At 40.0% G+C, this 118,420-nt stretch overlaps 3 protein-coding genes and 1 long non-coding RNA gene across 5 annotated transcripts; 2 read left to right on the top strand and 2 right to left on the bottom strand.

Annotated features, from left to right (window-relative positions):
- Positions 1 to 794: 794 nt before the first annotated feature.
- On the bottom strand, positions 795 to 57,674 carry DMGDH (dimethylglycine dehydrogenase). Its single transcript, XM_006197600.4, has 16 exons — positions 57,574 to 57,674; positions 56,511 to 56,685; positions 54,427 to 54,525; positions 52,448 to 52,612; positions 49,537 to 49,741; positions 43,252 to 43,500; positions 41,128 to 41,326; positions 35,181 to 35,350; positions 34,221 to 34,374; positions 32,389 to 32,554; positions 31,794 to 31,924; positions 30,311 to 30,528; positions 26,687 to 26,844; positions 24,354 to 24,413; positions 6,631 to 6,765; positions 795 to 1,292 (listed from the first exon to the last, which is right to left on the bottom strand). The coding sequence occupies exons 1-16, from the start codon at positions 57,672 to 57,674 to the stop codon at positions 1,077 to 1,079; spliced, it is 2,601 nt and encodes an 866-aa protein (XP_006197662.2). The 3' UTR covers positions 795 to 1,076.
- Positions 57,675 to 63,528: 5,854 nt separating this feature from the next.
- LOC102542906 (S-methylmethionine--homocysteine S-methyltransferase BHMT2) lies at positions 63,529 to 71,361 on the top strand. The gene is given in 7 exon segments (XM_031674704.2): positions 63,529 to 63,620; positions 64,592 to 64,784; positions 66,949 to 67,098; positions 67,349 to 67,465; positions 67,468 to 67,530; positions 67,788 to 68,016; positions 71,154 to 71,361. Coding segments are annotated over 7 exon segments (912 nt in total). The 5' UTR covers positions 63,529 to 63,542; the 3' UTR covers positions 71,236 to 71,361.
- An 11,529-nt stretch (positions 71,362 to 82,890) lies between these two features.
- Positions 82,891 to 91,866, bottom strand: LOC140695641 (uncharacterized). The gene is made up of 2 exons (XR_012071365.1): positions 91,520 to 91,866; positions 82,891 to 84,551 (listed from the first exon to the last, which is right to left on the bottom strand). It is a non-coding gene; the product is annotated as an uncharacterized lncRNA (long non-coding RNA).
- A 107-nt stretch (positions 91,867 to 91,973) lies between these two features.
- On the top strand, positions 91,974 to 109,321 carry BHMT (betaine--homocysteine S-methyltransferase). 2 transcript variants are annotated; one of them, XM_006197601.4, is made up of 8 exons: positions 91,974 to 92,108; positions 95,955 to 96,087; positions 99,816 to 99,934; positions 100,499 to 100,690; positions 101,272 to 101,419; positions 104,433 to 104,615; positions 106,270 to 106,498; positions 107,994 to 109,321. In XM_006197601.4, the coding sequence occupies exons 1-8, from the start codon at positions 92,076 to 92,078 to the stop codon at positions 108,178 to 108,180; spliced, it is 1,224 nt and encodes a 407-aa protein (XP_006197663.1). In that variant the 5' UTR covers positions 91,974 to 92,075; the 3' UTR covers positions 108,181 to 109,321. The 2 variants fall into 2 exon arrangements, with proteins under 2 accessions (XP_006197663.1, XP_072814557.1); XM_072958456.1 differs by lacking the exon at positions 91,974 to 92,108 and adding an exon at positions 92,592 to 92,686.
- Positions 109,322 to 118,420: the final 9,099 nt, after the last annotated feature.

Raw genomic sequence — 118,420 nt, 5'->3', positions numbered from 1 at the left:
AAGTTAAGAAATTATTTTAATATCTATCTAATTACAGAATTTTATCATGCTTCACGTTTAGTTTTCTTGAATACACATTAATTGAACTTTTCCTAGGTAACAAGCATGTGTATATAACAAATGGTAAATGACAAACTACCCTTTAAGAAAATTTTGATTTATTCAATCAGCTATATCCAAATAATTTCAAGAGGCATATCAAAGAATTATTTCCAAATGGATTTTTTTCTTGCTGTACACAGTGTTAAGGGCAATTCCATCAGCTATTAAGCTCTGGTTTGACCTGCTCTGTCAAATGCTTGTGAAACGATATTCCAAACGGCACAATGTGATGTCAAGTTTCATTAATTCTTTCCCAAAGAGAGGTGTTCAGTATTCAAACTGTGTTTGGACTGGTGCAATCTGTTTATGTTTCAGCTTCATTTCAGAAGGTTCACAAGTACTCTGAAAGGTTTGGAACACTCTGTTCTTTTTCTCAATTTCTCTTCTAAAACAACTTTTGAAAGGACAATAATGATGTCCCATAAAACTGCTTTCAGAGAAGTCACTAAGAAAGTAGATATTTCAGGGAAGTGAATAAAAATGTTACATATATCAAGTTTTACTATGTTCATCATAGATATATTACAAAAAATTAAAATCATCCCTTATTCAAATTTCTCAATGAAGTAAATCATCAAAAAGATTACATTTATTTTTATGTAAAACAATTTATTTTCAGCTAACAAGAACCATATGCATTGTTTCTAAAATTATATAATATCCTCTAATTCAGTTATAATAATGATTATATGTTAGCAAACACTTAAATGTTTTGCTGAATGACTTTCATACACAATAATATGGGGTAATAAAGACATTCATTTCAAATTTCTTCATTTGAAAAAACCATGTAGATCAGTCATCCATTATTCTATCTTGTTAACCAAGAAGAGAAAGGATTTATTAAGATTCTGAATCTAAATTTTGATGCTTTTGAAATGAATTTTTGGTTTCCCCTATTCCCCTGTGAATCAATTATAATTTTGAATACAGTCATATTTCAACCATAATTCAGTTGCCTGCTGAAAATCTTTTCACATTTTGTCCTTTCCACCATTTTTCTGAAGCTGGTTTCTGGTTTGTTCTGTCAACACCAAAGGTTCTTGTATGACAGTTGCCAGGTAGTTTCTGCCTAATAGTTCAACTTCCACTTGCTGTCCCACTTGACTTAGCTCTATAGGGACGTACGCGAAAGCCAGACTCTTCTGGATGCTGTAACTGTAGCTCCCAGACGTTGTGTTGCCAACCACCTGAAACACAAGACCCCACCATCCTCAGCATCTTGGTCGCAGCTCTGCGTGCTTCCTCTTTAGATGAAAATGCTTAAAATATACATTCAACTTACAATCAGAAAGTTGTACAATATGCTGTCTGTGAGGATGACACCAAAAGGAACACTTCACTTTGAGATGAGTAATGAAAGGTGAAAAATTATGAAAAAGACTTCTCAAGAGAAGCATCTATGTTACTCCGAAATTCCTCAGTTCCAAATAACATCTAGTTTCTTAATACCTAGCACTGTTTTGCTCAGTCGCAGAACAAGAGATCAGACAGGAGGAAGAATCAAACATTTTCATTTTGAACTTAAAAAAATTCTCTTCTATCAACAGATTAGCATGATAATAGACACAAAGGAGAAAAATCTAACAACCCAAATGCCAACCTAGTCAACTGTTCTGATTGGGATTTAGAAAATGGCCTGCCAAAAGAGTGCTGAAATAAACTCTACTAATATATCAATAGTCAATGTGAAATGAACAGTCTATATGAATATATACAGCCTTTAACAAGTCCTGGTAGTTGCCAGGCACTTAAATAATTAACTTTACCCTCTCTAGCTCTACCATGTACAAAACATTTTGCTAGATATTCTAGAGAATGAGTAGAGACCTGTTTCCTACCCTCATGAGCTTCCGGCCTAGTTGAGGAATTAACATACAGATACAAGAAACCATAACCAGGAAGTCAAGACAGGCAACATAAGTAAGCCAAGATTTGTTCTGTATTTTGAAGGTGGGCAGAATTAGGTGGGTATAGATAGGAGATGAAACTTCCAGATCAGTGGAGACCTGGAGTTAGGCCTGAATGATCAAAATGAATGAGGATGTTGGGGAGGGGATAGCTCAAGTTGTAGAATGTATGCTTAGCATGCATGAAGTCCTAAATTCAATCCCCAGTACCTCCTCCAAAAATAAAATTAATGAATAAACCTAATTACTGCCCCCCTAAAAGGATGTAGGCGTTAAAAAAAAAAAAGAAATTATTGAGGATGAAACAGGATAACTTGGGATGGCAGACCAGAAGAAAAATAGGGAACATGGAATTGAAATTTAGGAGATGAAAACAAAGATTTTACGCTACTAAAAAAAAAAAACCCTACATAACAAGCTTGATTAGAAGGTAAGAGGAGTTGTGGAAACCAGGTCTAAAGGAAACGATGAAAGAGAAGGAAAAACAGTAAAATGCAAAGAAAAAAAATGACACAGGTTAAAATACCACATTTATAAATGGTAAAAGGAAGACAACAAAAGCAAAATATGATACGTGGCCCTACTCTAAACGGCTCCTCCTGGCTGCGTGACGGTGCATGAGCCCTACAGCCTTAGGTCCAGCGCGGCCGCTGCTCTGCTGGTAGCTGGCACTTGACAACGTCCACGGATGTGCATCAGCCTGGCGATGCTGCAGCTGCCTCAGCACAGGGCCCACTGCGGTCAACGGTCGGACAGTAGCACCTCTTGTCTTTCAGGTGCTAACACATTTATGACATTAAATACAGACTCTTATCTCCGTAGTCCCAGTTTTTAATTATCCCGGTTGAAACCCTGTATCAGAAGCTCTCCATGTAATTTCTAAGCTTATTATGGTGATTTAAAAAGATGTGAATGCATTCATTACTAAAAGCTGCTCTCTGGCAGATTCTCAACTGCCATCATATGGCTGAGATAGTATGTTTCAAAACGGTTTTTTTCCCTCTAGATCAGAGTTCAGTGATAGAAAGCAGGCATTTGCGTCAGGGCAGGTGAGAGTTTTAATCATTGCTTTTGGAAAGACTTTCTTGGTAACTTTGGTTTCACTTCCAAATCTGTAAAACTGAGATCTGTGTTTGGAGCTCTGGAAAAGTTAACCTGATTTTCTTGGGCATCTTAAGAAAACAGGAAGAATCCTGAACAAGTCTCTTAGCCAAATCCCCTAACTCACTGGATCAAAAGCCCACAACCGCTCTTCAGAGACTGTGTGCCCCATTTCCTTGGGCCTTCCCATCTCTCAAAATCCCAGCAGTGATTCGTCCTGCAGTTACTTCTGCATTAGTAGCTTAAAGAAATAGTGCATTTATTTTGTGAACGCTATTCTTAAAATATTTATTGAATGCTTTGCTTTCTGCTAGATTACTTTCATTTCTCCTTTAATTTCTCTCTAATTTAGGGGTTAGTAGCCTACAGTATTTTAGAAATTTGGCCTTTCCTTTTATCTTATTACTAAGTCTCCAGGGTCAGGTTTTCCTTAGCATACATTTTGTATGGTTCTACCTTATAATTATCCAGATCAATTAAATCCACTGCTTCTTTTTGCTCAGTGAATCACAAGAACACTCTCTCCCTCTGCCTTACAGTAGATTCTCAGATTCTTTGTGAAATCAAACACTGGCCTTCTTTTTACCAATATAAACAAGCCTCATTTATGTTTAGCCTTGTCTCATTCTTCTCTTAATGATGAGACTTAAGGCCTGTAACTGACTGAGAGAAGATAACACGGTAAATAGCCTTTGAAAGAGGAAACATAATTTAAACTGGTTGATATATTGTGTTTCTTTGGTGTCTCTGTGTGTTTTAGTTTATTAATGATGAAAAAGGAGATTTTCTAAACCTTCCAAACTTCCTTCCTCAAAAACCTTTTCTTCAGAATTGACTTCCCAGAAAAGCTGCTTTTATGACTAATTAAAGCCCTCCTCAGGCCCAGCCTAATGCCTTGATTTTTAAAAATTAAATTTTACTTAGAATCTTAATCCCTCCCTCCAGCACTGCCCATCTCCCAGTTGGACTCCCCTGTTCCCCAAGGCACTCATCACCCTCCGACAGGCTGTTTTTTAATTCATTATGTTCATTGCTTATGCTTCCCTCCCCTGGAATGTAAGCTCCATGGGGGCAGAGATTCCTGCCTGTTTTGTTCACTGCTGTACCCTTAGCGCCCAGAAAATTGCTGCCACATGGCAGACACTCACATTTGTTGAACAAATAAATGTGTGTCCTATCGCTAGCACTGAAATATTTGCAAGAGTAGAATACCAAATACCAAAGGCAGTACTAGTTCAGACAAAGTCAGGGAGTAAAGATTTTAAAACATTTCATATTGCTCCAGAGTATAAAGAGGATCAAAGAGGGTCATCTGCCTGGTAAAATGATGACCCGACTAAGCATCAAAGAGCAGACAAGCTGTTATCAGGAAATTTAAAAGAAACAGTGTTAGTAACTAAAACTACAATTGAGTTAGCAGCTCTGTGGACAGCTGGCATGTAGTAGGAAAGATGAAAACTGTACTGTGTAAACTCAGGACACAGATACGGCAAAGGAAGTAACATCTAAAAATAGAACGTGGGTTTCCAGGGTTTTTCTGGTTTTTTCCAGCTTTGTTGAGATACAGCTGACATATAACATTGTATAAGTTTAAGGAACAGGTTTCTAGTTTTTAACTTTAACTTGGGTATGGCCACATTTAGGATGACTAAAAATCTGTCGGTTGATCGTGCTTGATGTGGGGTTGCTACAGAACATTACAGCAACATCTCTCTTTCATTCCATGGCCAGGTGAAACAGACTGTCAGTAGAAGGATGGATATGGACCATATTAGGAGAGTAAGAAAGTTGAATGAGGAAAGAGTGAAAAATATAAAACCAAACAAAGATGAGGTGAGGGAAATATAATGACCAGGGAAAAAATTAGAGGTGAAAGAACCTTAGACATTATCTTATCCAGTAGCTTCAGACAGATGAGAAAACTGAGACCCAGAGAAGCTAAGATCAGGTCAAGCAGGCAGTTAACAGCAGAGGGGGTTATCAATGGAATCAAGGGCAAATTTGCAATCAGAGAAAGAACATATTGAGAAACGAGGGCTGAGCCAGAGATCTAGAACAGAAAGAGGAAGTGGAGCCAGAGAGGGAAGAGTAGAAATCATTTAAACAGATGAGCAAACTCAGCATAATTAAAGACAAGGCATTTAAGAAAGAGCTTGAGATCTGAGAAAAGATCTATTGGCTCATCATATCTAATAACATCTGCCTGTTACTCGGATGTGTAGAAACTGTGGGTATACAATGAAGTGCTAAGGAGAATGCAGCAGGCATTAGAGACAGAGAGAAGAGCAAATGGGGTATTCATTATGGCTTAGGAGAAAGAATAAGTAATTCAAAGTCCAACTATACCTGGGTCACAAATCAGCTCCATCAGTCACTAGCTGTGTAACCTCAAGCAAGCTACTTAACCTCTCTGAGCTCCAAAGCCTCATCTTTAAATGGGAATGATCACACATATCTAGGATAATGTTGTACAAGTCAGTAAGAGCACGTGAAAAATATCCAGCACAACAGGAACTTTGTAGACATTAGTTCCACATCAAAGTGACCCATGCCTCAACTCAAATGGCCACTTTCTTAGTAATCCAAAGGCTGAGATTTGGGGCCACAGGTTCATCCTACCTCCAGTGCTCATTTTGTCACTGAAGTGATGGGGAAAATGGAAACAAGTATTAAGCAGGATGGAATGCATAAAGAAAAAAAAAAACCCGGGCATAGAATCTGTGAGTCTTCGGGTACTGACCACAGAGACCCTGTTCAACACAGAACAGCTGTTTAGATGAGTCTTGAAGGTCCTGTGGTTGCCACCTGCTCCAAGTCGAGTGTCCCTGCCTGGTAACAGCAGCCAAAACACAGCAAGATGTTGAGCCAAGTTGGGTTGCATGAGTAGTCATAAGAAGTAGAGGAAGTGAAGCTCTGTTGGTAAGTTACCTAACTCCGGCTTTACTGAATACCAACACAGAAAATGAAATGCAGCATTCCTAAATGAAAAGAAGGTAATCTTACTCCTCCTGAAGAACCAAAAGATTTCCACTTTCCATGTTACTTTCTAAGGTTCTACCCTCCCTTGTCATAGATGCTTTCACTTCGGAAAATTTATTATCTGCTAATGCGCTAAGGTAAGAATTGCCTTCTTCTGAAAGATCCTTGAGAAGCTAAGTCAGAATCCCCAAATCTTTATAAAATCTCTCTTGCATTCACAGATGTGGAGGTGTCGTGAGCAAACAGATCATTTTACCCTCTAAATCACACCTTTCTCATCATCCAATGTATTTCAAGTCCTTGGGTTTGTTTTGTTTGATGAAATAAAATAAACACATTTGCAAAAATGAGCAGCATTTCATTTTCCTTTCAGTTAATTAATGTCTGTTCCTTGAATGTCAGTTCAGAAATCCAAAGAGTATCATCTCACCAAGAGATAAATAACTAGCCAAAAACTGCAAGAGGAAACAGAGACGAGGAGAGTTTCTGCAGTAGAAACACTGCAGGGGCCCGTGGCCATGAGGTCCTCAGCACTCACCTTGCCATTCCACCAGACGCTTTCATTTCCCTCTGGATCGACATCGTCCGTTGCCAAGGTGAGGCAGACCAGTCTCCGTGTCAGCCCCTTGGCTCTAATCTGTTTCAGTGCTTGCTTGCCTATGAAGTCTGCGGGCTGCAGAAATCCAAGATAATGATGATGAATGAACACTCAGACAGTGTGACAAGGTTAGAGATGCAAGCATTTAAATCTGTCTTTGCTATTTTCTCGCCAATTACACATTAAATAAAAATACAGATTGGATCAAACGTCTAGACAAATATTTCTTAGTCCTCAAATGACAGTATCCACCACCTATTCCTTCAGAATAGGTTACACTTAAGGGTAATAACTTGTGATAATTTTACCAGAACTACCTATGCAGAAAAGCAGAAGGCATGATACTGCGATGGTGGATTATGAAAGTGACCCTTGTATGTAACGGTTCTGGACAGTGGGACTGGCGGGCAGCAAGCCGGGTGCAACTCAAATTTCTACCTAAAGTAAGCCTTTCACAAGAAAGAAATTCACTTTTTTGAAATGTGATGCCAAAACACCTCCAAAAAGTCTACATTTTTTTTCCTTCTTCAGAATAATGGTCCCAGGAATGTATTAACCTACTGGGGTGCATCATTAGTTCATTCAGGCAATTTATTGAGCTCCTACTGCATGTGAGGCATCATGCTAGGCCCTGTATGGGTTGCGAAATTAAGTCTGACAGAGACATTTTGATTAAAGAACTTATTCTCTAATGCTGTGCTTTTCAACCTTTTTTCCTCCTCTTTCCCTGCAACACATGCGAGATGACATTCCTGTTCCTAATGCATTCTCCTGGGCACACTCAGGGTTGTTCCCACAGAGATCACCTTGAATCTATTCTTACACATTACAACAGTAGGAATCATGCAAACGTCAGTAACATGCTTTACAACTGAATGGGACAAACAAGTGAGTGATGACTCCTCAGTGGAGACATTTAGCTACTACGGGAGACAATTCTATCCAACCAGAATGTCAGGGACACGTGACAAGTGTGAGAAACTGCAGGTGCTAAGAGCAGTGAGGGTGCAGAGGAGGGAAAGCTGACCCAGGTGGGATGCTGCGGAAAGGCTTCTACCTGTATTTGCCCATCTCTTAACTTATAAGTAAAAGGAAGAACTGGTGATCTCTAAACCACACTCCGGGGAGTTAGATTTAATTCGAGATTATAATGTGGAAGACAAAATTCTCAAAACAGTTCTCATAGACTACTCTCTGAAAGAAAAGACTCAATTTTAATTGCTTCAGTGCTCCAGGAAGAAAGGATTGGGTACAGTAAGTCCCTTCACCTCTCAGTGGAGCAGCAGGAGGGATCCTCACACTCTGTCTGAGACTCTCCCCAGTTCACTCCTTTATGGATTCAGAACTTCTAAGACAAGCCCACAAAGAAGTATGATTTCTATGAATAGCACAATTAAATTGCTGACTGCACAGGGAGCTAAAGAAAGTTTCCACTGGCCAAGGTTAAAACCACTGCAAAATCAAAGTCCAATTCTCTCCTCTTTGTTGTGATCCAGATAGTGAGAACCAACTGCAAGCCTTACTATGAAGCCAGATAAAGATTCAAAGACTTGAACCTGTGTTATTTAAGACAGGACTACTGGGGAAAAGCAAAACTACATACACACAGGAAGAGCTTGATTCATTTGAATTTTTATGTAGGATAAATTTAGTGTCACCACACAAGTCATAGCAAACCAAAGTTCATTATAGTTAAAATATGTATATGTAAATACAGAAAGAACTCTATATTTTTTTTTTTGCTATCTTTTCAAAAGAAGACATGCTATCATGCATACATGATGACCAGGGTGCTTTTTAGAGTTCTTGTCTATATAGGAAGTCAATGACTGCAATGAAAAAAGTCTCACACTTCATTGTGTAGAAAAGCACTTAGAACAATCCTGAGCGGCCACGCACTCCACTGTGTGATTTGTGGAGTGTCAGGAGAGCCTCAACAGTCTCCTCACCGCCTATTATGGAATCTGAGTCTTTTTGAGATTCATTGAAATCTTGAAAGTTTTGAGTCCTCCTGAGTCCCTATTACAGAATTTTCTTTCAATTATATACTCAACTCTTGTTATGCCCCTGCTATGGGATCATATACTAGACACAGGGTAGTCAAAACTAAATAGAACATGGTCATGTAGCTTCTGGGAGGCCCCTGAGGAGGTGCGACCCCTTTCCTCCCCATCACAACATGCCCAGTGCTGAAATTATTTTGTCTCCTTAATGTTTTAATGTATTAGAGATAAAAAAAAACAATAGTTTAAGATGACTGGAAACATGGTAGAACATGACAGTTGACAGCATACAAATCTGCTATACCAGTTTGAGACATGACTTGATGTGGCTTCTGTTTGTTTCATGAGAGTATAAAAAATCACCTCATTTTGTTAATTTAAAACAAAAAATGTCTAATGCACATGTAAGGCAGAAATGCAAACAAACAGATGCTATGTTAAGGATGGGGGCTCAAGAAGGCATATGATCAGTTCCATCTGCGGTGGGAGAGTGGGGCTGGGGCAGCGATCTGTCAGCAACAGTTTTATAGAGGAAGCATGGTGAGCTGGGTTTGCAAGATGAGGCTTCATGATAACTACTGTCTGCATAGCTTCTCCCAAAGTCCTTTGACCTTGCCAACAACCCACAGATGGTGGATTTGGGGTCTAAGAGAAATAAGGTAACTTAGCCCAAGACACCAACAAACTGGTTAAGAACCACGCTCTCAGGAGTCCCGGCCCCAGTCCTTTCACTGTGGGCTGCCTTCACTGAGCCACTTAAGTCAGTATCTGCTACATCTCAGAGGGGCAGTGGGGAAACTGGCCACAACCAAAGCTTTCAGGGGTGGGGACTTTTGGGGGTGCTGGACAAGAACTATTGGGGTGGGCTCTGGGGGGGGATGAGAGGAATAGAGGTGCTGGAAGGGGAACCTAACTGCCAAACTCACAATTTCACCAAAGTCTAGGCAGGAACATAAGGTACCAGTTAATCACAAGAAATAGGAAAACTTCCTTTAGAAGGGAAAAATTAAAGTAATAAATTCAGTGAAAAATTAATACTATTAATAAATCATATTTACAGTATATTAGGCCCTTGCTGTGTGCCAGACGCTATGCTGAGGGCTTTAAACCATGAGCTCATTTCCTCCTTGTAACATTCCTGTAAGACAGAGAATTTTATCTCCAGCTTATGAAGAGGTGGCCCAGCAAAGTCTTTCCTAAAGCTCAGTTACGTAAGTCCGCACCTTTAGATTTTATCCATATGTATTTTTTAAATGACTATGCCTGGAGTCTATCATTGGCAGGCACAGTTGATGTAAATACTCTCAAGAATGTTTCTTTTAAATTATTTCTAGGTAGCTTGAACCTGTTTTGAAGGACATTCACTACACATTATTTTTTGTACTACGTGAAAGGGTTTTAAAAACACCCTAAAGGTCAGTATTAATGAAATTTAACATCTCTATCGGTATGCCCCTGGATTAGTAAGTGATCTTGTCAGCAATATCATCCTCAAACATGAATGAAAACAATACTTTAACAAACAACAAAAACCTAATTAAAAGTAAGGAACACATACTTAAAACACAGACAAGATGTGTCACCTGCCCCGAGACAATTCTCCCTTCTCAAGCTAACCTTCAGCTTGACTTGGGAAGATTTAAAGTGCTGTTATAGCATTTTATTCTCATTTTACTTGGCTTTCTTCCCAAGATTGTAGACTTTATTATATAGTTATTAATTATAAATGAGAAAGGAAAATGTATCTGAAGGGTTAGTGCTGTGATTAAAATTGGTGATTTCAGGATGACCTGAGAACAGAAATAAATTTCTTTAATGAGTCACTACCAAACTAACTATATAAATAGCTGTTAATATCTTTGAGAAACACAGAAGTTTCTGGGACACTGAGATTATATCTCAAAATAGTTTGGGCTTGTATTTTTTATCCATTTTAAAAAGCAGTAAGAGCCACTAAAACAACCACCTGTAATACATCCTAAATTTAACACCCACATAGATGAAAACATTAAGTACATTTTAAGTGAAATGTAATTACTCATCTCTTATTAGCTTTCTTAAAAGCAAACTTATTAACTAAAAGCACACAGAAATGAAAAAAGTTCAACCAGTGTATTTTTGATTGTGCCTCTTACAGCAATGGAGAATTTTCACATATGTAGCTAAAGTCGAATCTGACAGCAGCAGTGGAAGCAAGGTTTTGATATGAAGTCAGGGTAGTGGGCTCTTACATTCCAACAGAGATTATGAAAACCTAGTCTTGGGCCTTTTCTGTTCATTTGTTTGGAGCTAAAACTCATCAGAAAATTCAAGGCAGTCATCAGTTTGATTGACTTTTTTGGCCACATTCCTTTGCAACCTAAATATTAAAAGTTTTCAAAGGCATGAGAGAATCAGCGCAACATCCTGGGTCCCAAGCAAGCTCCCCTTAGAAGCCAGGCTCAGTACTGCTCGTGGAATCCTGCCCCTACATTTACAGATGTGGACAGAGCTGCAGAGAGGCCCACTGGTCACCAGTTACTGTAAGTGGCAGAGCAGAGATGAAAATCCAGGTGGCAGACTTCTGCCACGGTCCCTCAACACATTTCTGAAAAGTTCCTCATTTAAAATGGGACTCAGGGGTCACCATTTAAAAACAGTTCTAATGGGAATCCCTTTGGAAAGCACTCGGACATTACCAACCATGCTGTTCATGTAAACCTTAACTTTCTCTGGTCAGTTGTCAAATACCAGACACCTGTGTTTGTCTCACGGTCCAACTATTAAAGCTGTATAGTGGATTCAGTCATTTTGGGGAATGGATCCGATCGGCCCATCACCCTCATCGAGACAAATTATGCCATCATTCATTTCATAGTCATACCATTAGAATCACAGAAGTTTTGAAGCAGGCAGAAAACTTAATCCAATGTCATTTTTCATATGAGAAAATTAATGTTCAAAGTTAAGGGTCTTGCCCAAAGTGACAAAGTGAGTTAGCACCAAACCTTGAACCTAGGCTTTCCAGTTCTCAGTTCCTTTTCCACTATGCAGAGCTTTGTAAACAGTCCACATAAGTTTATAATAACCACAACTTCAGTATCTCTTTACTAGCAAAATATTCAATTATTAACATAGCGACTCCAGTCTGTTATTATTGGCAGGAAAAGAATACTCCCACATTCACATAGTTTTCATTCTCTGTTCTTGGCAATTTAAAAGAAACAATTCATCTAGCATTTTTTCTAACCAAAATTATAAATCAGTAAAGTATTCCTTCTCAAAATTAGCATTTAGTATAACTAGAAAAGGGACTATTAACCAAAATAAAGGTAGGGATACATCAAAACCTGGAGAAAATCTTCCAAATATGAGTCCTGAGCCACACCAATAATTAGGTCAATTAGCATCCAAACCCAACAAGATGTTTCAAAACAAAAATAACCCCCATTATGTGTGTTTTTATGACTTTGACTAGATTCAATATTAAAGAAAATATGAATTTTTTTGTAGAATAGATAAACAAGATTATACTGTATAGCACAGGGAAATATATACAAGATCTTGTAGTAGCTCACAGCGAAAAAAAATGTGACAACGAATATATGGATGTTCATGTATAACTGAAAAATTGTGCTCTATGCTGGAATTTGACACAACATTGTAAAATGACTATAACGCAATAAAACAAGTTTTTAAAAAAAGAAAATATGCATTTTTTAGTTTTTGAGTCTGAGGATTCACAGGAAAATCGTGAAATGGACCTGTGGCTTTAATGGACCAGATGTAGTTTTATGCATAACTCCATTAGCAACAATTAGAATGTAGTTTTTGTAATAGTTCTCATCTTCCTAGACTACAGCAAAGAACAACTGCTCATCTGGTGCTTTAAGTTAAGCACTTAAGCATAAATGCAAAGTAAAGAATTTTTTAAGGAAATAAGAAAAACACAAATAAATGAGGCCTTAATAGGGACCCAACATCTTTCTTGCTGGGGTCTTCAAAAAACTGAAAGGTCTTTCTCTATAATTGTTTTTCCCTAAAAGATTTTTTTAGATTAAATTCACTAAGATGGAAGGGGAACTAACATTTACTGAGGTATCAAATGTGCTTTATCTCACAAAAACTTCTAAGGGGGCTATTTTCTTCATTTTACAGATGATAAAAACTGAACTGCTTATAGGTTAAGCAACTTATTCAGTTTTAGAACCAGTAAGTGGCAGAGCCATGATTCAAACCCTTTGAACACTTACCAAGCACCTGTGAATTATCAGACACAGCGCTAGCCCGAGGGATTCTTGGCCTCAGTCCCCAAGGAATTCACAGTCTAGCTGAGGAGGCAGCCAGTACGACAAGGTGTGAAAATACCACAGTAAAGTACAGGGTGCTATAGAAGAGGGGTCCCAACACCATTGGCTTTAATTGCCACCTACATATGAATGATCCAAATCCAGACTCTCAGAGCAGAGGTTTCCAAACCCATGTGCTCAGCTGCCACCCAAGACTCCACTTGGCTGTCCCATAGACCCCACCCTCACAAGTCCTTCCAGCCTCCAAATCACACCCCTCCTGTATTTCCTGGTTCATTAACAGTATCCTAGATCCTTCTTTCCACTCCCTTCACAGGTAGTCCTCCACATGGTCTCCATCCTCCCTCTTACTATCACTGACACCTCTTTCTTGTCCATCCTATGGCCATTTCCTTAGTAAAAGGGAAAAATCATGTTATCTCAATGGATGCAGTTGAGGCCTTCAACATCTCACCCCTGGATTTCTTTAGTAATTGGGAAAGTGATCTCCCAGTCACCAGGGTAATTCCCTTTTAACCTGTTTTCCATCACCGGAGTGTCACTCCTTACTCAAAATCCTTCAATGGCTTCTCAGTATCTCCAAGATACACTCCAAATTCCCTAGCCTTGCGGAGGAGACCCTTCATGATGAAGTCCCAGTACTTCTCTAGCATTATCTCTTGACACTGCTTTCAGCAAAAAATTATCTGCTGGGCATCTGCTACGTGCCAACTCTGATAGGTGCTGGGGATAAAATACATTTGGTAAACAAAATGTATTTTGTATTGCCAGAACCTGTACTTGAGATGATTACATAAAAAGATTGAGAAAAATGAACAGAATAATTGCAAACTGTAACACATCCTAAAAGAAGGATGTAGCTGCAAAGTTTCTTTTAAAAATTACCGAATAAAATACAATAATAGAGAAAAAAGCAATACATTATTACTAAGTGGGTTTTATGCCAAAATTAAAATTGGGTTAACAGTTGAGAATAAATGTAATTCACTGTATAACAAAGTAAAAAGGAAAAATCATGTTACCTCAATGGATGCAGAAAAAGCACTTGCCAAAATCTTGTATTTCTAATTTAAAAACAAACAAAACTTTCAGCACTAAGAATAGAAAGGAATGTCCTCAACCTGATAAAGAGCATCTATGAAAAATCTACAGCTTGCTCTATAAAAACCTACAGCTAACATCGTACTTGATGATGAACAACTGATGATGATGAATATTATCCATCTAAAATTAAGAAAGAAGATAAGCATGTCTACTCTTAACATTTCTATTTAACTTTGTTGCAGTTTCAACCAGTGGAGGTTCTAGCCAGTGCAATCAGGGAAGAAAAAGAAATGAAAGGCATCCAGATTAGGAAAGACAAAAAAAAGCTTTTTTTTTTTTTAAATACAACGCAATTATCCATGGAGAAAATCCAGTGGGATCTATAAAAGAAAGAACTACACAAAAAGTACTAGGACTACTAAGTGGGCTTAACAAAGCTGCAGAATGTAAGATCTACATATAAAACGCATTGTTTTCTATAATTGTTTGAAATTAACAAATGAAAATTGAAATTAAAAATGCCATTTACAATAGTGTCAAAATATAAAACACTTAAGAATAGATCTGTAAAAAGATATGCAAGACCTACAAACTACAAAACATTCTTAGAATTAAAGATTACCTAAATAAACAGAGAGATATACCTTATTCATGAGCTGGAAAATTTGAATTGATCTATAGATACAATGCAATTTCAATCAAAATCCCAGGAGGCTTTTTAATTCATGGAAATTCAAAGGACCTAGAACAGCTAAAACAACTTTGTGAAAGAAGAACAAAGTTGCAGGGCTATCACAACCTGATTTAAGCTACAGTAATCAAGTCATTATGGTATTGGTATCAAGAAAGATAAACAGATCAATAGAACACAGTCGAGTCCAGAAACAAACATATATGGACAACTGTTTTTTGATAAAGGTACAAAGGCAGTGCAATTCGAATGTATAGTCTTTTCTCACAAATGGTGCTGCCACAATTGGACATTTATATGCTAAAAAATAACCTTCAATTGATATCTTGTACCAGTTACAAAAATTAACTAAATATGAATCACAGATCTAAATGTAAAAAGATGATAAAACCTCTAAAAGAAAACAGCAGAAAATCTTTGTGAATTTGAGTTAGGAAAAGATTTCTTAGATACAACATGAAAAGCATGATCCATAAAAGTACAAGGACTTTAAAATTTCAAAAATTAAAAACTTCAGCTCTTTGAAAGTCACTTTTAGACAAATGAAGATTTAAGACACAGACTGGGAAAAAAATATTTCCAAAGCATGTACCTGATAAGGACTTGTACCTAGAATATATAAAGAACTTTCAACACTCAAAAATAGGGCGAAAAAAGAAACCAGTTAAAAATGAGTAAAAACTTAACCAGATACCTTACAAAAGAAGAGACAGGAATGGCAGACAGGCACATAAAAAGATGTTCAGCATCAAGTCATTTAGGAGATAAATAAAAACCATGGTAAGATACCACTACACATCTCTTACAGTGACTAAAGTTAAAAAGGCTGACCACAACAACCGCTCGGCGAGGATGTAGAGAAACAGGAAATCTCATATACTGCTGGTGGGAATGTAAAACATAAAAAAGGGTACACCACTTTGTAAAACAGTTTCTTTAAAAGTTGACATATACCTGCCATTTTATCCAGCCATTCTACCCCATATTTACTCAACAGAAAAGAAAGCCATAGTCCATACAAATATACGGATGTTCATTGCCATTTTATTTGTAATAACTCTAAACTGGAAACAACCCAAAAGTTAGTCAATGAGCATATAAACAAATTGTGTTATATACATACAATGAAATCCTACAAAAAAAGAGGCAAAAATTTCCTTGGGGGCATGTTTTTTTTTTTTACATTTTTTATTGATTCATAATCGTTTTACAGTGTTGTGTCAAATTCCAGTGTTCAGCACAATTTTTCATTCATGGACATATACACACTCATTGTCACATTTTTTTCTCTGTGATTTATCATAACATTTTGTGTATATTTCCCTGTGCTATACAGTGTAATCTTGTTTATCTATTCTACAATTTTGAAATCCCAGTCTATCCCTTCCCACCCTCTACCCCCCTGGTAACCACAAGTCTGTATTCTCTGTCCATGAGTCTTTAGATTCCACATATGAGCGATCTCAGATGGTATTTTTCTTTCTCTTTCTGGCTTACTTCACTTAGAATGACATTCTCTAGGAGCATCCATGTTGCTGCAAATGGCATTATGTTGTCGGTTTTTATGGCTGAGTAGTATTCCATTGTATAAATATACCACCTCTTCTTTATCCAGTCACCTGTTGATGGACATTTAGGCTGTTTCCATGTTTTGGCTATTGTAAATAGTGCTGCTATGAACATTGGGGTGCAGGTGTCATCCTGAAGTAGATTTCCTTCTGGATACAAGCCCAGGAGTGGGATTCCTGGGTCACATGGTAAGTCTATTCCTAGTCTTTTGAGGAATCTCCACACTGTTTTCCATAGTGGCTGCACCAAACTGCATTCCCACCAGCAGTGTAGGAGGGTTCCCCTTTCTCCACAGCCTCTCCAGCATTTGTCATTTGTGGATTTTTGAATGATGGCCATTGTGACTGGTGTGAGGTGATACCTCATTGTAGTTTTGATTTGCATTTCTCTGATAATTAGTGATATTGAACATTTTTTCATGTGCTTTTTGATCATTTGTATGTCTTCCTTGGAGAATTGCTTGTTTAGGTCTTCTGCCCATGTTTGGATTGGGTTGTTTATTTTTTTCTTATTGAGTCGTACGAGCTGCTTATGTATTTTGGAGATCAAGCCTTTGTCGGTTTCACTTGCAAAAATTTTCTCCCATTCCGTAGGTTTTCTTCTTGTTTTATTTCTGGTTTCCTTTGCTCTGCAGAAGCTTGTAAGTTTCATTAGGTCCCATTTGTTTATTCTTGCTTTTATTTCTTCTAGGAGAAAATTTTTGAAATGTATGTCAGATAATGTTTTGCCTATGTTTTCCTCTAGGAGGTTTATTGTATCTTGTCTTATGTTTAAGTCTTTAATCCATTTTGAGTTGATTTTTGTATATGGTGTAAGGGTGTGTTCTAGCTTCATTGTTTTACATGCTGCTGTCCAGTTTTCCCAACACCATTTGCTGAAGAGACTGTCTTTATTCCATTGTATATTCTTGCCTCCTTTGTCGAAGATTAGTTGACCAAAAGTTTGTGGGTTCATTTCTGGGCTCTCTATTCTGTTCCATTGGTCTATATGTCTGTTTTGGTACCAATACCATGCTGTCTTGATGACTGTAGCTCTATAGTATTGTCTGAAGTCTGGGAGAGTTATTCCTCCAGCCTCTTTCTTTCTCTTCAGTAATGCTTTAGCAATTCTAGGTCTTTGATGGTTCCATATAAATTTTATTATGATTTGTTCTAGTTCTGTGAAATATGTCCTGGGTAATTGGATAGGGATTGCATTAAATCTGTAGATTGCCTTGGGCAGTGTGACCATTTTAACAATATTGATTCTTCCAATCCAAGAGCATGGAATATCTTTCCATTTTTTAAAGTCTTCTTTAATTTCCTTCATCAATGGTTTATAGTTTTCTGTGTATAATTCTTTCGCCTCCTTGGTTAGATTTATTCCCGGATATTTTATTACTTTGGGTGCTATTTTAAAGGGGATTGTTTCTTTACTTTCTTTTTCTGTTGATTTATCATTAGTGTAAAGAAAGGCAACTGATTTTTGAACATTAATTTTGTAACCTGCTACCTTGCTGAATTCTTCGATCAGCTCTAGTAGCTTTTTTGTGGACCTTTTAGGGTTTTCTATATATAGTAACATGTCGGGGGGCATGTTGAGGTGTAGGGAAGGTTGGGAGGCAGGGATTGCCAAGGGGTGAAGGAAATGTTCACCATCTCTGTAGCTGTGATGGTTTCACAAGTATATACGTGCATTAAAACTTATCAAATGGTACACTTTAAATATATAATTTATTGCTAAGCTATTAAAATAATAAAAATAAAACAAAAGCAATCCAAAGAATTACTTCAATTCATTCCCAGCCCAGGGTTCCACAGACTTCCAGATTAGGAAGCAGTCAGCTAAATAGCACACTTAAGCTTTTAGGTGGAAAACAGAGTATTGTTTCATAACAGAAATTGGATATAAGAGGGATAATGATTCAATGACTGTTAGTTTAATACACTCTGACAGATGTTTCAGGAATGATAAACTAGATCTCAGCTGAGGTTTTACTTCCTTTTTTCTTTCTTTATCATTTAGCGATGGAAATGGATGAGAGAATAAGGGTGGCTTAATCTAAATGACACAATCATGTGGCTCACATAGATAACATGGCACCAGTGTCTTTGATCAGATGCCCCTGCTCTGCAAAGTGGTATTTCATAGAATATTAGATATGGGAGACAGCAGTCTCAGGTGGAAAATGATGTTAAATAGCTTTCCCAAGGCCACACAGCTACAATTTGGTGACATTTTTAAAAATTCAATTCCAAAAAAAAAAGACTTGGGGCAGAATACATTAACTGGTAGCCAATCCTCTGACCAGGCCACCAGTTTTTCTGATTTCCTGTTTATTCACAGGACCACATCAGGCATGAGATTTAAAAGAACTGAGACAGTGATTCTTAATCTTCATTGGATAATAAAAACAAGAACCCCCAGCCCCTACCCCAGTGTTGATCCAATTTCTTTGGGCAGGACAGTGTTCTCAAACTAGAGCATGACACAGAATCACCTGGGGAGCCTGTTAAAACAGATTGTGGGCCCCACCCGCCAGCGTTTGATTTTAGGAGTTGGAACAGTGCTCAATAACTTACATTTCTAACAAATCCTGAGGTCACATTGATGCTGCTGGTCTGTGAACCACACTTTGAGAACCACTGGAAGTAAGAAATTAGGTGATTTTTTTTTACTTTAAGTTCCCCAAGATAGTAACATTCAGCCAGTTGAAAATCATTGTTCTAAAAACAATCATTCTCAATCTTCTTTGGAATCACCTGGGGAATTAGAAAAAAATACTGCTGCCTGAGTCCCTACCCCAGAGCTGCTTTTTCTTTTTTTTTTTTTAATTGATCTGGGACGCAGCCCGAGCCTTGGGATTTTTTAAAGGATTGCATGATTTAAAAGAACCATACTTCAGATGATTCTAATGTGCAGCCAAGCCTGAGAGTTGCTGAAAATTTTCTGCTTCCTCAATTCTTATTAACATTTACCTAAAATTTCCCCAGAGCTGGGTACTTTTGCCATTATAACATATTAGAAATTCCTTTCTAACTTCTTGTCTGTGAACAGTGACTTGTTTCCACTTTGATGTTTTACTAATGCTAATACTTCATGAGTACTTGCATGTTGAAGGCCTGGTGGTGAGGGCTTTATCTATTTACCATTTGTTTGTTTTGCTTTGCTTCCTGAATGGTTATGCTTTAAATAATCTTTCCTCAAAGAGAGAGCTTGTAATTTCTAAAATCAACATTGTCTTCTAATTTGGGGTTAATATATATCACATTTTATTCTGTTTCTTGGGTTAGAAACCCAAGATGTGAGGGGAGGGAGTGGAGAGAGGGAGGGAGACAAGGGGTAGGGTGGATCTTATAGAAAAAAATTCTTCTGATTCTAACATTACACTTAGTATTTGATTCTCTATGGCTCTTTCCTGGGGTCTCTGGAAATTGATAGAGTAATTCCAAGAGGAAAATTCCATGAATACTTATGACTCCAACCAAAGACAGCTGATTTTCCTCTTCCTCTTGATTAATGCATTTCTTTCATTTCCAACTTAAAAAAAAACCCACTAATTTTTTCCCAAAAGTAACTTCCTTTGGAACAAATTATAATACTATTAAGAACAATGATGTGATTGCTTTCAGGTAAAGGGGCTTTAGCTGAAAGGACTTAAAAGGAACTATGCAGTTCTTTTTTTTTTTTTCCTGTATGTACTTATTTATTGAAGTACAGTCAGTTTACAATGTTGTGTCAGTTTCTGGTGTACAGCATAATGCTTCAGTCATACATGAAAATACATGTATTTGTTTTCATATTCTTCATCTTAAGTTACTACAAGATATTGAATATAGTTCCCTGTGCTATACAGTATGAACTTGTTGTTTATCTGTTTTATATATATTAGTCAGTATCTGCAAATCTCAAACTCCCAATTTATCTCCTCCCACCCCCTTTCCCCTTGGTAACCATAAGTTCATCTTCTACGTCTGTGACTCTGTTTCTGTTTGGTAAATAAGTTCATTTGTCTTTTTTTTTAGATTCCACGTATAAGTGATATCATATGGTATTTTTCTTTCTCTTTTCTGGCTTAACTTCACTTAGAAGGACAATCTCCAGGTCCATCCATGTTGCTGCAAATGGCATTATTTTATTCCTTTTCATGGCTGAGTAGTATTCCATTGTATAAATCTACCACAACTTCTTTATCCAGTCATCTGTCGATGGACATTTAGGTTGTTTCCATGTCTTGGCTATTGTAAACAGTGCTGCTATGAACATTGGAGTGCATGTATCTTTTTGAAGTAAGGTTCTTTCTGGATATATGCCTAGGAGTGGGACTGCTGGATCATATGGTAAGTCTATATTTAGTTTTTTGAGGAATCTCCATACTGTTTCCCATAATGGTTGCACCAAACTATATTCCTACCAGCAGCGTAGGAAGAGTCCCTTTTCTCTACAGCCTCTCCAGCATTTATCGTTTGTGGACTTTTGAATGATGGCCATTCTGACTGTTGTGAAGTGATACCTCATTGTAGATTTAATTTGCATTTCTCTGATAATTAGCAAAATTGAGCATTTATTCATGTGCCTGTTGGCCATTTGTATGTCTTCACTGGAGAATTGCTTATTTAGGTCTTCTGCCCACTTTTGGATTGGGTTGTTTGGTTTTTTTATTATTAAGTTGTATGAGCTGTTTACTGCAGTTCTTTCTACCTGTATCACAGGTGTGGTTAACGCCTCCTATCAGGGCCCTGTGCTCACTCTTCACAAGACGGCACTGATTTGTGCTGCTGTACAACACTTCTCGTGCAGAAGAGCATTTTCAGACTTAATGTGAAGAATGCATCCTACAGCTTTAGTTCCTCAAGTACTATTTGTTTCAAGTTTTGTGAGATCATGAAATTATTTGTTTCAAGTTTCAGGAGCCATATTTTTAACTTTTAGATCTGTGGCCTAGCCAAGTGTTTAATAAATGGTACTTAATAAATTTTGACTAAATGAATGTGTGCACATGTGTATTTGCTTCACATAAACCAACACCCACGGGGAGACCAAAGCTCAGACAACTCCAAGAGTTAAGGAAGACAAATGCCGCCTTTATAGTCCAAGATTTCATTTTTCTTTTTTCTGCTTTTCAATAAAAGCACAATTCACTCTAAAGAGGCCGGATGGTCCATCTCCTCACCTACCCATTTTCCTTTTTAAAATGGGCAGAGCACCTATTCTGATCCTACCACAAAACACAGAATTAAACAAACATGACTCTGGGAGGTGTTCATATATAAAATGCAGCCGTGCAAATTCTATGATACATTTTGCCAGAAAATTGCTGGGCAGCTTTTCAAGACCAATAAGCCCATTATGGGAAAGAAACTGGCTGAAAAAAGGGATAGGTGAGAAATCACTGCAGGGAGGTCAGAGTTCAACCTAGGCCAATACACATGACAGCACTTAGGTCCCCTCATCTCTCTGTGCTTCCTCAAATGAGGAGGTGGTACCAAGTGATCTCCTAGCTCTGACACCGCCTACATCTCTATACTTTTCTTCTTATGATGGCTTATGCAATCATTGTGGAAATGCTTAAGAGCCAAGAAAGGAAGTCTACATATTACATATTTGCTTTGAAGTATAAGAAAAGAAAGAACTGATTTTAAACAATTGTAAAATGCCAGGCTTTGGGGATTTTGTTTTGTTTTGATGGGTATTAAATATATTCTTCTGTAGTAGCTGCTGCTCCGGTTTTCATGTAACAATTTTCCAAAGCAATTTGGACTTGCATTATATTATTCTTTAAAATGTTGTCTGAAGCCAGGCTGGATAACATTTTTGTTTTTAGGCATAGGATTCAAATTATCAAGTGATACAGTTTAGTTTATAATATTAATAAGTTTTTCAGGAACCTGTTTCACATTATAGACTGCTTTGAAACCAAGACAAAGTTATTGTGGAACCACCAAATAGGTTCTAAACAAAGCTGATCCAGCTTATTCACCTGTCTTGGAAATTATTCAGCATTGCTATGGTTAGGTTGAGGCCCACCAACCACCTGAGTCAAGTTAATTGAAAAAGACTGGCTCAATCGAGTCCAGGTCCTCGTGCTACATGGATCTTCCCCCAGTGAAAGCGTTAGGTATAAACTTTATGACACCAGAATGAGAACCAACAACTCAGAAACCATAAAAACAGCATAAATCAAAATCACTATCTATTAAACAACTAGCTTAGCTCCGAGCTGAGCTTTGGTTATTGAAATAATTTAAAAGAACTAATAATAGCCAATCCACACCACACCTGTTTGTAATCATGGAGAATTTTAACAAGTCATTTTTCAATACAAAGAGATAGTTTGTTTATGCCTTATTCCTCAACAATAACACCCAAACACTGAAGCAAAACAATCAGTTATCTATTTGCCAACTGATGACCAACAACAGAACTTTAGTGTTTTCAGGAGTCGGGCCATTTTTATCCTTATTTTACACAGCTAAGCCAAGGCTTCTGTCATCAGAAGGCGCAATCTGCTGCTAGGGTCTGCCCGAACTCCAGGCACCTGCTTTCTCTGGTCTGGAGGCAGATGGTACATCGTAAAACTGAAAGTCATGGGGAAAATGTACAGGAAGATATTCCCTTTAAAACCCTTTAGGAGGTAATTTCCCTAAAATCAAATACTATAAATAAACATGTTTATGTTAATATCTTAGCTTAGAACTTGGGAACTGATTCAGGGGCATTAAAAAAGTTTCCTTAGCCTGATTCATATTCATGTGTCCACATATTTCCATAGAATGGGAAGACAGCCTTTCTGTTAGCTCACTGGCACCTAAGGCAGGATCTCCTGAACAGCAGCAGCTGTGGAACTTACCCTTCGGTATTACCTCTAGCTGTGCCTTGACTAAGCTCTCATGGAAACTGACACCACAGAGGTCTGAATTAGCTCAGGCTGCTGTAGCACAGACTGGGTGGCTTAAACAACAGGAATTTACTTCTCACAGTTCTGGAGGCCGGTTGAGTCCAAGATCACAGTGCTGGTCAGTCTGGTTCCCCTGTGAGTCGCCTCTTCTTGGCCTGCAGATGGCTTCCTTCTTACTACATCCTCACGTGGCGGACAGAGAGCAAGCTCTGGACTCTCTTCCTCTCCTGGCAGGAACACTAATCCCAACATGAGGGCCCCACTGCATGATCTCATCTAAACCTAATTACCTCCCAAAGGCCCCGCCTCCAACTAGCCTCGAGTTAGGGCTTCGGCATATGAATTTTGGAGGGACACAAACACTGAGTCCATAACAATGGGATAACCTCACTTATATTGTAGGGTTTGTACAGATGAGCTAGGCTGTAATAAACTGGCCTCATATTATGCTTTTCCACAATGATTATTAAGGGCGGTGCTTCTCAAACTTTAGGCGCATCAGAATCCCTGAAGCTTGTTAAAACACGGATTTTTTGGCCTGACGCCCAGGGATTCTGATTTAATAGGCCTGTGCTGGGACCTGAAAACTTTCATTTCTAACAAGCTCCCAGGTGATGCTGCTGTTCTCTGTCTGAGGACAACTGATACAGGGGTTCCCTTCGGAATGTTAATATCAGTTATGATTCTGTGGGTCTGTATTGGCTTCTCAGTAATACCTATTTTATGCTGAACACAACTGAAATGTGTCAGTTGCTTATACACAGATGTTGCAGTTACATACAAAGATGCTCAGTAAGCAGGTGGACAGATCTGCTGAGGCAAGGCTGCCTCGTGCTGTGAGCACCCAGGGAGTCAATTAACTCAGAGTGTCTCATTGGCTAGTGTGCAACTTCACTAGTCACCAGGATTTACAAGAATGTCTGCTATCTTACTACTAATTTTTACCCTAAAATTTAGATGTAGTCTTTAAAGTTGCTGGATTCTGCTATCTTCTGTCTACAAGCACGTTGCAATTGTTTAAACTAGTATCAAACTTTGACGAAGCTTAATAGGAAGCACTTGAGCAATGCTGACTATGTTCAACTCATTTGTCCTATCATCACACTTGGTTAAATTTTAAAGCATGGCTCTGTCATGAAACAGCATAATTTTAAGATTTACTTCAAGTACTCTTTGAAATGTAAACATACCTTATTTAGCTTTACGAAATATTCCAGTCCAGCTTCCAAGGGATTTGTATCACAGTTCATCTAAAAGGGAAACAGGCATTTTAAATCTTAGATGAGTGCAAATCGTTTCACTAACATCACTTTTATATATCATTTTTTTTTAGGGAAGAAAACACTTTTTTATTTTGAATATAGGTTCTAAAAGAAGAAAATTGTGAACTGGTCTCTACAGTAAATTTTTAAATCTAAAAATCAAATGGAGCCTTTCAGCAAATACTGTTATTTGAATAGAAAATTAGAAACTAAACTTCACAGTTGGTTTCCCGAGGCCTTTTTAGTATAATCGACATCTGAGGGATACCGCAACATGCTTCTTTCCAGAAACAAGATTTTTCTCATGCTCTTATGTAAGAATTTTACACTAATAGGTTGTGAAAAGTTATTAACTAATTTACGTGTCTTACAATTTGCTAGGAATCAGGAAAAGTCGAGGAGAAATCAGATGATAGGCAAATGCCTTCTACAGAGTTCAGAAGAGGGAAAAGGGGGAAAAAAAGAGGTTGAATCTCAATTTTTTCAAATTGGTTGAGTTATTACAATATACTTCAAGGTAAGCTAAAGCCACTATTTGCGATTAGACCTGAAGTTAATGGTTTTTGTTTGTTCGTTTATTTTTGTTGTCATTTGTCTCTTTTGCTCCAAGAGAACTGGCCTAAATCCCATGAAAAGTAGCCAACTTAAAGAAAAGGATACCACCACCCTCATATACCTAGATGAGTAATACGAACTTGCTTTACATGATATGAAATTTGGCCTCCTATTTCCTAATCAATTTGAGCAACTCTGAAATTATTTTTTACCTAAAATTATTTTATTATTTTTCAAAGTAATTTTAAAATTATTGCTCAAAGTTTTAGAATTCCAGGGGGAAAAATTTTAAGTCCAGAAGATGGATTGCTGTAGTAACACTAGAGGGCGTGCTGGCACTGCTGGAAAATCGGAGGGACCGGAGACGGAGAAGGCTATTCAGCAGAGGGCTCTCAGGAAAAAGGCAGAAGATGAAAGGCAGGAGGGTGGAGAAATGCCTGACTCCCAGGGGCGGCTTCTGCTGCTTCCTTCCTTGCAGAGTGTAGAGACAGAGCTATCCTCTAATTCTCTCCCTGCAGCAGCCTCCTCTATGGCCCCCATTGTAGGCTGAAAATCGCCTAACAGAGCATCTCTTCTGCAAAACAAGAACTTGCCCCAGGGCTCTTGTTCTTTCAGTGGCTCTGAAGGCTGCCATCTCCACCTCAAAGCCCACTTGCTTCTGCCCCTGGTCTAAATGTCCAAGGGGCCCTGCCTGTGCTTTCCAAACCACTTTGCCCCCAAATTAAATCATTCTATTATGTCCTAAACACGTTGCAGACTTTAATCTTTACGATAACTCTGTAGGATAAAGATTGCCTTTATCTAGAGAAGTAAACAGCGGCTTTGGAGGGTTAAGGCTATATAGTTACTATGTGGTAGAGGATAAATTCAAACCTAAGAGACCCCACTCTGAAGTACATCCTTTACCATTGTCCCTTATCCCACCTCTCAGCCCTAAAACCTCAATGTCTTCCAAGGAAACAGCCAGCCAATCTGAAACAATTAAGGGGTCTAAAAATAGCTGGCCATATTGCAGATAAAATAGGAGAACAGAGTTTGAACCCCAGTTGGGCCACTGCTGTGTAATCTAGACATAGTTGTTCATTGTTTCTTAGGGTGAGTGTGTGTCCAACAGGGATTGTGTTTGGAACTCTCAATCTCCTGCCTAAGAACCACCAATAATACCTTCTTCAGGGAGAGTTGAGGAGGTAAATTAAGTCATGCCTATGAAAATGGTGTGTAACTGCACAAAGAGAAACCTTTAGATTCCATTATTAATGGTGGGAGGTTCTGCCAACCAACACACCCCAGACTACCAACCCTGCCCCTCAGGAAGACACCTTTTGTAGTTCTTCCCCCAAAAAGTGCATGATAAGGAAATGAGGATGTGCAATGTGACAGAGGAGAAGGAAGGATTTGAAAGGTGGTCCTCAAATCCCATGGGGTAGGCAGGCTCCTTGGGGACAGCCACAACTCTGCACACAAAGACAGATGTCCAGGGCTCTGCCAAGCAGGAGAAATTAAGGCAGAGTAAACATTATGTCATAATTCCATAGAACTTGCAACTGGGAAATTCAGGAGAAAAATCTCTTTCCCTAATTAAATAAAATTATAATACACACTTTTCCTTATAGCCAGAGCCAATGTTAACACAGTTAAAACTTGCATTATATAAAAGTCAGATACAATACACATAAAATTTTAATGAAGACGTTCGCATTTCAAACCTCTGACCCCCAGGCTCGGAAAGCTTTCTCCAGTCTTAAGGCATTCATGGCATATGTTCCAAAATTGTCAATTCCCTCCTCCTGGCCTGCATTCATGACGACATCATAAAGTGCTGCAGAGTCTTCTCGTCTGTGGTACAGCTCCCAACCCAGCTCACCTGAAGTACAGCCACAAGTGCCACACCAGAGTTAGAGTGATGATCGTAGGTCTAACAAGCATTAGCTACAACACATCAATAAATGGAGAGATTCCATTTATGCAATATAGGCATTTGTTGAGTTTTAAAAAGACCAGTCCACAGAAACATTGCAGCAAAACCCCACTGCAAAGAAGCTTGCCATACCACAGATGCGTTTGTGCCCAATCCTGTCCCCCATGCGGAGAGCAGCATCTAGGACACCTCATGACACAGAAAGACTGCAATGCGGGAGTTAATCTTGCCCTCTGACCTCAGCTTCATAATGTTAAGTGAAGAATTTATCAAGATAAGGGTTCAAGGTTTAGACACCTCAACTCCCAACTCCTTTCCCCCAAATCACAAGGCTTAAAAACATAGGCAATTGATGACGATTAATCAAATGGTCTTCATTGTAGGACAGCCATAGTCTCTAATGCCCCCCATTCCCTGCTCCTTCCCCACTTGATCATTTCATTCAGCATTAGAGCTGTGGGCAAAAAAAGAGGAAAATGAAGCCCAGCCCAAACAGTCTGCTTCTTTTTTATTCTGTTTATGTTCTATTCTGGTCACCATTTACCAAGCTTGGGTGGAAGAAGGATGGGGAAAAGGGACAGTGGAAGCCCAGGGAAGAGCTGTGGCCTTTATACTGTGCATTCACCTGGTTCCCCCGTGTTGAGGGCTGATGGTGAGGTGTTTTCCCAGGACACCATCAGAACATGGGCAACATGTAACTGAGTGACTGCCTGGGCACGAAGCACTCCTACTGTGATGGGACAAGGCGTCTAGAGGAAGTTAGAAGTAGCACCAGTGGGGAACTGAAGACCATTCATTCATCCCTGTTTCCATACCTACTGTATGCAAGGCTAGGTGCATATGAAGACTTCCCTAAAGCACTTAGAGTCAGAAAGATGGATAATGGTAATGTTTTTTTTTAACATTTTTTATTGACATAATCATTTTACCATGTTGTGTCAAATTCCAGTGTTCAGCACAATTTTTCAATCATTCATGGACATATACACACTCATTGTCACATTTTTTTCTCTGTGATTTATCATAACATTTTGTGTATATTTCCCTGTGCTATACAGTGTAATCTTGTTTATCTATTCTACAATTTTGAAATCCCAGTCTATCCCTTCCCACCCTCTACCCCCCTGGTAACCACAAGTCTATATTCTCTGTCCATGAGTCTTTAGATTCCACATATGAGCGATCTCATATGGTATTTTTCTTTCTCTTTCTAGCTTACTTCACTTAGAATGACATTCTCTAGGAGCATCCATGTTGCTGCAAATGGCGTTATGTTGTCGGTTTTTATGGCTGAGTAGTATTCCATTGTATAAATATACCACCTCTTCTTTATCCAGTCACCTGTTGATGGACATTTAGGCTGTTTCCATTTGGCTGTTTTGGCTATTGTAAATAGTGCTGCTATGAACATTGGGGTGCAGGTGTCATCCTGAAGTAGATTTCCTTCTGGATACAAGCCCAGGAGTGGGATTCCTGGGTCACATGGTAAGTCTATTCCTAGTCTTTTGAGGAATCTCCACACTGTTTTCCATAGTGGCTGCACCAAACTGCATTCCCACCAGCAGTGTAGGAGGGTTCCCCTTTCTCCACAGCCTCTCCAGCATTTGTCATTTGTGGATTTTTGAATGATGGCCATTGTGACTGGTGTGAGGTGATACCTCATTGTAGTTTTGATTTGCATTTCTCTGATAATTAGTGATATTGAACATTTTTTCATGTGCTTTTTGATCATTTGTATGTCTTCCTTGGAGAATTGCTTGTTTAGGTCTTCTGCCCATGTTTGGATTGGGTTGTTTATTTTTTTCTTATTGAGTCGTACGAGCTGCTTATGTATTTTGGAGATCAAGCCTTTGTCGGTTTCACTTGCAAAAATTTTCTCCCATTCCGTAGGTTTTCTTCTTGTTTTATTTCTGGTTTCCTTTGCTCTGCAGAAGCTTGTAAGTTTCATTAGGTCCCATTTGTTTATTCTTGCTTTTATTTCTTCTAGGAGAAAATTTTTGAAATGTATGTCAGATAATGTTTTGCCTATGTTTTCCTCTAGGAGGTTTATTGTATCTTGTCTTATGTTTAAGTCTTTAATCCATTTTGAGTTGATTTTTGTATATGGTGTAAGGGTGTGTTCTAGCTTCATTGTTTTACATGCTGCTGTCCAGTTTTCCCAACACCATTTGCTGAAGAGACTGTCTTTATTCCATTGTATATTCTTGCCTCCTTTGTCGAAGATGAGTTGACCAAAAGTTTGTGGGTTCATTTCTGGGCTCTCTATTCTGTTCCATTGGTCCATATGTCTGTTTTGGTACCAATACCATGCTGTCTTGATGACTGTAGCTCTATAGTATTGTCTGAAGTCTGGGAGAGTTATTCCTCCAGCCTCTTTCTTTCTCTTCAGTAATGCTTTAGCAATTCTAGGTCTTTGATGGTTCCATATAAATTTTATTATGATTTGTTCTAGTTCTGTGAAATATGTCCTGGGTAATTGGATAGGGATTGCATTAAATCTGTAGATTGCCTTGGGCAGTGTGACCATTTTAACAATATTGATTCTTCCAATCCAAGAGCATGGAATATCTTTCCATTTTTTAAAGTCTTCTTTAATGCAACTGATTTTTGAACATTAATTTTGTAACCTGCTACCTTGCTGAATTCTTCAATCAGCTCTAGTAGCTTTTGTGTGGACCTTTTAGGGTTTTCTATATATAGTAACATGTCATCAGCATATAATGACACTTTTACCTCTTCTTTTCCAATTTGGATCTCTTTTATTTCTTTCTCTTGCCTGATTGCTGTGGCTAGGACTTCCAGGACTATGTTGAATAGGAGTGGTGATAGTGGGCATCCTTGTCTTGTCCCAGATTTTAGTGGGAAGCTTTTGAGTTTTTCACCGTTGAGAACTATGCTGGCTGTAGGTTTGTCATATATAGCTTTTATTATGTTGAGATATGTTCCCTCTATACCCACTTTGGCGAGAGTTTTTATCATAAATGGGTGTTGAGGATAATGGTAATGTTTTAAGTGCAGTGCCTGACACATTCAAGATGATCCTCCATGGGAGACTCTATGGGAGGCCATTTTGAATGTTCCCAGATGGAATCAGCTGGCCTGCATATTCTGTCAGCCCTTCCGACTATCCCAACAGCCATCCTCTTCCCACTTTCCTGGCTACCTTTCTAAATGTAGGCAGCTAGCTATGGGACTGGAACAACAACCAGAAATCTGTGGAACGACTCCCTCAGACTAGAAGTGAATAAACAGGATTGCCATCAGAGTTGGGCATGGGAAATCTTCCTCCAAAGTTACACTGATGAAAGTGGTGTGTGTGTGTGTGTGTGTGTGTGTGTGTGTGTGAGCACGCATTTGTAGTAGTTTCTTTTAAATTTTAGAGACTTACTGTAGGTTGTTTTCCAATTCTTACCAGTGTAAGATATCCTTATAGCAGTGACAGGAATGTTGGAAAACTTTAAAGACTTGGTTTGAAGAAACTTGAAAGCATCATCACTAAGATCTTCAGAGGTAAGTTTCTGAAGGACCTTTCTTGCATGTGGCCCCGCGACTCCAAGGACGCCAAACTCATCAGTTACGTTTTTAATTTCAACATCATATCTACCTCTGACTGCCTCTTCTTCAATCCATCTGCATTTGAGATTCATAAACATTGTGTTAAATCTTGCTTGAATAATGCATGTTGGTTACAGATTATTTCTCTGAAGATAAGCTCTGCGTCTAGAATTACCAGAAGGTCCCTAGAGTGTCATTTCATATAATCACCTAATTTTTAAAGTTGAGGAAACTGAGTCCCAGAGATGTTAAATGATTCTCTTTAAACCACTCTCTTGTAAATTTGTGGGTAATTTTTCACAGTATAGAAGGAGCCTTCAATTTAAAGAGCTCTGCCATCCAGTTCTTTTAAATAGTGACAGCCCTATTGCATTTAAACTAATGATTCAATCTTGCAAATGGGATTTAAACCCAGATTTTCTCTAATACCTGTACACAGGAGGCACACTTGTGCTGCTAAAGGTTAACAATGTGCCTGCCACCAGACACACACTTGCTCTGACAATCACAAAGGAAAGACAAAAACTCTAAAGACTAGTTTCAATTTCTAAGCCTTGGTGAGTTATGGGAACCCAGTTGTAGGGTCTGTTTATAATTTATTGAGCAGACCCTGGAACTACACAAGACTATCATAAAATGATCATCTGGATTTACACAAAGCTAAGCTACAAAGATGGTTCCCAACACATCTTGGGTTGGATGATATAATTTGCATCATTTTACAACTGGTATGAGAATCTGTCAGAGTAAGATGTTCATAAAACAGTATTCCAAATGTTCTTGGAATACTAAAGACTACACATTTGAGAGTAGACTAAAGATTCATGTGAAGGATCGATTTGGCAGGTCAAACATTTAGACGCAGCTGTGGACTACAGAGCACGAAGCATGAAAAAGGAAGGAGGTAACCTGGCAGGGGAGTACAGTTCACTGATGGGGACTGAATGTGGGCATCAGAATCAAAAAGACTGGCTTGAGCAAGTTACTTTAACCCAAACTTCAGTTTCTTCATCTGAAAATAGGACAAACATATACCTTGCCCGTTAAGGGACTTAACTGAGATAATATGTAGAAAGAGTTCTGACATATTGGTGATGCTACTAAATGGGAGTTAATATTATTTAGAACCAATAAACCCTACGGATGGACTATCCATTGGAGGGAAATAGGACAGGGGCCCTCACTTCAAATAATCTCCTATAAAAGATATTAAATGTATTTAAAAAAAAGAGGTTTAAGAATTAAAGTTGTACTTTCAATTACCGGTAAAAGAAAATCTTAGCGCAAGATTGAGCCAATATATAATTCATAGAACATTTTCTAACCAGTCGTACACTTACCTAAGATCATGAAGTTCTGATCCAGAACCAGTTATTAGTAGAAACTCCCCAGGAGATTGGTGAGAAACAGTCAGCTCAGCGTACACCCGGCCTTTCGGTGTTAACATGTGACTTATATTTGTAAAACCCACCTACACAAAAGAATTTTAAATTATCTCAGGATGAAATAGATATCTTACGTATCCTTTTAACACCACATGAAAATAAAAATGTGGGTGTTAACAATGAGAAACAGCTGAATCTTCTGTCTTTCAATTATGTGAAATATCTATAAACCTAAACCCAAGATTAATTTAGAAATTTTCAGTTTCAATGATCATGATAATTACTTGTCATAGTAATTACACTTCAGCCAATTTTGCAGTTCCTATGGATACAATTAAGCAAAGTCATGAGGTCCATAGATGATAATTCATTCAACAAAAATTTAAATTTGAAAATTAGCTAGAATACCCCTGGTCAGTTGAAGAGTTCTGATGTTCATACAGAAATCATTACATGGACTGAAATAACACATTGGTTTTTTTGAAAATGAGGGGATAGAGAATTAGGCAGGCCAGAATCCTGGACCTTGTACCCCTATAAGGTTATTTACCTTGGGAATGACATTTGCAAAGAGATGGTCCAACAATTTGATGGAGTCTTGGCCTTTGATGTTAAACTTGCCAAACGGTGACAGGTCAATCACCCCTACTCTTTGCATAACCTGTTTATACTCAGAGCCTACAGGCTCAAACCAGTTTGTGCGACGAAAACTTGGCCTAAAATACAATGTTTGTCATAAAACAACAGTCATTCATTTTCAGAAAATTACAGAATCAGGATATTTTAATAAGGCCTATACATCTAGAAAATCTCATTTGGGGGAAAAATGCAACCTGTTCTGCAAATCACACATATATTGGAATCTGATTTTTTTAAGTTATTACCGATTCGCTGACTCACTTCATAGTGAATGAAGTAGTACTTAATTAGACAGTAAGATAGGACACATGGGCTCTCAGATCTGGAAAAGAGCCTAGAAGTCAACCAGTCCTGTTACACATATTATAATCACCTAGGGGAGCATTTTAAAAATACTAATTTGGGGGTCCTAATTGAATCAGAATATGGGGGCAGGGGAGGTAGAGCTACCTTGTCTGGTGCTTCTCAAACATTTATGCAAATACAACATCACTCACACTTGTTAAGGTGCAGATTCTGATGCAGCAGGTCTGGGGTGGGGCCCTAGGTTCTGCACCCTAACACTCCCAGGTTACATGGTCATGCTGTTGGTCCACACCTGGACTAAGCAAAGATCTGGTCCAACATCTTCACTTTTTGGAGAAAAGGCACAAAGTGACTTCTAAGACCTTTCTATTAGTTAATGACGGAGTTGGGCCTGGAACAAAGGTTTCCTGACTCATCATGCAGGGTCCTTTCTACTCCACAGGGCGGACTTTTAATGTGGTATTTTAACTTCAGAGCAGGATGCTAAGTCTGCAAAATGAGTTTTCAGTGGTTTAATTATTAAAATAGTAAAAGAAACAGGGTAGGTCCAAACAGCACAAGCTGAAGAACAGACCTCGCATTTATCTGGGTCATTTAGGAAAAACCAAACTAGCATTTTGCCCCCAGGTAATCTCCACTGGCTGCCTACAGAGTCCACATTCATTAATCAACAACTGGGCCTCTACCACACTTTGGACCATTCAGATCTGGTCTGAAAGTAGGCAGCAAAACCTTTTAAACAAAATGACACGTTTCTAAAAAGGTAACATAATTTCTAGGTTTGCTATTTGTTTTCCCTAGGTTTGTGGATTCTCATGAGAAAAAATATATGATCACTATTAATCCCAAGTACAACAATGACATGTAATCCGAGTACAACAATGGTAACAATTTTAGGGGAATTCAAAGAATTGTTTTAGTGACATGTTTTATGTTTTATGCTAATTTTCCTGTAATTTATCAGCAGTGCATATAATTTGCATGATTCAGTGCACATACACTAGAAAGCAGTTGCTTTCAGATATCCCTTGACAAATAGAAAATCCATATTTCCACACTGCTTCCATACCATGTGATTCGACCAGGCATCCTAAACCAGGACAAACCTTCAGGAGCCACCTGAAGCCATGTGGGGATTTGGAGAGGGTGGGGAAGGTTCCTCTGAGCAACTGGAAAATGCCAAGCAGAGGCTTCACCTGGGCTGGCTGTAGGACTCTTGAGGCCACATGGGTCCTGGATGCGGGCCAGTGTCATGTGGGATAAACTAATGCCTCCACTACCAGAAAAGAATTTTTGTGGGAAAAGGCTCAGTGGTCTTTGGAATAGGGTGGAGTGATGGGATGGGAGGGGGACATGACACTTCTCTGGTGTCCTTCCATTCTACCCCCAAATTTCATTTGGCTGTCAGGCCACAGGCAGGTTAAGTCACTTACTTACCTGTACCCAGTGTCCTGGCCTGGTTTATAGAACCAGTGTGGCTGCTCCCAGCCTGCATGGAAGCCCATGGAACACTTAGACTCCAGGGTTTTATAAAGCCCACTGACTCGCTGAGTTGGTCTCCCGGCAAACCGTTCTTCTTTAGGGTAACCAACTGAAAAGGAAAACCGATCCTCTAAATAGTGTATAACCCAAACTAAAATACTTTGAAGGGATTCAGAAAATGGAAAACACAGTACTTAAAGTCCAGAAGCATATATATGTGCATGTATGCATATATACATATATACATACACATATATATGGACATTAAAAAAACAAAAGTTGTATTATCATACTAAATGAAGTAAGTCAAAGACAAATACCATATGATAGTATGTATATGTGGAACCTAAAATATGACACAAAAGAACTTATTTACAGAACAGAAACGCTCACAGACATAGAAAACAAACTTATGGTTACCAGTGAGCAAAGCTGGGGTAGGGATAAATTGGGAATTTGGTATTTGTACACACTAACTACTAGAGAGAAAACAGATAAACAACAAGGTCCTAATGCATAGCACAGGGAACTATATGCAATATCTTTTAATAACCTATAGTGAAAAAGAATATATGTATGTATAACTGAATCACTATGCTGTACACCAGAAACTAACACATTGTAAATCAACCATACTTCAAAAGAAAAACTAAAAAAAACAAAAAACAAAAAACAAAACTGTCATTTATATTGATCATCAAAGGGTGAAGTAAAAATAGATTTAAAAGTTAAAATCACTGATGCATTCCTCTTATTAGATACAAACATTCACATAGATTTCTTGTTGTGTCTTAGTGGCACATGCTTTTTAGAATCCCTAACCACCCCTCCACAATGCTCAGAATAAAAAGCATCTTGAGTCAGAGACGCTGTAAGTCAATTTTGAAATTTAACAATAGTAAATTTGCACTTTACCAATATTGTTGAATCCATATGACTCTCTTGCTTTGGCCTCGGTGTACTGAGTTGTTGTCCATTTGCCATAACGATTGGGATCCAGTTCTATCAGATCAAAAGGAGGTTCTCCGTGCAGGATCCAGTCACTGAGATATTTCCCTACCCCACCAGCATGGATTATGCCATATCTTTCAAATACAGAAATAAATACCCTGTTACTAACACATGTTGTTTTCCAATAATGAAACGTGTCCAAATACTTTATAAGGCCTCAGAGTTGGAGTGTTCTGTGCTATTCAGAACACATAGTCAATATAATCTTTATACTATCATTTTTTTCCTCAAAAAAAAAATTAGGTGTCTAAATGTGCCTGACTTGATAGTTAGTTTCCAGTTTCAAGAGCAAAATAGCCTGAGTCTTAGCCAGTAAGGATGCTTACTTTAGGAAATTGGAGGAAAGGAAGCAAACAGGCAGATGTGGTTGGTACCTCATCAGCCCTCTTGAGCTATGATTATCCTGACTAATAGGAACCTTGCAGGAGAAATATGTACACTGTAGAGCGGTATGCCCATCTCTTAGTCTCTGTTTATTTCAGGTCCCCTTAGTGATGGCCTCTGTGCAGGGATCTTGGGCCGTCATCCTAGAAGCATTCGGACAAAGCAGCATCACCTACAGACTTGATGGGAAGAGTGGGCTTGTTTTCTATTTCCACATGAAGATGCTATAAAACCAAGAGCATGACTGGCGAAGACTTTAACGTCAGATGGGGGGATCACAGCTTGACATTGCCCACGAGCAGTTCTATCCTCTCACTCTTGTCTGATGAAAGACTCCACTGTGAGTTCATCTGCAGGTTAAGTCAAGAGAAGCTTCTGAGGAAATGGATGAGCAGAGAATCATGGGGAGATGACCAAGAAAAGGAGCCACACAAGTGGACCTCAAAATGCAAGAAATTCCAGTATCCCAGAAAACAGTTACTTAGCCAGAATCACATGCTCTTCTAAGAGCATAGGAGGACTTTAGCAAAGACTGAAAATGTTAACTAACTTTTCCCACAACAAGATACCAGTTTTGCCCTTTTATAAAAACGAATGTCTATATTTGTTATAAGGATATTGCTCAAGCAGAGTAAAAAGGCAGCAATTTATACGTCTCTGGATAGTTTTAAAAAGATACATGGCTCATCTAAATTACCCAAAAACTATCTCATTAAGTTTCAAGAAACCAAAAAAAAAATATATATATATATGAGCTATATGCTTAAAATGTTTACCCATTTAACCAGTCCCCATGTATGATATCCAACAGTTGCCATTTTTGAGAGCTAGAGATCCTGTTTACAAGACTTGAAACTATATAAAGTTCCACTGAATTTGAGGGCTTACCATTTACTAGACATTGTTTCCGCCTAACATGTACCAGCTGATTTACACTTTAGCAACTCTGTTGCAGCAATGAGAAAACCAACCTGCACACAGGGGTTAAAAAAGGTTACACAGCCATAAAGTGCAGATTCAGGATACAGAGTCAGTCATCTGACTCCCGGGTACACTCCCTGTTATTGGACTTTATTTTCTCTTCAATAATTCTCAATCTTTTTCCAGCCAAGACACACATAACAGAGAGAATCCACATCCTTGGCAGACTCCTTGGGCATAGCCAGGGTTGTGCTTCGGTTTCTTGTGGCTCACTGCTACACCAGCACGTTCTTGCCCTTTTCACAAGGCACACTTCAGCTTTCTAACCATCATCAACAAGTTATCTGTAAAATCCCATTCAACTGAGTGCTGTGAAACATCTATTGAGAGCCCTTGGTTTAGTGGTGGAAAGTATAAAAGCAAAGAGTAAGAGAGACCTGGGTATGATTTTTGTTTTGCCACTACTCGCTGTGTGACCTTGAGCGAGTGGTGACTCACCCTGAGCTTTAGTCTCCTCATGTGCACGCTTTCTTTAGGGTGCTGGTGGAGAGCTGACTTGGCATTTAAGGGCACTTAGTAGGCAAGCGAGACATGGCGGCTTCTGGGCTCTTATATAACCAACAACAGAGGGTGGCTGCCCAACTGATGAGATTTTCAGAAGGCAGTAATGTGTGAAGTGGAAGTGAAAGGGAACTTGATGACGAGAGGAGAGTTAGGCTCTTTTTCTATGTCCAGCATTAATCTGCAGAACCCGCGTCTTCCACGTGGCCCAGCTGCTATGCTTTCTGAGTGTTGGTATCTGCCTTTTTATGATTCCTGTTAAACTGCCAGGTATTACACCTTACAGCACTCCCCTCTCTTTAAGTTTGCTGTGTATAGTCTGTTCTAAGCCAGGAAAGCTAGATTCAATTCAGCATAACTCATTAAACATTTTGGCGTACATTGTGTTAGTCACCTAGAACCAGGATAACTTGTTAGACGTGGGATAAAAGTAAAACAGCTTTGACTGAGGGTAATCTGTAAGGTAAATGAGTGCTGGCATATAGGTAGAGTTTGCAATGACCTACTCTCTGGACTGGTTGTAACAGAAAAACAGGTGACACTGAAATGCTGACCCCTGGGCCCCTCTCCAGACTCCTGAATCAGAGTCTATAGGAGGGGTGTCTGGGACTCTGCCTGTGGGTTCTCCAGTTCAACACATCCTTCACAGATTCTACTGACAAATAATAGGAATTTCATAGATAAGCTGCAAAGGAGGATGAAACACATGTAACTAACCACAAAGTAGAGATTCTGCCCTTTAACAAGCCCTCAGACGATTCTGGTGCTCAGCCAGATATGGAAACCACTGGCCTTCAGAACCATGGAATGGACTCTGATATTAGCTGGGAGGGGCAGCAATGTGAGCATTCCATCATGTTACATGAGAAATATCTTAACAATCTCAACTTTTAAATACTAAGAAGGCCTTTCTGGGTCAGGCCAAATTGCTCAAAGAGAGTGAAGCACTTTGCCTGCCCCGACCTGTTACCTTCCCCATTTACCTCGCAATGTCTGCAACCTGGGAGAATTACCCACAGAAATGACAGCAGGAGTCCGACAACAGCCCCACACAAGTAGATACAATTTCCAGGTGATAAGTAACTGGTATTCCAAAAAAAGCAACTTTCTAATTTCCTTAGTAACAGGTGTTTCATTGAGGTATAAATATGAGGCCAGGGATGCTGTCTGCTTACTCACAGATAAAGAGCACGGCTTACAATCAATGATCTGCAAATATTTGCTGACTAAATCAATAATGTAGTGATTGATTACAGAATCAAAAAGAATAAAATACTCAGGAATAAATTAAGCAAAAAGAAAAAGTGCAAAACTCATACCCTGAAAACTAGAAATCACTGTTGAAAGAAATTTTAGAAGTCCTAAATAAATGGAAAGACATCCCATGTTCATAAATCAGAAGACTCAATATTGTTAAGATGGTAATACTCCCCAAGTTGATCTATAGATTTAATGCAATCCCTACCAAAATCCTAGCTTGTTTTTTTGCAGAAATTGACAAACTGGTCCTAAATTTTACATGAAAATATAAGAGGCCCAGAATAGCCAAAACAATACTGAAAAAGGACAAAGTTGGAGGATTCACACTTCCCAGTTTCAGAATTTACTACAAAACTGTAGTAATCAAGACACTGTGGTACTGGCGTAACGATTAACATGTAGATCAATGGAATAAAATTGAAAGTTCAGAAATAAATCCATACATATATGGTGAATTGATTTTTGACAAGGATTTTGTGGTATAATAAAAATAAATAAATATTTGGCCTTTGTCCCCAGTTCCTGGCACAGAGCTCCTAAAACCTTTTGGAATTTATGTTCTTTTGTATGCTAATGATACCACTCAATGGAGAGGGGAGCAGTGGGGCTAGACAGCTTCAGAATAGAGGCTGGTCACCAGAAGTTCAATCACCAATGGTCAATAATTTAATCAATTGTGCAAATGTAATGAAACTTCCATAAAAAACTCTTAAACAACAGGGTTCAAAGAGCCTTTGGGTTGGTGAGCGCATTGATGTGCTAGGAAGATTGTCCACCAGAGGGGGCATGGAAGCTCAGCACCATGGAAGCTTCCCTCCCATATCTTGTCCCGTGCATCTCTTCCATTTGGCTGTTCCTGAGTTGTATTCTATATAATAAACAGCTAAAAGTAAGTAGGGTTTTGCTGAGTTCTGTGAGTCATTCTAGTGAATTATCAAACCTGAGGAGGGGGTTGTAGGAACCTCGAAGTCTGTAGCCTGTCAGTCAGAAGTACAGGTGATCCCTGGAAGTTGAAACTGGCTTCTGAAGTGGGAACAGTTTTGTGGGACTGAGTCCTTAATTAGTGGGGTCTGCACTAACTCTGGGAGTTAGTATCAAAACTGCACTGAATTTCCGGACACTCAGAAGTGGCATCACAAAAAAAGATATCACAGATGCCAACGCAATTCAATCAGTAAAGAATAGTCTTTTCAGCAATTGGTGCTAGGAAAACTCGCTATCCCCAAAAGAATGAAATTGGGAACCTACCTCACATAATATACAAAAATTAACTCAGAATTGATTAAAGACCTAAATGTAAGAGTTAAAACTAAAACTCTTAGAAGAAAACACAGGTAGAAATCTTAACATTAATTTGTATTAAAAAATGGTTTCTTATATATGATATCAAAATTACATTCAAAAAAAAAGAAAAAACACATTCTGGACTTCATCAAAATTAAAAACTTTTGTGCTTCAATGGATACCACCAAGAAAAAACCCACAGAATGGGAAAAAAATGTGCAGGTCATGTATTGGAAAAAGGTCTTACATCTGGAATATATAAAGAACAACAACTCAGCAATAAAAAGACAAATAATCCAATTTCTTAAATGGGCGAGGTATACAAAGAGACATTTCTTCAAAGAACATATACAAATGATGTACAAGAGCAACACTCCCACATGCACACGCCTACATATGGACTCCATAGGTGATTATCTAAGCCCTCAGTTACATGAGATCTTCCAGCCTCATAGCTCCATCTGATTTTCTCCCTCTGGATATTACAAAGACCTAAACTCAACACTTCAAACGCAACCTGTCAAAAATGGAACTCATTATTTTCCTGGTGCTTTCTCCCTTTGGTCCCAGCATTCAACCAGGAGTCAAGTTAGAAAGATGGCTGTCATTTGCTATTTCTTTCTCTCCCTTAAGACCTAATGTAATTGATCACCAAATCTAAACAATTTTGTCTCCTGTCTCTCAGTTCCCACTGCTGTCCCCTTAGTTCAGACCCAGCCTCTCTCTTGTACTAGAAGAACAGCACCCCAACCAGCCTTGGGCCTCTGGCCAGACTTACTGCCATGTCCTCAGCTGTAGCCCAGCACCTAGTACTCCAACTGGCACACAGCTGGCATCATCAACTATCAGTTGAATAAATGGCCAAATAAAATGGGGAAGAAAAATAGAATATTAGAAATTCTGATATGACAGTAAAGTAGGCTTGACATTAATAGTCACCAAATTAATGAGACAAATATTAGAGATGAAACATCAAATGGGTAATGGAATTAAATAGTAAGGAATCCGAGGAATCGAAAAGAAGCAAATCATGTTGAACAAACATGAATTACGGTGAAAATGGTATCAGATACATTATATATTTGATAATTTGAAATATCTTTGTCACACTGTGTTATGAAAACATCCTTGTAAAACTGGGGCAAATAGACCTATCTGAATATTCACAGCATGAAAGGAGACACAAATAATGGAAATGGCAGGAAATATGCAAAGAGAAAATTCCAGGAAATTATTGCCTTTCTGTGTATAGATCTTTAAAACCTATTCAAGTCAACGTTTTAAGACTGAAAATTTTTATTCCTTGTGTTTCATTAGTCATGAAAGGGAGAAAATTCTCTGCCTCTCCCCCATTTTCCATTTTTGGCCTGAGATTATAGGACAAGACTTATCTAAAATATATGACTCTCTCATAAAAGTTGACTGACATGGAGATACTCACCCAAAGCCTATAGCCACCCAGTAGTTTCTGACCCCTTGATGGGGCCCCACCATAGGGAGAATGTCAGGAGAATAGGTGATAGGACCATTGACCACATTGATGATGTCAGCCTTTTTTAAGACTGGAACCATTTCCATGGCAATTTCGATGTGTTCCATGATTCGGTCTAGATCAGACTCAAAGAGCTCCTTTCCAAAACCTGAAAAGACATGCTACTGTGGTCAAGATGCCACGGCTGCCCTGACATGTGCTCTAAAGGGATTTAAATCTCTTAATCAGCTAACATTTAAAGATAGCCTGTTAGGAAAGTATTTTCTTTCTTTTTAAATCTAAACTTAATATTCACTATCAGTAGATGAATACCATTATACTACTATATTATATTCCTGAGAATAATAATGTTATTTCTTGAAACAATAAATCATGAAAGTTAACCTTTGTAGAAAATTTTAATTTATGCATATTAGCATTTAATACAACCACAATTTAAAAAAAAACAAACAACAATAACTTGGTTTGTCAAGAGAGAGCTTTTAGGTGGGAGGGTATAGCTCAGTGATAGAGCGCATGCTTAGCATGCACAAGGTCCTGGGTTCAATCCCCAGTACCTCCACTAAAAAAAAATTAATAAATAAAAGAGAGAGCTTTTAGCCTTCAATTAACCATCAAAGTGCTCCATCCTCCCAGGTGAGGGCAATGGGAGTTTACAAAGTCATGTCAGGACCCTGGGGATAAGGATTAAACTACTCTAAGATTCTAGACACCTTTTAACTCTCAGGAGGGAAGGAATGGTATGCAGGCCTCATGCCTCAACCCCATCCCACACATATCTGAGGGCTAGAATGCTGGGAAAAGAGTCAGGGTCTTGGAAGACAATCGTCTTCTCAGCCATAATTGGCACTGGGATTGAAAGCAGGGCCACAGGGCAGCTTCTCAAAGGCCTCCACCCGTACTGGTGATGTTCCCACACGGCAGCCAGCTTCTCATTCTTCCTCTGGACTGTGGGTTGGGTCAGTGGCATGGAGGCCTGCAGATTCACCTAGACTAGGACATGTGGGTGCCCAGGGCCAGCCCACACTGAGGTTCTCCCTCCAACTGGAATTATTTAAATATTTCTTCAACATTTATTTGGAGGAAAGGCTGTCAGCGTCGGGGAGGGGCACAGAGGGAGGCTCCCAGGTGGCAGATCAGCTATCCTTTTGGGATCCGGAGCTGTTCCATGCAGGCCCAAACACATGCCGAGCCCACTCAGCAAAACCAAAGCCCTCAGCTCACTGGCCCAGCTCCTGCAGAAGGCGATTTAGCAATCAGTTGTAGTGACGGGGACCCAGGTGTTCTTTGAAGAGCAGGAGGGGGGAGTCATTCCCTAGCCCAACGAGCTTATCAAAGTGTAACTCTAGAAAGCACAGTTTCCTCCATTTCTTTATATTCCCTATAATAAGTGTGTCCCCATGACATTTTAACTTGTTTTATAGATTAAAACCTGAGATACTTCCCTAGGTGACCCAATCCTTCATCTGCCTCTGCAGAAATGTTTCATGAAAAACAAAAAAAGGTTCTTCTCTTCCTTACAGAACCTGAAGGCGTAACTATGGTACATCCTGTGTTAGCCTAGAGGCCTGAGGCTCCCTCACATCCACTGATGCAATCAGGGAGGGCTTCGGTTTAGAAGACCCACCTACCCTGCTCTGCTAGACACTTGGAAGCTTTCATTCTTACCAGTCTGGATGTCCTATCTCTGATACCTGTCGTGTTTCCAACTGTCAAAGCACAAAAGCAGCTATATCCAAATCTAGATACTAGACCAAGTAGGAGGGGGAGTGAGGGAAAAAGAGGAAGGCAGGAGGTCGGTGTGGGCAGGTAAAAATCACCTGGGGCCTCCCAAAGCAGCAGGGAGCATCTTTTATCAGCTTTTCCACCACCAACTCTCCTCCCTCACTCCCTGTGGTGATAGTTCAAAGGGATATGAGAACAGAATTCACCTCAAATTCCTCACATCCAATGTCCCAGGTATCTGATGGTCTAGTATTAATAGTGTCATCTTATTCTGCAGCCAGCCCAGAGCTACAGGGAGGACAAAATACATGTGTGAGACCTGCACACACTTCTGTTTGCTGAACCCACCTGGAGGGACTCCTTTGGTGACCCACGTGTCCTGAACTTTCATTTTCTCCTGACTTTCATACGGACCAAACAAAAGTCCATCCCTTTCCTGTCGGAGGTAAAACGATCCTTCCAGGTCACGGAGCACAGGGAGCTCTCGCTTTAAAGCTTTCACTTCAGGTATACTTGATGTAACAACATATTGATGCTGCACTGGAATGAGAGGATGTTCCAGGCCAATCATCTTGCCTACTTCACGAGCCCAAAATCCTGAAACAAAAAGTCATTTTGCAGTGCCACCACATATATAAATGTACCACATCTGACACTGATACAGTGATTTAAATTAAAAGAAAACATTTAGAAGACTTCAGTACTCATGGCAAAGTCCAAAGAATGTCATAACAACTTTAAATTTTTTTTGTCATTGTAAAACTGAATGGAGGAAGAGAAGACAAGACAATCTTTCACGCTACCCCAGAGTTTTGAAGACACTGTAATCTAAGGGAACTCCATTCCTGAAAAAGTATTTTGCCCAGAAGCAAAGGTGGGCAGAAAAAAAAAAATTATTTGAAGGGAAAAAATTTACAACCCAAATATATAAAATGTACAAATGTTGATAAGAAAGACAGTAATGGACTGACCTTACTTGCAGAACAGGGATGGTCAGGCAATGGAAGAGGCCCCGTGTTGATGTGACCAACATAATAATCATGCATAATAAAGCCCTGCTGGTCAGGCCCTCTACCCACCCCACTAAATTCTACAAATACAGAATTGTTCTGTTAACTCAAACTTCGAAATGTATATGCTTGGAGAGAGATAGCACATTAAGTTTTCTCTGTTATTTTAAAAATTTAGTTTGAGTATGTTAGTAAGATCCTTTCTTGCAAAGGCACAAAAGCCCTGGGAGTCCAGAGCAGGAGGGAGGAGATGTCACAGCAAAGTGGGGAGGGCTCACAAATGGGGGCAGGGGTCATTCCACAATCTATGCTTCATCCTTCACAGTGTTATGGGGACCGTGTTCTTGGCAGAAATAAGTGTTATTTTTTTTACTTTGCAAAAGATGGAACCAGGTAGTTTGTGGCTAAAAGGACCCTTGATTCTCCCTGCTGGTCTTCAGTCTACAGAGGTGGAACTGAAGTCCAGCAAGAGAAAGAGATGGGCTCAAGTTTACACTGGAAGACCCTGGAATTGATATGTCTTATTGGCTTTCTTGCTACAGAAAAACTATTTTAAAAATCCAAGACTCCTTCACTTGTATAAAGATATTTGAAAATCTAAAATGATAAAAAATGATTATTTGGCAGGGATGTGGGGTCACCTGACCCATTAATGAATTATTTGGGGAGAAGGGATTCTACTTTCTTGTTTATTTCATAATAATTTTGAATAATCATTCAAATGACTAGAGAATCTTAAGTTATTTCTTTAGAGGTTGCATTCTCTAGATTTTTAACCATTTCTGTCTCTGCTTTTTTTTTTTCAAACTAATAAGGAGTTCTGAAGTTTCTGTCATTATAAAGTTCAGCACTAGATGCAAATCATCAATTAAGAGCCTAGGACAAAAAAAAAAGCATAAATACAGAACAGAAATAGACTCATAGACATAGAATACAAACTTGTGGTTACCAAGGGGGTGGATGGTGGGAAGGGATAGATGGGATTTCAAAATTGTAGAATAGATAAACAAGATTACACTGTATAGCACAGGGAAATATGCACAAAATGTTATGGTAGCTCATAGAGAAAAAAATGTGACAATGAGTGTGTATATGTCCATGTATGACTGAAAAATTGTGCTGAACACTGGAATTTGACACAGCATTGTAAAATGATTATAAATCAATAAAAAATGTTAAAAAAAAGAGCCTAGGAACCCAGATTATGTACTTTCATGTGCCATCTAAACATCACCCTTGTGTTTCTTGTGTTCTGTTGTTTTGTTTTGGTCTAACAGCTAAGTTGGTCACACTTGGATAACAGTCCCAGAAATGAGCACCCATTTGCAAACCAGAAATCTTGCCTGTGGGCATTAGGGCTGTTTGGTGGTCTTCTAATAAAGACTTAATTTATTCTTACTGGTAGGAATATGTCAATTACCAATGTCAGGACTTTGTAGGAAAACATGGTAAAGCCACATGTTCTAGTTATATGCACTGGCGCAGTTTTAAAATATAAATAGCCAAAATATTATGCCTAGCAATACAAATCACTGCAGTATCCTTCCTATATACGTTTCAATTAAAAACATAAATTGGAGAAAATAAATTTTGTCCTAGTCAAACATATTTATACATTTCTGAGCCTAATTGCCTGCTTATTAATGCATTTAATCATTAAAATAAAGTGGAAATGTACACATAAGTATCACATAACTATATTGTTCCAAACCCCATAGCTCTACACTGTTTTCCCCTATGATGGTGATGTTTGGCAGCATTCGCTTCCTCTATATGTCAAGCAAGTTAACTCAAATCTTGCCAGGACTACACTTCAACCCCTGCCAGATCACCCACCCTACTAAGTTCAAAGAGAAGAGGGACAAATGTGGAGGAATCCTCTATCATCTACTGTTATCACCTGAAAAACACTGAAAAGAAGAGTCAACAAAAGTGAGCACTGAAAATAGGTACTATTTTTTAAAATGCAGTGATTAATAGAAGTGGAGTTAAAATGAAGGGTGCAGAGACAATGATGGTTTATGCAGTGACATTCTCTGAAGCAAAGTATCGGCAAAGTTAAGCAATTGTTTTTGGCTGAACCCTGGGCTTCATGTTGGCATGACCCAATCACATTTCTGATTTTACTACATTAGGAAAATTCTTAAGTAAAGTTTACAAAGTTATCTCAGGCTTAATGAGTCAACTGAAAGTGAGGTCAAGAGAGACATTCATCACTGTGCAAAGGAAGAGCTTGCATCATAATAAATAGCTCCTGCCCTTGCCCCTGAGCTGCCCCTGATGGTAGGGGCAGAATGAAGGTAAAGTGAAACTGTGTTTAAGCAGTACTAAAGGTACATTAGCCTACTGCACACCAAGAAGGCAGCAGTACCAGAAACTGCTCCTCAGCTCTGTTTGCTCAAGAATAAGGTTCCTACATTCTCTCTCCTGTAGGAACACCTACATAGCAGTGTTTCTCAAAAGATATTTTATAGACCATCTGGTGCAGACAGTACAGTACCTGCAGTAATTATTTAAAATACAGCTTCCCAGCCAGCCACCTGGGAAACTTCCCACTGTGACTCTTAGGCACGTACACTGAAAACTGGGAAGTCAATTTACCAGCATAACGGATGCTGGATGTCTACACAGCAAGTGAAAGGAGCGGGGGAATCCTCAGGCTGGTACCAAGAAGCTGAGACATCTGATGCTAGTGTTTCCCAGACCAGGGCATAGACCTTCAAGAAAATAATTATAATAATCACAATAATTATCATCATTATTGTGCTTAATTTGTTTAGTGCTTTCTATGTGGTAAGACTTTTCTGGGTACTTTACATTATTAGCTCATTTACTGGTCATAATAACTCATTGAGATAGGAATTATTATCTCCGTCTTACAAATGAGTAATTTGCCCAGGTCACACCATCAGCAATAATGTGTTTCTGGTCAAAAGATCCCCACTGACCTGGACAGCGCTGGAGACACATCAGCAAACTGACAAATTTTTACTTTTAGACTTTCTTTTTCATGGATATCCTGAAGACTCAGCAGCCTTCTGTCATGACTCCACATAAAGAAACTTTTAGCAGGTTATGGTACAATTGAGTGGATACCAGCAACCTTCACATCTTTCATCTTTTGGTTATATTTTCAAGTCTATATCCTGGTTATTGTAATTAGGTTTCAGAGCTGCCTGAGGGGCTCAACAGAATTTGTGAGACAACTTGGTCTCACTGAGTAACTCTGGGGAACACTCCATCAGACACAAATTCCAAATTGTGTTAGCATGATGCAGTCTGCAGATGGTTGCTTCTATTCATAAAATTGTTGTTAGCTTTAATTCTAGAAGAGGCCATATCCAAAACTTCACCCCCAATTACTGAGGCTTACTTTTTAGGGAACTCCTAAGGTTTTTTTGAAAACAGACTTATAAATAAATAAACACATACCCTTCCACACCTTCCATGGACTACTAATATGTGATCAGTTAGATATTCTCCAATAACTTATGTCCAGTGGAAAAGAAGAGACGGAAGAGAAAAAGGAAAAAAAGATATGGGCCAGAGATATGATCTGAATGCAGAAAGAACTGAGAATTGAGACAGCCCAGTTCTTTTTTTTTTAACATTTTTATTGATTTATAATCATTTTACAATGTTGTGTGAGACAGCCCAGTTCTTTACACAGCTTTGAATAAGGAGCTGCCTGGAGTTATTGAGACCCAAAGACAGGAACTCGGACGTGGCTGAGTTAAAGGCATCACAAGCAAAGAATGAAGCAGGACCTCCTGGTACTGTCCTCCCGTGCCCCAATCACCCCACGAGATTACACAGCTGCACAGAACACTTCATCTGGTAACCAGTGTACTGGATTTAGGTCAGATCTCTTTGGAAATCATTTTTTCTCTCCAGGGATTCCTTATTCCTCACAGATTATGGTTTGAGGGGAAAAATGTATTACAATGGCAATGTATTGTACAAATAAATATTTATCCATTTTAGGAAAACAATAAATAAATGTGTTAAATTAAGGTCTTCTATGTTATTTCTCCAAATATCAGTTGGGAGTGTGTAGCTACCCAAAGCACTGTGTCAACAAAAATGTAGGATTTGTCCAAGACTCTCTGAAATGAGTGCAGTGATCAATTAGCAATGTCTGCCATGGCTGCTGGATATGAAGTCAGGGCATGTTTCTTTCGTATTTACTATCACTGTGAAAACTGTCAAATGTTTTTAGAGGCTGAATTCATAAGGCCATAAAGAAAGTTGCAAGAATACAAAGAAATCTTACTACTTGGAAAAACAGGATGAATGATTTCGTTGCCTTAGGTCTTCTAGCAGAATTGAGACTTGGGTGCCCAAGGACAGTAGGGAGTAATTGATGGGGATTCCCTTGGGGTGGGGGGACAACTAAAGTTCAAAAACAAAGCAATGTTTTATGCCCTTTTATTTTTTAGGTAAGTCATTTTACATTATTTTGAATTTCAAATTATATAAAAGAAGGCAAAGATTTTTATGGTTTTTAAATGTGGGTCATGGGTTAGAAAGATTCAGAAATATTAACTTAAACTCTTAAATACTGAAGACATATGACTTTTTCCAGGACCATTAAAAATGCTTTGTTAAAAAAAAATAACACCAATCAGAAGTTATGATTTAGAAGAAAGAATCTTAAGGGTACATGTTTCTGCCATGTCCTCATAGCATATCATCTGATTTTATAAATAATAAAGACGGTTTTTATTTTATAAATTTAAGCAATGACTCAAAAAGCAGACCACGAGAAAGTTAGTAGCTGCCTCATATTTATTTTAGGCTCTAAATTGACCATTACAAACTGTAGATAAATATAAATTATTAGGCCAATTTAGACTATGCAAGCATTTTCATTTGCACAAAATTTATTTTTTATGTGTGATATTTGAAAATTATTTCACAGGCAAAATGACCTGTTAGAAAGTGTGTTAACTCAAGGATCAAAAGACCCAGATCCAAGTCCTGGCTCTGACATAACTGTCATTTTGCCAAGTAGCAGAACCTTTTTGGACATTGGTCTCCACAAACGGAAAATGAGTGAGTTGTTAGATTCTCTCAAATATCTCTTTTGCCTCCACTACTCTGAGTCTAAATTGTAACAGAACAACCCAAAGAAAAGATTATGAAATATGTTTAAAAATGTACTGAAAGGAAAAGGATTAAAAAGTTTTTTGAATAGAGTCAAGTAATCAAAATGGATAAGAAAGAACACAAATGATCAAATCTGCTCTAAAAAGCAAATTGAGAGCAAAGAGGTTGCTCATGAATTTGAACATTAGAATTTGGTTATTATTGAAACAGTGAACATAGGAAAGAAAAAGCAGCATAATTTGGCAAAACATGATCTGGAGCAGAATAAAATGTCTCACAGAGAACAATACCAACTTGCTATGGAAAACCAAGGACAGAGTCGTATCTCACACACCAAGAGCAAAGTGATAGAGGGAGAGCTCTGTAGCTTAGAAACAGACAAAATGTTCACCAGGGGAGCATCACAGTGTTTCATAACAACATTCATAGTATAAGACATTACTTCATGCCTAGATATCTTATTTCTTTGCTACTAGGAAAAGAACTCACTACTTAAAGAAAATATGACACTTACCTGCAGCATTCACAATTCTATTGGCTCTCACAGATCCCTGTAGTGTTTCAACATCCCATGTTCCATCTGACCTGGGTTTCAAAGAAGTCACCGGGGCAGGATATTTTAAAAGGGCACCATATTTCCTAGCCCCAGCAGCCAGGGCCATAGTTAGAGAGTAAGGATCAATGTGACCGTCTCCAGGATTATACAGTCCAGCTAAAATCTAAATTGATCATAAAGGAGGCAATATTCAAATGAATGAATATATATCCATTCAGTGTAAATATATCCTTCCAGCAAATGTTTAATAAAACTGGACTTTAAAAATGCATCATGGCATCAGATTGCTGAGTCTCCTCTGTTTTCCCCCCCATCTCCAAGCTCAGACCTAGGCAGGACTCACACTGAGAGTTAAGTAGACAGGCTATTTGAAAGAGGCTTGCAATTATCTCCAATATCCATTTTCCTCTCCCCAGCATAGCAATAGAAAACAAATATTTATTTAGACACATGACCACTAAGAACAAAAAGTTTCCAATAGTTGGCAACTATTAGTTCCACCTGATAGCTACAACTATTACTAAGTTCTGGTCAATGAAATGCAAATAAAAGTGTCACATGGCAGATTCCATGAACCATTTAGAAAAGACAATGGCATATGCCCTCTGCCCCTTCTTCTTTGTTCCTTCCTCCATCCTGCTGTCTGGAACGCAGACGTGATGGCTAGCACTCTAGCTGCCATCTTGAAATAAGAACAAAAGAGTCACACGCTACGAATAACAGAGCAATGATCCAGAAGGCCTGAAATCTTCATGGAAAAGAGTCCGCATTCAAGCCCTGGACTGCCTGAATGAAAGAAATAAACTTCTTTCTTGTTTAAGCATTACTATTTTAGTTTCTGAAATTTGCTGTTAAATTTAATGCTAGTTGATCAATTATTTATATTTAATTATTTAATATTATTAATAAATTCACATGTTAAGTATATATCTGGTGTCAAGAAAATGTATACTTGATTGAGTCATTCCACAACTAGTTCTTAAATAACCTACTTTGTGCATGGGCTTGAGGGTAGGCATTGTGGGGGAAACAAAGAATTAAACTCAGATGAAACAAGGAGTGAGCACTGAAGTAGTATAGTTCGGTCTCATCCAATACCAACCACGAGCAAGAGGCTTTTGCAAATTTTTTTCTGCATCTATTGGGATGATCATGTGTTTTTGTCCTTTACTCTAGTCATACGATGTATTACACTGATTGGTTTTCAGGTGTTAAACCAACCCTGCAGAACCAGGACAAATTCCACTTGGCTATGCTAAATAATACTCCTTATATGTGCTGAATTCAGTTTGCTAGTATTTTGTGGAGAATTTTTGCATCTACGTTCGTAAGATATACAGGTCTTTCTTTTCTCGTGATGTCTTTGTCAAGTTTTGGTAGCATAGCAATACATTCTGGCTTCCTAGAATAAATTGGGAAGGGTTCACTTCTCTTCTATTTTTGGAAGAATTTGTAAAGAATTATCTTAATTCTTTTTTAAATGTCTGGTAGTATTCACCACTGAAGGCATCTGGGCCCCAGCTTTTCTTTGTGGGAAGTTTTGGATAACTAATCCAATCTCTTATCATAGGTTTAGTGCAAGAGACTTTTGATTTTAATGGAATTTGCTATTTACTGTAGACTTCCAAATGTCACATTGGTGTTTTATAATGGATAAGTCCTCACACAGTGACCATGTGACTGCATGCAGTGACCATCTATTTGATTTGGCACCCTGCCTAGATCCAGAGAATACTCTTCTCACACATTTCATTGACTAATGTCCTTCAGAAAAATCTCTGATGGTGAGGACTTCCAGCAAAGCATTCCAAGGTTGACATACAAACAGATCTAAGAATACTCTACCTAGTAGTAGTGGCAGAATTTCAATGCAGACAATGCAATCCAACACCAATCGGCCACCATGCTGACATCACACAAAACTATAGACAAGGGAGGGCCAGTAGCCTGTAAAGACTCACCAGGGCAGACAAACCCAACTCCCAGATCAATGCGATGAACCCTCAGGGATCAGCGACACTGCAGGAGTCACCAGGGAGGAACACAAGCCTCTGTTTCCCTGAACAGCCCCACCTTGTACCCTTAGGTAGTACGTACAAAGGAGTCAGAGAGCCTGGCTTCAAATCTCTGCTCCAGCTCTTTCTAGCTGGATGTGCTTGGGCTCGCTATGTAACTGCAGCTTCCTGTTTAGTAATAATATACACCTTCTATTATGATTGTGAAGATTAAATGAGATTATACATGTAAAGGGCTTAGCATCACGCCTAGTACAGAAGCATGTGCTGTCCTGTGAGGTAGTGTAGTATTAGTCGTTGTTATTATTCAAATGGGATTATCACCCAGCAAAAAGACACTAAATTCCCAAGTGGATTTTTCCAGCCAGATTTGGTTAAAACTAGATCAATACCTGACATACAGCCTGTCAGGGTAGTACAGCCATGAGTCAGGTGACATTTGTGTAGCAATATAACATGTACTCTACCTTTGACTTCGTAAAAAACAATTTTAGTAACACAGGCCTTCTATTCACACATTTACTACACCAGGTTATTGTTTTCTCTGCATTTCTCAAACAGAAGGTTTGTGCATAGAAACCTCTAGATCTGGGGGATACAGTCACAGAGAAGTATTGAAAGTGTTTCCTCAGTTGTCATAGATAGAGAGCTAATAAGATTGTTCACTACCTTTATTTTATTTAGCATACATAATTACCCACCTTGTAATTTACCCAAATTTCAGCATGAATCATCTGATTTTGCCATTCAATACGTGTGCACAAAGTTTTTCTATTTTTAATTAAATTTTTAAATAACATTTTCTAATCTTAATTAAAGTCAACAAATGGTGAAAATGCCCTTAAGATAAATACCTTATTCATGTTGAGTAAAGGGAACATTTCTTGAATTTTTTCAGGTTCAATAATATACTGTTCTATTGCATGCCAGCCAGTCCGAGTCATCTGATATTTAAATTCATCCACTCTTACAGGAGTTGTAGCAATTCTGATACTACCTGGCTGATGGAATCCCACCGCCTGTGATAATGATGCCAACAAAATAAATAAATCATTATTTGGCACTCAAACATGGTTCTTCTCCAGCACAAGAAAATGCAAATGTCAAGAAAAGAGATTTACTATGCAGTGAAGGAGGCAATTATATAACTTCTTTGCATAAAAAGACAAATTTATTCAGCAACTATTTACTAGATGCTTCTTCTATGCCAGTCACTATGCTAAGCCCCAGAGATGCTGGTGTGAACAAGAGAAGCAAAGACCCTGCCTGGATGGAGCTTATAGTCTGCAGATGAAGGCACACAGCTAAATGCATAATTACAGTAACATGAGACAGTGTTCACGCACAGACTGAAAGAAAATTATGTAGAAAAAAAAGAAAAACAAAGGATTTGAGGAGGGACGTGAAGAATCAGAATATTGTAGTGATGAAATTAAGTATGAATTGAAATAAACACTCATTTGGCAGGTATGGAAGTCCTTTAGTTTAGTTGGCCAAGCACTCAGCGAGGCCGTCGGGGACACAGATCAAAGATGCAGTCCTTGGATGGGAGGATATAGCTCAGAAGAGTGTGTGCTTAGCATGCACAGGGTCCTGGGTTCAATCCCCAATACCTCCATAAAAATAACTAAATGAATAAATGAATAAATAAACCTAATTATCTCCCTCCCCCCAAAATAAGATGCAGTCCTTCGCCTCAACTTGCCCATGGTTTGTAGGGAAGACCAATTAGTAAAGTAACAACCATGATTAAGAAAGATTTGTGTTATAAGAGGGTGTGCACACATGGTCTTAGAACCAAGAGATGTGCCCTCAGCACTGCCTGACCACTGGGTGGGGGAATCGAGGACAGCCTCTCAAAGGGGATGACCCTTAGGAAGGGTGGAGGGTGAATGCTGAAATGAGGGCCAGAGGGAATGCTGTTTCAGGCAGAGAGCCCAGTACATTCCAGAACTGTACATCATTAAGAAGAGCTGAAGCATCTGAGGAGGGCAAAGAGTGGCAAGAGAATATGTTGGAGAGGCAGGCAGGACGCAGCTGATGAAAGCCCTTCATCTTTGGCTACTGTCCTGTAGACTGTGAGGAGCCATGTGATGGTTTTAGGCAAGAGAAATAGCATGAAAAATTTAAGTAAGGGGGAGAGGATATAGCTCAATGGTAGAGCACATGCTTAGCCTGCATGAGGTCCTGGATTCAATCCCGAGTACCTCCATTAAAAAATAAATAAATAAACCTAATTACCCCCCCCAAAAAAAGGAAACCCAGAAAAGAGGAATTTAAAAAGTGTGCAAAATAAATTAGACAGCTCAAAAGATAAATAAACAAATATTTTTTTTAATTTAAGTAGACTTTAGTCTTAGTCTAGGAGTACTCCTTGCCTGCCACTTTGAGAGTCCCATTTTATATGAGAAGAGACAAAAATAAAAGTGAGGGGCTTTTGGTGAAGTATTTTTCAAAGCCATTTGACAATACGTCACGTACTTTTGTCAGATCCCTGGCAATCCAGTGCTGAAAGGCTCTGATTTCTTAGTGTCTAGATACAGCAGCTGACTAAAGATATTTTTGAAAGCTGCTTTTCATTCTCTTCTTCATTAAAAAAATCAAGAAAGCAGGTAATTACATAGGTAACACTTTAAGAAGTCAAATTGATTGTGAAGCAGTCTCCAGAGGTTCTTATCTTAAACGCTCATCAGAATCTCCACCACATTAAACACAACACATGCCGTTGATGTCAGGGCACACAGCTCTACATGATGGTATCAAAATCCTTCAGAAATCTAACATATCTTTGAGAAACTGACCTAAAAGACAATTTCAAGTTAAATGTCTTTACCTGTCCAGTTTCTTCTTCCAGTTTCTCATAAAGTTTGATGCTATAATAATGTATTTTCTTCAAGTTTATTCCAGGATGAAAGTAAGTTGTTAAACCTGCCTTAAAAGTGGGGAGGAAAGGAAATATCGGGGAAAAAAAAGAGGACATTCTCAAAATGTTGATGGTTTATCTGTTAAGAAGTAATTTACTGCTGGCAAGAAACTGAGAATCATCAACCAGTCCTTTGGGATGAGAACACACATTGCATAAGGCTTGTGACAGTTCTAAAAACCCATTTGAACCATGTAAGTAATGTGAGAGCCAGGAAACAAACATAATATACATTAAGTCCCTAAAAGTTATTCAGGCAAGGGATGTTTGCAGATTCAGAAATGGGACAACAAGTGAAGAAACAGGATGACTTAAATGACTTTAGGAATATATGCCATTGGATAGAATACGAAGGGATGGTGTACAATGTGGACTCAAACTAGCAAAACATGTGTGTTCCTCTAAGGATAAGGACTTTGAACAAGCAAAGACTTTTCCTTCTCCCAGTCCCCACTATTTCCTTGAGTGGAGCAGCCCTCCTGTTCCCTTTCCTGAAATTTCCAAAATCCAAGAATTGGAAAATTGCTGGGAATTAGAACCTGGTGAATTGGTGAACAGACATTTGTCATAGTTTATAATCCATTTGATGAATGAGCATGTAGATTGTAACCCACAAATATTTGCTGAATAAATACTGAATAATCACTCTCAGGAAAATATCTAGCTTTTGTATGCCAAAACCCTTTTTATCAACTCTGGCAGATGCAATGTGGTATCCAGACAAAGAATTCTAAGCAATTATATGAAGCAGGTTCTCTCAGTCAAGTGTCTGGCCCCCTCATTCTGCAGCTAATTTATCCTGGAAAGCACATCTGAACACAATCTGTTTAAAATAAAATTGGTTTAGGAGTATTTATAAGGTTCCTCTGTGGTAGTGGTGGGCATTGGTGGGCAATTGGTTCTCCTGAACTTAAAAACACTCCCCTTAAAGTTCATCAGTCATCCTTTATGGACCAGAATCCTCAGCTGTGCATCAAGTGCTTGTGTAAGTATGTGGACATATGCATGGTTACTTTTTTGGAGAAAAATGCTGGCTCTCATTGCACAGCCCCATAACATGCAACTGTGAGTGGGGCTCCCTAACTTTCAGCCAAACATCCCATCCTTCTTTACATCTTGGTATCTAGTGTGATATGAACTTTTCTAGTTCAATAATAGAGACCCCCTGACCTTCAGGAGTCTCCTAGAGAACGTCCAATTTTGTCTTCCATCTATCTTGAGTCAGTTGAGAAAATCAATATTCACGAGCCCGGGCCCAGGGTTCTGTTCACCATCCACTCCTCAAGATCCTCAAGACTAACCGAGGTTAAGCCAGACTATCAGAATTGGAACAATCCTCTTCGTCCCCACCCTAGAAAGCTATTTTCATAGAATGAGATGATGATTTCTCATCTGAGAGGGTCACGTGGGTTTGTTTTTATAAAACTCTCATTCAAAACATTTAGCCCAACATCCTATTAATATCTCATGGTCTCTTGTCCATCAGCACTAAATTAAAATCATAAATCAATAAATATAGAAGGACCACTAAAGCCAGGTGAGCGGAACAGAGGTAAAGGTCTCAGGCCTGTATTCAGGATCACACAGCCACTATCCTTTGATACAAAAGCCAACATTTACTAAACACTTACCATAGTAACTCTACACATACTAATTTAATCTTCATCACAACCTTATAAGGTGGGTACTATTAATATTCCCATTTTACACATTGGGAAATGGAAACTTAAGTAACTTGCCAGAAGTCACATAAGTAGAAAATGACAGAGCTAGGATTTGAATCCAGAAGCCATATGTTCAAGATTATCTTCTTAAGATTATCAATATCATAAAAGTTGATCACCACACCCCCCCTTGAAGTACACCAACGGCAACACACTATGGAAAGGGGGCTCAGTCTAAAGAAGTCACAGTGGAAGCTATGAAAGGGAAAGAAATCAATTTCACTAGTGCATGATTCAGTGCACATAACAGTTTTGGGGTGTCTTTCTTACTGCGTGCCAGGTAGATCCAGCAGTGAGCTCCGATTTTTCCAGGAGGACCACATCTTTCATGCCGGCTTTGGCCAAGTGATAAGCCAGACTCACACCAACACAGCCACCTCCAATTATCACTGCTTCTGCTCTGTCTTTCCATTGTGTTTCTGCAGATAAGGGTGGGTTTCCCTCTCTGGAAGACATTTTTTTAATGGTAGCTTTACTAGGCTGTGATAGTTACAGTTTTTTTGTTTGTTTTCCTGACTAGTGCACTTCTCCTTACTTATTCCTCTAGTGCTTAACATCTAGTTCCTGTGAGATGTCCATGTACTGATTTAATCATTTGAGGAGCCTAAACTTAACTTAGGCAACCCAGTTGCGGGGGGAGGCATTTGAACCCCATTCCACGTAATCCCCACCCATTGTAAATAACTAATAGAGCTAAATAATTGTGAACAGATGACTTTCCTCAAATAATCTAGAGAATATTTTTCTTAGTTTACTTTAAGAGCACTTATAATCATAAAAAACCATACTCATCATGAAGTTCATTATCTATAATCTTGGATCACCTCCTCCCTCCAATGTGTCCCAGGCTGAAGAGAGCCAGATGGAATACGATGCTCTTCCTCGTGTAACTTCCTCTCACCGTGCACCTACTTCTCTAATTATAATTATTGCTCGGTGGCTTGATATGTTTATTTGTATAAGGGTCTTCCTAGCTAGATCATGAGCTTCTCCAAGACATACTGTAAAAATCAAGGTATAAGTAAACCACAGACCGTATATACACCTGTGTTTGCCTCCCCATAGACCATCTCCGGATAGATAACAGAAGACACTGCCAGCAGTCGACTGGGGAAGGGGGTTGGGATAGGAGAGTCTTGGCACCGGAAACCCTTTGACACTCTCACTCTGGACGGTTGGGCATGGAAAAGAAAACATAAGTAATTCAAGAAGAAACCCCAATGCCCATTTCTGGGGGTCTGAGGCGCTCCTAAGCTGGGGACCGCTTTGGCCCCGCTCTCGCACCCCGCAGCCGCCCAGCCGCAGGTCTCCGAGCAGACCCGGCCTCACTCACCCTTCGCGGCTGCAGACGGAGCGCGGGCGGCCGGGGGTGCCCCGCGGCGGGAAGCGGGGCAGCCGGAGGCCCCGCAGCCACTGCCCGCCTGAGCGGAACATGGCGAGACCCGGGCCAAGGGCGAGGGCCGGGCCCCTGCTCTGAGGGCAGCAGTCGGCCGCGGCGGTGCGAGCCTCCCCCCGGGCGAGGGGCGGGCTCCTGGCCCCGCGCGCTCCCCTCCACCCCGCGCCCGCACAGCCTTGGCGCGATGGCACCGCTCAGAGGCCCCGGCGCTGAGAAGGTGAGTTTGGGAGATCCCGAGAGTTACTCAGCCCTCCTGGCCGCGGGGCTCCAACTCTGACTCTAGCCAGCCTCTGCAGCCTGGGCGAGGCACCTGGACGGCTCTGAGCCTCGGTTTACCCGATCGCGAGTCGCGGGGACGGCGGTACTGCCCAGGTGTTAGGATGAGATTACAATCTTGGGTAACATTTGTGGGGCCTTGACTCGGTGCCCGGCACTGCGCGAGTGCTTTACACAAATTATCTCTTCACGTTTATCCCCGTTTTACAAGGTGAGGAAACTGAGGCTCAGACGACTAGCTCAGGGTCACCGTTCTATAGTCCAAGTGGAGTGGGGATTTGAAATCTAGCCTTCAGACTCCGGCTGCTCTCACATCTTCTACAATCAGCCCACCCGCACCCACAGCCCATCTATTCAATGGCCCAAGAGCTGGTTCCCTTCATGTTTTGGGAAGTGGCCGTTGCCTGAGCCCCCAAACCTTGCACTGGCCTGAAACCTGTCCAGGAGCGGACACTCACAGGCAGGGTTGGAGAGTGGGATGCGAAGGGCACGGAGGAGGGTTTCACCTCATCTCATCAGGTACTCCCTGTCTCTCGGCTCCCCCTTCCCTATCTAGTTGCCAGCTGTCGCTTCGTCCCCCATTTCTACGCTGGTTGTGTGAGTGGTGGGGAGAAGGGGTGACAAAACAATTAGGAAGGACATGAACTAGTACACCTCCAAATTCCTCAAAGCAACCCATCTGTGCCTCCTAATGCAGAAGAAAGAGTGGGGAAGGAAGGGGCGATACAGACTCGGAAACGTGCACCACCATTTTATTTATACTAAAAAGTTAGGAAAAACCAAGATGCTCTACAGTCGTGGGCTCCCTAAATAAATCCAAGTTCATCCACTTAATAAGTTATTAGGCAACCAATTAAAAAGCTACATATGACAACAGGCAAAGTGCTTTGGCAATGTTAAGTTACAAAAGGAGATACGAATCATAATCACAGACTGATCCCAACTGTATAAAAATATTTATCCACACACTGTAAGGAAGGACACAATAATGGTAGTAGTTATATAAGATGTGGAATATAGGTTTAAAAAACAATGAAACAAAAAACCCCCACACATTTTGGACATGTTTTCTGATTTAAAAAGTAAAATATGGGCATTGAAGAAAAAGAACACAGTGCTGATTTCTTTAAACTTTCCCTAATATTATATTCATTTTTACCAGTTCTTTTTTTAAGGCTTTTTAAAAATATGCTGTCTCTGTTTTATTTCTTCCTGGCCTCTGTTCTTGGCAACACCAACATTATCACGCAAAAATACAGGTTAATATGTACCTGGGTGTTAAAATGTGAGTGGGGTGGAGCTAATGTCACCACTCTTCTAAGCTAACAGGTGCATATTAAGAATTCATTTAGCTGCCACAGAGGACTCCTCCAATTGCTTCTTAAACCCAAAAAAGGAGTCCTGGTGGCAATTTCCCACAAATAGGGAGATATTTTAAACAGAATGGACCTCTGGCAGCTTCTTGCAACAGGGTAAAGTTGGTCTTCTCTGTGTATGAATAGAGGTGCCCTGAAGCCAGATCTTCAATCCAAGAGGTGTAGATACTGCTATCTACAAAAAGGGGGCATAAATACCTCTCAGAGCTCATGATCAGATCTGAGGCGGAGTCACTGCCAAACTGAAAGAGAGGGTAGAATGAAAATATGAAAATACTGCAAATAATTTACAGTGCTTTTTATTTTACAGTCCTCTGTCATTCTAGAACTGTCTATATTTTTTTATTTTTATTTTATAAATTTTATAATTTTATTTTAATTGTCTGTATTTTATGAATTTTATTTTTTTAACTTTTTGGGGGGAGGGGAGGAAATTAGTTTTTTTTTTTTTATTAACGAAGGTACTGAGGACTGAACCCAGGACCTCATGCATGCTAATGGCTGTTTAGAAAACTGGCAAAATTTAAAATGTCAGACAAACATCTAGATGACAGATCAAAATGTTTTACCTTTACTTGGCATCATGAGGGCACAGTCAAAATTTACACTATAATTGTCTTAAAACCCTAGCTAATTTTCTGTTAAAGAGTATCATTATTTTTCCTCCTCATCAGGACCAAACTTGTAGCATATGTGAGCTATGTGACATTTTCAAAACAGTCCTGTCTGCTAATTCGTGGCGTAGTTTATGAAGAGCCCGCTGTTAGGTGTTTATGAGGTGGTAGGGACAGAGATAAGATGTCACCTGAGCCTCAAGCATCTCACAGCCAAACGGAGGCAGCAGGTAAGTAACCAGGTGCTGCGGTACAGGTGATGGATGCAGGAACAGAGGTTGTATGAAGGTAAGCAGGATACAAAGGAGGATGTCATCACAGATAGGAGAAGGGCAGGCAAGGCGTTGCTCTGGCAGCAATGGAAGATAGTTTAGAGTAAGCTGGAGTGAACTAGAGAACATTTCAATCGTCCAGGGGGCAGTAAGGATGGGGGGACATATATGAGATGTGTTAAATGGATACATGTGGTGTAACCCTATGACAAATGGGATGTGGGAGGTGAGAAACTAACCCATAACACCCAAATTGTGGACCAGTGTTTTGTTTGATGTGTAAGATTAAATTTGATTCTTAACATGGTTAGCTTCATTGAAATGGGTTAGATTTTTCAAGACAAGATTTTATGCAGAGGACTACACCTCTGATTCTCTCTCCCCATGTCCCTCTGCAGCCTTTATTTATCATGCTGGGCCGTGATGACCTGTTGCTCTGATGGCCTTCCCCAGGGTAGCCAGGCTTGGAGCTTCTTGAGGGCAGGGACCAGGTCTTATTCCAGCATTTATCCCTCTTGCCTAGAACTAGACCTGGCATGTGGGAAGGTCTCAATGCAAAGTTGAAGTTTTAAGTCTTTTTTTTTTTGTTTCAAAAGCACAAAACAAAAAGAACAGATTTCATTTTATGTAAGGACTAGAGAGAGAGGTGAGAATCACAGAATATATTAACATTTCTTCTATATTCAGCTGAAATTCATCTTTAGATATAAAGTATAGAAAAAGAAACAGAGTCAGGAGCTCTCTCTGTCAGAAGAGTGTTTATGGCTAACACAGTACTAACATACTGCTCTCCACAGGAGAACAGAGATGTGCTGGGATGGTGGCCTGTGCTCAGTCTCAGTCCAGCTGCTTCTAATGTACCTTCCTGGGTGGCAGATGTGACTGGTTAGAAGGGGCAGTTGGAGCCTTTCCTCCCCCATTCATGCTCTGGTCTGTGGGTGCTGCTGTAGGCAGGGCTGAGATGAACTGTCCTGTATTTTCAATAAAAGGTTGTGTCTCAACTCTTGCCATCTACACCAGAAGGACAGGGATCCCCAGGGAGGGGTGTGGAGGGGTGTTTGCTGTTTTAATCAATCACAGGGAAGGCCTTTCTGAAAAAAATGACCCTTAAGCGAAGACCTGAAGGAAGTGAGAGGGCGAGCTGTGCAGGCGTCTGGGGAAGCACTTTGTTGACAGTGAAAACCGGAAGTCTTGGAAAACTGCTCTGGATGCAACCTTTTATTCAGGCTACGGGTGGGCTGACTCTCTAGAAAGGTAGTAAAATAGAAAGAGACTAGATGAGGGACTTAAAAGATCTGAAGTCTGCTTTTTTACTTATTGCCGCAAACATGTTGAACAACCAAAATAACGATCATGAGATCAGTACTTTCACTATATCTGACTTGGGTTAAATGGCATTTGAGCAAAAATAGTCACAGAATTTTGCACAAACTAAGGACCTGGATTGTCCAAGACATAGAGTCTACTCAGTCTTTCTGAAACACAATTAGGCACTGATGATTTTAACAGAGTGGGGGCTGCAAGAGGACTGTACCACCTTTCCTAAATTTAGAAACTGCTTTTAGAGAAAAAAGAAGGGTCTTAGGTGATTTTTCTTCTCTTCTTCCAGGTATTTTGGAACATCGGGATAGTGGAGAGGTTGTGGTTGGAGATGGCAGCTTTCTCTTCAGTCTGGAGAAGAGGGGCTATGTGAAGGCTGGGCTCTGGACTCCAGAAGCAGTAGCAGAGTGCCCTAATGCAGGTTGGTGCCAGCATTGCCACAGAGGGTTTATCTGGGTGACATTTTGCTTAAATCTGACTGAAAGTAAGGAATAGCGAGTGTTTTCTAAGGACTGTTTCATTTGCCAAAATGTCCAAGATGTCAAGACAGTGACAGTACATGTGTCAAACCAAATAGAAGAAAATGACCTCTCTCTCTCCCCATCCTTCCTCCCCCTTACACATACATACACACACACACACACACACACACACACACACTTGCATATTCACATATAGGGGGTACTAAAATGTACATCTTAATATTTGTTCCATGAATATGTCCCTCTTGTATACTAAAGAGTTTCCTTAACATAGCAAAATTGTTACTGCTTCAGATGCACCTTTCTTGCTAATTTGCATACAATATTAAAACAGTATGTTTGGTAGGGATGATTAATGGTGGTAATCACTAGCTTAGCATAGACAGTAGACAGCAAGGTTCTGTTGGGGGAACGGAAGGAGCAAAGAAATAAACACAGTTTTATCTCATCCTCCTGGCTGAAAAAAAAGAGTTAGAGGTAGAAACTGTAATTGGATTGGTTAGTAACATCAAATTAGAACTTAAATTCTCTTTTTGCTCTTTTTTGTATTTGTTCTCCTAAATTAAGAGTGGAAAATAAGGCCAAAGAAGAAAGGGGTGAAACAGGATACAAGCTGGGAATGGAACTTCTGATTTGCTCTGATTTTATTCATAGATGCACAGTGTATCAGACAAACGTGGGGTCATGTCTTGGTCCTTCTGATCAGCTGAGTGGCCGTGAGCAAGTCATTTGAACTCTGAGAATCAGTTTCTTCATCTGTCACATGGGCGCATGACAGGAGCTGGTTGTGAGGACTCGCAAGTTAACCCACGTGAAATGCCCCGCATATCATGAGTACCCGATGGCCCTGGTTATTGTTTCATCAGACACCCAGTTAGATGGTAGGGCAAAGTTCTGTCTCTCTAGTACCTAGCAGGAAGTTTTCATCTGGCCCAAGAAGAACGTGTTCTTAATTTTAGAAGATCTTTTTTGCTAAACCAGGAAGAAAGTTGAAATAGCAAGGATAAAGATTGAGGTGGGGGCGCGGGGAGATGAAGAGAGAGAGGACGGGTTTTATGATGGGCCAAGGAAAGCTCCCTGACTGCGTCTACCCAGCTGCTTGCCGTTAAATCCATTAGATGGGGCGCCACCCACATACGGTCTGCCCACTGTGAGAACGCCCTCGTGCTTCTTGGGGGGCTCCCCAGTGCCGACTGTAAGTAGACCAGCTACATCCTTCGTGACACTGGCAAATGAATAAACCCTCTCTAGACCAAGAGACCCAAGGGACAGCTGGCCACCCAGGCCTTAATACCTGCACGTGACCACACCAGGCGACGCAGCCCATCAGCAGGTCAATACGAGGCTACTCTAAACAGCCCCCACTTCATGGGGTCTCTGCCTTGTCCTGTCCCTGAATTTTACTGACCTGAATCGGAATTTCTTTACAAGTATTAGGTTTGGAGTTGTGTATGATTGAAAGAGATGTGGGTGGGTAAGCTGCTGCTGAAAATGATAGCTTCTGTGACTTTTCATTTTTTTAATTTCAGTGAAAAAAACAACTCCTTCGTAGTCGGTCACCTTCACATGGAACTCTTGAGAGTGGGATCAAATGTTATGCAGACTTTCACCTTTTCTGCCAGTGAAGAAAATATGGACCGTCAGGTAAACTGTAATGTGGAAGGTGGGTGGTGGGGGAGGGAGCCAGGGCTCGTCTACAATAAAACCACCTCTTTTGGGGCATCCATGGAACTGACCCGATGTGTTACTACACTTCATTACAGACTCCGCCACATAAAATGTTTATTAAGTAATTCATCATTATGTAAACATACACGTGCTAAATAAACGAGCTTTTTCTGTCTCTTTATCTAGGGGAGGGAGAGAGGATAGAATTGGGAGAAAAGAGGCCATTGGAAGGGCATGGCCGTCCTTCTGTGCTATTTTCTTATAGAGAAAGAACACTTTATAGAGGCTCTTTTTACTTTCTCATTTCACTTTCTTCTCTTCTGACTTCTCCATCTGGAGACAGGGTGGGCCTAGGGAACCCAGCACTGGCCTAGGAAGGAGAATGGGGTTTAATACCCAACTTTGCCACCTACCTGCTATGTAACTTTGTGCAAGACACTTAACTGCATGAAGCAGGGATTTTCTCTGCAAAATGGAGATAACCTATGCTTATATGCATAGAGTTGTTGAGGAAAGCGGATAAGGTGAAGGATATGGAAGTATTGTAAGATACTCTGCAAGTGTAGAGTGTTATTACTTGTAAATATTAATGTCCATTTATTCATTCAACCAACCAACGTTTAATGAATACCTGCTAAGTCCGTGCTCTGTGGCAGATACAAAGATGATCCAAAGGCATAGACCCTGTTCTGAAGTGGCTCACAGGTAAAGGGTGGGAGACGAACAAATGAGCATTTACTAATGTCCAGTGTGGTCAGCACAATAACGGAAATGCAAGCTCCCTGGTGGTAGAGGACACGGTACCCAACTCTGCTGGTCTTCTCGAATTGCAGTTTAAACCAGTGACTTGTACTCATCCTGCTTGCTCATTACCCCCTCTGTTATCTATTAAAGTTCACCTTTAAAATGCCAGGCTCACCATTGGAGCTCTTGCTGTCCAGCCTCAGTGGGAAGCTGTCAACTTCGCTGCCTGTGACCTTGCCAGAGAAGTAGCCGGCAAAGGTGATGCTTTGATAGCGGGGGAGGGGGGGGTCTGCCAGACATCATTGTACAAACACTCCAAGGATGAAGCAAGGATTAAAACTTTTTGACTCCAGCTAGAGATTTTTGCCAGGAAAAACGTGGCTTTCTTGATCACAGAGGTAAGCCTAGAGTCACACGAAAGGATCACTGTATTTTGGCAAAACTGCGTAGCCTTCAACTTTCGTGAGGGTTTTGGACTGTCGCGTGCCCTTGCTTCCTCTGTGTAGACGGTCGAAGGCTTGTGTGAATGCACTGTGGTCAAGGCAGCATCTTCTTGCTTGAAGGCCAGCTTCTCAGCGAAGCCAAAGGACAGGCTGAGAAGGGCCTCGCTGCAGCCGTTGGTTTCCCTCTGGGTGGCTGCAGCAGCTGATTCCTGCGGGTCCTACAACATGGCGTGAGAGGAAGGGGACAGCGATTCAGGGAGCATCCTGTCCTGTGGGTGGGCAGGGCTGGAAGGAGCTGTGTGGTGAGAGGCTGTGAGGGAGCAAAGCCCGGAGGGCAGGCAGCTGCTTGGGCTCATCCAGGCCTCACCGATGATAGCGTTCAGGGCCAGGGGGCAGTTTCCTTGCCCGCCTTCGCCCACACCTTGCTCACTCCCATCTCTCTGTTTCACTAAAGCTGTAACATGTGAGTGAGTGGTATTGTGAAGTTAGAATCCATAAGTATTGTCACTGACTGGACATGAAGGCCCAGAATATTCTCTTCCTGGGTATGGAGAAAAGGGAACCCTCCTACACTGTTGGTAGGAATGTAAATTGGTGCAGCCACTGTGGAAAACAGCATGGAGATTTGTTTAAAAACTATAAATGGACTTACATTACGATCTAGCAATCCCACTCCTGGGGATATATCTGGAGGAAACTCTAATTTGACAAGATAATTGCACCCCATGCTCATAGCAGCACTATTTACAAAGCTAAGACATGAAAGGAAACTAAATGTCTATTGACAGATGAATGAATAAAGATATGGTATATTTATACAATGGAATACTTCTCAGCCATAAAAAAGAATGAGATAATGCCACTTACAGCAACATGGATGGACATGGAGATTATCATATCAAGTGAAGTAAGTTAGACAGAGAAAGACAAATACCACATGATATCATTTATACGTGGAATCTTCAAAAAAATGACATAAGTGAACTTATTTACAAAACAGAAACAAACTCACATAGAAAACAAACTTATGTATATACATGTATAATTGAATCACTATGCTATACACCAGAAACTAATACAATATTGTAAATTAACTACACTTTGACTAAAAAAAAGAAGAAAAAAAGAATATTCTCTTCCTTCCATGTCCAGAATTTAAAAAGCCCTCATTCCCTATTTCCCATCACAGTTGCTACCTTCTGGAATCAAGCCCTCAACCCAGGTCTTTGCCCCCAAAAAGGACAATAACCTCCCGACTGCTAGCTCCCCAATCACTTCATTGAACCCACTGAAAACCTTGCTTCGTCAACCTTCCCAAGGCTCAGGGCCACCCCAGCCTGGCTAACCCACCAGGGAAAAATCATCTGCAGGAACAAGCACAAACGCCAGCCTATGTGATCTCCAGATGGATGAGAACAGAAGTTTGTTTTTTAAGAACCTCTCTTTTGATTTTCTCCGCCAGTCCTCACACACTGCTTCTGCAGAATCTGTTTCTAAGTCAAGAAGGAAGAAATGGGAAAATGTCTGTTGGCTTTTCTCCACTTAAATTAAGGTCAGCTTTTCAGTTGTGGTGCTTAAGGGAGCCGCTGGGAAGCTTACCCCTGCAGATGGCCTGGGCTTACCAGACACAGAGGCCTGTCCACCATCCACAGAGATGCCCGGTACCTATCGCTCCCCTTCCTGTGCCCCACGGTTTTCATCTGCGGAAATAATCAAATTTTCCTTCCTACTTTCTGGACCACTTATGAATATCCAACTAGAAGCGAATATAAAAGCACTTAGAAGTGTAAAGCATGATAAACTATTTATCATCCTGCAGAGATTGCCCCAGTTTCATAAAGAAGGAGTTCAAAATTTATTAGTAAAACTCCTGTTCCTTCAAAACTACAATTTTTAAATACTCAGTTACATTAAAGCCTTTTTAGTCTGAGCTCTGAATGAAAAAATATATATTATTGGTAGAAGAATTAAAAGATTGACTTAGAAACGTATTCTTCAGTCCGTCTGATAGAGACATGTTCCTTAGTACGATTTATCACATACATGCAAAATTTGCATTCTACCTTCCAAAATCAGCTTTATGTTTGGACCAATAGAAAAAAAATAAAATTTCTCTTAATATTTTGAACACGCTGAAGAAGCTGTGTGGGCTGTGGAAGTCTTAAAAGAATCCAGAAAACCCGTGGCAGCCACCATGTGCATAGGCCCAAAGGGAGATTCACAGGGTGTAACACCTGGACAGTGTGCTGTGGAACCGGTGAAGGCAGGTAATTTGGACCCATGATGTGAGAAGCAGTTCAGTTATTGTCTATGTATGAAATTTAACAGCGTTTTTTAATATCATGAGAGCAGTTTGGAAATAAAAGCATTAACTGGAATCGGTCTCTTTATCTGTAACATTGGGAAGTGGAAGAGGGTAGCTAATCTCTAAGCACCTTCCAACTATTAGAAAAGAAATTTTAAAAAAACAAGTGAATCAATTGTGAAACAAGTAAATAGATTTACTTCTTGGACTAGGGGTTTCGATCCTTGGCATGAATTGTAGATTTGGGCCCAGGACCAGCCTGAAGACCATGAGGCTCATGAAGGAAGGCCTGCAGGCTGCAGGGTTGAAAGCGCACCTGATGGTGCAGCCCTGGGGTTTCACACGCCTGACTGCAGCCAAGGAAGGTTTATGGATCTCCCAGAATAGCCCTTTGGTAAGCTCAGGTGCACGTTAGAGTCCTTGTGATTTCTTGTTGTGACAAAATGGACATGGCTATAATGAACGACAAGACAGACCTAAAATACGAGGCTACCTAAGACAAAGACACTGAATGTTAACCAAAAGTGAGCTATCTGAAGAACCCACCCTCTAAAATGAATAGTTTTTTAATTGAAAAAATAACACCCATCAGAACATCGATCCTTTGAAAACCAAGATGGTAACAGGAGTGCTCTAACTACTGTATTACAGGACTGGAGCCCAGAGTTGCAACCAGATGGGATATTCAAAAATATGCCAGAGAGGCCTGCAACCTGGGGGTCAGGTACATAGGCGGGTGCTGCGGATTTGAGCCCTACCACATCAGGGCGATGGCAGAGGAGCTGGCCCCGGAAAGGGGATTTTTGCCACCAGCTTCAGAAAAACATGGCAGCTGGGGAAGTGGTCTCAGTATGCACATCAAACCTTGAATTAGAGCCAGGTAGGAATTTTTAAATTAACATTACTATTTTCCTCTCATCTCTTTTATTTATTGTTGTAAATAATTATTCATGCACATGGTGATAAAAATTCAAAGCACAGAAGTGTGTAAAATGACAATAGAAGCCATCCTGTTCCTGACACCAGTCCTACTTCTAAGGGTCACCTGTTTGCCATTTGTTTTGAAGTCTTATTTGTTTATTTTTGTTTTATCAATTTTAAGTGGTAATTACTCTTTATGAAAGTTAAGAAATTTAAATCACATAATCTTCCCTTTCCCTGTTCACTTCCCCCAATTCTGACTTATTACATTTTTGCTTGTTCTGTTGGTTATCTTTATAAGTTTGAATTTCATATTTAACCAGTTATTTTTAAATTCATCAATATGAGGCAGTATCTCTTGATTCCACTCTCTGTAAAATAAGAATTGACTCTGCTTCCCTCTACCTTTCCTCCCTCATCTACCTCATGGCTTCTTGAAGGTATACCATTTCTTTCAAATCATCAAGGTTTATAACCATTGTGTTCTGCTTTGTAATTATAATTAAGTTTTCCAAGCTTTGTCTGTAGATTTATTATAAAGATATAAAGCTAGTAAATAACATTTACAGAATTATTATAATTGTCATGTTAAAAAAGGAGGGCTTATAAAATATAATCAGAATACAACTTTATTTTTGTTTCCTTTTGTCTCTTTAAACCTGCTCCATGGGTGAACTCTTTTCCTGTGTTCCTGTTTGAAAACACTGGCATGCCCCAGAACTTCTTTGAATACTCTTAGGCGATAGAAAGCCCATGACCATTTGACTTAGCAAACACAGTGTTAACACAGTAATTAAGCATTTAGTTTACTGGAACAAGTTTCAAACTTAAAACCTGGAACAAGTTTCAAACTTAAAACTTCTCCTCTTTTCCAGCAGAAGCTTTTAATATGCAGGAAACCAGGGAAGGCCAGTCTGAGCCTTCTCCCTCTCTGTCTTATGCTTCCAACCTTCCCTTCTCATCTTGTTCATCATGGTTTCTGACCTCTTCAGATTCAAAGACCAGCAGCCTAAAAGGAAGGCCACGTTCTCTGGGCCTGGCAGATCTTCATGAGTGCGTTTATGGTTCTTTAGACGCTTCCCCCTGGAAACTTCTGTGTATATTTCTCATGTCACAGGCATTGCATTTTTCTCTGAAAACTTTTTCTCTGCTTCACCCTCAGATCCTGATTTTTATCAGCAGGCCACTACAAATATGCTCCCATCCTATTTTGGGAGTCTCATTTTCCTTCCTGGTGACTCTTTTGGGTTTGATTTTAAATACCCCTAGGCTGGCCCTGCCTCTCCAAGAAGGCTTAAACTGCCTAGAAGACTTTTCATCCTTCTTCTATTGAGACAAACTTGGAGAGTGTGGTCTGATCTCAATTTAACCACATCCTCTTCACTCACCAGCCAACCTGCTGGTCTCTGGGATCTAGATTTTCCAGTGTAGAGTCAGGTGAGTCATCTGTCTGGTTCTTAGCTACCTACTTTGGAATTTCTGCAGAGTTTCTGTCTTGCTTTAATATCTGATATCTACCATATCTTGGTGCCTCCAGTAAAATTTTCAATCTAATATCCTGGTCATGATTTTCTAAACATCATTCACTGCAGAACCAAGCGGTAAGCATGAAACTAAGGAGAAAGAGAAATAAACCTATTTTTACAAAACTTGAGCCCTTGTAGGAGAATGTTCCAAGCATCAAGGTCAAATTGGTTCTCTTTTCTTACATTTCATCCGTAGTCCAAATTCAGGCCATATATTAATTTGTTTCCTCCTTGGACTGTGTCTTTCTTTGTACAGCATTTGGTTTTCTAGGAATTTCTAATTAACTTTCTTTTTTATTGTTGAAAGAAGAATAAAAGGCCTTCACCTTCTCGAAGATCTTCCAATATCTAAATTATGCTATTTGTTATAATCAATCACTTTATTTATGGAAGACATTTTTCTGGGGTCCCCTTGAATTTCTCTATCTCTTTCTTTCTCATCTGTCAATACAATGCCACACCTTTTCCATCTTCTAGAAACCAGCCACAATCTCGGCTATCTTCTTGAATTAGTGCTGCTATGTCTTCAATCCATTTTGTACTTTATTTCAGTGGGACTTAGAACAGTCTTTATTTTTGCACTGGAACAACTTTCCTAATGTAAATTAATTTGGATTGTAAAAGTAGGCAAGAAATCATTTAGGCAAACACTTCTTCTGGGAGATAGGGATATTTATTCAAGATGTTTTTTATAGGTCTCAGGCTTAGAAAAAAAAGTACTAAATAGAAATATAATTAAAAGGTGAGGAAATCATACTTTGGTGATGATTAAAATAGTTCATATAAGTGAGAAATGGCTTATTTTAATAAGCATTGTCTAGGGATCCTTAAAACTCATAAACAATTAAAGATGAAACATTATTCTGTAGAATAAAGCCAGAAATTTCTTACACCCTAAACTCCCAAACATACTGATGTTCGCAAAAATTTGTGATTACACAGAAACCTGTAGACACCCTAGATTTCTGACATTTTCATCATCCAAAAATATTGATTTATTCATTATTTCATTAAGTAAAGTGGAAAAAACTGTAAAACACACACACACACACACACACACACATATATATATATATAAATATATATATATTTAACATAGAGGTCTGTGACCAGGAAACTTTGTACTCTTCTTTGTCTAAAAACAAGGAATGAATACTGACAAAGTAATTTGTATTCTGTCCTTAGTTACTTTTTGAAGAATTTTACTTTCTCAGTACATTAAAAACTGGCTTCATATACTTGCCATTATGTTATTAAGTAGACCTAGAAGGACCCCGCTATAGAAATTTCAGAATGAATGTAATTCACAGAACCATGTAAATTCAAACACATTGCCTTTTTCTGAAAGGCAGTGTGAAACCCAGTGACTATTATTGAGGACAGAAATGTAGACTCCTGGCATTAATGGATATGGGCATATTTTTTGTCTGTATGTTGAGACTTAAATTCAACTTGAGCCTGATCATCCACTAAAATTATGTGTATTTAGCAAATATGTATATAACATATTGGGCTTATAAAATAGGTATGAATCTTTCCATTAATCAACTATGTATTTTTTAAAACGCAGGGCTAGAAGAGAGTATTGGGAGAATCTGCTGCCAGCTTCAGGCAGACCTTTCTGTCCTTCACTGTTAAAGCCAGACGTCTAAGGAATAGTGAAAGAAAACACTGAAATAACAGAACGGAAAGCAATCACCCTCAAGTCCCACTTGGAACCCTTCCTTGCCTCTATCCTCATGCCACCTTGATGTCTCCAGCTGCTGAACAGATAATATGTTGTCAATTTAAAACAGGATGCGTACTGCACTCCTGCTGTGGTTGAGTGCCAAGCAGGATGCTGGAGGAGATGCAAAGATGATGAGAAAGGCTCCTGGTCCTCCAGATACTTCCTGTGCAGTAATGCTGCAGGGCATGCCTTGAAGGTCATCATGAATAGCAAAACTTGTCTTGTAGAGTGAGTGTGAGATTTAAAAATAACCAGAAGTCACTGAGCACCAAACCCAGTAATTAATTCAGGTGACTAAACTAGGCATAGGAGGAAGATGGGGTGGCATTCTAAATTAAAACTAAATCAGTGAGTCTGCCTTTCTTAAATGATTTCTATAATGACTCCAAAGGCAATCCCAAATGAAAAGAAGCAAAAAATATTCTGAGCAATGGCAGGATTATTGAAGTAATCATATAACCATCCAAAGTGATTGCTTTCAAAAAACAGTTTTACTTAAAGATGTTAAGTCCTAGAATTTTTTTAATGTGTCTCTATAATCACAAATAGCTAGATTACAAACTACTTAAGGACAAGAATCATGCAATATGCTTCATATATTTTTCTTTAAAGTGTTTAGCATTGTGCCAAGCATACTAATAGATACTCCATAAAATACTTACTGTTCATTGTTTAAAATAAATAAAAATAGATAAACAGTTTTAGGAGAACGTTTTTAAACTTAGAGTTCAAATCTATCTTGGTCTAACATTTTCTTGATTTACATTGAGCTATTTGCTATGTGCTGATTTCTCCCTGTTTTTTCAAAAATACTGTTATCAATTTGCAACAATTAATAAAATTAAAAATAATTTACCTTTTATAGTGTTTGAGTATTTGAAAATTTTTGACCATTCTTTGGAATAATAACAAACGTGTATTACTTATCATATTCCAGGCTCTTTCTTCTCTTTCTCTTTCCCCTCTCTCCCTCTCTTTCTCCCCTCTCTATTATATATTTATATATATAAACATATATATATATATATATATATGACAAAAGCCATCCTTGATTTATGAAACACATAGTTTTCATTTTGAGTGTAGTACACTCAACTTGGAGCAGAATGTTGATGAGATAGAAGTTGGTAAAACTTCCCAGGGACAAAGAGGTAACCAATAAAGTCTTTAAAAAACAGATTTCCTACACTGGGAGATTCAAAATTTATATAGTAATGGGATCACAGCTTAGGTAATAATAAAAACATATTTAAGAAAAGTATTTCAATCATGTGGTTCTAACTCCAATTTAATAATTGTGCCCCCAAATACAGTAAAGAAAGTATACTTAATACCCTACTCTTGTTACCATGGTCTGACAATACTAGACAACACATTACCATTAAAAATATTGGAAAAGTGAAGACAAAATTGTATTTTATGCAGATGAAATAGTTACATTGCTAGAACTCTCAAGAAGGTCATCTAGAAAGCTCTTACAAATAATAGGAAAATTCAGTAAAGTGGCTGGTTAAAAATTTTATATATCAAAAAAATTTTTATATACAAAATCACTACCTTTTTCTATACATGACAACTATTTTGAAAGTATAGTAGAAGATCTATTTTACATTTTCAGCAAAATGACTAACTGTCTAGGAATAATATTAACAAGAAAGGTATAAGCTGTTGAAGTCAATTTAAGGGTGCAAACTAAGATGAATACATCTATACACATACTCATAAAGAAAAAAGACAGTACTTTTAGAAGCAAAGCTGTTCTAAACTGATTAACAAATGCAATATAATCCCAGTGGAAAAAAATCATCAAGACTGAGGGGAAATACACATGCAAACTCTCAAGTTCGTATTGCAAGGGTGGAGGGCGGGACTACAGGAGCAATGGGAAAATTAGAAACAGAGGTAGTGAGGAAAGTGTGGCCTTACCATATGATCACTACACATAACTCAGTAATTAAAGTTACCAGATGCTTGCATAAAAAAAGATCAATTATACACATATATAAAACATATATGTTAATGTCTGATAAAGGGGTATTTCAGGTCTGAGGAAAAGCTGGATTGTTTAATGATGTTGGACATTTCATCACATCTGGGAAGAAAAAGTTGGATCTCTTAGAACAAGTTCAGAGATAATAAAAATTTTAAACATAAATCCATAAAAGTAAAAACTCACACATTTCACCATATAAGAAAATTTTAAATGTATGCATTAATTAAACAAAGGTGAAGTCAAACAGGAATAATGTGTAATGAGGGTTAGTAACCACTTCTCCAGTAAGGGAGTCTTGAGCTGCCCTAGTTCAACCGTCCTCCCACCTATGCAGATGTTGTGAGGGGGACTCACCCATGTGGTTAGCATTCAGAATGCCACTCCACCCCATTTTATTGGCTTACAGGTGTTGTGAGAGGGAGATGTACCCAGCTAGGGACCAAGCAAAGCCTTGGGTCAGTACTAGCATCACCACCCTTGCCTGCTGGTCACTCTTCCGCTGTAGGATATGATGCAGTGAGTCAGGGACCCCAGGAAGCACAGTGTACCTCGTAAGGATGATGTGAGGTGCTGCTGGCACTGACAGTGAGTTCAGGCAGCTTCTGAACATTCTGAACACATTATCTCTTAATGTGGTAACTTGCCTCTTCCCTTCCAAGAAAGAAGATCCTCTCCCTTCTTAGGAAACTTCTGCGGATCAACTCTCAGCTCCTGTGTCCCCTACATGCACCTCATACTATTTCCTCCCCACCTCCCCTAGTGTCCATAACCATTTAAGTTTTTCTGAAAAACCTCTTTCCCTCTTGTTCTGTTGTTATAAAAAAAAAAAAGTTCGATATACTAAGGGAGACTTTCCTTAATCTACAGGAAATAGATTTCCTTAACCTATTAAGTGTAAGAAAAGATATGCAACATATTCAAAATTAGATAAATATACATGAAGACAAGATACCTTTCTTCACCTGTCATTGACAAAACCCAAAAAAACTGATAATACCTTATGCTGACAACGGTGTAAGGGAAAAGACACTATCACACATATGCTTTTTATAGACGTGGAAACTTGTACAACTATTTAGAAAGCAATCTGGCCTTATCTATTCCAATTTAGAATTCACACACCCTGAGACAAACAATGTTTCTAGGAATGCAACCTACAATTATTTTCATATTTGTACAAAAGCCTATGTCTGGAAGCTACCAAAATATCCATCTGTGAAATACTAGTTAAGTGAACTAGTTATGGAACATCTACAGGATGATAAGTCATGGAGCCATTAAAACAATACATGCATGGGCAGAGGGTATAGCTCAGTGGTAGAGCGCATGCCTAGCAAGCACGAGGTCCTGGGTTCAATCCCCAGTGCCTCCATTAAAATAAATAAATAAAGCTAATTACCCCCACCCCAAAAAAAGAATATGTGAGATTAACATGTACTGAAATGGGAGGATCTCCCAGATGTGTTCTAAATGAAAATATGCTCCTGTCATGTATGCAGAGTATTTCTGAGAGGAACGCTTCCCTTTTAAAAGAGGGAGACTAGTGATTGAAAGTATGGTGTAGAAGGATGACTTCCTTTTCTCTGATATCTTTTTTAGTGTCTAAATGTGTTAATGTGGGTAGTTATTACTTTTTCAATGAAATACAAAATTTTTTAATTTTTATAGTTTTAAAATTTTTATTGAGATTTCTGATAAAAGTGGTAAAATCAGGTATCATGAATTTCCTGCTGTGATACAGAATGAGAAACACTCCATCACCAATGATGCATCAGCCAGAAGTGCCTGAGTGGAATCCAATCTAGCCTTTGGATTTCACTCCCAATTTAAGGGAAATACAGGCAATCTAGGAACAAGGCAAACAATGCCACAAGGAAGCAATCAGGTGAATCATATATTCTATAGGGCAGCTGGCCTGCCATTCCACAGGTCAGTGTGTTGGGAGTGCTCACCTGTATAGAACAAACCCATGCAATGCGTGGTCCTAGATTGGATCCTACTTTTGACAAACCTATTATAAAAGACCTTTGGGGTGCAAATTGGGAACATTTAATATGGACTGAGTATTAAGGAATCAGAATTAATCTTGTCCTTTTGAGAGATGCATACTAAAATATTAAATTACTACTTGTAATTTACATTAAATATTTTAACATAAAAATGAGGATTTTTCTTAAAAAATGAAATTTCTACAGGCTCTGATTTGGTATAGGGAAATTAAGGAAAAAGTAATTGTCTGTAAAAAGTTAAAGATGAGTGAAACTAAGGAAAACAAGCTTGAACGAGCTCTTTCCAGCCCCACAGCAGATGTTTACTGTACTAGGGAGTTTCGAGAAGAGGAGATGGCCCTCTGATAAACCCTGCTGTGCTGTGTAGAATCAGCAACACAGACCTGCAAACAGCTGGCATGGAAACCATCAGAAGGGATCGAAGAGATCTGCTGAAACTAAGGGGTGAAGTTCAGCTGGGAAAACAACTCCTGCTTCCCCACAAACACAGCCACAACTTGATAACCTTAAGCAAAATCGTAAGCAAAGTTAAGCAACACACTTTGGCTGTACAGCCAGCTGCCTTGAAGATAAGCAGATATCTTGTTTAATCAATAACGAAAACGCTGAAAAGGATTTCAGAAGGGTGCAATTTTGCCTGACATCAGAGTTATTTTAATAGAGTCTTAATCAAGTAGATGGGCCAGGCTGACTAAGGCATTGCTGGTACTCTGGAAATCACATTTTATTTCATCCTGCTATTTGGTCTGAATAGAAAGCAGAGAAGAGGAGGGAGAGGGGAATAAAAGTTGTATTTTGTATGATATGGATTCATACGAGCTGACCTCTTCAAAATAGTGAAATTGGAGAAGCATCTTTCCATGTGATGGTGACTACTCACCTTGAAGGTTCTGTGCTTTCATACTAACTATACTCACTCATTCATGCATTTATTCACTCACTCATTCTTACACTATCCAAATAACATATTCCTAGTGCTTGACCTCTGACAGTCACTGCACCCCTCCCATAGCACCCCACATTCATCTTGAATAACTATAACCAAGTTTTAATATGCTGTTGAGAACTCCTACTTGCTTGCCTGTTTCCTACTAGGAGGGGCAGAAAAAATATCTTGTTAATCGTTGTGTTCCCAGTACCTGGCACATTATAGAATTCAAAAAAAGATGTGCTGAATGAATGAATGAGTGGGTGAATGAATGTACCAACCATGCTAGGATCAAGGGATGCAAAGATGAATAAGCCACTGTCTTATGCTGCCTTGTTGAATTCCCTTGCCAGAAATATTTTGAGGAATCAATGCATGATGTATGACAGACTAGCATCAGATTGTGTTGGCTTAAAGAAGCTGAAGCTGGGGAAACTGGTGCAGGAAAGTCCATCAGGAAGTGGAATGGCAGGCTGCACAAGCAGAATATAGGTCCTGGCTGGAGGCGATGGAGGGAGCATTAGGGTAGAGGAGGGGGTTCACACTCAGGATCATGAGCACTGGAAAACAGTGCAACTTTAAAAATGCATCATAGAATATACAATGGAGAAAAGACAGTCTCTTCAACAAGGGCTGTTGGGAAAGTTGGACAGCTGCATGTAAATCAGTGAAGTTAGAACACTCCTTCACATCATACACAAAAATTAACTCAAGATGGCTTAAAGACTTAAATATAAGACATGATGCCATAAAACTCCTAGAAGAGAACATAGGCAAAATATTCTCAGACATGCATGAATTATAGCAATGTTTTCCTAGGTCAGCCTCCCAAGACAATAGAAACAAAGGCAAAAAAATCCAAATAGGACCTAATCAAACTTACAAGCTTTTGAATAGCAAAGGAAACCATAAACAAAATGAAAATGCACAGAATAGGAGAAAATATCTGCAAATGATGCAATAAACAAGGGTTTTATTTCCAAAATATACAAACAGCTCATACAACTCAAAAAAAAAAAAATCAAAAAACGGGCAGAAGACCCATTTCTCCAAAGAAGAAATACTGATGGCCAATAGGCACATGAAAGGATACTCAACATTGCTAATTATTAGAGAAAAGTAAATCAAAACTACAATGAGGTATCACCTCACACTGGCCAGAATGGCCACTGTCAAAAAGTCTACAAATAATAAATGCTGGAGAGGGTGTAAAGAAAGGAGAACCTCCTATACTGTTGGTACGAATGTAAATTGGTAAAGACACTGTGGAAAACAGTATGAGGATTTCTTAAAAAACTAAAAATAGAGTTACCATATGATCCAACAATCCCACTCCTGGGCATATTTCCAGAGAAAATTCTAATTCAAAAAGATACATGCACTCCAATGTTCATAGCAGCACTATTTATGACAACCAAGACATGGAAGCAACCTAAATGTCCATCAACAGATGACTGAATAAAGAAGCTGTGGTATATGCATACAATGGAATACTACTCAGCCATAAAAAAGAATGAAATAATACCATTTGCACAAACATGGATGGATCTAGAGATTATCATTCTAAGTGAAGTACGACAGAAAAGAGAAAGAAAAATATCATACATCAATTATATGTAGAATCTAAAGAAATGACACAAATGAACTTATTTACAAAACAGAAACAGGCTCACAGACACAGAAAACAAACTTATAGTTACCAAACAGGAAAGGGACGGGGGAGGGACAAAGGAAGAGTTCGGGATTAGCAGATACAAACTACTGTATATAAAATAAATTAGAAGGTCTTACTGTATGGCACAGGGAACTATATATAATATCTTATAATATACTATAATTGAAAAGATTCTGAAAAAGAATATATATATAATTTAATCACTTTGCTATATACCAGAAACTACCACAACATTGTAAATGAACTATATTTCATTAAAAAAATAAAATAAAAATGCATCATTGCCATTTAAAATATGGAAACCATTCATTTTGAAATCTGATAAAAAGGAAAGCCAACATGGCCATTTTAACTGTTTCTCTATGTCAGTGAGATAAGGCTGAAATGTTAGAGAGGGTTCCTACTAAAAAGGTTACTGTCAAGAAAAAACCTGGAGTAGATAAGGACAATAACACATGGATATCTTGGAGAAGAGCAGTCCAGAAAGGTCAAAGCCAACTTGCCCCGCATGTTCAAGAAAGAGCCAAGGAACCAGGGTTCCTGGGGACACAGTGAGAGAGGAGAGGACACAGGAGCTGAGACCTGAGAAGTTAGGGAAGTGAGATTATGTCAGGAGTTGGCAGTCTTCACAAGGATTTTGGCTGTTATTCTGAGTCATAGGAGAGGACACAGGAGGGTTTTTAACAGAGAAGGGACAGAAGTACTTTGGCTGTTGTGGTGAGAATAAGCGACAAAGAGGTAAAAGCAAGGACAGAGAGGTGTAGGATTTAAATCATCTTTTTGAAAGTTCTAGTCCCTCTCAGCTGTGCCCAAGGAAACTGAGGGAAAGATTATGGTCCATCTGGGCAATCAATTTTACCTTTTAAATAAAAGCAGGGAGGGGAAAGAGGGAGGATATAGTTCAATTGGTAAAGTGCGTGCTTAGCATGCATGAGGGTCTGGGTTCAATCCCCAGTACCTCCATTTAAAAAATCAATCAATTGATCAATCTAATTATCACCCCCCCCCAAAAAAAAAGAAATAAAAGGGGAGAGAAGAATTTACTCTTTCCTTGTGATTGTTTCTCAATTTTACAAGAGGGAAGCAGTTTCAAACATGACAAATATAAATAACTTTATCTCAACTGAAACTCTCACAGTGACACAAACTTACTGCCATAGAGTTGTGTTAAGGATGTGTAGTTTGGGGCCAGACCACCTGAGTTTGAATCTCAGCTCTGCTGCTCACTAGCTATGTGGCCATGTGTAAGTGGCTTAGCACGGGGAAGCTCCTTGCTTTCCTCATCTGTAGGAGTAAGAGCTGTACCTACTGTCAAGAGTCGCTGGGATGATTCAGTGAGCTGACACATGTGCCTGGAGCAGGGTGAGTACTCATTAGCGTTAGGCACTATTGTAATTATTAAGTCATCCAGTAATAGACGTTCAGCTTTAAGACAGATGTGAGCTTTCCGAGACAGGGCTTGTGACTTACTAATCACCATATCCTTTTCAGCTCTGAGCACAAAATTTGCCGAATGAATAAATAACCGTTACTAAAGCATCAGTCATATTATTTTATGGACTAAAAAAAATTAAGGACAGATAATTCGAAGATTAGTTTTTTGTCTTAGAAAGGAAATACTTAGATCCTGGACTCTTAAGAGATTATTTTGGAATAAATTCTGTTAGTTGATGTTCTTGTTTGCCAGCAACAGAATCCACTCAATCAAATGTAAGCAGGAAAGGATTTATTAAAGGTTAGTCAGAAGTTCAAAGAACCTCCAGGAGGGCCAGAGTCAGACTGATCTGAATAAACAACATTCAAACCAGTCCCTGGGTGACCTCATGGCTGACCCTGGATACATGGACCCCCGTGCATCACCGCTGCCCTGGCCACACCCATTCTAGAAGAGGGGCTCCACCCGATGCCTGCTTTATCACACCTGCTGCTTCTCACTCCAAATCTCAGATTGGTGTATCTGATTAGCAGGGCCTCGGTCACAGGCTTGCTACATCTTAGCTGTCAGGAAAGCTGGGAAAGTGAGTTTTGGGAACTGTACCTTGGGAAAGCAAGACTCCTAAAATGGAAAATTACCTCTAAACATAGGAAAGATAATCTGGTTGGTAGGCAGTCTGACAACACGGCCACATTAACCAATAAAAATCAAATATTCAGTTGATTTGAAATACCCTTATGATGCTCCCACATTAGAATCTAATCATATGTAAGAGATGTATATCATATTGAGTGTGTAATTGAGGTTATACATAGAGATTACAAGTTAGAGGTAATGATTGAAATAAAAACTAAAGAGGGGAAGAATCTTAAGTTTTTCATACACTTTAGTGACTGGGAGGATCTGATTTAAAATAGAGTATTTACATATAACTCTTAGAGCCGCTCAATTTCTTTCTCCAGATATTCTTTCCAACTGAATTACCGAAATAGAAATAGAGCCTTTTGGAGCCTAAGTAGGACAGCTCTTCTGGTTCAACTCTGTCATTGTTGATGAAAAGAAACAGGCCCAGGAAAGTCCAGGGATTTACTCAAGGGTCATTGTTGAAAAGAACTTATGTCGAAAGGCCAAATAGTGTTGTTTTTTCAAGAATCCCTTTTCAAAGCTTCTCACAATTCAATGAGGAAGCAAGTTGCTTTGATCAAAAGGGCCCAAATCTTGTCTCCCTTCAACATCCAGCCAGAAAGGCTGCTTGCTGGCTGTGTTCTCCTGGAAAGATTTATTCCTGCCTCCTCCCAAGGATGCTGTATCCCGAAGTCTCACACATGAAGAATGAGAGCAATAAAATCCATTTCCACAGAGGCTATAAGTTTAGAAAACGCAGCTCCATTTCCCCTGCTAAGTCAAGAAGCAGTTGAGCCCACTTTCCCTACAAATCCTCTCCCTTCGTTGTAGCATCAAGACATTTATTTGACAAATATTAATTGGAGGCCTGGTCTGTGTCAGGCACCATACAAGGCAGTGGCCTGCATCTATTAGCATCATTGGGATTAATTTGGAGAGCATGGAAGCTTGCTCCATCGAATTAGTCTCTTCTTTAAAATGTGGTAGAAAAACCCATCAACTGGCATCACCGTGAAATAGTGAGCAGTTGTTAAAGTAAACAAATAGCCTTTGGAAAACATGTTCTGATTCTTAAAAGCATTTTAAGGAACAGAATAGAACATTTTAAGGAGGATATGATAATGAAAATAAATTTAATTCATTAAGTAACTAATTGATATAATTACCAGCACCCAGGTGTGTTCTGTATCTCTATAAGCATCCTCGCTGGATAATGGGAGAGGATGATGAAGAGGAGAAAGTAGCAAGAGGCTGGGTCACCTGAAGGACCAGTTACAATTCTTGCTTGGTACTTTGCCTATCCAGTATCAAATGCCATAGGACAAACTACTTTTTATGTTGATGTGACCGGATGTCACAGAGTGGAAATAGTGGGAAAAAAAGATTAGGTAAAGAGCAGAGACCCACATTCAAGTCCAGTAAAGGGTCCAATAAAGATATGTGTGATCTTCACAAGTCACCAAATCACTCTAAGCCCAAACATCTTAAAAACAAAGAATCACGAAAAAAAGACAAACTATGGAATGAAAAAAATTTTGCAAATCAAATACCTGAGTAGGGTTAATATCCAGAACATATGAACAACTCCTACAACTCAACAATTTCAAGAAATTCTGATTAAAAAATGGACAAAGGACTTGAATAGACATTTCTCCAAAGAAGATATAAAAATGGCCAACAACATATGGGAAGAGGTGCAACACCACTAACTTTTAGGAAAAAGCAAATCAAAGCCACAATGAGGTATCAATTAAAAATAGCAAATGTCAGTGAGGATGTGGTTAAATTAGAATGTGTGTGCACTCTTGGCAGGAATGGTATAGCTACTATGGAGAAAGAGTTTGGCAGTTCTGAGGGGGGAGGGTATAGCTCAGTGGTAGAGCCGTGAGCTTAGGAAGCATGAGGTCCTGGGTTCAGTCCCCAGGACCTCCATTAAAAATAAATAAATAAATATAAAAATAAATGAATATAAAAATAAATAAATGTAAGAATAAATAAATATAAAAATAAGTACCTCCCACACACAAAGAGTATGGCTGTTCCTTACAAAATTAGAAATAGAATTGGTTTAAATTGGAATAAAATTTGGCTTAAGGCAGGACAAGAAAAATTAGCATAACATATTCCCCATCTGTACTGGGTCCTCCCTTATGTGTGATATGCATCTGCATTATATATTAACCAGACTCCTCAAAGGTGGGAATGCCTGTTTGACCATAAAGACCAATATTTTTTTCCTTCTTCTGACAACAGTAATGTAAGTCCTTAGAAGATTAATTTTTCCTTTCTCGATCCTGTAAGGGGTCATGGTGACCTATTGCTTGCTTAGTACAAGTTTATCTGGACTATGTATCTTTGGTGAACTTCATGCAAAATGTCAGTGTGTCATTCTGATGTATGATCCTTTGTCTTGAAAATGTGTATGACTGTGCCTTCAACTTGTAACAAAAGGAACAGTATTCAGAGTTTTCTAAAGACTGTCTCCTGGGTTACAATCTTCAGGCTGGCTTGAATAAAGTTTTCTGTTTCTCCTTTAGATTGACTATTGACTAAATTTTTTGTCAGCAGAATTATATGATTCCACTTGTGGAGGTATACCCAAAATTTGAAACAGAACCTAAATTTCTATATACCTATGTTCATAGCAGCATTATACACAATAGCCAAAAAGTAGAAGTAACCCAAGTGTAAATCAACAGATAGATGGATGAACAAAATATAGTATATACATACAATGAAATATAACTTAGCCTTAAAAAGGAAGGAAATTCTGACACAGACTACAACATGAATGAACCTTGAAGACATTATGCTAAGTGAAATAAGCCAATCATAAAAGGAAAAATACTGTGTGTTCTCACTTATATGGGGTTCCCAGAGTAGTCAAATTCAGAGACTGAAAATAGAATGCTGGTTGCCAGGAAATGGGGGAAGGTCAAAATAGGGAGTTACTGTTTAATGGATACTGAAGTTTCAGTTTGGGGAGACATTTTTAAATCTCTAGAAATGGGTGGTGATAATGCTTATACAACAGAATGAATGTATTTAATGCTACTGAACTGTACACATGGAACTAGTTAAAATGGTAAATTTCCTTTGTCATTTCAAAGATCTTCACAGCATCTTCTGCAAGTCAATTCCATCTCAAGAAACAATTCTCTTTGCTTAACCATAAGAAGCAACTCCTTATCCACTCAAGATTTATCCTGAGATTGCAGCAATTCAGTCACATCTTCAGGCCCCACTTAATTCTAGTTCTCTTGCTATTTCTACCACATCTTCAGTTACTTCCTCCACTGAAGTTTTGAATCCCTCAAAGTCATCCATGAGGGTTGGAATCACCTTCTTCCAAGCTCCTGTTAATGTTGATATTTTGACCTCTTCCCATGAATCACAAATGTTCATAGCAGCATCTAGAATGGTGCGTCCTTTCCAGAAGGTCTTCAATTGACGTTACTCAGATTCATCAGAAGAATCACTAACAATGGCAGCTATAGCCTTACGAAATGTATTTCTTATATGATAAGGCTTGAAAATTGAAATGACTCCTTGATCCATGGGCTGCAGAATGGATATTATGTTAGCAGGCATAAAAAAAAATACGAATTTCCTTGCACATCTCCATCAGAGATCTTGGGTGACTGGGTGCCTTGTCAATGAGCAGTGCTATATAGAAAGGACTCTTTTTTTCTAAGCAGTGGATCTCAACAGTAGGCTGAAAATATTCAGTAAACCACGTTGTCATCAGATGTGCTGTCAACCAGCCTTTGTTTTTCCATTTATAGAGCACAGGCAGAGTAGATTTAGTGTAATTCTCAAGGGCCCTAGGATTTTCAGAATGGTAAATGAGCACTTTCAACTGCAAGTCACCAGCTGTATTACCCCTTAACAAGAGAGTCAGCCTGTCCTTTGAAGCTTTGAAGCCAGGCATTGACTTCTGCCTAGCTATGAAAACCCTAGATGGCATCTTCCTTCATTATAAGGCTGTTTCATCTACACTGAAAATCTGTTGTGCAGTGTAGCCCCTTCATCAGTGATCTCGGCTGGATCTTCTGGACAACTTGCTGCAGATGCTACATCAGCACTTGCCACTTCACTTTGCACTTCTATGTTATAGAGATGGTTTCTTTCCTTCAACCTCATGAACCAACCTCTGCAAGCTTCAGATTTTTCTTCTGTAGCTTCCTTGCCTCTCTCAGCCTTCACAGAATTGAAGAGAGTTAGGGCTTTGCTCTGGATTAGACTGGCTTAAGGGAATATTGCGGCTGGTTTCATCTTCTAACCAGAACACTAAAACTTTCTCCACATCAGCAACGAGGCTGTTTCTGTTCTTCCCATGTGTTCACTGGAGAAGCACTTGTAATTTCCTTCAAGAACTCTTCCTTTGCATTCACAACTTGGCTAACTGTTAAATGCAAAAGTTCTAACTTTCTGCCTGTCTCTGTTTTTGACATACTTTCCTCATTCAAACTGAGAGATGTGTGACTCTTCTTTTCACTTGAACACTTGGAGGCCATTGTAGGGTTGTTAAATGGCCTAATTTCAATATTGCTGTGTCTCTGGGGAGAAGGAGGCCTGAGGAGACGGAGAGAGATGGAGGGAGAGCCAATCAGTGGAGCAGTCAGAACACAGGGAATGGCTGGTCAGTGAAGCAATCAGAGTACACAATATCTATCAAATTTGTCGTCTCATAGGGGCTAAGTCTGTGGTGCCCCAAGACAATTAACAATAGTAACAGCAAAGATCACTGATCAAAGGTCACCATAACAAACACAATAATAATAATAATAATAAAGTTTGAAGTATTGCAAGAATTACCAAAATGTGACACTGAGATGTGAAGCGAGCAAATGCTGTTGGAAAAATGGTGCTGAGAGAATTGCTGGATACAGGGTTGCCAAGAACCTTCCATTTGTAAAAAAGGCAATGTCTGTGAATCACAGTAAAGGGAAGCACAATAAAACACGGTATGCTTGTATTTATTCAAATGTACAAAATAACTGATGTGGGAAGCTATTCATTTCAGCTTTATGTGAAGTAGCAAAGCATAGACAGCAGGGATACGTTAAATAAATCCTAGTATATTATACAATAAAATATTATTAAGCCATTAAAAAAGAGGAAGTTCCTCATCTTAATATGAAGTGAGTGTGAATATATATTAAGTTAAAAAAAAAAAAAAACAAGGCGGAGACAATGTCTGTGGGCCACTACCACTCTGTTAAGTGGGGGGACAAAGACTGTTTATACATATTTGTTATACATGCAAAAAATATTTAATGGACACAAAAGAACTGAAACATTGGTTGACTGAGGGATTTGTTTGCCTGAGGGACAGGATACTTTTTTACCTTTTGAATTTTGAACCAAGAGAATGTGTTAACTAATTAATTTAAATGAAATTAATTATCTTTCTAAAAAATAAATCTACACACGATACAATGCTGATCTAATAGTCATATTTAAAAAATGAAAATGACAGTCTGAAATAGTGTTTTAATTTTTCCTTTTTATAGTTTATTCTAGATTATCAGTGTATAGTTAATCTCATTAATAATTAATGACCTTTTGAATTTTGGGTACCTTCTATATATTAAGTACTGAATTTATTTTTTAAAATGGATTCCTTTTATAACAAAGAACTATTGGATTTAATACTGTCTGCCTAAATCATTCCCTACCACCAGTGAAATGAATGTATTCAAAAATCTAGGCTGGCTTATTTTAGTTTTTTTAGTTTATTTAGTTTATTGGGCCTTTTGTGGGATGCACAAAAGGGCCAAGAAGCTGTTTTATGTCATTTTTATTCTTGTTTTTAATTTCTTCATTGGAGTATAAGATATATACAAAAATAGATCTGTTGTATATGCACAGCTTGGTGAATATTCACAAACTATTCATCACATTCCATGTACACAGCACAAAGATCAAACAACTAGAACATTACCAGCAACGCAGAAGTACTCTATGTCTTTCTCGTCACTCCCTTCCCCTGGGGTAATCAATACTGTGACTTCCAAGAGCATAGCTTAGTTTTGCTTGCTTTTTGTACACTTTATAAATGTAATCGTACAGTATTCCCCTTTTGTGTCTGGCTTCTTTTACTCAGCACTGTGAGATTCACTCACATTGTTGCATGTAATGAATCATTCACATTACCTATTGAATTCTATCGTGTAACTATGTCACCATTCACTTACCCATGCTATTGTTGATGGGCAGTTTCCAGACAGGGCCATTTATGAATGGGCTGCTACGAACTTTCTTGTACATGTCTTTTGAGGAACATTTAAGCACATTTCCACCCATGAGCTAAACTGCTTGATACAGATATGTGCAGCTCTGAAAGATACTGCCAAACATTTTTTTTCCTAAACAGTTGTACCAACTTATACTCCTATCAGCAAAGATGAGAGCTCTGGTTAATCCCCCATCTTCCCCAATATTTTATGCTTTTAATTTTAATCATTCTGGTAGATATGTAGTGGTGTCACTGGAAGCTGGTTTCTGAGGGTGTCCACTTCTGTAAGAAATTCTTTAAGTTGGGTAGTTATAAATACCAAAAACAGCTGAAACTAGGGAACTGGAAGTTAGAGGGAACCTTATTTTTTATGTATCCTTTGTTTTACTCTTTGGGGTTATCATCATCTGCACATATTAACTTGAAAACCATGTATGCCCCTATATTCCTGAGGTTCCGAAGCTGGTGGGTGATGACAATTTTACTACTTAGAAATGTGTTATTACTTTTCTAACTTAACTGAGGGCTGTGCACTGGTAATGATCTTAAAGTAGACTTAAGTCATGTGCCAGCACACCCCAGAGAAATGCTTTATATGGACAGATTTCTACCATTATCACCCAGGTAAAAGCCCTTACCAAGTCATCTTTGGATGCAGCTGGCTAGTAAAACAATGATGTGCAGACCAATAGGAAACAGAAATGAGAAGATGGAAAAATGGCTTTTTTGTGAGGGAAGAAAAACAGAAAGGAGGGGAATCTTTGGTTACAGTCCAGTACTGAGTGTCCCATCAAATGGAAGCCACTCAGCAGGGCACTCGTGTCCAATCCTTCCAGGGCTGACACCACCATGACCAGATTTTCTCCGAGTTGCCACTGATATTTTCTTTATGTCTCCACTTCTCCCTTCTTGCACCGCATACCAACCAACCTGGTATGTATTTCCCCTGAAGGTTCTAGACCAGGACATGGGGTCACCCCTGGGGTACAGCTCCCCAAATCAGGAGCTGCGTGTGGGAGCTGATGGACCACACAGACGTCACACGCCAGCCCCCCGGGAAGGAGTATCTTTAGCCTCTACTCCACCTTTTCCCACTCAAAGAAGCAAACGATGTCTGAGTCATCTTTCAGCAGCTCACAAAGATAAAGGAAACCGTGGCTTGACTGGTGATCCCAGGAGATTAGGGCTTTTTTTCCCAGTACCCATTTAAAACAAAGCTTCAGCATGACCGGACAACCCAGGGGTTACATGCAATCCAAGAGCCATCAAATGGATGATGCCCAGGACGGGGCAGACCGTTTTCCATCAGTAACAAGTTGTACGTCCGGTGAATCTGAACTTCTGAGCAGGAGAAGGGTCCTTTGTGTTGGGCCAGGTAAGTGGGAGAGGCCACGAGTTGAATGAGGTTGTAAAAAGTTTGGGAAGTTTTTTTTAGAAAAGTAGTTTACTGCAAAGGAAGACTAGAGAGAATAGAGTCAATCTAAAGAGTGTAATCTCTGACTTCATTCAGGCTGAGCTGAGTCCTCCTCTCAGCTCTGTGCTTACTGTTAACGGCATCTTGGGAAAGCTCCCCTTTAATCTGTGCACCTCAGTGTTGTCATCAGTAAAATGGGGATGGCAAAGCAGATGCGTCCTAGGGCTACTGTGAAGATTACATAATGCCTGTGAAGCACTTAGCACAGCTAATTCCACATAGTGAGTGCTCATAGTTTGTTTTTTTGTTTTTAAAGAAAAGCAGCAAAAAGGCAGGCTAATTATCCTGTTAGAAAGCATTAAAGAAGAGGCAAGAGAGGAGAGAAAATTTCAGAGCTAGAAAGAGAACTTGGGAAACAATTACCACGCGGGGCGGATGGTCTGGAAGGCTGGGTGTGTCCAGAATTCCCAGGAACCTTGGCTAGGGGACTTTTCTGGGGAAGCCAGGAGACTGTACAAACTGGCAGATCTGAGAGCTCTGAGAGGAGCATTTTTCCTGTGGTAGAAAGAAGCTCTGAACAGTCCAGCCAACATTTAAACTTGCTATTTCTCCAGGAACACAGGGGAAGAAGTTGAAGGCAGGAAGTGGAGCCAGAGGCACCCTTCCAGCCAGCCTAAGGAAGGGCTTGCTGACTGCAAGCGGAAGGCAAAAAAGGCTAGGTTTTGCTCTAAATGTATGCTAAGCCGATGGCAAAAAAAAAAAAAAAAAAAAGTCACCTGGCTTCAACTTGAATTTTACATAAGTAACCAAGGCCCTTAAAAGGGGAGTAATTGTGTGATGTGCCTGGTGTGTTGGGATAGTGTTGAAGAAGGCCATTGCAGGGTACAGAGGGAAGGAAGTACAGTTGACCCTTGAGCAACGTGGGTCTGAAATGCCCACTTACACCCAGATTTTTTCCCCATAGTAAATATTGCAGTAATACGGGATTCCCAGATGGTTGAATCTGAGGATGCTGAACCCTGGATGTAGAGGAACTGCTGATAAGGAGGACTGATTATAAATGACAGGTGGATATTCAGCTGCGCAGAGGGTTGGCTCCCCCAACCCCCAAGTTATTCTAGGGTTGGCTGCACTACCAGAAGAGATAAAATGAGGAAAGTCTGCACACTCAGGGAACAGGGTTTTAGGTGGGAAGCCCATCCCTACCATTCCCTTATTACGATCCCACAGAGTGGCAATAAAAAATAACGGATTAGTGGCAACAGAAAAATATAAGGAAAGCGAAACTTTCAGTTTGGGGGCTTTTGGGGAGAACTCAGACCAAAGGACATCTCACATATATTTGATAATTCCAAATATACCTTCTATTTACAACAGAGGTTGAAAACTCACATGAACCAAACAAGTGTACAATAACTGGGTGTGGGGCAGACAAACAGGAAGGCACCACATAAAGGAATTCACGTTCAATTTTTTAAAAACACTGGCCTTGCCAAAGGAAACACAAAAGTTGGCCCCATTTGCATGTCGCCAGTTTGCAAACTCTGTTCTACATGATGTTAAAACATAAAACATAAAACATGTTCAATGGTTTAAAGGCTAAATGAAACATTTTTAGTCTAAAAAGATCTATGGAAAGCCACTTTCATTTTAAAGATGATCAATTGAACAGAAAACGTAAAGTCCTGACAGTTTTTTCATCAATACATTGATAAAGGGGACATTTAAATTCTTACATGAGGTGGTGTCTATTTCACCCTTGGGAAAAAGGAAATACCCTAGACCTCCAGCAACAAGCATGGTGTTTGAACATTGCATGAGTGGGCCTTAAGTGTTTGCTGAATGAATAAAGGGGGTTTAAGCAGACCGAGCACTAGCTGGAGACAGAACCGTAACCTCTCTTTTTGAGGTTAGAAAACTGAAGGAGTGGACTTCCAGCTCTAATACTCCTCTTTCCCTTCAGGATTTATTTTTAACCCCAATCATCTTTGTAGGAGGCCAAAGACTTCAGCATGATGACCCTCATCTCATTGCTCTAGCAGAGGGCAGAGAACATGGGCAGACTCCCAAGAACGGTTAATTTGGACTTTGTGACTGAGACACAGGAGCTTCAAGGTCATGCTGATGACTCTTCTATCTCCCTGACTTCATGGTTCTTGAGGACAAAGAGGGGGTGTCTACCTCAGAGAACTGTGAGGAGTAAATCATATTGTGGATGTAAAAGGCTTACTGTAGCGCCTGGCACACAGTAAGCGCTCAGTGAGCTGTGGATATTATCGTTTATTATGGGACTAGGAGGTGCAGGAATTTTTTTAAGGGACCTAATTGAGGTGGGGGAGAGGGAGCACAAACTGAGAAGCTGAGGAAAAACAAAATTATTTCAACAGCTGCCTATTAATCATCTTAGAAAAAGTGGAGGTGGATAAATGTCTAAATAAATTAAGTTCCACACATTTAAATACAAATCGTTATTTATACATGTATACACTTAAATATGCATGGCGTTCTGGAAGAACCGTTAACAGTCGGGGTTACCCACCAGGGAGTACTTGACCTGGCAACAACAGCTGGGGAAAGACTTTTTAAATGCTTGCCATGTGTCTATATTATCTACTAAAAAAGTAGCAATTCATTTTTAAATTAAATGCTGCTAGTTTAAATTCTCTCCTAAGTTTTGCTGAATTCGGACAAACTGTGAAATCGATAACGTCTGCTTTCAGTTCTTACTGTCGGAGCCCTGATACCGCCCCCTAGCGCTTGGCACCCACCACTGCAACTGCTGTCTGCAGCAATAGCAGGGCTCAGTTTGAACCTGTTCTCACTATGACTTACCAGGTTAATACTATAAGCAGTTAACGCATTAAGTAACTGAACTGTTGCCTACTCAAGATACTCCAACGCTTTCACGGTCAAAAATCTAAGCACTGTGAAGCATGCCTACAGTACCTCATGCCTCATTCTTGCTGGACAGGTGAAATAATAGATCATTTTAATTAATATATGCACCCATCATCCTTCCCTTTTTTCTTTCCATTTCCAACTTGACAATTATCTGAAGCAAAGGGACTTTTCTATTCTCTCAGTTTTATCTCAAGTGTATATAATTTTAGCAATTCAATTTGTATTAATTCATCACTTGCTGCAGTAATTTTCTTTTTTGCATTTGTTGAAATAGAGGCTATTGTTACGCATACAAAATTTCCTAGTGTGCTTTTATGTATTTGGTTAAAAGATTCTGAACTCTATTGCAGACCTCTTAGTTGTTCTTAGGCTATTTACTGTCATGTTTTACATTTTGTAAAGTAATGTTTTCATTATTTTAAAGTTAATCTGTTCTCATAAAGGTATTTTGGAAAATACAGTAAAACATCATGAATAAAATAAAAGCAAGACCTAACTCTATTATTGACAGATAACGACCATTAACATTTCTATTTCCTTCCAGTTTCTCTAATGCCTATTTGGTGGTGGTGGTGGGTTTTTTTTTTTTTTTAATTGAAGTATAGTTAGTTTACAATGTGTCAATTTCTGGTGTGCAGCATAATGTTTTAGTCTTCCGTATACATACATTTATTCCTTTACACATTCTTTTTCATTATAGGTTACTACAAGATATTGAATATAGTTCCCTGTGCTATACAGTAGAAACTTGTTTACCTATGCGTTTTTATACATAGTTTTCACGCTGAATTTTGAAGTCTCTAAAATACATCTTCACTGTCATATATAAATGTTAAATGTTTGTCCTTGTTGGATATTGCAAAGATACTAGAAACTGCAAGGTATGTTTGGATATAAGGGAGAAGTTTATTTTGAACGTACGCTCTAATGTGAGGTTAGTATTGGATGGACCCTTTCGTAAACGCCATATTTTGTTCAGATACATACCCAGTGGCTGTATATCACACAGGAGATCACACTTTAGGCTGAAATTCTTCCAGGGCACCAGCTCCTCATTCAACACTCTTGTATCTTTGGCCTTTGACAAATATTTGCCCATTGGATGAAATTCTCAGGGACCTGGCCTGCCGACTTAAGCAGGTAATGGTACATGACCCCAGGCATGAGAGAAGTGAATCAGGGTCAGCGACCCGCGAGAGGAAAAGAGGGGCCGGGCACAGGTAGGTCTGAAACCTGAGCGAGTGCAACCTCATTATTATTTTAATTTTACTCCCGGATAGTTTCACCCATTTGGGAGAACTATCTCGATCTCGTCCTCTGCAGGCAGGTTCCCAAGAGCTGCATGCTTGGATAAAGGGCTGGTGGGCGTGTTCCCCGACAGAGGTCCGCGTTGGACCGCGCCGAGGATGGGGAAACCTACCCCGCGCTAGCACTGGGTATAAAGAGCCCGGCTACTTCGGCCGGGCAACTACGAGCTTCACAGGGGGAAACGCTCGCCTCGTCAGTCCGCATCCTTGTTAAGTACCGTCCGGACGCCACGAAGATGGTACCGACTGGGGGCAAAAAGGCCAAAAAGGTGAGTCTGCAGGGGACTCAACGGCACTCTCCATCCCGGCTGAGGCTCTGGGTTTCGACCTACCAGCCCACATATCAGCCTCCGAGAGCTCAGAGGCCCTTGGAGCCCGGCTGTGACCAGAGGACCCCTAGAACTTCTGCTGCAGGACCCCAAGGTGCCTCTGAGCTCCCACTCATGCCCCAGGTCCAGAGAGTCCCCTTACCAGAGCGCCCCCTGAAGCTGTGTGACCCCCGACTCCAGGGCGTCCCCAAAACTCCGGGACTCCCATCATTTTCTGAGTCCTGAACTCCAAGAGCACTCCCCCAAGATGCAGCTCCTAGACCCACAGATGCGACTTCCCTCCCGACGCGGTGGGACCCAGGGTCGCCCTGCGGTGTGGTGTGCCCAAGCTCCTCCGGGTCTGTGCCCGCGCCGCCGCGCGCGCCCCTTGGCGTCCCGCACGCGCCAAGGTTCCAACCGTTTCCGCACGCGCCTTGCCGGGTGCCCGGGGTCTCGGGGTCGCCTCCCTGCAGGGTTCTGGTTGCGCCCGCCAGCCCGCCCCGCCGCAGCCCTAAGACTCTGGCATTGGTTGTCCGATGGTAAGTTTTCACCCGCAGTTTGGTTTCCGAGATCACAGAAAAACGCACTGTGCAGGCCTCGAAAAGACAGTTTAAGAAAAAACAAACACAATGGCTGTAAGATATTAAGGGCTGTTAATACGTTTTAAAAACTAAAGTCCAGTAACAAGCCCACCCTCCCCTTAGGACAAGTGTTTCATTCCAGACATTGGGCCCTCGTCTAGTGGTGGGGGTCGGGGTAGGGGTGGAGGGTGGGGCGATGGAGGGGTTCACTGACAGTAGGACTACGGTTAGGAAGAAGGGAAGAGACGGATGGAGGGAGGAAATAATATGCTTGACCCTTGGGTGTCAAGCGCCCAGTCTCAGGCCTGGCGGACGGAGGCCCAGAGAATGGCAGGAAAGGAGCCCGGGCCAGGCCAACTGTGTCCCTGCGGCTATAAGGACCTGGAAGGCCGGTCCACCTCCCAAATTCATTGCCTTTAGAAATAGACTGCACCTGGTTTCTAAAGGGATTCCCGCGTGTCAGTTTAAAAAAGACCTCCATACAACAAAATATTAATTAAATTAAAATTTTTAAATGCTACGCATTCCATGGCCTTACGATGTTGAGAAGGCAATCAGTTACAAGCTGCTCAATTAGGTTGAGAATTTTGGCCAATCCATAGTCTACTAAAAGAATAGCTGATGTAGATTGGAAAGGATGATTCCTGTAGATATTTAAATTTTTTTATTTGGCTCCATTCACATAGTCATGGATTCTAATCCACTCCCCATACTCAAACTCAGAAAATGAAACATTTTTAAGAATTATTTTAGCAACAGGTGGACATAGGATGCGGGGGGGGGAGAAAGTTTCTTCAGTAACCTTGTTTCCATGCCTATGTCATTAATAAAATTTGGACAATAATATTCTGTACTTTTGAGTTTAAAATTAAAATGTGTTACAAAATGAATACATGTTCATTGTTAACAATTAGGAAAAAACACTAAGAATAATATCTGCTACATTTTGATGTATATGCTAGTTTACTGTCTAGGCAAATATGTGCTTTTTAAACAAAAAATGGTGTGATATTATACATGTTGCTTTGTAATACTTTTCCACAAATAATATCTTGATCATTTTTTCATAGCACATTCCACTTTTTAAAAAGCCACTTAGCTAGGAACAGAAAAGTCTGAAGTTCAGGTAATTTAAAACTGCAGTATAATCTAAGTGTTTTTCCAGATGTACTTGTTCAATAAATTAATGTACAGCATGGTAACTGAATCACCACTTACTACTCTGCCACCAAATATCAGATTCTTAGCTATGCTGTACATTAAAATGTTGTGGTACTAAAGTTTGAAAAAAACACACAAAAGTCCAATGAGAGTTGCTAAGTGACTGAACAAAATGTCATGAATTATTTCACCCAAGGGAAAGTGAGCAGCAAGTCATACCTCATCTACTTGACTGTTGTTCATGTTTTTTATCCAGCTGCACTGACCAGCAATATAGCTCTTTTTCTTGTCAATTAGGTCATAATAAATCAAAGTTGTAGTTTTAAGATGTGGCATTTTGACACATTGTAAGTAATCATGACAGTTATGTGGATTTCAAAATTACATGTGATCAACTCTATATTTTTGTAGTTATCATCTCATGGACTTCTATGCCTGAATGTTTTTCTACCTGGAAGGGCTATTCAGGAACATATATCATAAGCCTCCTATTCTGCTGCTTTAAAGTAAAAATGTCAGTTTTTTTTTTTCTCTGAGCACCAGCTGTCAAAATGGCATGGGGAGGAGCAGAAGGTGGTCAGGACTTAAGATGCAAAACCTATGAATGCCTCTTACAAATGTTGTAATCCTTGTTGTTATGTAAGCATTTGTTTTATCAATCATTATTGGCAATAAATGGAACAAACTGGGTAAGTACATTCCAAGTTATTACTGCACACAGTCTTTTCAGGGCTGTCCCACTCTCCCCACTCCCATTTAAAATCAACTCTAGACACCATTTAAGGATAAAAGAAATCAGGAGGCCCTATACACCAAATCGGGAGACCTTGTGTAAACTACCCAGAGACTCTGGGCCTTAATTCTTTATTTATAAATAGAAAGTGACCTAAACTGAATGTAGGGTACCTTTTCTTTTTAAATTCTATTCTTTGAAATTAAAAAATAAAAGGTTAATATGTATGTATAACTGAACCACTTTGCTATACACCTGAAACTAACACAACATTGTAAATCAACTACACTTCAACAAAAAAACATTTTTTAAATAAAATAAATGGTTACACTAGAAAATTACTTTCTAGTTCACAAAGCCCTTTAAAAATATTAAGTTCCAAATTTATCTATTAATACCAGGGTAATTATTGCATAGTACTGTGAAAGGAATAGGCATGGGGATTGGGCTGGAAATCAGTTTACAAACATTTAAATAAATTATTTACCTATCTCTTCACTGTTCTGGTCCTCTCTCATTTTTTTTTTCCTGAGAAAGGAGACAGAAGGTGACAGGCTGTGTCATGGCTGTGTATACTCATGACTCCCTGGACAGCATAACACAGCTGCTATTGTGGAAACTGAATTTTAACTCAAAAGACAGAAGTCTTTAAGTGACCTGACCTCTCTGTGGTAGCATCTTTTCTCTCTTCTGTCTTCACCAAGTATCTTTTGACTTTTCAGTCTCCAAAATGCCTTAATAGCGTTATATGCCACTTCAATTTCTCTATAAAATTTAATCCTCTTTAGTTTATTGATAGAATAAGAAGAAAAACTATCATTCATCATTTTCAGCATATGTGCTTTAAGCATTCACTTGAGGCTTTACAACAAAATCTTCTCTTTTTATTACATATATATATATACACACACACATGTTCAGATTCTTTTCCATTACAGCTCATTACAAGAAACTGAATATAGTTCCCTGTGCTACACAGTAGGTCCTTGCTGTTTATCTATTTCGTATATAGTAGTGTGTATCTGTTAATCCCAAACTCCTAATCTATCCTCCCACATCTTTCCCCCTGATAACCACAGTCTGTGTTTTATGTCTGTGAGTCTATTTCTGAAAGACTCCCACCCTTGACACATACACGGATTTTCTTTCTATGAGCATGTTTGTGGTTTGCCTTATCGATAGTCACGAACTTCGGTATAATATATATCTGTATTTTCTGAGAATTCTGAAGAAATCATATTTCTCAAGAATATGACAGCAAAAGTACTAAGTAGAAAACTGTATTAAATACTCAAGTAACTCGTTTTCTTCCCGCCTCGTCTGTAATTTTAGGGCATCTTAGAACGATTAAACTCCGGAGAGGTTGTGATCGGGGATGGAGGGTTTGTGTTTGCACTGGAGAAAAGGGGCTATGTGAAGGCAGGGCCCTGGACGCCAGAAGCTGTAGTGGAACACCCAGAAGCAGGTTGGTGCATAGCTCTATTCTAAGCTCTTGTAAAAGACCACTATGTTGACCCAAGTCTAGGATCATGCCGTCAAATACATACATTCATGCCACGGTTTCCAAATATTTATTATTGCTTGCTGGGCACTGCTAGGGATGTCAGTATAGATGCACATGTTGGGTGAGCACAGTGGCCCTCCTTGTTGCTGTCACCTATATCTACCTCTTGTTCCCCGCCCCTCACTCAAGGAGTCTAGAACCTGGCTCGCTGCTGCTTCTCTGCCCCTTCCTCCCTCCTTCACCTCTCAGTAGCTTCAACATCCATACACATGATCCATCCAGCACTCATCCTACTAGTGCCTTGATCTCCTCCTCATCTCCAACAAACTCCTCCATTCACACCTCAGCAACCCACGCCCAGACCTTGCCATCACCAGCAGCTGTCCACCTCCGAAGTCACTAGGTTGTGTGGCCTAGGGGAAGTTACTTAGTTTCTCTGGGACTCCATTTCCTCGTCTATAAAACTAAGGTAATATTGACATCTACCTCATAAAGCTGTTATGAGGACTAAATAAATTATATGTAAAGTGTTTAAAATAGTGCCTGGCATATGTTAAACACTACAAAGTATTAACTATTGTTATTATTAACGTGGCTGAGTTATTTCTTCTTTCGATAATATTCTTGGTTGTATTACTTAATTTCTGTTAGAGAAATACAGACATGTGTTCAAATCACACCATCTTTAAAATGTACTCAAAGTAAAAGAGCTGTAGTCACACTGTGAAGCCCAGCAAATGTACACAACTTTATGTCTCTGAACAAAAGGAGAGATAATACTGTGTTCTACCCTTAAAAATGAAATTAGTAGGCTTGGGAAGCTAAACCAACAATGGTTCTCAAGTTTTAGTTTCACCATTGGAGCTAATTAAAAATTATAGACTCTCAGGCTCCACTGACTGAGATTTGGTTTCATTAAGTTTGTGAGGGGGTCCAGGAATCTGCATATTATAATAATCGTCCTCAATTGATGGCAAGGGGAACCCCACTTTCAGATGCATTGCATTAAAGCGGTGGAAGGAATACAATAGAATAAATAAGACCTAAGAGCAAAGACTTCAAATATATCTATGGTTTGTTTCAAATATATCTATATTTGTATCAAATATATCTGCTTGCTGGGTTGAATTCAGAATAAAATATTTCTGGGGCCAACTTGACATTGACAATAATCTACCTTTACCCAAACTCTGCCATGGAGACAAGATACGACTTGTTTAACTGCCAGTTTCAATTTTGTTAGTCATATTTTCTTTTTTTTTTTTCCATTTTCTTTTTTAAAGCTATACATTAGAGGAGCTCAAGAGAAACTGCTCTGATACTGATTTTTCTTTGATATTTATTGATGCAGAAACAGCATGTTTGAACTCTTGGCCATCTGTGTCTCAAATATTTTAAACTTACTTAGATGTATTGAGCATTTGCTCTCATTTTTCTTCTGGGAGCTCCATGCTTTTCAAGAATTAATGAAAACTCCATGATGCTGAGTCATTAGATTTAATTCTTGCTGCTGCAGACTGAAATCCCATACATTCAACTCTACCAGTGCCTAGTTCAAACTCTGTCAACCACAGTGGACTACAGGATGCATCAGGAAAGACAAAGCTCCTGCCTGTAATGCATCTTCACAGAACCATCTCATAGGACCGCGGATGGATTTAGTCTTTTTCGGGGGTGAAAGGGGTTTTAAAACATTTATGCTCTAAAAGAGCAGTGGTCAGTTACATGCTATTTTTTGCAAATGAACTTGTTTCTGCAGGTGCTTTTCTGCAGAAAAACTAGCACTAATACAGACCCTAAAGTTTCCCTGCCAGCTGGATTGCACCCCAAAACTTGTTTGGAGGACTTGTGTCTGGACTTCATTTTTTAATGCTGAAAGCAGTGAAGAAGGGGGGAGGGGTCATGCTATAGGTCTACAATCCCTTGTCTAAGCCCTTTTGGGACCAAATGTGTCTTAGAATCCAGAATTTGAGGGAATTTTAGAAAGTTAATATATACATATGCTGTAAATTACATAACACACTCGTTAGGGTCTGAAGTGCTCCCTTACCATCCCCATCAAACACATTAATGCCTTTTTTTGCATCAAAATATATGACTACCCACACTAAATGGGGTTCAATTATAAATATCTCCACATTAGTTCAGATCATATTTTGTAACCAAATGATTGTCTTGCAAGTTTGTTATCCCACTGAAGAAATACTGTAAAATTTCACTTGATCTTTTAGAATTTACTGTGGAATTCCAAACACTTGCATTTCTCAAGTAACTGTACATGGGCAATATCTATAATATCTAACTATGCTCTGTACGTATATATCTGGGGTATGGACATACATACACAAATAACTTGGTACCACTTAGCTTCTATGATGCTAAAATAAAAATATAATGGAGAGTTTAAAGTCATAAAATAAGTATAATTAATTAGTATAGGTTTTGTCATTGTCATAGGGACGGGTCACAGCATATTACTGGTTAAAGGATGAAGACTCAGAGTTTTGTGATGAGAGGAAACCAAAAATAGAAATGGAAAGGATTGCCAGAAACACACCTGTGTCCTAATGATTTCCTAGCCTCTAATTTAGTTGCTCTCAGACCTTGGGATTTTATGGGCCTCTGAAATTTCATTTTTCTCTTCTTTTTTATTAAAGGGCCTCTGAAATTTCAAAATAAATTTTAGAGGTCCAGTATAGGACTGCTGATTTCTTGCTTTGCCCAATTACTTCTCTTGACAAAAACAAAACACCATCCAAGCCTCACTATCATCTTATAAAAGGAAAATTCTTCTGCTCTCTTACAATGGTGATTCCCAAGAAAACTGAAAATAAAAATCAGTAGAGGAATCCAAAAAAATTGCCCGTGCCCTACCCGAAACCAATTAAACTAGAATATATGTGGATTTGACACTAACATTCATAATTTTTTAAAAGCTTGCTGGATATTTAATGGTTTCCCAGGGTTTAGGGCCACTATTTCCGAGCAAAGGATAACTCTTTAAATTGAATACATTTGATTATATGGGAAAAAAAATTCCCACCGTATTTCCTTGAGCCAATGAAAGCTTTGCCACGTGGTATTCATCCGTGGACCTATGCTTGAGAACCTTGCTCCAACTCTTATTCCACTCTACCAGAATTATCTTTCGGAAACACTGAGCTAGTCACATTAATCAGTTCATTAAAAACTGTTGATGTTTCCCCAGCACCTATGGTCTAGAGTCTAGACTCCTTGGGATGCCGTACAAGGCCGTTTGTACTGTCTACCAGCCCATCTTTCCAACTGCATCTCCCCCAACTTCTCCAGCATGTCTTCGACTCCAGCTGCTCGGGCAGCTTGTCATTCCCCCAAAGCCAACCCTGTTCCTGCCTCCTCGTCTTTGCTCAGGCTGTTCCCTCTGTAGGGAATACTCTTCCCCACCTTCTCTGCCTGGCAAAAACACTGAGATGATTCCCTCTCTGTGGGACCTCCCTCTTCTTTCATCCAAAGTCCATGGCAGAGATAACCTCTTCCTGGCAAGAGAGCCTAGATCTACCTCTCACTGGCTCCCAGGGTGTGCAAATGCCAGGCAACCAGGAATATAAGCAGGTATTTTCATATTTTTTAATCCAAGAGCCTTCCGAAAACATTATGGGCTCTTCAACTGATAGCAGTTAATATCTTTCTTTCCTCATTCAATCTCTCAGTTCGCCAGCTTCATCGAGAGTTCCTCAGAGCTGGATCCAATGTCATGCAGACCTTCACCTTTTATGCCAGTGAAGACAAGCTGGAGAACAGGGGAAACTATGTTGCAGAGAAAATATCCGTGAGTAACATCGCACTAGCACGCTCAGGACAGGGTACCCACATGTCATCACCAAAGCTCTTATAGAGAAAATTGTTGAGCCTCTTTAGAGTTTTGTTTTAAACACCACAGAAATTAGGTATGTGTGAATAACATTCTTACGTTTTTAGCTGGAGTCCCCCAGATGAACAGAAAGGCATTTAAGGAAGTAGATCAAAGAAGTATTTCACTATTAATGATTCTCCCAGTCTCGACTAAGTTGCTGAGTGAGTACCCTTAGAAATTCTCAGAGCTTAGGTATTAAAAGATACCGGTTCCTTTTGTCAAGACTTTTGTCCTTTCACAGATCTTTGGGATAATGTAATGTCTTAGATACTATCATTAGATTTATTTTTCATCACTGTTATTGGTGGTGCTATTACTGCAGATTGCTCAACATGGTAAAGCATTGAACTAGTCCATCACTGTCATTTTCTGGAATCATATCACTCTCGTAACAGACAACTGAGATGTAGGAATCTGACTAGCAATTTTGCTTCAATTTCACATGAAAACTTAGATGTATCATATATTCACCCATTTTAGGGGCAGAAAGTCAATGAAGCTGCTTGTGACATTGCCCGGCAAGTAGCTGACGAGGGAGACACTTTGGTGGCCGGAGGCGTGAGCCAGTCACCTTCGTACCTTAGCTGCAAGAGCGAAACTGAAGTCAAAAAAGTCTTTCAGCAACAGTTAGAGGTCTTCATGAGGAAGAATGTGGACTTCTTGATTGCAGAGGTAAACAGATATGATCAAAGATGAGACAAGTTGAGGGGAGGGTATAGCTCAGTGGTAGAGCACATGTTTAGTATGCACGAGGTCCTGGGTTCAATCCCCGGTGCCTCCATTAAATAAATAAATAAATAAATAAACCTAATTACTTCCTCCCTTCCTCCCCAAAAAAGCAAAACAACAATAACAGCAACAAAAAAATTTTTTTAATGAAGTAAATGAGAAAAAAAAAAGATGAGACAAATGCACTTAGTATATTTTCTCTTCCTTTTGCTCATGAGGACCCTGTGAGATCAGGTGCCAGTCACGACCCATAATAGTGATATTTAGTTTTGAAATCTTTTTCCAATTTAGGGCTTCCACTAAATGTGATTGAATTAATCCAATATAGTATTCTTCAAACCTTTGGACTGCAGTTCATAGTAAGAAATGACCTGTTCTGTTTTGCTTAAAAAATGCTACTGGGTCACAACAGAGTTTGAAAAACACTCATCTATGGATAATTGAGTTAATGCCCAGTAGGATAAGTTTTCAGATTATCCGGGGAAAAACAAGATTAAAAGTCCCTTGACTTGAACTTATTTCAGTATTTTGAACACGTTGAAGAGGCTGTATGGGCGGTTGAAGCCTTGAAAGCATCTGGGAAGCCAGTGGCAGCGACCATGTGCATCGGCCCAGAGGGAGATTTGCACGGTGTGACCCCTGGCATGTGTGCGGTGCGCCTCGTAAAAGCAGGTGATGATGGATTTTGATTGGTTTGCAATTAGTGAGTCTTTTAAAAGGACATACAAATTCAGGTCCATCTATGAATCACTGTATACTACTTTTGTCACAGGAAAACCACTCATTTGCTTTTTTAGGAATATTGATATCGTTATTGAGTCCCAAAGTGAAAAATGTTAAAAAAAAAATGCACACACACACACACACACACACACATACCAGTCTTTTCAAAGGGGCAACTAGACCTATGCTGAAGGTTTAACACCTAGAAATGAGAAGAATTTTGGTACACCAAAAGGAGCATTAGGAAAAATTTTATTTTATTTTAACCTTATCTCAAGTCAAGGTCTTTCAACATTAATAACTTTGAAGTCAGTTACTCTCTTTGCCAAAGTGTTCCCATTCTCATAAATTACTGGTCTGCTTTACTTTTTGTAATCGGTATAATAAATCAAAAAATCCTTTGATATGAAATACTGACCACCTAATTGATCTTTTTATGTGATTTCCATTCCTAATACTGGGTTTCATTTCAATTAGGGAAAATTCACAGACTGTTTTCAAAGATGCCTTATTTTAAAATTGAGGAATAATAGCTCAGTGTCCGTGGAAGAGTCTGACTGACTCTCTGGAGTAGAGAGATTTGGATTGGCTAGTTGTTTAATTTCTGATCTGGATCCAGCTCTTGATGTGATTCACGAAAGTCACTTCCTACTCATCATTAACAATTATTAGAGTTAGAAACAAAATTGTGGAATCCTAATTTTTTATTGCAGATATTAAAAAATGAGGGGAGAAGCCAAGCTAATGTGTTCAGAAAGATCAGGAGGCCCTCATCACCCCAGTTAATTGCAGGGATTCCTGGCCTGCATCCAATCCTTCCCCTGCCAGTCTGTTCACAGGAAGTGGCCACTCAGCTTGATATCACTGTGCCCTGTTTATTATATCCTTCACAGAACTTCCTGGTTATCATATTTATGTCTTCAATGCCTGGCTCTCTCCCTAGACTATAAGATCCCAGAGGGCAGAGACTATGTCTGCTTGGCTGAGCACTGAGTACCCTGTGCCTAGCATGGCACCTGGCACAGAACAGGTCCTTTATCAATATCCATTTAATAAATCCAGTCCATCTTCCACTGTTAGCTCACCCTCCATGTACCCTTACATAGTCATCCCTACCCTCTCAGCAACAGGACACTTTCTATTTATACCACACACTTGGAGTATCCTCAGATGACATTTTTCTCATTTGTGAGAATGCTGACAGAGTTCTGCAATTACACACAGTTAGAAAATGCTGGGTTAAACCAAGTTAAGCAGATCTCTTTACTGCAGAACTTCTCAGAGCTTTTGATGTGTTCATGTATACTGGCAGTCTCTAGGAAGGGTATAGTAAATAGCTACTGCCTAACGTAATTGATCATAGAACCTCATTTTCATAGCGCAAACCTTGGGAAGCCCTGTGCTAAGTTATAAAATCCTCGGTGTCCTATATTTACATTTCTCCATCACCCCTACCACGGACTATCTAATAGAATCCAGTAAATAACCAATAGATTAATTCATTCGTGTAACAAAGTCAAGCAAGGAAAGAGAAATCCTGGCAGCAGACTATCTAAAACAAGGTAGTCATGATCCAAGTGACTGTATTCAGTAAGTTGTTGAATATATATCAGTCTGGAACCTAAGGGAAAGGTCAGGGTTAAAGAGAGAAACGTGGGAGAGTTCTGGAATAGAAGATATTGAAAGCCCTGGGGCTGAAAGGAATTGGAGATGCAGAAGAGAAGATGGCTCAGTGGGATCCTGGGACCCAGCAGGATTGAAAGGTTCAGCCTTGAGGAGGGATCAGTACAGAACTCTCAAAAAAAAAAAAAAAAGCAGCTGAGAAAGTAGAAGCAACACCCAGAGAGTGTGGGAAGTTCTCAGAAGCCAAGGGAAGGAGAATACTGATGAAGGAGAGAGTGCCACTAGGTTGAATGTTGCTGAGACGTTGAGTAAGATGAGAACGGAGAAGCGACTTGGACTTGGCAAGACTGAGACCATCGGAGCCCTTAGCAAAAGCTGATTCAGAGGAACGATGGGGAATGAGGCCTGATGGGAACAAGAATGAAGAGCCAACTGCAGACCCAGCCCAGTGAAGACCACTGAGACACCTGCCAGTGAACACTGGATGCCACAGCTTCCAGCATCAGCCCTGCTGCTCCTATAATCTGGACGTTGGCCTCACTCTCTGTAGCCAGAATCTTTCCTTTCCTTGTTCTTGGTATATCTATATCCAACATACAAAATTCTAGGCCATGAGTTCATCCAAAAAGTCCTTTTTGGAGATGGAAGCAACCCAAGTATCCAACTAATGAATGGATAAACAAAATGTGGTATAAACATACAGTGGGATATTATTTGGTCATAAAAGGGAATGAAATTCTGACACATGCTACAACAGGGTTGAACCTTGAAAATGTTATACTAAGTGAATGAAGTCAGTCACAAAAGGACACATATTGTATGATCTCACTTATATGAAAGTTTCAGAAAAACTTTTTTCTAAATTACATTGTGCTGTTATGCCCAAGAAACTTAATGATATTACTAAATTGACCTGATGAAAGGGAACATTGATTTATTTCTCAGGTGAGTGGTACAGTAACCACATGTGCAATGGAGCAGCTGGCAGTTTTGAAAAATTATCATGTTATGCAATACAGTGTCAAAGAGGGAAAAAATGATTACTAAAATTTGAAGTTTAAAAAAACCCTCTAATCATGATTTTTTTCCAAAAAAAATGGACAGCGAAGTGTGCATAAATGACACTTCAATTATATCAGACTCTTCAAAGCACTTTTCACAGAAAGCACATGCTGCCTGTTAGTAATCATTCTTGCCCAAGGGTAGGGTAAGTTCGCAGGGACCAACTGCTATACTTCCAAAGTCACCACGCCAGTAAATGCTGCCTGACTGAGAGGAGAGTAGGGCCCACCGGTACCTGGCTCAATCCCTAAAGCTCAGATGTTCTTCCCACTTGCAGGCGCTTCTATCGTTGGTGTGAACTGCCATTTTGACCCCACCATCAGTTTACAAACAGTGAAGCTCATGAAAGAAGGCTTGGAGGCTGCCGGACTGAAAGCCCACCTGATGAGTCAGCCCTTGGCCTTCCACACCCCCGACTGCGGCAAACAGGGATTTATTGATCTGCCAGAATTCCCCTTTGGTAAGACACAGACCTCAGTGTCTTTATGTTTGACAAATTCCAAATACATCTCTAGCCATAGAGCTTTGTCATGGTAAAGTAATGGCTTCGTATCTCATATCTTGCCCCCAGCTTCTCTCCTTGCAGCTAAAAACTTTTATTTATTTTGTTATTTTCTCCCTTAATTTCTTTGGTTTCTTTTGTGGTGGGGGGGGTGATTAGGTTTAATTAATTATTTTTCTTTAAAGGAAGTACTGGGGTTTGAACCCAGAACATGCACCCACTCTACTGCTGAGCTATACCCTCCCCCTGCCTAAAAATTTTTAAATTAGACATTAGGAAAAGACATGACCAGCAACCAAAAAAAGACCTCTGAACTTAAATGTAAAATCAAAAGTAAATCAACTCCTCAAAAGGCAACCGATGGGTCACACTTCTACAGTGGTACCTAGGATGTCCTCCTGGATGAGATAAGTGAAGATTTTGGTTCTGGTTCCAGCTCTTTTGCTAAATTGCATAACCTCAGCAAAATTCCTTCATTTGTCTAGATCTTAATTTTCTCATTAGAAAATATATTATCAAAAAATAACAAGGTTGGACCAGGTTATCTCCAAGATACTTTTCTTCTATTTTGAATGTTGCTCAGATATTCTAGCAATATCTGAGTTTGAGGGGCAGAGGGAAGTTGCCATCAGAGGGTTACTATGTAACAGACTGGAATGAAGAGCCCAAGCAGGTGAAGTGAGGAAATACTTGCAGTCTGGGAAGAGGGACAAAGCATGTGTGGGAAGTGGGGGTGAGTCTCTCTGGAGAATTAAGCCACAGGTGAGCAGGGCCAGAGCCTGATCAGCCTCCAATTTCATTCTAAGGTTCTTAAACCATCTTCTAGAGGGACTCTTGGAGAAGTAAGCTATTGTAAAGAAACTGGTCTAGAAGAACCTTGGGAGAAGGATGGCAAGGCATTGTGGTATTTATTGCTCAAGGACAAATTACTGCAAACTTAGTTGCTTTAAACTATAAACACTTATTACATCTCATAGTTGCTGTGGATCGTGAATTTGGGAGCCACTTAGCTGGGTGGTTTTTGCTCAGAGTCTCTTAATAGGTTGCAGTCCAGACCTTGGCCAGGGTTACAGTCACCTGAAGGCCTGATGGGAGCTGGGAGGTCTACTTCCAAGCTCCCTTAGATGGCTGCTGGGAGTCAGTGTCAGTTTTTTGCTGCCTGTTGGCTGGAGGCCTCAGCCCCTCGGCTCATGGGCCTTTCCACTGTGATACTTGAGCTTTCTCACAACACAGCAGCTGGCTTCCCCCGGGGTGAGTGTTCCAGGAGAGAACAAGGCAGAAACCACAATGTCTCTTATCACCTAGCCTCAGAAGTCCCATATCATCCCCTTCTGCCATCTTCTGGTCTCACAGACCAACCTGATGTAATACGGGAGGGTCTGTACAAGGGTGAGAACATCAGAGAGCAGAGGTCACTGCAAACCATCTTGAAGGCTGGCTATCACGGCATGTAAACTGGAGATGTAAACGCGAAGTAGCTAATAGTTTTTAAGAGTTGAGAACTGAAATATTGATAACTTATTTAATTCATTGAAAATTACCAACTTATTATAGCTGTTCATTTTAAGTCCTTATTTTTTTCTTAATTTAAGCATAATGTCATTTATTACAGGACTGGAGCCCAGAGTTGCAACCAGATGGGATATTCAAAAATACGCCAGAGAGGCCTACAACCTGGGGGTCAGGTACATAGGCGGGTGCTGCGGATTTGAGCCCTACCACATCAGAGCGATTGCAGAGGAACTGGCCCCAGAAAGGGGATTTTTGCCACCAGCTTCAGAAAAACATGGCAGCTGGGGAAGTGGTTTGGACATGCACACCAAACCCTGGATTAGAGCCAGGTAATAACCTTCAATTACATGTGCCCAACCAAACCCATTTAGATTATGAATTCATCCAAGTGAGGTCATTACAAAGAATGTAGCCGATTTGCTGTGTAATGATAAAGAATCAGTTATCCTCTTTAAATTCTCCCACAGAGATGTTTATAGCATAGCTTTATAGAGTGATTTCTGGAGAAGTCTTTAAGAATACAGAATGTAAATAACGTAAGTTGCGATAAAATGTAATTTCACACTCTAGGAAAGCAGCAGCCATGCAGTGGCCACTGACACTTGTTTCGTTGTTAAGATTGAAGTATAGCAAGTATCACTTGCCTGTCCTGTGCCAGGCACAATTCTTGGAGCTGGGAAAACAGTGGTGAGTAAGATAGGAAAGGTCTGTGCTCTCAGAGCTTACATTCCAGTGGGGAAGATGAACAATAAACAAACAGATTTTTCACAGCAGGCGATGTGCAGGGCGCTAGGAATACAGAAGCGGAAGGCTGTGGTCCCTGGCTCGGAGAACCTCAGTCTACTGGGGAAAATGGAGGAGAAAGCAACGGATTGCACTGTAGTTAACTGCCTGAGCAGAGGCGTGGGCACAAAAGTAACAATGAAAAGAAGAGAATAACTCTCTCTGCCGAAGAGATATTTTTAGAAGAAGGGACGTTTTGGCTGGACTTTGAAGCGCTAAATTGGCTCCTGCGAGATCCAGAAGGTGGGGATGGGGGGATGTACCCCAAGCAGAGGGAGCCGTTCTGCTCTGTTCAGCCAACATTAATGGAGCACAACTATGTGAGACACTGTTGTGCACGGTGAGGTAGCAAGCTGGGCAAGGCACAGGCCTGTCGGCGAGGAGGTGACAGTCTGGCAGGCAGCGATAAACAGCTAAGTTCAAACTGGTCGCCTAAGAGAAGGATGAAGGTACATGTAGGTGCTGTGGGGTCTGCGCGAACGGCCCACGGGGGCTGAAGGCAGGGGTGCTGGTGCAGCATCTTTCAGAGTGCTGACGCCTGAGCTGAATTTTAAAGGACGAATTGCATTGCCAGACAAGGGAACAGCCTAGAGGGAAGCACTGAGAGGTGGAAAGAGAACAGCTGCTGAGAAACTAGGAGCTTGAGAATATCGGATTCTGAAAAATGAAAGGAGGTAGAGGCAGGACCCACAGGGTGAGGTGCGGAAGTAATTCCGGACTTTGGGACCATCTGCAGGCGTGGGCTCAGCTGGGTCCAGAGGCAGAGTGTGGGAAAGTGAGGCTGGGGAGGCAGGGTTAGCTGGATAGAAAATGCCCCTGTTCCAAAGCCTTAGCTTTTGAACCCATGGGGTTATTAAAATAAGAAATTCGAAGTAATTTTAGACCTACAGATTCTGGGAAAACCAAAAAAAAAAAAAAAAAGGATAACTGTGTTTGGGTGGACACACTCTCAAGAGTCCAGAGATGGCTCATGGCAGTGTCCTAGCTCACAGAAATAGACACTTAGGGAGAAATCTACCGCTGTGTGTTTTGTTCACCCAGGGCCAGGAAAGAATACTGGGAGAATCTTCGGATAGCCTCAGGCCGGCCATACAGCCCTTCAATGTCAAAGCCAGATGCCTGGGGAGTGACCCGAGGAACAGCTGAGCTGATGCAGCAAAAAGAAGCCACAACAGAGCAGCAGCTGAGAGAGCTCCTTGAAAAACAGAAATTCAAATCTGCCCAGTAGCCTCAGCAGAACCCATTTTTAGTGACTTCCTCTATTTTCAGGCCGGAGTTCCAAAAATAAGGAGAGGATGGTTTCAAGGCAATGCTTATCTGAATGCCAGCCTACACATTAAAACTGATACTAGCTGAACAAAACAATTACAAACAGCAAGCAACCGTTTTTAAAAGTATATATTTAGAACTTGGGAGCAAAAAAGTAAGAAGCGAATCTTAAACAGGTTGACTAAACATCCACCGTGAATACGGTATTAAGGAATTCACCGTACCCATGGAAAAGTAATCTGGACGTTAACTCCACTTCAAGAAGTTTGCAGGCTAGTAAGGAGGAGGAGATGTGAGCTGCCATAAATGGTTCAGCAACCAGACAGGGACAAAGTGATACAGGAAAGTGACTTCCAAGGTCTTTTGAACAAGACCCTTCATAAGAAACACAACTTATATAATAACCTAGTAAAGCATATATCCTCCAACCACTGAAATAAAATGTGTATTTTCTATCCCATTCCTTTCTGCCCTATTTCATTAATAAAATATGCTGGTTGAGTCCCATCAAATTGATTTTATGACCCATTAATGGGTTATTTTGACACACAGATTGGAAAACAGTGCTATGGGACACTTCAGATATGGGAACTTCGCTATTCCTTTTAAGTTTCTTCCTAGGAAATCAGGCCCTGATCAGTAAGCACCCGAAATTCAGAGTCCTGCCGTAAGAGTTCCAGAGCTCTTCCCTCGCTTTCATGACACTCCTGCCACAAAGAGGCATTCAGATCAATGGGGAGGAGTGAGAAGGAATTGGTACCCTGTCTCTCCTTCCTGTCCTAGGCTAGATCCACCTAAAAGCCTCCAGTCAGTAAGGATGGGGAGTACTGGGGCTTGTGTCAACTTTGGTAGCTTTAAGGAAAAGTATAATAAGAAAAAGAGATTCTCCAGACTCTACCCAGGGCTCCTAGATTGAGAACTATATTTTTACCTAGTAGTATCTACTCTGAAAGCTCAAGCCTGAAGATGCAAGACCATTAGGATAAACATGGCTGTTCTTAATGTATTCTGAAAGAGTTTATGCTTCTTTCTAAACATTCTTGGATTGGTGTAGCTGTTTTGAAATAATTTCTTCAGCTATTAAAAAAAGAGCAATGTGATTATCTTGGTTATATTTGATTCTGATTTCTGTTCTATAATTTGCTAAGTCCTAAGTGAAATTTCTATACCTCAGTTTCTATTTTTAAAAAGTAAGACTACCTTTTTGCTTCACAAGTATGCTAGAGTTTTAAAGGAAAACGCAGCAGTATTTAAAGGGAAAGGAAACTTCCAGAATTTTTTTACTAAGAGAATTAGAAATCCAACTCTTATCCTCCAATGCACAGAAATAGAACCAAAGCAGCACAACATTCAGAGCTTGCATATGGCTGAGGTGAAACAAGAGGAGAGTGAATATTACTTTTTTTTTTAAAAAATGAAGTTGCTATCTACTATTTCTTACAAATCAGGTTCAATATTTAATATTTTCATACATAGATGACAGAAACTTTTATTTGACCTACTGTTCTATTACTGTGTAAAATACATGCTCTTCTAATATTCTTTTCAGAACTTTATTGCCACACAAAATGTTGTAATCTCTAATTATTCTTACATCCTTTGATTTAAAAAAGACTTCCCTCAAAAAGAAATACATTGAAGATACGCAGGAATGGAAATCTATGTCAACACTGCCTCCTAGTGGCATATTTCATATTTTGGAAAAAAAATTTATATTCATTCCATTAAGTGCATTCATTTTATTTCCAGAAATCTTGTTCACTCAAAGGGAAGGCCCCTTAAATACCTATGAGTTTCTTTATGTTAAATTTCTCACATGTAAAGATATTTTTATGGGTCAGAGCCTAAGGGACCATAGAGATCAAGTCTAAACTCTTCCTTTTAAGGATAAGAGTCCTAAGGCAGGGTGCCAAGTCAGGCGGACTTCTTGCTAGTGCAAGGCTGCCAAGAAAGATGGCTTTAGTTTGGATTCTTGGTAGAAAGAGAGTTGGAACCAGGACAGACAGTTCAAAGAACAAGGAGTTCCTCCTCCTGCCAGGAAATAAAGAACCCTGCATTACTCAGTCAATGTAAACTCACTGGATAAACCGTTTGCAGTTTATGGTCTGATACTTAATTCACAATGTAGCAAAGCGCCTTTGAGTAAGGGAGCCACGCCAACGCAGACCTCAAGTAGAGACAGAGCAGGACAGGGATCAAAAGCTTCAGTTCCAAATTTCTCCAGAGGGGGGCAGCAAATCACCAGCTGGGAATGCCAGAGTAGCTCTATTTTGCTTTGTACTTATCAGAACAAACTTTTAACATTAAATGGCAGAAATATATGTCACTTTCCATTTGTTTTGATCAGTTTTTCCCTCAGATACATGGATCTTTGAATCACATCCTGGACAATGCACCCAGCAAGGAAAACCTTATCTGTCTCCAACCAGATCCTTTTACTTTTTTTTCCCAAAGATCATTTTTTCTCAGCGCTGAGTCCATTGGCTGACTGAGAGCATTACACAGACTGTTTTCCCGTATAGCCTCCCTGTTAGTCAATAACATCCCCTCAGCCAGTCTGGAACCTTCTGTGTGTTACCCCCCAGGGAGGCGATCCTGATTCTCATACAATCCAGGAGGAAAGGGTCAATTTGAAGAGAGAAAAATAGAGGAGCCTTACGAAGTGCTGCAAGAGTAGTATGTCTGTTAAACCGCAGAGTTCGAGATAAGCAGACCCAGTGCTTCTGAACATCTTTAGGAACAAATGAATGTTCAGTGTTTGAGCAGAAAATGACTGAAAGGGAGCCAAATACAAAGACTTCTCACAGATGGTGACAGGAAGGGCAGGGTCATCTGGCAACCACTGGTGGGAGTGTGGTGTGGAAAGGAATAGCCAGAAACTGCTTCCAATTTTCAAGCAGCTGGAGGCATTCTGCTGGCCTTGGAGAATTGAAAGTTAAGGGGATGGAAAGTGAGGGAGGCCAATGCCATTATCTGTGCTGCTGTGAGCTACACAAATAATGCCAAACAACTCAAGCACAGCAGGACAGAGGAGGTTAATGTATACGCCACTAAGTCAAATGCACAATCACTGTACCACACGGTGGGACTGACATATCTGTGAAAGTTCCCTATGTAAACTTTTACATGAAGTGCATTTTCAAGGGAAACATCTCGTGTATTTTTCACAAAAATTCATTTCCCCAAATGCCTAAAATATTTTTAGCAGTCATCCCTTATATGCAAACTGCTGATGGATCATTTAGAAAGTATTCCTTTGTTCCTTCAAGCAGGTTCAGTGAGAGCTCTCTTTGGCCCCACTTTGCAGTTATTTGTTCCAACTTACTTCACGGCCTTGAAAGGAAAAGGCTGAAATATTTTTGCAAATAGTTCAGACTTTTCTCCCAATTCAGCCTGGGCCATCCTTCCAATTATTTGGACTTACTGAGATTTTACTGTTCTTTGGAAAGGTTCATGTCCCAGAACATGAATTGATGTAGTAGAATTCGGCCATCCCCGCCCCCCACTCCAGCACTAGTGCAATGTAGGAGAAAAAGAACAACAAATAAATTTAGAATCAAGAATTTGGGGTGCAAGTCCGAGCTTTGCCCCTACCTCACTTTGCACCATTGGATAAATCACTCAGCTTCTCTGAGCTCCAATTTTCTCATCTGTAAGATGACAAATCTCTAATACCTTGCTGAAAAACCCCTCAGTTGATAGTATACATAAGCAATAGGCTCATCATTGTCAACAAATATTTGCTGAGTGCCACTGGTGGTATGCTTCCAGCAGACCTGGTTGTTAATTAATTATTCCCTTGTCTAAGCAGATGGCAGACTCAAACAAATAACATTGTTCAGAGGGCAGGGAAAATGTTATTAGCCTAGACTCAGCCCAGCTGGGAATGAAAATGTCATTCCCTCAACAGGTACTGCTTTCTAGGGAGATGCGGGCCTGTGGTTTTGCTTATTATGAACTATTCCTGTTTTCAAGACCCAGAGTTCTTTGCGGGTTTACATAAGCTATGGAAGTTCTAGAAATCATCAAATGGATAATTCTTTTTTTTCTTTCTTTAGTGGAGGCACTGGGGATTGAACCCAGAACCTTGTGCATGCTGTGCATGCTAAGCATGTGCTCTTCCACTGAGCTCCACCACACACACCCCTCAAGTGGGTAATTCTTGTTTAGGGTTCTTCGTCTACCGAGGAAGGAGAGGACTGTCTTCTCACATTTTATAATAAGGTGGTGGAATTTGGGACCTAGAGGCCTCAAACTCTCCTTCCATAAAGCCATTCTCAGAAGCTTGGTGACCCCCCAGATTTATATCTCTAGCCTGGACCACCCTCAAGAACATGAACTTGACATCAGTCTGGCCTTTAGACCCAAGCCAGTCCCTGCCCTGGACCCCAAGCCTCAAGCCCTGTGCCCTTTCCTGTGGTTGCCCAGGCAGAGTGCCCCAAATTTGGACCTGGTCTGCGTGGGTTCTGGTCACCAGAGATGCCTTCTTCAAATTTTTCTAAGTCCCTCTTAGTGGCGAGGCTGCTCAGGGCCAGCTGTGACATCCGAGGTGGGGGTGGGGATATGTCATCATGGGACCCAGTCCTGATTTCTTCCTTTCTAGGCACCCAATGACCCTCTACACCTCCTTCCCACTTCCCCCACTTCCACCTGACTCCTGGTGCCCCCCAAGTGCCCCCAAGAAGCCCTGGAACTCTTGGTGGTCTCTGTTCCAGGAGGGGACCCTGGTGACAGGAGGGCTCCCACTGGCAGGTACAGTGTCTCTGTCCCAGAATCAGGTGAGACTGGGCTGCCTTATAAAGTTCTCCATGTGACTCATATCAGACACAGGACAAGGTCAGGGCTCTGGGCCACTGAAAGTCCACTGTCAGACCTGGCTTTGAGCAGCCTGTGGGGACTCAGGTTGGTTCTCACCTTCAGGGCTTCCAGCCTCAGCGGTGCCCATGGTCCACAGCACCAGAGGGCAGCAGGGGTGCCAACAGGTGTTTTTCCATCCTGAGTATCCTTCCCCAGATGTGCCCCATCACTGCCACCCAGTGGTCACCCTATCCCTCCACAGGCTCCTACACACATATCAGGCATCCCCTAGCGGTATCCAGGCCTCATCCTGGGGGAATTGCCAGGTGTTGCTCCACAATGTCAACCAACAGGCTATGCCCATCTGCAACCTCTGGCCTCTGAAGGATATGGTGCCATCATGATCCCCCCGGTTGGTATGTAAGACGTTCCTGAGTGAAGGGCCTCTCCTAGCACTGCCTCCCGTGTGTGGACGGCGGGGTCAACACCGAACGAGCATGTTCTGTGAAGGCACTGTGCGCAGGGCCTAATGACGTGGCGAGAAGATGCAGTTCTCTCCACTTACACTGTAAAATTCCCAACAGTGAACGTATTACAAAAGGAATTATCTAGATAAATAAGATTATACTGTATAGCACAAGGAAATATACACAAAACGTTATGGTAGCTCACAGAGAAAAAAATGTGACAATGAGTGTGTATATGTCCAGGAATGACTGAAAAATTGTGCTGAACACTGGAATTTGACACAACACTGTAAAATGATTATAAATCAATAAAAAATGTTAAAAAAAAAACAAAAACAAAAGGAATCATCATTCAATGTTCCCACATAAGACACGCACTTGTAGTCATCATCCTCGAAGCCCAGTGGTCACCTCTGAGAGTCGCTGAAGCCAGTATTCACAAACCGCACCGCAGATGATATAATGTCGGAAGCACTGATGTAACCAGCATGAAATCAGCGGTATTAGGGAGCCACAGAAATAAGATCTCATTGTTCCCATACAGTTTCCAAAAAACCATGGCATTGACAGTAAGAACAGCATTGTTATCTTTTTCTCCCAGTGGAAGATATGAAAGTAGTACATTTTCCAATAAAGAGATGGTTCCTAGCCCTCAGGATGGGGAGATGGGCACCTTCACGTACACTAATTAGACGAGGAACAAATGCAGAATTACCACTTTTCAGTGCACGATCCTAAGTCACATGGCAGATGGCTACAGTCCCCTTGGGTCCAAGAATTTTTAAATACGTTTTTAATTAAAAACGTTTTTTAAATAAAATTGCTTATATAGACAGGTATCCCTTAAAAAGATCCCCCAGCGCCCTCCATGTCCCAGGAACAGCCCTTGTCTGAAGACAAGGTCTTGATCTTCCCTTGACCCCCCAAACATGCCCCTCCCACAGTGGCTCCATATTCTTAAGATTTTGCTCAAGCTCAAATCATCGAGTCATCCTCGACTCTCCTCTTTCTCTCACACCCACTTTCAGTCCATCAACAAAGCCTGTTGGATCTACCTTCAAAACACATCCACTTTTCACTTCCTTGCTACCATTACCTCCCTGGGCCAAACTACCATCATCCCTCACTTAGATTATCACACAGTAAGTTAGATGACCACAGAGTAAGTTTCTTTACCTCTCTGCTTCCTCTGTAGGCTCCCTTAGACCTATTCTCCATAGGGTACCCTAGATGATTCTTTTAAAAACTAAGTGGGTCACATCCCTCCTCAATTCAAAACTTTCCAATTGCTTCCAGTCACAGACACTGCCTTTGCCTCTCAGATGCCCTTTCCTGGGAGGATGGGCGGCCCAACTGTGGGTTAAATAACCACAGAACCCAGCATCTTCAAGGTCAAAGCTGCAGAGGACCTCTTTGTTTGGAGTCACACCTTTTATAGGCCAGCCTGCACTTGGTGCAAGGGTATAAAAGCCTGGTATGTTGGTCGGACAAGGACAACTCTGGATAAAAGACCACAAAGGACAATATTCTCTCCAGAACTCACCCCCAAGTGGACCAAGGCATGTTTGCATCTTCATCACAATTCAGTTTCCACCTCTGCCCAATCCTATCTCCTCCTCCCTTTTCACAGGTGTCAGACCTGCGTGGCCATCTGAAGGTTCTGCCTGTCATTCCTGCTCCCTCTTCCTTCATCTTCCACACACATTTCCACCCTCCCCTGCCCCAAATCTTGCACTTCCACATCCTCGTTGGCATCCAATTCCCAGAGGATCAAAAAAATTACTCATTTTCCCTTAGCACCCCATGTACAATAGCAATGCACCCTCCCCTACACTCTCTAGCCCCCTTCCTCTGCTTCCTTTACTCAATAGCAATTGTCACCACTTGCTATACATTTTTTGTCAAAGAAAAATCTTTATTTTGATTTTTCATCTTCTCCCCCACAAACTAGAATATAAGCTTCTCGAGGGCAGAGACTTGGCTTTGTTCCCTTTCATATCTGTGTGCCTAAAATAATACCTTGGATGTAGCAAGAGCTCAGTAAATATTTGATGAATATAAAAGAACACATACATAATTGAGAGACCCCTGCTAGAAAAAAAGAAATACTTGAATAGCTGCAAAAATACTTCATTTCCTTCCCCTAGACACGTAGAGAAAATTTTAGGAGCTGAACTTTTTTGTGAGTTGCTGTTACTTCCAAATTTGAGTCTAGAACCCAGATGCCCAGATCTGCATCTTCTCTTTCCCTTCATGCACACATTTATGCTGCTTCGAATATTTATTGAGCTCCGTCTGTGAGCCAGACATTGGGCTAAGGGCTAGGAGATACAAAGGTGAGAATGATACCACTCTGCCTTTCATCAGTCCCTGGACCAATGAGGGAAACAGACAAGTTCTCACTAAAGCAATTAAGTGTTATACTACATGCCACAGTTGGTGCTGTGAGGCACAGAGAAAAGCTACTTAACCCAGCATTAGTGGGGGCTAAGGTGCCCAAAGGAAGGCCTGAGAAACATCTCCGTTCTGTTCACCTTTCTGTCCTTCAAAAAGCCCCTACGCTTGTTCCTACTTCAGGGCCTTTGCACTAGCTGTTCTCCCTGCCTTGAGTGTGGTACCCTTCCAGATTTTCACATGATGACACCTTCTTGTCACTGACATCTTGGATCAAATGCCACCCCCTCAGGGAGGCCCTCCTGAATCTCTAATGTGCTCCACCCATCCCAATCACGCCATCCCTGCATCTTGACTAGACAGCTCAAATGGCCTTGCCTTTGTCCTTCATAACACTTTACATAACCTGTTGCTTGACTGATCGTGTCCTGTCTGTCTCCTCCATCCTGTGCTGTAAGTCCTTTGAGGACAGGGATCTTATTTGTTTCACTCTCTGCTCTAGCTTCAGTGCCTTCAAAGGGGCCTGGTACACATAAGGGGCTCAACAAGTATGTCTTGAGTGATCTTGTGGAAAAGTAGATAACAGAGACACAGAGAATAACTAGTAGGTCAGGGTGGGGTGGGAGTGGAGTAGCACCCAGGGAAAAGCTAAGAGAAGTGGGTTGTGCTGCTTTTTTTATCTCCCCAAGGGTCCCAAAGTCAAAAATCCTCACATCTGGCTAATGGTATATGGGGATTCATTATATCACTCTTTTTTTTTCTGGAATATTTCATAATTTTAAAAAATTAAGGAAACAAAAGTCTTGGGGCTGAGTAGGCAAAATAAATGTAGGAAGCAGCTCCATTTTAAGCCCAAAGGGGACCTGGAGTAAACAAGAGACAGCAAGCTCCACACAAAGATATTCAGGACCAGAACAAAATGAGCCAGAATGCAGCCAGTCTCTGACCCTGCACCACACAGGCTGAGTCATGGATACTACACAATCTCATCGGTCGATTCTGAAAAATTTTACAAGAAATATCCAACCATCTGGAGACCAAACCTCAATCATATTGAAGAATTGGGCTCTTTTCCAAGACCTCACTTGTGCTACAGCTTTGTCTAGTGTAAACGGCTCATTTCCCTACAGGGAGATACTGGAAAACACATATTGGTCTCTGCCCCCAGCTCCTGGCACAGAGCTCCTGAAACCCCATCATTTCCTAAGTGAAAAGAGCATGAGGAACATCCTTGATTCTATTGAGGCAACTCTGGATGGGTTCCTGGATAGGGACTGGCCACCAGAAAGACCAAGCCATGATTAGAAGCTTGGAATTTTCAGCCCCACTCCCACATTCTCCAGAGAGAGGAAAGGGGTTCTATGTGGAGTTAGTAACTAATCATGCCTACGTGAGGAAGCCTTCATAAAATCCCAATAGAAGGGGGGTCAGAGAGCTTTCAAGCTGGTGAGTATTTCCACACTGGGAGGGTGACTTACCCCAACTCTGGGGGAAAGAAGCGCCTATGCTCAGTACCCTTCCAGATCTCACCCTTTGTATCTTTTCATCTGGCTATTCATCTGTATCCTTTACCATAGCCTCTAATAAACCGGTAAACAGGTTTCTGTGAGCTGCACTAGCAAATTAATCAACCTGAGGAGGGGGTCATGGGAACCTCTGATTGGTAGCTGATCCATCAGAAGCAAGGGTGAAAACCGGGACTCACGACTGGCATCTGAAGGCGGGGGTGCAGTCTTGTAGGACTGAACGCTCACCCTGGGGGATGGGACTCAATCTCCAGGTGGATAGAGTCAGGACTGAATTAAATTGTAGGACCTCTGGCTGGTGCCACAGAGAATTCCCTGGTGTGGAGAAAATCTTCCACACATTTGGTGACCAGAAGTGAAGCGTTCTGTGTGAGGAGTAAAGGAAACACACAGGAAAGAAAGACTCACAGGTGGAAAACGGAGTTTTCCTGTGCACCTGCCTTCTCCACTGCAGGGGAAGGGGGTAATTACAGCTCTTTTAAGCTCCCCACTGCAACTTCCAACCGTCACTCTCCCAACCCCTGAAAAGCATCTTCTCTTGAGGTTCATATCATCCAAACATCCACCCTCTTCCCATCCTTGTTGTGTCAATCCCAGGTCCCTTCACCGTGGTCAGCAAGGGCTTGAACACCTCCTTACAGGTCTTTTTCTGCAACTTCAGCCTCTAGTCAGTATCCCAGAAAATAACAACCATCCATGAGGGTGACCCAGCCCACAGCCCCATCTTACCAGCCACCTCACCTCCCTCACCCTTCACTTCAGCACAACCACTCTAAGCCATGCCTGAAACCCCTTTTTACCTTTACCTGACTTCCTGCAGCCTCCCTCCTGAATCTGTCTCTGTCAATCCAACGACATCCAACTACATCTCCAGTACCATGAACTTTCATTTTCATTTCAATCTATCGGAATCCAGCTAACTTCACTTCTTTTCCTTACATACAGCTGGTGTTTTGCAACCTCGGCTAAATATTAGAATCACCTGGGGAGTTTTTGTGGTTCAGGATGACTAAGC

The sequence above is a fragment of the Vicugna pacos genome, chromosome 3 (genome assembly GCF_048564905.1).
Source record: "Vicugna pacos chromosome 3, VicPac4, whole genome shotgun sequence".
Classification (NCBI taxonomy): Eukaryota; Metazoa; Chordata; class Mammalia; order Artiodactyla; family Camelidae; genus Vicugna; species Vicugna pacos.
Note: the sequence above shows the minus strand (reverse complement) of the source record. Positions and strands in the feature narration are given on the sequence as shown.

Bases quoted from the DNA above. Each gene is read 5' to 3' on its own strand.
- DMGDH (XM_006197600.4), bottom strand. From the start codon at position 57,674: ATGTTCCGCTCAGGCGGGCAGTGGCTGCGGGGCCTCCGGCTGCCCCGC. The intron at 52,613-54,426 runs GTAAAGACATTT...TCATTATCACAG, and splicing joins TGGAAGAAGAAACTGGACAG to GCGGTGGGATTCCATCAGCC. The intron at 30,529-31,793 runs GTAAGTGTACGA...TCTCAAATGCAG, and splicing joins TCAGAACTTCATGATCTTAG to ATGGATTGAAGAAGAGGCAG.
- BHMT (XM_006197601.4), top strand. From the start codon at position 92,076: ATGGTACCGACTGGGGGCAAAAAGGCCAAAAAG. The intron at 104,616-106,269 runs GTAAGACACAGA...CATTTATTACAG, and splicing joins TCTGCCAGAATTCCCCTTTG to GACTGGAGCCCAGAGTTGCA. The intron at 106,499-107,993 runs GTAATAACCTTC...TTGTTCACCCAG, and splicing joins AAACCCTGGATTAGAGCCAG to GGCCAGGAAAGAATACTGGG.